Source organism: Anomaloglossus baeobatrachus, chromosome 2 (assembly GCF_048569485.1).
Source record: "Anomaloglossus baeobatrachus isolate aAnoBae1 chromosome 2, aAnoBae1.hap1, whole genome shotgun sequence".
NCBI classification, from domain to species: domain Eukaryota; kingdom Metazoa; phylum Chordata; class Amphibia; order Anura; family Aromobatidae; genus Anomaloglossus; species Anomaloglossus baeobatrachus.
This window is the reverse complement of record NC_134354.1, coordinates 552,470,939-552,615,117: the sequence shown is the minus strand read 5'-3', so window position 1 is coordinate 552,615,117 and position 144,179 is coordinate 552,470,939. Positions and strand designations below refer to the sequence as shown.

At 43.4% G+C, this 144,179-nt stretch overlaps 1 protein-coding gene across 1 annotated transcript; it reads right to left on the bottom strand.

Annotated features, from left to right (window-relative positions):
- Positions 1-72,529: 72,529 nt before the first annotated feature.
- On the bottom strand, positions 72,530-122,768 carry EFNB2 (ephrin B2). Its single transcript, XM_075336682.1, has 5 exons — positions 122,209-122,768; positions 98,515-98,795; positions 79,555-79,647; positions 77,347-77,460; positions 72,530-76,153 (listed from the first exon to the last, which is right to left on the bottom strand). The coding sequence occupies exons 1-5, from the start codon at positions 122,328-122,330 to the stop codon at positions 75,771-75,773; spliced, it is 993 nt and encodes a 330-aa protein (XP_075192797.1). The 5' UTR covers positions 122,331-122,768; the 3' UTR covers positions 72,530-75,770.
- Between the last annotated feature and the right edge of the window lie 21,411 nt (positions 122,769-144,179).

Below are 144,179 nucleotides of genomic sequence, written 5' to 3'. Positions count from 1 at the left end.
CAATCATTAGAGCATAAGGGATGGCAAATACATTTTGTTCACATCTGAGTTTCTGCAGGCTGTCCGTATTATTTATAATATCAGCTTGTTTTTTCTGTTTTCTCTTACTGGATACAGCATGAATTTTTCCTTGTTTCTAATTTCCAAATGGTTTTGTTTCAAACAGAAGAAAAATGTAATATATTAGGTCAGCCAAAAAGACAACTGTTATTTTGTTATCTAATGATGAAATCTTTTGATCCACAATCAATCTAATCTTACAGTTATTAATTTGTACTCTCATTCTTTCATGAAAAATATCAATAAGGTCCAATTCAGATGACTGTATTGAAACACAGATCTAAACGGTGCACTTTGCCAACCAAAAAATGGCATTTCCACAGATGTTTTTTTAATGTCAGCATTTAGTAATTATTTTTTTTCATTTTGATCTGTTTTAATATTTTTATATGTGTAAAAGTTATCTAATTCGCCATGAGATAGTACATACTGTGCTTTGTAAACTTGAGCCAACTTGTTGAAAAACAAGCATATGAAGAAAAGCAAATGTACTATGTTAGGGTATGCTCACACAAGCGTATGACTCGGACGAGTGCAATGCGAGAAAATCTTGCATTGCACTCGAACCAATGTTATTCAATGAAGGAGAGCAGATGGTCAGTTTTTTTCTCATCCAGATTCTGGATGAGCGAAAAGTCGCAGCATGCTGCAATTGTCAGCAAAAGACATACATACAAGTCTATGGGTGCGAGTGAAACATCGGACTGCACTCGGATGACATCCAAGTGCAGTGCGATAACCACATCAGCTGACAATGGAGGAGATTAATCCCTCCCTCTCCTCTGCAGCTGTGATCCAATCACAGGATCAGATCGCAGTTGCATGACACTCTGCTCACGCTGGCAGCACAGCGGGAGCCGAGGGTCATTTAGCATATTGCATCCGATGCACTCGCATTAGATGCCATATGATCATGTGAATCCAGCCTTAAAGTGAACCTGTTATGAGGATCTTATACCTCAAAGTAATGGCATGAATGTACAAGGGCTTTCAGGCTGGTTAAATCTATTACCTGATTGTCGAAATCTGTTTTGCAGATTATGAGAAATCCATTGTTGAAATTCTATACAAATGAGCCACAAGCACTTGAAGGCAGAGACAGGCCACTCTTGTTTCAGTGACTTGCCTTGGAAAGTGTGATCCCCCACCAGCACCATTAATGCCTGGGGCGGCATATGTGCAGATCAATGCACTGTGTCTTGCAACGTAATGAGGACATTACTGCATATGCACCACCCCAGGCACTGACGCCGCTGGCAAAAATTTTAGTAGGGAAAACAGGCTACTAAAACAAGAGTGACCTGTCAGTCAGATGTAGAGTAGCGTGGGGCAGTAGTTGTGGGCAAAGGACTGACTCCTGATGCCCCGACACGCTACATGAAATACCTGTTCCTGGTTGGGTTTGTGGACTTTCGATTTGCGAGCTGGGAACCCATGCAAGTCACATACTGTCAGCTGGTCAGGACCGGATGAGAACTCACACTCAGAAGAAGCCCAACAGTCCACTTTAAACCACAACTATTTACTGTACGGTTCACTCTCTGTTACAACGTCCCATTCCAGATAGCGGGCACATATCTTTAAGCACGTTTCAGTTTTGCTCCAATATTATCAGACACAGTTTAACTTTCCTATGGGTTGCTTAAGATCTAACTGGTCCTGTGAATCCCAGTGCAACCTAGTCCAGCGTCACAACTCACTTCGTGATGGTCACCTTACTTTCCTGCAGTCCAACGTCAAGTCTCCTTAGGGGTCCCATATTGACCAGACTAAAACTTTGCAATCCCGGACACTTAGCTGGAAACTACTCAGTTGGTTGAATAAGTTCACACGCTAGTTAAGGTCCACACAATACCTTTATGGTAAGCGGACCTGGCTACCAGAGTCCTGCACCAGAAGAGATCACCCAGTACCTTGACGATTAAGGGGCCTGGCTACTAGGGCTCTGTCCTCCAGCTCTTATCAGCTGAAGTCACTTAGTTGGAAGAACACTCATTAATCTCAATGCTGAGTACACCTGGGTCTCAGTTCACACTTAAGGTTCTGATACCCATGAATAAAATCCTGAGTGAATAATTGCCTCCAATGGTCCCCTAATTAAATTGAGTCCACCTGTATATAAATAAATTTCAGTATAACTACAGCTGTTCTGTGAGGGCTTCAGCGTTTGTTTGAGACTATTAGTATTAAAACAGCTTCATGAAAACCAAGGAACACACCAGATAGGTTAGGGATAAAGTTGTGGAGATGAGAAAACCAGACTTAGATTATAGAAAAGCAGTCCAAACTTTGAAAATCTCACAGACCACTGTTCAGTCTATCATACAAAAATGGAAGGAGTATGGCACAACTGCAAACCTACCAAGGCATCCCTATCAAGAAGTGCACTAATTAGAGAAGCAGTCAAGAGACCTATAGTCTGGAGGAGCTGCAAAGATCCACAACAAAGGTTGGAGAATCTGTCCACAGGACAACTAGTCAACAATCAGGAGTATATTTCACAAATCTGGCCCTAATGGAAAAATAGCAAGAAGACATCCAGTTTTAAGAGCAAGCAATAATAAGCCCAAATTTGCAGTTTGCAAAAAGCTATGTATAGCACCCAGCTAGCATGTTGAAGAAGGTGTTCTGGTCACATAAAAATAAAGCAGAGGTTTTGGGGCTAAATGCAAAATGCTATGTGTGGCAGAAAACTAATTGCACATCACCCTTAAAACACCATCCTCACCGTCAAACATGGTGGTGGTGTTACGGGGCTGCCTGGTATTATAACTAATTATGAGTAACAGGGAGTCAGGGCCCACCGTGCAACTGCTGCTAGTAACAGTAGAAAAGGGTGTCTGTACCACAGAAGTAGTACTTGTTCCTGTTACTTCACAGCAACACTAGGACTAGTACGACACAACCTGTTTAACTCACAGCGAGTACCGTATTAGCATAAACTAATATGTGGTAGCAAATAAATAAGTTAGGGCGACTACCCCATACGAATAGGAAATACCTCTGTTACTTCACAGAAGTAAGCTAGTAAATTAACAAAGCATAAACAATTCTCCTAGGTAAGGAGAGAATGCACAGGTCTCCTGTTAATGGTCACAGGCAAACCTAAGAACTAACCTCTATTATGCTCATAGAGGAAGTGTAATATGACAACTGATAACAGAGAGCAATAGCTTTCTCTGAAATGGCTCAAGTGCAAGTCCCTGTCCAAGCCCCGTGTGCTAATCGCACTAAAAGGAGCCAGGGAACTCTCTATGCTATCCGCAGAGAGTAAACAGGGGCGAAGGGGGAGAGGTTCCTATCTAGCCTGACTCCCCTAAAGCATGGGAAGCGGGTATATTATGCAGACTCGCTTGGAGCGTCACAAGCACATCTAACGACTGAGCACTGAGAGGCAGACTCCAGGGCCCTTTATAAACTTGGCCCCGCCCACAAGATGGAGGATAATTAACAGGAACGACCCTGGGCCAATAGTAACGAGCAACGACAGAAATGACATCACCCTCGGCCAATCATGTAATGCCACGTCACATGTCGAGGACCATGTGATCCCCGCATCATCTGTGACATCACACATGGCCAATCATGTAATGCCACGTCACATGCCGAGGACCATGTGATCCCCACATCATCTGTGACATCACCCACGGCCAATCATGTAATGCCACATCGCAGACATGCTCAGAACAGAGTACACACTTAACCTCAGAAATGACTAAGTCCGTGAGCATGCTCAGTAGCTCAAAATTGGGACTTAGACTCAGGAAGCTAAGAAGTTCTCAAACAACTGGAACGACGCAAACGAGAAGCAGAAGGGGAAGAAGGGGAACGTGGAGCAACAGACCCAGGGGCCGCAACAGGTGGCCACATCTTGCTGTGTGGATACTTTTCTTCAGTAGGAGCATGGAAGCTGGTTAGAGTTGTTGAGAAGATGGATGGAGCTAAATAGTGGGAAATTCTGGAGTAAAACCTTTCAGAGGCTGCAAAAGACTTGAGAATGGGGTGTAGGTTCACCTTCCAGCAGGACAACAACCCTAAGCATACTGCCAGAACTACAATGGATTGGTTTAGATCAAAGCATATTCATTTGTTTGAATAATTTAGTCAAAGTCCAGACCTAAATCCCATTGAGAACCTGTGGCAAGACTTTAAATATGCAGTTGACAGATATTCTCCTTCCAATCTCACTGAGCTAAAGATAATTTGCAAATAAGAATGTCAACAATTTCAGCACCTAGATGTGTAAACCTGGCAGGTACCTTTTGTGTTACCTCCATAACTTCATAGATTGCAAGCTTGTCAGCAAGGCCCCTCTAAATTTTAAAGTGTTGTGGAATATGTTGGCAGTGTACTATAGAAATAAAATGATTATAGAGACATACCCCAAAAGACTTGCTGCAGTAATTGCAGTGAAAGGTGCTCCTACAACGTATTGACTCAGGGGGGATGAATACAAATGCAAGTCACAATTTCCAGATGAATATTGTTAAAATATGTAAAAATATATTTTCCTTTATACTTCACAAATACCTGTTATTTTTTGTTGGTATATAACGTAAAATCCGTGCATTTAAGTTTGTGGGTGTAACGTGAAAAAGTGTAGGCAATTTGGGGGGGGTTGATATTGTGGACAGATTCTCTTTAGGAGTCTGACAGAAATTATTTGTGGACTATTCCAATGGATGCTATCAAGATTGCTGCAATATCTCACTCAGTTATTTATTTATTATTGCTTCTACAGCTAAGCATATCCCAGAGCGCTCTACGTAGGCTGTCAGTATTAACGTCAGTTATGCCCTTGTTTTTATAGAAGGCCAATTAGCATATCAGTATGTACAAAATATAACCTCCCATTGAGTTTCAGTAAGTTTGCCCCAAAAAATTTACAAAATGTTTTTTTGTTTGTTTGTTTTTTAAATGACCTCTATATTTTATGAGCAAAAGTTAGAGTTTATCATATTGTCTTAATATTTAGATCAATATATTATACTTTATAACATAAATTCCATATAAAACGTTTCCTATAATTTTCATGCTTCTAATTAATATTAATCCCTTTGAAAGTAGTAAAGTGATATGGCCAACCTGTATCCCGTTACTCTGCAATGCTCAGCGATTCCAGTGATTCTGAGATTATTTTTTGTGACTTGCTTTTTTTTTTTACAAAAATAAAAGTCTTTATGCCTTTTAACCAAATAGTTATATCACACAAAATTGTTGATAAATAACATTTCCCACATTTTTACTTTACAGTAGGATAATTTTTTAATCATATTTTTTGGTAGGAAGTTAGAAATTAAAAGTTTATCAGCAATTTTTCAACAAAATTTATAAAACCAAGTTTTTTAGGGACCACATTACATTTAAAGGGACCTACTTGACAGAAAATGCCCAGAAGTGACATCAGTTTAAAACCTGCACCCCACAACGTGCTCTAAACCACATTTGAGAAGTTTATTATCCTTTTAAATGCTTCACAGGAACTAAAGCATTGTTGGAGGAAAAAAGGAAAAGCCTAATCTTTCCCATAAAAAAATGTTTTTAGCCTGCATACGGTGATGAGCAAAAGGTTAACAATGTTTTGAACTTTTGACTTTCAGGTTCCATATCTCATTATCCACTATATCTTTAAATGTGAGACTACCTTCATTTTATAGATAGTGGACACCATATTGCATTAGCCGAGCCTCTGAGGTGATAAACAGTGGAAACACCCCACAAGTGAACCCATTTTGGAAACTTCACCCCTAAGGGAATATAGCTAAGGGAGGTGAGTACCTTGAATACACAGTTGCTTCACAGAATTTCATAGCGTTCAGCCGTGAAAATGAAATAATGTGATTTTCCGAACAAAAATGTTGCTTTAGCCCCAAATTTTTCATTTTCACAAGGATAACAGGGGCAAATTGACACCAAAATGTATTGTGCAATTTCTTCTGAGTAGCATGGAGGTACATTATTTGACTTTTCAAGCTCAGATTTGGATGGAATAAACTGCAGATGCTATATTGCAAATGAAGAGCCCCTACAGTACCGAAATAGCAGGAACCCCCACAACTGACACCATTTTGAAAACTAAACCCTTTAAGGAAGTTATCTAATGGTGTGGTGAGCATTTTAAGCCAACAGGTGCTTTACGTAATTTTAAAACATTGGATCATAAAAATGAAAAATTACATTTTTTCCCAAAAAGTATTGCTTGAGCCCCAAATTTTTTATTTTGACAAGGGTAAAAGGAGAAAATGGACCCCACACAATTTGTTGTGTAATTTATTCTGAGTACACCAATGTGGGGAAAACGTCTATATATATACTATTTGACTTTTTGAGCACAGATTTCGATGAAAATAACTGTGAACGCCAAGTACCATTTGATGAGTCCCAAGGTTCCAAAACAGAAGAAACCTCCCACAAATAACTTAATTGTGTAGACTACACCCCTCAAGGAATGTATTTATTGATGTGGTGAGCATTTAAACCCACAATTGTGTGACAAAATTTTAAAAAGCTGGACCATAAAAATGAAACATTACATTTTTCCCCAAAAAGTATTCCTTGAGCCTCAAATTTTTTATTTTGACAAGGGTGAAAGGAAAAAATGGACCATACAATTTGTTGTGCAATTTCTTCACCGATGTGGGGAAAACTTCTGTTTGGGCACACAGGAGGGCTCGGAAAGGGAGGAGTGTGATTTGACTTTTAATGTTTAAATTTGAATGGAGGAGGCTCGATACGCTGTACCTCAGAACCTCATTGACCTGAGGGCTACCCTTCAAGAAGAGAGGTATGACATCCCTATGCAGACAATAACTCCACTTGTGAACAGCATGAGATGTGATTGTCAAGCTGTAATTGATGCTCAAGGCCCCATAACAAGTTATTGAGACTGACATTTTTTTTGAGTGGTATACCCACAACTGTTAGCTTTTGTTTCAATAAATTGTTTGAGATGAGGAAAGCACCATTGCATGCTTCTACTTAAATGCCCTACTTCATGATAAAATATCAATGTAGCATGAACTTTTTAGGTGTTCCATAAATTTCACCCGAAATCCAAAAATCCCTAACTTTTTGTGAGTAGTGTATATGAGCTTGCTATTTGTGGGACAAGGTAATATTGTTATTGATACCATGTTTTTGTATGTGATTATTGATCAACTTTTATTCTGTTTTGTGTCAGTATGACAAAAAAGCTGTATTTTTGGTGTGTATTTTATTTATTTATTTTACTTTGTGCATCAAACATGTTAAATAATATGACAGTTTTATATATTGGTTCATTTCAGAAGTGGCAATACCAAATATATGTACTTTTTATTTTACTTTTAAAGAAAAACAGCATTTTTCCTTGCAAAAAATGTTTCCCTTACAAACTTTATTTCCCTTTTTTACTTCTTTACTTAGACCCAGTATGGGACATTGACGTTCCCAGATCTGATTGCTGATCTAACACTCTACAATGCTTTCACACTGCAGGTTATTAGAGCTGTCAATCAGACACGGCAGTAGGTGTGTCAGGTCCTGTTCAAGGCAGGACCTTACAGGCCACCATACCTGGGTGACTCTGCGGACATATTTTGGCCTGTGATCACCATGAAGACCATTGGCACACAATTGCATTGTGCTGATTGGAACAAGGAGGGAGCTTCCTCCCTTTGGTAAGCAGATTGAAGGCACTATTGAGAGCTGCATAAGAGGGGTTAAACATCCGCAAACTGCGCTAGCACCGATTGTGACTGTTATTATGGGGTATCACTATGATATATAGCTGACACTCGCTGATGACTTCTCTGGCTCTGCTACTGAGCTGGCGTGAACATAACACTGTACCTGTATGGTTTTTGGCAGCCTTTTCAGACTGCATGACTGTTGCGAGTGAAAATTTTCTAAGAAAGCTTATTCATGATAATTTTGCAGTGTTAATGGACCTTGGACTTTAAAGGGAGCATTTTGGCTATCACTATTGTGTCAACAATGAGGCTTCATCTGTTTGGGATGTTATCTTCACATGTATGGTGGTTTGTAGAAACACAGATTCCACTTTCCGTCGTGACGGGTTAAACAACTACTGACCAGCAAAATGTTTGCCAGTATATGGTTTGTTGAATAGCCAACTTACACAGGCCGATCCCACTTCAGATGTGCACTAAAGATCAGTAATAGATCATTCATTGTGCACAACCTGCCATTGTTCTCAGCAGCAAGAGTCCTGTTTACACAGGAAGAGTGTCAATCATTTGTACAACCCAAAAGATCATTTCACCTAACGAACAAGCATTTTACTACTGTGTTTTGACAGGTATTTGGCAACCTTTCCAGACTACATGATTGTAGCAAATGACTGTTCCTAAGAAAGCTTGCAGTGTAAAAGAACCTGGGACTTAGGGTACTGTCACACTTTAGCGACGCTCCAGCGATCCCACCAGTGATCTGACCTGGTCAGGATCGCTGGTGTGTCGCTACATGGTCGCTGGTGAGCTGTCAATCAGACAGATCTCACCAGTGACCAGTGATCAGCCTCCAAACACCAGCGACACGTGGAAGCGATGCTGCGCTTGGTAACTAAGGTAAATATCAGGTAACCAAGCGCTTGGTTACCCGATATTTACCTTGGTTACCAGTACACACCGCTTAGCGCTGGCTCCCTGCACTCCTAGCCAGGGTACAAATCGGGTTAATAAGCAAACCGCTTCACTTATTTACCCGATATGTACTCTGGCTACGTGTGCAGGGAGCAGGGAGCCGGCACTGGCAGCCTGAGAGCCGCGGACTCTAGTAACCAAGGTAAATATCGGGTAACCAAGCAAAGCACTTTGCTTGGTTACCCGATATTTACCTTGGTTACAGCTTACCGCACGCTGTCAGATTCCGGCTCCCTGCTCCCTGCACATTCAGATCGTTGCTCTCTCGCTGTCAAACACAGCGATGTGTGCTTCACAGCGGGAGAGCAACGTCCAAAAAATGAACCAGCACTGTGTGTAATGAGCAGCAATTTCACAGCAGGGGCCAGATCGCTGCTCAGTGTCACACACAGCGATATCGCTAATGAGATCACTGGTGCGTCACAAAAAACGTGACTCAGCAGCAATCTCGCTAGCGATCTCGCTATGTGAGAAGTACCCCTTAAAGAGAGCACTGTGGCTATCACTGTTGTGTCAACAATAGAGTTGAGCACGGTTCGCGGTTCGTGGTTCTCCAGTTCGCGGCTCGAGTGATTTTGGGGGCTGTTCGAACTAGAACTCGAGCTTTTTGCTAAAGCTCGATAGTTCTAGATACGCTCAAGAACGGTTCTAGCAGCAAAAAACCCAGCTAATTCCTAGCTGGCTTTCCGCTGTAATAGTGTAAGTCACTCTATGACTCACACTATTATGACATTTCAGTGTATAGTGTGCGGGAACAGCGCATTTTTTTTTTTTCCTTGTCTTCCTTCCCTAAGCGCGCGCGTGTAGTGGGGAGGGCCAGCATGTCAGCCAATCCCAGACACACACACAGCTAAGTGGACTTTTAGCCAGAGAAGTAACGGCATGTGTGATTGGATGTCCATGTCACATGTCACTGCATTATAAAAACGAGTATCTGCCCGTCCGGACGCCATTATCTCTTCTGCGTCCTTGGTGTCAGACATCACTGGCGCAGCTCCTATCGCCGATACAGCGGTATACGCTCCATACACAGCGCTGGACAGCATAAGGATAGCACTTTCTATCAGTCCTTTCAAAGGCTCATACCGGCAGGGTCAGAGCCATAGGTGACAGGTCCTGAAAACAGAGTTTAACAGCTACACAAGATGACAGCGTCTGTGTAGCTAAGGTCAGGGATTTCGTCGCTGCATTTCCCCATTAGGAGGGATAGAAAGGCAGGCTTCCATTCCTCTACCCAGAGACCCACAACCCTGCAACTGTACCCTCCTGCCCTTTGCACACTCAAACTCATTGTTACTAAGCCATTATACTAGCAAACACTCAGTGAACTTAGTGGCATCCTAAACGTGGCTATTGGACTTCTGTATAGTCCCAGTAGTGCAAAGATTGCAAAGATATTTGCAGCACGTCTGGCTGCATTGCACACTCAAACTCATTGTTACTAAGCCATTATACTAGCAAACACTGAGTGAACCTAGTGGCATCCTAAACGTGGCTATTGGACTTCTGTATAGTCCCACTAGTGCAAAGATATTTGCAGCACGTCTGCCTGCATTGCACACTCAAACTCATTATAACTAAGCCATTATACTAGCAAACGCTCAGTGAACTTAGTGGCATCCTAAACGTGGCTATTGGACTTCTGTATAGTCCCACTAGTGCAAAGATATTTGCAGCACGTCTGCCTGCATTGCACACTCAAACTCATTGTTACTAAGCCATTATACTAGCAAACACTGAGTGAACTTAGTGGCATCCTAAACGTGGCTATTGGACTTCTGTATAGTCCCACTAGTGCAAAGATATTTGCAGCACGTCTGCCTGCATTGCACACTCCAACTCATTGTAGCTAAGCCATTATACTAGCAAACACTGAGTGAACCTAGTGGCATCCTAAACGTGGCTATTGGACTTCTGTATAGTCCCACTAGTGCAAAGACATTTGCAGCACCTCTGCCTGCATTGCACACTCCAACTCATTGTAGCTAAGCCATTATACTAGCAAACACTGAGTGAACCTAGTGGCATCCTAAACGTGGCTATTGGACTTCTGTATAGTCCCACTAGTGCAAAGATATTTGCAGCACGTCTGCCTGCATTGCACACTCAAACTCATTGTTACTAAGCCATTATACTAGCAAACACTGAGTGAACTTAGTGGCATCCTAAACGTGGCTATTGGACTTCTGTATAGTCCCACTAGTGCAAAGATATTTGCAGCACGTCTGCCTGCATTGCACACTCCAACTCATTGTAGCTAAGCCATTATACTAGCAAACACTGAGTGAACCTAGTGGCGTCCTAAACGTGGCTATTGGACTTCTGTATAGTCCCAGTAGTGCACAGATATTTGCAGCACGTCTGCCTGCATTGCACACTCAAACTCATTGTAGCTAAGCCATTATACTAGCAAACACTGAGTGAACTTAGTAGCATCCTAAATGTGGCTATTGGACTTCTGGATAGTCCCAGTAGTGCAAAAATATTTGCAGCACGTCTGGCTGCATTGCACACTCCAACTCATTATAACTAAGCCATTATACTAGCAAACACTCAGTGAACTTAGTGGCATCCTAAACGTGGCTATTGGACTTCTGTATAGTCCCAGTAGTGCAAAAATATTTGCAGCACGTCTGGCTGCATTGCACACTCAAACTCATTATAACTAAGCCATTATACTAGCAAACATTAAGTGAACTTAGTGGCATCCTAAACGTGGCTGTTGGACTTCTGTATAGTCCCACTAGTGCAAAGATATTTGCAGCACGTCTGCCTGCATTGCACACTCAAACTCATTGTTACTAAGCCATTATACTAGCAAACACTGAGTGAACTTAGTGGCATCCTAAACGTGGCAATTGGACTTCTGTATAGTGCCACTAGTGCAAAGATATTTGCAGCACGTCTGCCTGCATTGCACACTCAAACTCATTGTTACTAAGCCATTATACTAGCAAACACTGAGTGAACCTAGTGGCATCCTAAACGTGGCTATTGGACTTCTGTATAGTCCCACTAGTGCAAAGATATTTGCAGCACGTCTGCCTGCATTGCACACTCAAACTCATTGTAGCTAAGCCATTATACTAGCAAACACTGAGTGAACTTAGTAGCATCCTAAATGTGGCTATTGGACTTCTGTATAGTCCCAGTAGTGCACAGATATTTTCAGCACCTCTGCCTGCATTGCACACTCCAACTCATTATAACTAAGCCATTATACTAGCAAACACTCAGGGAACTTAGTGGCATCCTAAACGTGGCTAATGGACTTCTGTATAGTCCCACTAGTGCAAAGATATTTGCAGCACGTCTGCCTGCATTGCACACTCAAACTCACTGTAGCTAAGCCATTATACTAGCAAACACTGAGTGAACCTAGTGGCATCCTAAACGTGGCTATTGGACTTCTGTATAGCCCCACTAGTGCAAAGATATTTGCAGCACGTCTGCCTGCATTGCACACTCAAACTCATTGTTACTAAGCCATTATACTAGCAAACACTGAGTGAACTTAGTGGCATCCTAAACGTGGCTATTGGACTTCTGTATAATCCCACTAGTGCAAAGATATTTGCAGCACGTCTGCCTGCATTGCACACTCCAACTCATTGTAGCTAAGCCATTATACTAGCAAACACTGAGTGAACCTAGTGGCATCCTAAACGTGGCTATTGGACTTCTGTATAGTCCCACTAGTGCAAAGATATTTGCAGCACGTCTGCCTGCATTGCACACTCAAACTCATTGTAGCTAAGCCATTATACTAGCAAACACTGAGTGAACCTAGTGGCATCCTAAACGTGGCTATTGGACTTCTGTATAGTCCCACTAGTGCAAAGATATTTGCAGCACGTCTGCCTGCATTGCACACTCAACTCATTGTTACTAAGCCATTATACTAGCAAACACTGAGTGAACCTAGTGGCGTCCTAAACGTGGCTATTGGACTTCTGTATAGTCCCAGTAGTGCACAGATATTTGCAGCACGTCTGCCTGCATTGCACACTCAAACTCATTATAACTAAGCCATTATACTAGCAAACACTCAGTGAACTTAGTGGCATCCTAAACGTGGCTATTGGACTTCTGTATAGTCCCACTAGTGCAAAGATATTTGCAGCAAGTCTGCCTGCATTGCACACTCAAACTCATTGTAGCTAAGCCATTATACTAGCAAACACTGAGTGAACTTAGTAGCATCCTAAATGTGGCTATTGGACTTCTGTATAGTCCCAGTAGTGCACAGATATTTGCAGCACCTCTGCCTGCATTGCACACTCCAACTCATTATAACTAAGCCATTATACTAGCAAACACTCAGGGAACTTAGTGGCATCCTAAACGTGGCTATTGGACTTCTGTATAGACCACTAGTGCAAAGATATTTTCAGCACGTCTGCCTGCATTGCACACTACAACTCATTGTTACTAAGCCATTATACTAGCAAACACTGAGTGAACTTAGTGGCATCCTAAACGTGGCTATTGGACTTGTGTATAGTCCCACTAGTGCAAAGATATTTGCAGCACGTCTGCCTGCATTGCACACTCCAACTCATTGTAGCTAAGCCATTATACTAGCAAACACTGAGTGAACCTAGTGGCATCCTAAACGTGGCTATTGGACTTCTGTATAGTCCCACTAGTGCAAAGATATTTGCAGCACGTCTGCCTGCATTGCACACTCAAACTCATTGTTACTAAGCCATTATACTAGCAAACACTGAGTGAACCTAGTGGCATCCTAAACGTGGCTATTGGACTTCTGTATAGTCCCAGTAGTGCACAGATATTTGCAGCACCTCTGCCTGCATTGCACACTCCAACTCATTGTAGCTAAGCCATTATACTAGCAAACACTGAGTGAACTTAGTAGCATCCTAAATGTGGCTATTGGACTTCTGTATAGTCCCAGTAGTGCAAGAATATTTGCAGCACGTCTGGCTGCATTGCACACTCAAACTCATTATAACTAAGCCATTATACTAGCAAACACTCAGTGAACTTAGTGGCATCCTAAACGTGGCTATTGGACTTCTGTATAGTCCCAGTAGTGCAAAAATATTTGCAGCACGTCTGGCTGCATTGCACACTCAAACTCATTATAACTAAGCCATTATACTAGCAAACATTAAGTGAACTTAGTGGCATCCTAAACGTGGCAATTGGACTTCTGTATAGTCCCACTAGTGCAAAGATATTTGCAGCACGTCTGCCTGCATTGCACACTCAAACTCATTGTAGCTAAGCCATTATACTAGCAAACACTGAGTGAACTTAGTGGCATCCTAAACGTGGCTATTGGACTTCTGTATAGTCCCAGTAGTGCACAGATATTTTCAGCACCTCTGCCTGCATTGCACACTCCAACTCATTATAACTAAGCCATTATACTAGCAAACACTCAGGGAACTTAGTGGCATCCTAAACGTGGCTAATGGACTTCTGTATAGTCCCACTAGTGCAAAGATATTTGCAGCACGTCTGCCTGCATTGCACACTCAAACTCACTGTAGCTAAGCCATTATACCAGCAAACACTGAGTGAACCTAGTGGCATCCTAAACGTGGCTATTGGACCTCTGTATAGCCCCACTAGTGCAAAGATATTTGCAGCACGTCTGCCTGCATTGCACACTCAAACTCATTATTTTTAAGCCATTATACTAGCAAACACTGAGTGAACTTAGTGGCATCCTAAACGTGGCTATTGGACTTCTGTATAGTCCCACTAGTGCAAAGATATTTGCAGCACGTCTGCCTGCATTGCACACTCCAACTCATTGTAGCTAAGCCATTATACTAGCAAACACTGAGTGAACCTAGTGGCATCCTAAACGTGGCTATTGGACTTCTGTATAGTCCCACTAGTGCAAAGATATTTGCAGCACGTCTGCCTGCATTGCACACTCAAACTCATTGTAGCTAAGCCATTATACTAGCAAACACTGAGTGAACCTAGTGGCATCCTAAACGTGGCTATTGGACTTCTGTATAGTCCCACTAGTGCAAAGATATTTGCAGCACGTCTGCCTGCATTGCACACTCAACTCATTGTTACTAAGCCATTATACTAGCAAACACTGAGTGAACCTAGTGGCGTCCTAAACATGGCTATTGGACTTCTGTATAGTCCCAGTAGTGCACAGATATTTGCAGCACGTCTGCCTGCATTGCACACTCAAACTCATTATAACTAAGCCATTATACTAGCAAACACTGAGTGAACCTAGTGGCATCCTAAACGTGGCTATTGGACTTCTGTATAGTCCCACTAGTGCAAAGATATTTGCAGCACGTCTGCCTGCATTGCACACTCAAACTCACTGTAGCTAAGCCATTATACTAGCAAACACTGAGTGAACCTAGTGGCATCCTAAACGTGGCTATTGGACTTCTGTATAGCCCCACTAGTGCAAAGATATTTGCAGCACGTCTGCCTGCATTGCACACTCAAACTCATTGTTACTAAGCCATTATACTAGCAAACACTGAGTGAACCTAGTGGCATCCTAAACGTGGCTATTGGACTTCTGTATAGTCCCACTAGTGCAAAGATATTTGCAGCACGTCTGCCTGCATTGCACACTCAACTCATTGTTACTAAGCCATTATACTAGCAAACACTGAGTGAACCTAGTGGCGTCCTAAACGTGGCTATTGGACTTCTGTATAGTCCCAGTAGTGCACAGATATTTGCAGCACGTCTGCCTGCATTGCACACTCAAACTCATTATAACTAAGCCATTATACTAGCAAACACTCAGTGAACTTAGTGGCATCCTAAACGTGGCTATTGGACTTCTGTATAGTCCCACTAGTGCAAAGATATTTGCAGCACGTCTGCCTGCATTGCACACTCAAACTCATTGTAGCTAAGCCATTATACTATCAAACACTGAGTGAACCTAGTGGCATCCTAAACGTGGCTATTGGACTTCTGTATAGTCCCACTAGTGCAAAGATATTTGCAGCACGTCTGCCTGCATTGCACACTCAACTCATTGTTACTAAGCCATTATACTAGCAAACACTGAGTTAACCTAGTGGCGTCCTAAACGTGGCTGTTGGACTTCTGTATAGTCCCAGTAGTGCACAGATATTTGCAGCACGTCTGCCTGCATTGCACACTCAAACTCATTATAACTAAGCCATTATACTAGCAAACACTGAGTGAACCTAGTGGCATCCTAAACGTGGCTATTGGACTTCTGTATAGTCCCACTAGTGCAAAGATATTTGCAGCACCTCTGCCTGCATTGCACACTCAAACTACTCATTGTAGCTAAGCCATTATACTAGCAAACACTGAGTGAACTTAGTAGCATCCTAAATGTGGCTATTGGACTTCTGTATAGTCCCAGTAGTGTAAGAATATTTGCAGCACGTCTGGCTGCATTGCACACTCAAACTCATTATAACTAAGCCATTATACTAGCAAACATTAAGTGAACTTAGTGGCATCCTAAACGTGGCAATTGGACTTCTGTATAGTCCCACTAGTACAAAGATATTTGCAGCACGTCTGCCTGCATTGCACACTCAAACTCATTGTAGCTAAGCCATTATACTAGCAAACACTGAGTGAACTTAGTGGCATCCTAAACGTGGCTATTGGACTTCTGTATAGTCCCAGTAGTGCACAGATATTTTCAGCACCTCTGCCTGCATTTCACACTCCAACTCATTATAACTAAGCCATTATACTAGCAAACACTCAGGGAACTTAGTGGCATCCTAAACGTGGCTAATGGACTTCTGTATAGTCCCACTAGTGCAAAGATATTTGCAGCACGTCTGTCTGCATTGCACACTCAAACTCACTGTAGCTAAGCCATTATACTAGCAAACACTGAGTGAACCTAGTGGCATCCTAAACGTGGCTATTGGACTTCTGTATAGCCCCACTAGTGCAAAGATATTTGCAGCACGTCTGCCTGCATTGCACACTCAAACTCATTGTTACTAAGCCATTATACTAGCAAACACTGAGTGAACTTAGTGGCATCCTAAACGTGGCTATTGGACTTCTGTATAGTCCCACTAGTGCAAAGATATTTGCAGCACGTCTGCCTGCATTGCACACTCCAACTCATTGTAACTAAGCCATTATACTAGCAAACACTGAGTGAACCTAGTGGCATCCTAAACGTGGCTATTGGACTTCTGTATAGTCCCACTAGTGCAAAGATATTTGCAGCACGTCTGCCTGCATTGCACACTCAAACTCATTGTAGCTAAGCCATTATACTAGCAAACACTGAGTGAACCTAGTGGCATCCTAAACGTGGCTATTGGACTTCTGTATAGTCCCACTAGTGCAAAGATATTTGCAGCACGTCTGCCTGCTTTGCACACTCAACTCATTGTTACTAAGCCATTATACTAGCAAACACTGAGTGAACCTAGTGGTGTCCTAAACGTGGCTATTGGACTTCTGTATAGTCCCAGTAGTGCACAGATATTTGCAGCACGTCTGCCTGCATTGCACACTCAAACTCATTATAACTAAGCCATTATACTAGCAAACACTAAGTGAACTTAGTGGCATCCTAAACGTGGCTGTTGGACTTCTGTATAGTCCCACTAGTGCAAAGATATTTGCAGCACGTCTGCCTGCATTGCACACTCAAACTCACTGTAGCTAAGCCATTATACTAGCAAACACTGAGTGAACCTAGTGGCATCCTAAACGTGGCTATTGGACTTCTGTATAGCCCCACTAGTGCAAAGATATTTGCAGCACGTCTGCCTGCATTGCACACTCAAACTCATTGTTACTAAGCCATTATACTAGCAAACACTGAGTGAACTTAGTGGCATCCTAAACGTGGCTATTGGACTTCTGTATAGTCCCACTAGTGCAAAGATATTTGCAGCACGTCTGCCTGCATTGCACACTCCAACTCATTGTAGCTAAGCCATTATACTAGCAAACACTGAGTGAACCTAGTGGCATCCTAAACGTGGCTATTGGACTTCTGTATAGTCCCACTAGTGCAAAGATATTTGCAGCACGTCTGCCTGCATTGCACACTCAAACTCATTGTAGCTAAGCCATTATACTAGCAAACACTGAGTGAACCTAGTGGCATCCTAAACGTGGCTATTGGACTTCTGTATAGTCCCACTAGTGCAAAGATATTTGCAGCACGTCTGCCTGCATTGCACACTCAACTCATTGTTACTAAGCCATTATACTAGCAAACACTGAGTGAACCTAGTGGCGTCCTAAACGTGGCTATTGGACTTCTGTATAGTCCCAGTAGTGCACAGATATTTACAGCACGTCTGCCTGCATTGCACACTCAAACTCATTGTAGCTAAGCCATTATACTAGCAAACACTGAGTGAACTTAGTAGCATCCTAAATGTGGCTATTGGACTTCTGTATAGTCCCAGTAGTGCACAGATATTTGCAGCACCTCTGCCTGCATTGCACACTCCAACTCATTATAACTAAGCCATTATACTAGCAAACACTCAGGGAACTTAGTGGCATCCTAAACGTGGCTAATGGACTTCTGTATAGTCCCACTAGTGCAAAGATATTTGCAGCACGTCTGCCTGCATTGCACACTCCAACTCATTGTAGCTAAGCCATTATACTAGCAAACACTGAGTGAACCTAGTGGCATCCTAAACGTGGCTATTGGACTTCTGTATAGTCCCACTAGTGCAAAGATATTTGCAGCACGTCTGCCTGCATTGCACACTCAAACTCATTGTAGCTAAGCCATTATACTAGCAAACACTGAGTGAACCTAGTGGCATCCTAAACGTGGCTATTGGACTTCTGTATAGTCCCACTAGTGCAAAGATATTTGCAGCACGTCTGCCTGCATTGCACACTCCAACTCATTGTAGCTAAGCCATTATACTAGCAAACACTGAGTGAACCTAGTGGCATCCTAAACGTGGCTATTGGACTTCTGTATAGTCCCACTAGTGCAAAGATATTTGCAGCACGTCTGCCTGCATTGCACACTCAAACTCATTGTAGCTAAGCCATTATACTAGCAAACACTGAGTGAACCTAGTGGCATCCTAAACGTGGCTATTGGACTTCTGTATAGTCCCACTAGTGCAAAGATATTTGCAGCACGTCTGCCTGCATTGCACACTCAACTCATTGTTACTAAGCCATTATACTAGCAAACACTGAGTGAACCTAGTGGCGTCCTAAACGTGGCTATTGGACTTCTGTATAGTCCCAGTAGTGCACAGATATTTACAGCACGTCTGCCTGCATTGCACACTCAAACTCATTGTAGCTAAGCCATTATACTAGCAAACACTGAGTGAACTTAGTGGCATCCTAAACGTGGCTATTGGACTTCTGTATAGTCCCAGTAGTGCACAGATATTTTCAGCACCTCTGCCTGCATTGCACACTCCAACTCATTATAACTAAGCCATTATACTAGCAAACACTCAGGGAACTTAGTGGCATCCTAAACGTGGCTAATGGACTTCTGTATAGTCCCACTAGTGCACAGATATTTGCAGCACGTCTGCCTGCATTGCACACTCAAACTCACTGTAGCTAAGCCATTATACTAGCAAACACTGAGTGAACCTAGTGGCATCCTAAACGTGGCTATTGGACTTCTGTATAGCCCCACTAGTGCAAAGATATTTGCAGCACGTCTGCCTGCATTGCACACTCAAACTCATTGTTACTAAGGCATTATACTAGCAAACACTGAGTGAACTTAGTGGCATCCTAAACGTGGCTATTGGACTTCTGTATAGTCCCACTAGTGCAAAGATATTTGCAGCACGTCTGCCTGCATTGCACACTCCAACTCATTGTAGCTAAGCCATTATACTAGCAAACACTGAGTGAACCTAGTGGCATCCTAAACGTGGCTATTGGACTTCTGTATAGTCCCACTAGTGCAAAGATATTTGCAGCACGTCTGCCTGCATTGCACACTCAAACTCATTGTAGCTAAGCCATTATACTAGCAAACACTGAGTGAACCTAGTGGCATCCTAAACGTGGCTATTAGACTTCTGTATAGTCCCACTAGTGCAAAGATATTTGCAGCACGTCTGCCTGCATTGCACACTCAACTCATTGTTACTAAGCCATTATACTAGCAAACACTGAGTGAACCTAGTGGCGTCCTAAACGTGGCTATTGGACTTCTGTATAGTCCCAGTAGTGCACAGATATTTGCAGCACGTCTGCCTGCATTGCACACTCAAACTCATTATAACTAAGCCATTATACTAGCAAACACTAAGTGAACTTAGTGGCATCCTAAACGTGGCTGTTGGACTTCTGTATAGTCCCACTAGTGCAAAGATATTTGCAGCACGTCTGCCTGCATTGCACACTCAAACTCACTGTAGCTAAGCCATTATACTAGCAAACACTGAGTGAACCTAGTGGCATCCTAAACGTGGCTATTGGACTTCTGTATAGCCCCACTAGTGCAAAGATATTTGCAGCACGTCTGCCTGCATTGCACACTCAAACTCATTGTTACTAAGCCATTATACTAGCAAACACTGAGTGAACTTAGTGGCATCCTAAACGTGGCTATTGGACTTCTGTATAGTCCCACTAGTGCAAAGATATTTGCAGCACGTCTGCCTGCATTGCACACTCCAACTCATTGTAGCTAAGCCATTATACTAGCAAACACTGAGTGAACCTAGTGGCATCCTAAACGTGGCTATTGGACTTCTGTATAGTCCCACTAGTGCAAAGATATTTGCAGCACGTCTGCCTGCATTGCACACTCAAACTCATTGTAGCTAAGCCATTATACTAGCAAACACTGAGTGAACTTAGTGGCATCCTAAATGTGGCTATTGGACTTCTGTATAGTCCCAGTAGTGCAAAGATATTTGCAGCACCTCTGCCTGCATTGCACACTCAAACTCATTGTTACTAAGCCATTATACTAGCAAAAACTGCTGCAACTTAGTGGCATACAAGAAGTGGCTGTTGTACTCCATTTGTGCCCCACAGGTGCCAAGCTATTTACAGCACCTCTGCATGACACCCTCCTGCTCTGTTTTTAATAAGCTATAATGATAGCAAAAAATACTGCCATTTAGTGGCATCATAGAACTGCCTGTTGGACTTCCATCAGTGTCCCACTGGTGCAAATCTATTTGCAGCACCTCTGCATGACACCCTCATGCACATTTTGCTACGCTAATTTTATAGCAAACTCAGGGAATTCATTGCTGCATTTGATAATTCGGAGGGATAGAAAGTGATGCTTCCTTTAGCTTTTCTTTCTGTTCATAGACAGCATCTCCAAGTCCACACCCGAAGAGCAATTTCTCCTCCACGTGTAAGTGTGGAGAGGCAGCTAGTGCGCATGCATGTGCCGATTTACCCCAGCTGCAGCCTAACTACAGTGTTTCGCCTAGTGAGTATGCTCAGCCTGACTGTGCCATTCCTGAGGCTAAGTCTTCATTTCGGGATACATCGCATGCTCCCACACTTAGTGCGAAAAGCCTCTTTGCACAGGTACTTGCATTCCGTGTCGGGTCTAAGTCCTGTTTTGTGCCTAGACACCATGCTAAAGCTGATAGTCTTTTTTCAGAGACTGTATTTCATGCTACTGAGCATGCTCAGGCACTTACTGCATCAGAGACTAGGTCCGGTAATGAACTCTTTGGCCCTGCCCCTGATGTGGGGGGCCCATATAGACCACAGGGCATCAGGTGTCCTGACGATGTGGCTAGGCCACTCCCAAATGGCTTGCAGAGGCCCGCCCCTATGACTTGTCACCTCATTATTGATGGTCAGACGATAACTGGTGAGGTGTTTGTGTCGTGGCAGCCATGAGGTCATTATTGAAGTTTTGGTTCCAAATAGGACGCTAGTTATGCCACTCATGACGTGTCACTCTGCTTTTGTCTCCAGGAGGTGCATTGTGGTCCACCCTGGTTTGGGGCGGACCAAGGTTATAAAACAGGCTGGAGCCAACAAGGAGGTGTGCAGTCTTCTATTATGCTCCGAAAGAGCACACCTCCATGTGTTGAACCCATTGCGGCTTTAGGCCAGAGGTAGGCAGGGATAGGGCGTCGATGCAGGCCGCCACCACAGTTGGTAACGCAGAACGGTTAAGACCAGCTCCTGTCCTACAAGTCCTGCTTGTGCAGCCCAGTGGCATTAACAGGCCTGCTGCTGCTGATGCGCCTGCTGTCCACAGGTGTGGCCCCAATGCACACGGTCAGCGTACTCAATGGCCCCTGTGATGTTAACATGGAGTTCCTGGGCTGGATGGGCGTGTGGACCCTGTGACGCTAACAGGGCTCCCACTCTCAAGATCCGAGTGGCGTCTAACTCGGTTCAGGCAACTATTAGTTTCATAGCCACACAGCTCTGTATCCTCCACCTAACCTTCCAGTTGCCAACCTCTCCTTTTCCATCTGGGAGCACGGTGGACATTGACTGCTGATGGGGATATATACCTTTCTCTTTCTTTTATTATTAGTTTTCGTTATATAGCGGTAACATAGTATATACCACCTTATCCAAATCTGCCAGTCCCACCGTAACAGATGGTGTTTCTTCATCAAATGTTACTTTTGCTTAACCAACAAACCCACAGACAAAAACTTTTTTCCCCTTTCCAACACACCTGTTCCCCTTTCCACCAGCATCTGTCCTTTTTCAACTCATTTGGTATATGACCAAAAGTGCAACTCTGCAGGGACACCGTACTCAATGCCGTCTCAGCACAGCAGCCAGCCCTCGGTCCCTCAGATGTGGACAAGTAAAAGCCCATTTCCTCCTATCCATGACAAAGCGTTGAGATTCACTCTGTACAGCACTGGTGTTTACTGGAAAAGCAGATCTAAGAATCCGTACCACCTTCTGCAGATACTCCTGTATACGTGCGTCCCTTTCTATGGCAGGAATTATTTAGCCAAATTTGGTCTTGTACCAGGGATCTAACAGTGTGGCAACCCAGTAGTTAGCATTACTTCGAATTCGTACAATCCGAGGGTCATGTTGTAGGTAGTGCAGCAAGAAGGCGCTCATGTGTCTTGTGCATCCAGGAGGACCAAGTCCTTGGTTTGTTGGTGGCAGAGAGGTGAGAATCGTGCCTCCTTCCTCTGCCCTCTTCCCCCAACCTCGCACAACCGAAATGTGAGCAAGCTCTCACTCATCTGCTGAGTCTTCCATGCCCATTGCAAGTTCGTCCTCCATTTCTTCATGGGCTCCTGCACCTTCCTCAACAATTTTTGCTGATACTATGCGCCCTTGTTAATCCCTATCCCCCACCATGACTGCCGCCTAGGTACCGCTCAACGTATGGACCTTGTACATCTTATTATCCCTTCTGCATATGACTCCTCCTGTACTTCCTCCCCTTCCTCTTGGACCAACACCTGACTCCGAATATTACTTACAGTGTGCTCCATCTTGTAGATGACCAGAATTGTCACGCTGAGAATGGCATCGCTAGTGCTAAACATCTTCGTCGACATTTGTAAACTGTGTAGAAGGGTGCATAGGTCCTTGATCTGACACCACTCCAGCAGCGTGATCTGCACCACCTTTGGATCAAGTTAGCCCAGGGTATACATCATACCGTATTTCAGCAGGTTCAGATTCCAATTCCTGCGTGTCGGAATATCGCATTTCCGGCGTTTAACCGCAAGACCCTAAGACTTCAGGAGCGATGAAAGTTGTTGAGCTGCTGGGTGCGAAGGATGAAAGTGAGCACATAGCAGCGTGCCCGCTGCACAAGGCCATGTAGGCCGGGATGGTATTTTAAAAATTGCTGGAGAATCAGATTCAACACGTGAGCCATACAAGGCCCGTGTGTCACATTGCCCTGACGAAGGGCCGCAGAAAGGTTTGCATCATTGCCGCACACGGCTGTTAAGTCACCAACGTAGTCCACTCAATCAATTTGTACTCCGGTCGCCAGGTGACAACGTGTTCCTTTCGTGCATAGTGCTGATGATGGGAAAGGAGTCGATGCCTGCGGCGCAGGTGGACGCAGGTTATGGTCACCCACTGGGTTGCATTACCTTGACAGATACAGAACCACAGGCTGAATGTAGGTGGTGGGTATCTCACAGATGAAGTACCATCATTCAGCTACAACCAATGGGAAGACATCACACCCTTTTTTAGGCCCCTCCTGTCTGCAGACCACTGCCAGACAAAGCTATGAACCTCTTGTTACTGTTACCCCCAGTTCAGTTTTATGAGTTTGTGTGCTTGTTACCTGACTACTTTTCCTGCTTGCTGTTTATGTACCTCGTTGGCCGAACCGCATTTCACCTCTGCTTGTTTTCTGATTAAGTCCTGGCCATCCCATTCTGTTCCTCTTCCTCAATTAATGTTTTTGACCCTGCATGACTACTATTCTCTGGAACTGCAGCCTTCCACAGGTATTGATCAACTTGGGCCCTGTGTAATTCCAAATCACTGTATAGGGGTTAAAGGGTTTCAGGGTTCTGGGTGTCCAGCTTGGTGAGTGGCTTGCCTCTAGCCTATCCTTTACAGCCCATCTGAGTGTGTCGATCCAGGCAGGCGTTACACCGTGCCCTCTGCAGAAGGCCATGTAGGCCGGGATAGTGTTTTAAAAATTGCTGGACAACCAGGTTCAACACGTGAGCCATACAAGGCACGTGTGCCACATTGCCCTGAAGAAGGGTCGCAGACTGGTTTGCATCATTGTCGCACCCGACCTTCCCTGGCTGCTGGTTGAGTGGAGACAACCATTGATGAAACTCGGTCTCACTCTCCAGAGCTAACCGTCCACAATTCCTCAGCGGTGTCTCACATTTCCCCTACATTTCAAAGTAAACATTTGACCGCCTGATGGCCTTGAGCTCTGCTGCCAGCATAGTAAGGAGGTGTGTGGGATTCCTTGGGCGCAGTTACAACGCGGGTGGCCTGACCACACAGGGTTTGGGCCGAGGTGGAGGACCCACACGAGGTTGAGGAGGCAGAAGCAGTGGAGGAACTTGTACATACAGATGAAGGATTGACACACAAGTCGTATGGACGGCAAAACTTGTACAGCAAACCGTTCTCCATCTCTCACCATAGTTACCCAGTGCCCAGTCAGCAACATGTAACTCTCCTGTCCATGCTTACTGGTTCAAGTATCTGTGGTGAAATGCACCCTGTCACACACAGAGTTTCTCAAGGAATCGGTGAGGTTGTTTGCGACCTGCTGTGGTAGCGCGGGCACGCCTTTCTTGGAGAAGGAGTGACAACTGGCCATCGGCTCTTGGGGCACTGCAATGGGCATAAGGTCTCGAAAATCCTCGATCTCAAAAGGGTGTAAAGGCAGCCTTTCTGTTGCCAACAAGTTGCAGATGATGAAACTCAACCTCTTAGGCATGTCATGCCCTTCGAAAATCATGTAAAACACAGCGAGGGAATTCCAAACACAGTCTCCCTCGTTGCCACTAATTGGGCCACACACACCCCACTTGACTGGCATCAGTTGACCCCCCTTTTGAAAAAGAAAAAGATGCTTTGCATGAAGCACTCTCAAAAATACGCGTGCCTTTCCCGTCCCCTGGATGACCCAGGGGAAGAAAAGTCCTCTGACACCATGACTTGTTCATCTTGGTTCTTTTTTCAAAAGCGAGGGGACTCCAACCACAGTCTCCCTCGTTTCCACTAATTGGGCCACACACACCCCACTTGACTGGCATCACTTGATCCCCCTTTTTAAAATGAAAAAGATGCTTTGCATGAAGCACTCTCAAAAATACACGTGCCTTTCACGTCCCCTGGATGACCCAGGGGAAGAAAAGTCCTCTGAGAGCCATGACTTGTTCATCTTGGTTCTTTTAGAAACACAGCGAGGGGACTCCAACCACAGTCTCCCTCGTTGCCACTAATTGGGCCACACACACCCCACTTAACTGGCATCAGTTGACCCCCCCTTTTGAAAAAGAAAAAGATGCTTTCCATGAAGCACTCTCAAAAATACGCGTGCCTTTCCCGTCCCCTGGATGACCCAGGGGAAGAAAAGTCCTCTGAGAGCCATGACTTGTTCATCTTGGTTCTTTTTTCAAAAGCGAGGGGACTCCAACCACAGTCTCCCTCGTTTCCACTAATTGGGCCACACACACCCCACTTGACTGGCATCACTTGATCCCCCTTTTCAAAATGAAAAAGATGCTTTGCATGAAGCACTCTCAAAAATACGCGTGCCTTTCACGTCCCCTGGATGACCCAGGGGAAGAAAAGTCCTCTGAGAGCCATGACTTGTTCATCTTGGTTCTTTTAGAAACACAGCGAGGGGACTCCAACCACAGTCTCCCTCGTTGCCACTAATTGGGCCACACACACCCCACTTGACTGGAAGCAGTTGACCCCCCTTTTGAAAAAGAAAAAGATGCTTTGCATGAAGCACTCTCAAAAATACGCGTGCCTTTCCCGTCCCCTGGATGACCCAGGGGAAGAAAAGTCCTCTGAGAGCCATGACTTGTTCATCTTGGTTCTTTTTTCAAAAGCGAGGGGACTCCAACCACAGTCTCCCTCGTTTCCACTAATTGGGCCACACACACCCCACTTGACTGGCATCACTTGATCCCCCTTTTCAAAATGAAAAAGATGCTTTGCATGAAGCACTCTCAAAAATACGCGTGCCTTTCACGTCCCCTGGATGACCCAGGGGAAGAAAAGTCCTCTGAGAGCCATGACTTGTTCATCTTGGTTCTTTTTTCAAAAGCGAGGGGACTCCAACCACAGTCTCCCTCGTTTCCACTAATTGGGCCACACACACCCCACTTGACTGGAAGCAGTTGACCCCCCTTTTGAAAAAGAAAAAGATGCTTTGCATGAAGCACTCTCAAAAATACGCGTGCCTTTCCCGTCCCCTGGCTGACCCAGGGGAAGAAAAGTCCTCTGAGAGCCATGACTTGTTCATCTTGGTTCTTTTAGAAACACAGCGAGGGGACTCCAACCACAGTCTCCCTCTTTGCCACTAATTGGGCCACACACACCCCACTTGACTGGCATCAGTTGACCCCCCTTTTGAAAAAGAAAAAGATGCTTTGCATGAAGCACTCTCAAAAATACGCGTGCCTTTCCCGTCCCCTGGCTGACCCAGGGGAAGAAAAGTCCTCTGAGAGCCATGACTTGTTCATCTTGGTTCTTTTAGAAACACAGCGAGGGGACTCCAACCACAGTCTCCCTCGTTGCCACTAATTGGGCCACACACACCCCACTTGACTGGCATCACTTGACCCCCCTTTTGAAAAAGAAAAAGATGCTTTGCATGAAGCACTCTCAAAAATACGCGTGCCTTTCGCCTCCCCTGGCTGACCCAGGGGAAGAAAAGTCCTCTGAGAGCCATGTCCACATTGTCAGTGGACAGACACGTGTGCTTATCTGCCAGCAGACCCCCAGCAGCACTGAAGACAGGTTCCGAGAGAACGCTGGCTGCAGGACACGACAAGATCCCCAAGGCGTACGTGGCGAGCTCAGGCAATTTATCCAGATTGGAAGCCTAAAATGAGCAGGGCTCAAGTTGCACAGTAATGGCATCGATGTTTCCTTGCATATACTCATATATCTGTGTCTCCTCCTCTTTTTCCTTGTCCAGCTGTTTTGTTTTCGCATGAGTATATGTCCTTGTCACTTTCCCATGTGTTTGTGTTGTGTTGTGAGTTGTTTATCACCTTTTGGACACCTTTGAGGGTGTTTTCTAGGTGTTTTTATGTGTTTGTGATTGCCTGCCATTGTTTCCTATGCAGTTCGAGTTCGGTTCGTCGAACGTTCGACGAACCGAACGGGACCTCCGTTCGGCGAACCGACCTTGAGCCCAACCGCGACCGGTTCGCTCATCTCTAGTCAACAATGAGGCTTCCACTGTTTGGGAGGATATGGGGATAAGCAGATAGAGTTATTGAAACAATCTGGTGCTGGTTTTTCAAATATTCTTGAATGTTGCAGAGTATTTGCATGTACACTTGTCATACATTTTATTGGGATTTCAGGCTGTCTACACAGACAGTTGATTGACTGCAGAAATGGAACAGTACACTCACACGCAGCAAATTCCAGATACATACCTACTTATTTCTTTCTATGAACCCTAGCAGAACTTCCAATGTGTTTTGTCTGCTCATGTTTAGGTGGGTCTCATAGAGAATGCCTGAAGGCACACAACAGTGAGAAAATTTCTCCTGAAATGAAGCCAAGCCTATCCTTGATCCCATACTGTTGAGTAAAGCCGTCATTGCCACAGTGCTGCTAATCAGTTCAATCAGCTGCTTACCTCACAGTAGAGGTCCTTTACAAGGGTAGATTTTCTGATGAGGAAAGTGCAGATCAATGATACAATAATCAGGGCTCATGTAGCTTTACTTACATGGCACAACCATCAGAACTGTGTGAGACAGAACACTTTGTGCAATCGTTCATTTGCACACCGTTTACATTATAGTGAGCACCACATCTCAATTTAAATGTTGCAATGTGCTGCAGACAATTATTGTTTGAATAAGTTATGCAAAAAAGCATAGATCTTTGATCAGCGTTAGCAGCATAGCTCATCAAATTCTATGAGAGCACAAAATTTTGCCTATCCCCCTCTATCAAGTGATGCAATGCAAGCACTATTTCTTCTTCGAGCAACTCTGCACCAGCCCGGAGGCCAGCAACCTAAATGAGTAAACAAGCCAGTGGCTGACAGCTCCTATAGAGAGCAAAGCAGGTGAGAACAGATTGTGTTTAGTTGCTGCACTTTGTAAGGCTATGTGCGCACAGTGCGTTTTTCGCGGCATTTTTGCACGTTTTTCGGGCGCGTTTTTGGCCTCAAAACTGCATGACTTTGCTTCCCCAGCAAAGTCTATGAGTTTTCATTTTTGCTGTCCGCACACAACTTTTTTTTTAAGCTGTGTTTTTGAGCTTGAAAAAAAAAATGGACATGTCAATTCTTTCCTGCGTTTTTCTGCGTTTTCCCCCCATGCAATGCATTGGAAAAACGCCGTAAAACGTAGAGATCAAAAACGCACCAAATCGCGGTAAAAACGCATGCGTTTTTTGACGCGTTTTTTTCGACGCAGGTGCGTTTTTATCGGCCAAAAACGCACAAAAACGCAGCGTCAAAAAAACGCAGCGTGCGCACATAGCCTAAAGGCACAAACCATTATGATACAGGCTGAATAGGTCAGTATGGAACACATCACACAAGTGCTGCACTCTGCTGTCCCACAACTCTGCCTCTTCTCTCCACTGAAATATTGTGAAAGGAAAAATAAAATCTTGCTGGGAGAGCTCTCACAAATTAAAAAAAGTGTTTACTGTAAAAGAAAATAAAACACTAACATTATATTTTTTATCTAGGTTCTTTGGGTGTCTCATGTGGACTTTAATCTTGAGCTCCTTCCACATATTTTCAATTGGGTTAAGGTCAGGAGACTGACTAGGCCACTGCAACACCTTGATTTTTTCCCTCTTGAACCAGGCCTTGGTTTTCTTGGCTGTGTGCTTTGGGTCGTTGTCTTGTTGGAAGATGAAATGACGACCCATCTTAAGATCCTTGATGGAGAGCGGAGGTTCTTGGCCACAATCTCCAGGTAGGCCGTGCTATCCATCTTCCCATGGATGCGGACCAGATGGCCAGGCCCCTTGGCTGAGAAACAGCCCCACAGCATGATGCTGCCACCACCATGCTTGACTGTAGGGATGGTATTCTTGGGGTCGTATGCAGTGCCATACAGTCTCCAAACGTCACGTGTGTGGTTGGCACCAAAGATCTCGATCTTGGTCTCATCAGACCAGAGAAAACCAGTCTGTCTCAGAGTCCTCCAAGTGATCATGAGCAAACTGTAGACGAGCCTTGACATGACGCTTTGAAAGTAAAGGTACCTTACGGGCTCGTCTGGAACGGAGACCATTGCGGTGGAGTACGTTACTTATGGTATTGACTGAAACCAATGTCCCCACTGCCATGAGATCTTCCCGGAGCTCCTTCCTTGTTGTCCTTGGGTTAGCCTTGACTCTTCGGACAAGCCTGGCCTCAGCAAGGGTGGAAACTTTCAAAGGCTGTCCAAGCCGTGGAAGACTAACAGTAGTTCCATAAGCCTTCCACTTCCAGATGATGCTCCCAACAGTGGAGACAGGTAGGCCCAACTCCTTGGAAAGGGTTTTGTACCCCTTGCCAGCCTTGTGACCCTCCATGATCTTGTCTCTGATGGCCTTGGAATGCTCCTTTGTCTTTCCCATGTTGACCAAGTATGAGTGCTGTTCACAAGTTTGGGGAGGGTCTTAATTAGTCAGAAAAGGCTGGAAAAAGAGATAATTAATCCAAACATGTGAAGCTCATTGTTCTTTGTGCCTGAAATACTTCTTAATACTTTAGGGGAACCAAACAGAATTCTTGTGGTTTGAGGGGTTGAATAATAAATGACCCTCTGAATAAACTTTTCACAATTTAAAAAAAAAATAAAAAAAGAAATAACATTCTTTTTTGCTGCAGTGCATTTCACTCTTCCAGGCTGATCTACAGTCCAAATGTCACAATCCCGAGTTAATTCCGAATGTGTAAAGCTGCTAAATCTGCAGGGGGTTGAATACTACTTGTAGGCACTGTATATATATACAGTTAGGTCCAGAAATATTTGGACAGTGACACAATTTTCGCGAGTTGGGCTCTGCATGCCACCACATTGGATTTGAAATGAAATCTCTACAACAGAATTCAAGTGCAGATTGTAACGTTTAATTTGAAGGTTTGAACAAAAATATCTGATAGAAATTGTAGGAATTGTACACATTTCTTTACAAACACTCCACATTTTAGGAGGTCAAAAGTAATTGGACAAATAAACCAAACCCAAACAAAATATTTTTATTTTCAATATTTTGTTGCGAATCCCTTGGAGGCAATCACTGCCTTAAGTCTGGAACCCATGGACATCACCAAACGCTGGGTTTCCTCCTTCTTAATGCTTTGCCAGGCCTTTACAGCCGCAGCCTTCAGGTCTTGCTTGTTTGTGGGTCTTTCCGTCTTAAGTCTGGATTTGAGCAAGTGAAATGCATGCTCAATTGAGTTAAGATCTGGTGATTGACTTGGCCATTGCAGAAGGTTCCACTTTTTTGCACTCATGAACTCCTGGGTAGCTTTGGCTGTATGCTTGGGGTCATTGTCCATCTGTACTATGAAGCGCCGTCCAATCAACTTTGCGGCATTTGGCTGAATCTTGGCTGAAAGTATATCCCAGTACACTTCAGAATTCATCCGGCTACTCTTGTCTGCTGTTATGTCATCAATAAACACAAGTGACCCAGTGCCATTGAAACCCATGCATGCCCATGCCATCACGTTGCCTCCACCATGTTTTACAGAGGATGTGGTGTGCCTTGGATCATGTGCCGTTCCCTTTCTTCTCCAAACTTTTTTCTTCCCATCATTCTGGTACAGGTTGATCTTTGTCTCATCTGTCCATAGAATACTTTTCCAGAACTGAGCTGGCTTCTTGAGGTGTTTTTCAGCAAATTTAACTCTGGCCTGTCAATTTTTGGAATTGAGGAATGGTTTGCATCTAGATGTGAACCCTTTGTATTTACTTTCATGGAGTCTTCTCTTTACTGTTGACTTAGAGACAGATACAACTACTTCACTGAGAGTGTTCTGGACTTCAGTTGATGTTGTGAACGGGTTCTTCTTCACCAAAGAAAGTATACGGCGATCAACCACCACTGTTGTCATCCGTGGACGCCCAGGCCTTTTTGAGTTCCCAAGCTCACCAGTCAATTCCTTTTTTCTCAGAATGTACCCGACTGTTGATTTTGCTACTCCAAGCATGTCTGCTATCTCTCTAATGGATTTTTTTCTTTTTTTTCAGCCTCAGGATGTTCTGCTTCACCTCAATTGAGAGTTCCTTAGACCGCATGTTGTCTGGTCATAGCAACAGCTTCCAAATGCAAAACCACACACCTGTAATCAACCCCAGACCTTTTAACTATTTCATTGATTACAGGTTAACGAGGGAGACGCCTTCAGAGTTAATTGCAGCCCTTAGAGTCCCTTGTCCAATTACTTTTGGTCCCTTTAAAAAGAGGAGGCTATGCATTACAGAGCTATGATTCCTAAACCCTTTCTCCGATTTGGATGTGAAAACTCTCATATTGCAGCTGGGAGTGTGCACTTTCAGCCCATATTATATATATAATTGTATTTCTGAACATGTTTTTGTAAACAGCTAAAATAACAAAACTTGTGTCACTGTCCAAATATTTCTGGACCTAACTGTATATAGATATATATATATATATATATGTGTGTGTATCTTCATACACATTGCCCCTCTGTATACTATCTCTCCCCCCACACACGCACACATTGCCCCTCTGTATAATGTCCTCCTGGTATATATGTCCTTCTCCTGGTGTATATGTCACCTTCCTGTTAGGTATGTCCCCATCCTGGTCTATTGTTCCCTTCCTAGCAGATATGTTCTCCTCCTGGTATATATGTCTCCATTCTGGGACCCTCCGAGTAAAAATGTCCCCATCCTGAGTTATTTCTCCCTATCCTGGTATATATATACTATCCTGGGCTCCTCTTGGTATGTATATCTCCCTCCTGGGCACATTCTGGTATATATATTCCCATTGTGGTTTATGTTTCCTTCCTGGTATATATGTCCTCCTTCTTGTATATATGTCCCCTTCCAGGGCCCCTCCTGGTGTATATATATTACCCTCCTGGCACATTCTGGTATAATGTCCCTATCCTGGCTTTGTCCCCTTCCTGGTATATATGTCCTCCTTCTTTTAAATATATCCCCTTCTAGGGCCCCTCCTTGTGTATATATATATATATATATATATATCTATATATATATATATATATAGATATATATATATATATATATATATATATATCCCCTCTCATGGGCCCATTCCGGTATAATGTCCCCATCCTGATTTTTGTCCCCTTCATGGTATATATGTCCTTCTTCTCGTATATGTCCCCTTCCTAGGCCTTTCCTCGTTTATTTGTCTGCAGCAAAAAAAAAAATTTACCCACCCTTCCCAGCTCCCACGTCATGCAGCATGCTCTCTGAGCCGCGATCCATTTCAGGATGTGCACCCTCCGACGCATGTCCGGCTGAAGCAAGGCAGGGGCTAAAGTCAGAAGGCCCTTCCACCACCCCAGGTGACCTTCAGCTCATGGATTGCCTACCACTTCTTGCAAGATGCTGCATTCTCGCCACCTCTGTGTTGCCTGCAGCAATGTGATAAGGTTGCATCACGCTGCTGCACGATGCTCTTTTTTCACTCACCTTGCTTCTGGATACGTGGCTAATTTGCATGCGATGCCCTAGAAGGGCTTTGCATGCAAATTAGCTGTGTGTAATGGCTGTGGCTGAAGTGACACAATAATAAATAATAAAGCTAAGTAATTACCCCAGGCCCAGCTGGGCTCCCCTCTTCACCGGGCCTCATACACCAGTCATGGTTTTAATACTCTGACGGTGGCCCTGCCGATGGATATCTCTGGTCTTGACCCAGTGCCTTTTCTGTTCGTGTGAATGCCCTGCTTCATGTGGATGATGTATCCTACGTTATACACACAGTCCTCCATCATGCTCCTACGCATGCTTGCTTCTCTCTGTAAAGTATTGTGGTGTGTATACACCGCCATTCTTTGGCCTTTCCCCATACATGCATACTACAGCACTTTGCTCTGCTCTCAGCAGGACAAAGGGAAGTGCACCTGTGCATGAGTGACATTGAGGCCACTGTGTGGATTTAGTAGGACATGTCATCCACACGAAGCAGGGAAGGAGGGAGGTAATTGTAAGAGTAGATCGTAAGACAATAGACACCCATCGGACCAGACAACCCTGTAGGTGTAAGTATAATACAACCTATTTTTTTGTGACGTGCAGAGTGGATTGGGTATATATACTGCCAGGGGCAGACACTGACAGCTTGGGGCCCCTGTGCAAGAAATTCTGGCTGGGCCCCACTCCTTTTATGGTGACAAAGCTACAAATAGTATAGTATTTCGTCAGCCACCAATTCTGCAAATTCTCCCACTTAAAAAGATGACAGAGGCCTGTAATTGACATCATAGGTAGACCACAACTATGAGAGACAAAATGAGAAAACACGCAAGAAAACCTAACTCTTCCTCACTTAGCCCCCAGCACACAGCCCCCCCCCCGCATGCAGCCCCCCACCAACTAACATCACCCCCTCCTTCCCCAAGTAACATCCCCCCCTTTTCTTCATAGCCTGCCAGTATGCACCCCACACAAACAATATCATCCCTTTCCCTGTCCAGACCCACGTATGTTAAATCACCCCTTTATCTGTACAATGCCCCAATATGCAGCACCATCCCTGTACAATGCCCCAATATGCAGCACCTTCCCTATAAAAAGCCTCACGATGCAGCAGCTTCCCTGTAAAATGCTTTAATATGCAGCACCTTCCCTGTACAATGCCCCAATATGCAGCATCATCCCTGTTCAATGCCCCAATATGCAGCACCTTCCCTGTATAATTCCCCAAAAATGCAGCACCTTCCTTGTACAATTCCCCAATATGCAGCATCATCCCTGTACAATTCCCCAATATGCAGCATCAACCCCGTACAATGTCCCAATATGCAGCACCAACCCCGTACAATGCCCCAATATGCAGCACGATCCCTGTACAATGCCCCAATATGCATCATCATCATCCCCATATAATGCCCCAATATGCAGCACCAACCCTGTATAATGCAGCAATATGCAGCACCAACCCCGTACAATGCCCCAATATGCAGCACCAACCCCCTACAATGCCCCAATATGCAGCATCAACCCCCACAATACACCAATATGCAGCATCATCCCCATACAGTGCCCCAATATGCAGCACCAATGTGGGAACATCCAGTTATCCAGTGCCAACAAAAAAGCAAACACCTCACATTACTCACCGTCAGCCCCTCGCTCCTTGGTGCAGCCCATTAGTCCTCTATGTGACCTCTTCACTGTCACCATCATCTCCAGCAGCTACAGCACAACAGTGAGCTCTGGGATGATGGGATCCGCTTCGCACTGCAGGAGAACGCTCTACCCTTTCTGATGACATCATCACCTCACAGGAGCACCTACATTTTAGCCTTAGACACAGAATTGATTCCTGCGGCTCCGCTGCCTACAGTGTGCAGCAGGATGGCTCCCGGCCTGGTGCACTGCTTATGATAGATAAGGGTAATCTGGCTATGGGGCCTCCAGAGCCTTGGGCTCTGAACAACTGGCCAGATTGCCCTCATTACTAATCGCCCTGCATTGGCCCCTCTTCACCTCTGGGCCCCTGTGCCACTGCACTGGCGGTATGTCTGCCAGTGTATACTGCATTCTACAATGTTGTAACAGAATGCTTAGTGGTGGTGACCGTACTCTGTAAGGAGTAAAGCTTCTGACAGGTTCCCTTTAAGTTAGGCCATTTGTTTAGGGGTGTTATCAAGGTAACATGCTCTTAATATTTGCATCACAAGTTCGATGTTGTGACTCTGCTTGGAGACAGTAAATCTACTTCTAAAGTCTTGCTCCACATTAGGGGAAAAAAATATTTCCTGACTTCACATATAGAAATTAGACTAGTTCCATGGACCAATGTCCAATCACAGAATCCAGTGCACGTAACCAGTACTATTATAAATTTCAAGAAAGGCATTCAGGCATCACTTAAATTTTAGTAATGAATCATCCATTACAGCATCATGTGGTAGAGAGTGCCACAGTCTAAATGCTCTTACAGTAAAGAACCTGTGTCTGTGATTATGATTAAATCTTTTTCTCTCTAGACATAGAGTATGCCCCCTTGTTCCCATTGCAGGCATTTGTGTAAAAAGATCATTAGAAAGGTTTTTGTACTGTCCACTTATATATACTGTATATATGTACATTGTAATAAGATCACCTCTAAGCCTTCGTTTTTCAAAACTGAATACCCTAAAGTTTACTAACCTATATTGGTATTGCATTCCACCCATTCCCTTAATAGCCTTGGTTACTCTTCTCTGCACCTGCTCTAGTTCATCTATGTCCTTAAAAAAACAAAATTGTACACAGTATTTTAAGTGTGGTCGCACTAGTGACCAATATAGGGGTAAAACTCTGCACTTCTCCTGAGCATCTATGCCTCTTTTAATTCATCCTATTATTTTATCAGCCTCGGCAGCAGCTGCCTGACACTGGTCAGTAAAGTTGAGTTTGCTGTCCATCCATACAACCAAGTCTTTTTCAGCGACAGTTTTACCCAGTGTTTTACAATTAAGTACATAGTTTTAAATTTTATTTCCTCTGCCTAAATGCATGCCTTTACATTTATCCCCATTAACCTTCAATTGCCATTTCTCAGCCCAAGCCACGAACCTACATAAGTTGTAAAGGACTTCAACCTACTCAGATCAACCACCACTTAAGATGCAACAACGAGACCAGAAGCCATAGGGGAATAACTATGGGCAAATCAACAATGAAGTCTATGGACAAGGTCTTCAAATCGAGGAATATTTCACGAGTGACAAAGACATGGCTCGTACATAGTCTGGTCTTTTCTAACATAAGGATGCAAAACCTGTACAATAAAGGAACAAGTCAAAAGAAGAATGAACACCTTCAAAATGTGGTGTTGGAGAAGGATGTTATCCATACCTTGGATGGCAAGAAGAACAAACAAATCAATTTTGGAACAAATCAAGCCAGGCATGTCACTTTGTCTACTACTTTGAACACATCATACGAAGAGAGCAAGTACTGAAGAAGGACATTATAGTTGGAAGAATAGAAGGAACAAGGCAAAGAGGAAGACCAGCAACCCGATGGCTACATAATATCAGAAAAACGACAGAGAAGACCTTGGTGGACCTATCTAGGCTTGCACAAGATTGATCTTCCTAAAGAGTGTTCATCCATCAAGTCTCCATAACTCGACATCGAGTTGAAGGCTATTATCCTATATTAATTGAAAAGCAAAGCTTATTATGCTTTCATATATTGTAAAAAAAAGTCATACTAATGTCTAGCAGCCTTGCTTATGCTAAAATGAAACTGATTTGTCACATACCAGCTTCACGCCAGCCTATGGATACATTCCCAATGCATATTCAAAAAGTGTTGAATGAAGTGTGAATAGAGGCTAGGTTTAATGTATAGATAAAATATGTCTATCTTATTGTACCTAGTCATTTATTAACATCTCGAGTTATTAAAGTACATGCTAATACTAGTCTAAAATTATTTCTGCATTCTTGGGCTTGGCATATATGCAGTATAACAAGGTTTGTCATGTATGCATAGCAATCTACAGTTCACATTTTAAAATATTAAAACCTCATTTGTTTGCTGATTTGGCAAATATAAAATACATGCTTGAGTAATTCCCTCCAGAAAAGTGCAGCGTATGAGAAAGTTTGAGTAAGAAGTAGGAGGAGGCTGTGCTCAGAGATGGCAAAATGTGTGGAAAAGAGTGAAAATAACATGTTTGTAATATACTCAGAGCTGTTCTCAGGATATTCCTAATTGTGGGCAGATGGGTTTCATATTGACAAGGGATGTCTCTACAAAGACCTCTTCATTCGGCTTAAAAAGAGTATTTAGTTGAAAAGAAACAACTCAGAGCAAATTATATTTCAGGGCAATTCCCACTAAGTATTGAAATAAAAATAACAACGACCAGATGGTAATTTTCTGAGTATATTGTTAGCTGAACATTTATGTAATAATTCTGCAAATAAAAATCCCTCTGAAGCTTACTCAAGCATAATGGTGTTTGGGATGAGTGCCGCCTGTCTGATATATAAAACTTAATCAAGAACCTTATATGATCTGATAGCACAATGTCTTGTATGTTAGTGAATTAATTTTATTTCTGAGATGCTCCTAAAAAGCCTAAAATGAAAATCTTGTTTTCACTAATACAATAATTACAATCAATTAAGGGAAAACTGTATCAACAATTGCCTAGTGTATATGCATAAGCAGATCAGTGATAAATAATCTGCCAATACTAGAGAGATTCGACAACAGTCTAATGCAGGGGTGGGCAATTAATTTTCCCATGGGGCCGCATGAGAAATTGGGATTGGTTTAGAGGGCCGGACTAATATAATTAACTCAGTTCTACCCAATATACTACATCACTACACCCCCTCCATATACTACACCTGTAATAAACTACACCACTACACCCCTATATACTATACCTGTATTATACTACACCCCCCATATACCTGTAATATACTACACCCCCATATACATTTGTATTATACTACACCACTATATAATACACCTCCGATATACTACATCATTACACCCCTATATACTACACCTGTAATATACTACATCACTACACCCCATATACTACACCTGTAATATACTACAACTCCATATAGCACACCTGTAATATACTACAACTCCATATAGTACACCTGTAATATACTACATCACTACACCCCTATATACACCTGTAATATACTACATCACTACACCCCTATATACACCTGTAATATACTACATCACTACACCCCTATATACACCTGTAATATACTACATCACTACACCCCTATATACACCTGTAATATACTACATCACTACACCCCTATATACACCTGTAATATACTACATCACTACACCCCTATATACACCTGTAATATACTACACCTCCATATAGCACACCTGTAATATACACCTCCATATAGCACACCTGTAATATACTACATCACTACACCCCATATACTACACCACTATATACACCTCCATATAGCACACCTGTAATATACTACACCTCCATATAGCACACCTGTAATATACTACATCACTACACCCCATATACTACACCACTATATACACCTCCATATAGCACACCTGTAATATACTACACCTCCATATAGCACACCTGTAATATACTACATCACTACACCCCTATATACACCTGTAATATACTACATCACTACACCCCTATATACACCTGTAATATACTACATCACTACACCCCATATACACCTGTAATATACTACATCACTACACCCCTATATACACCTGTAATATACTACATCACTACACCCCTATATACACCTGTAATATACTACATCACTACACCCCTATATACACCTGTAATATACTACATCACTACACCCCATATACTACACCTCCATATAGCACACCTGTAATATACTACACCTCCATATAGCACACCTGTAATATACACCTCCATATAGCACACCTGCAATATACTACACCTCCATATAGCACACCTGTAATATACACCTCCATATAGCACACCTGTAATATACTACATCACTACACCCCATATACTACACCACTATATACACCTCCATATAGCACACCTGTAATATACACCTCCATATAGCACACCTGTAATATACTACACCTCCATATAGCACACCTGTAATATACTACACCTCCATATAGCACACCTGTAATATACACCTCCATATAGCACACCTGTAATATACTATACCTCCATAGAGCACACCTGTAATATACACCTCCATATAGCACACCTGTAATATACTACATCACTACACCCCATATACTACACCACTATATACACCTCCATATAGCACACCTGTAATATACTATACCTCCATAGAGCACACCTGTAATATACACCTCCATATAGCACACCTGTAATATACTACATCACTACACCCCATATACTACACCACTATATACACCTCCATATAGCACACCTGTAATATACTACACCCCCATATGTCACACACCCTGCTTCCCATACAGCCTGCACACCCATATCACACACACTACACCCCCATATGTCACACACCCTGCCCACATATCTCACCCTGCCTGTACACCAACTTACCCCTCTCAAACACTCTGCACCCCTTCACATCCTTCTGTCAGTCTGCAGCCCTCATATGCACTCACCCTGCAGCCCCCCTCCCCCTCATGTCCCCTCTTTTCTCATTACCAGTCATCATGTGTCCACATCTCCTTCAGGATTCAGTATCTTGCTTTCTGCCCGGCATCCTGTGTCTCCTCCCACACAGTCACATGGGCGTGACATCATCGCAGGTCCTACAGTGCAGGATGAATTATTCTGTCTGCTGTGCTGCTTCTTCTCCTGCACTGACTGTGCGGACCTGCACAGGATCTCTCCTTGCTCGGCACGCTGCAGCCCGGCTCCACTGCACCGGCTGAAGACGGGCGGGCCGGTCACAGAGAGCAGGCGGGCCGGATGTGGCCCGCGGGCCGCCCCTTGCCCAGGTCTGGTCTAATGTGTATGGGGCCCTTATTGCTTGATTCTTTCAGCTGACAGTTTAATATGTATGGGGTTAAGTCTCCCGATTTTCTCCCAACAGACAATGTTGAGGAAGAGAAGGATCCAGGCTGTTGGATTTCAAACAGCTGATCCACATGACTTTGAGAAGTAAAAGCCGCTGCCAGAGGAGTCTGGCGATTGTTCACTAATAGAGAAAATAAGAGTGCTCAGCTAAGGTCACTATGATAATGGGAAAAAGGAGAAATAACTGTAGGGCGAAAGATCATTCAGACAACAGCTGTCTAATGTGTATGGGGCCCTTATTGCCCGATTCTTTACTTCTGGTGACGAGTCATCATCAAAGATTTGAGAGAGCAACATACTCTCTTCATTCAGAGTCCATGCATGATCAGCTAATCTAAGTATACTTGCATATGGGGATATGAAAGAGTTATCTAAAGAACCCCAGACTAAAGGCCCCTTTACACACTGAGACTTTCAGCGATCCCACCAGCGATACCAACCTGGCCGGGATCGCTAAAAAGTCTCTGGTGAGTCTCTGGTGAGCTGTCAAACAGGCAAACCTGGCCAACGACGCAACAGCGATCCGGACCTGCAGAACAACCTAGCTAGTCATTGGGGACGTTGTAAAGCAGCTTTTTGAAAGGGAAGTCGCTAACAAAGTCGCTGTAAAGTCCCCTTTACACACTGAAACTTTCTAGCGATCATGCTGCACAGCGGGAAACAAAGGACCAAAGAATGGTCCTGAACGATTTGTAGCGATCAGCAACTTCACAGCAGGGGCCAGGTCGCTGATGTGTTTCACACACTGCAATGTTGCTGGGGAGGTCGCTATTACGTCACAAAACCGGTGGCGTTACAGCAATGTCGTTTGCGATGTTGCAGTGTGTAAAGCCACCTATAGTCATCAAAACCAGCTGATATCAGCAAGATCAGCTAACAGTTTAATATTTATGGGGGAAAGTTTCCTGATTTTCTCCCAACAGACAATGTTGGGGAAGAGAAGGATCCAGGCTGTTGGATTTACAACAGCTGATCCTTTTGCCTTTCAGAAGAAAAAGCAGCTCCCAGAGGAGTTTGCAATTAAACACTAATAGAGAGAACAAGAGTCAAAGCAAAATCGAGGGGTCCAGCACCAAAGACAAGTTGTTCACTATGCTCAATATCCCACCAATCACTGGATTTGATAGTGGTGCTCAACTCTCGACAGCAATCTTCAGACATAAACGATAGGAATAAAGTAAAGTGGCACTCACCATATGTACTATAAAATCCTATATTTCTTCGAGATTCAGAATAAGCAGGTCAGGATCTGTTGAAAGGCAGACATACGCTCAAAACAACCGCCATCATCCTAACGTTCCCTGCACCCCCTCCCAGCTTATTCCGAACGTGGAAGAAATGAAGGATTTCATGCTACATATGGTCAATGCCACTCTGCTTTATTCCTATCGTTTATGTTTAGAGAAAATAGGAGTGCTCAACTAAGGTTACTATAAATATGTGAGACAAGAGCAATAACTGTATGGCGAAGGATCATTCAGACCACAGCAGTCTATTGTGTATGAAGACCTTATAACAGACCAAGGTGAAGTCTCCATCTTATGTTTATGTCATAGATACAAAAGATATGAAGTGTAAATAGATGTTTGAAAAGGGATCCAGCAGCCGCTATAAAATAAGTTAAAATATCACATTTATTGAAAAAAATTTAAAACAAGGGATTATTAAAAAATGATAATGTATGAAAAAATAGAGATCCCGGATCTACGCATTTGGGGCAAACGTTCTTAGTTCTGCTGTCAGGACAAACCACTTTTGCTCGAAATGTGTAGACCCTATTTTTTTTTTTGTGGCTGCTGGATCCTCTTCCAAACATCTATTCATGCTTCATATCACCCAGAAACTGGACTAAATTCTCCGTGCACTGCATCCATTACTGAATACCTCCTATACCGGTGAGCTGATGCTTGTGCTTTTCACTTATACAAAAGATATACTTTGAAACTTCAAAAGGTAAATGACAATATGTATTTATAAGGACAGAATTTTATATTCTGCAGCAGAAATACATTTGATGTATACTTTCCAAGACAAATGGCTTATTAAAGCAATATAACATCCTGCTCTGTCAAAATAACTTCTAATTAAACTCGCCATTGTTATTTCTTATTGAAAGTGTAGAGCTTCTGGAGAAGGTCAGTAAAGCAATCTCTCTCATGGCTTCTATTTATAGACAGTTGAATATGAAAAATGAACGAAGGTGTGCTGGTTATTGTCCATAATTTAGTATACGATAGATGAACAGCATTATAAAGTTAGCAATAAAGTTACTGAAATAAAACACCCACGTGCATTTTAGAGCAAAGGGCAAAATACTGAAATTAGCTGTGAATTTGGAATCTAGAATCTGTTGTTGAACTCTGACCTCCAAATAAATAGGTAACTCTCATTTCTATAACTACAGCTCAGACACCAGTGCGGGGAACGGAACGCATTATACTGTTTGTCAGCTTAGACACTTGTGATTTGTCACAGATATTCAGCAGAGAGGTTTGAATGTTGCATCAGATTTTCATTGTTGGTCTGAGATCATAAGAACAATTTAACCCCTTCAGCCCCCGGGCACTTTCCATTTTTGCGTTTTTGTTTTTTGCTCCCCTTATTCCGAGAGGCGTAACTTTTTTATTTTTCCATCAATCTTGCCATATGAGGGCTTGTTTTTTGCGGGACGAGTTTTACTTTTAAATGAAACCATAAGTTTTACCATATAGTGTACTGGAAAACGGCAAAAAAATTCCAAGTGCAGAAAAATTGCAAAAAGAGTGTGATCGTACAATAGTTTTTGGGATATTTTATTCACTGTGTTCACTATATGGTAAACTGAGATATCTATGTGATGCCTCAGGTCAGTGCGAGTTTGTAGACACTAAACATGTATAGGTTTACTTGTATCTAAGGGGTTAAAAAAATTCACAAGCTTGTCCAAAAAACATGGCGCACGTTTTCTGCCATTTTCCAAAACCCGTAGCGTTCTCATTTTTCAGGATCTGAGGCTCAGTGATGGCTTATTTTTTGCGTCTCGACCTGACGTTTTTAACGGTACCATTTTTGCGCAGATGCTACGTTTTGATCGCCTGTTATTGCATTTTGTGCAAAATTTGCGGCGACCAAAAAACGTAATTTTGGCGTTTGGAATTTTTTTGACGCTACGCCGTTTACTGATCAGATTCATTGATTTTATATTTTGATATATCGGGCATTTCTGAACGTGGCGATACCAAATATGTGTGTATTTTGAATTTTTTTAACCCTTTAATTTTCAATGGGGTGAAAGGGGGGTGATTTGAACTTTTAGGTTTTTTTATTTTTTTTAACTTTTTAAAACTTTTTTTTTACTTTTTTTTTTTATTTTATTAGTCCCCCTAGGGGGCTATAGCGATCAACGATTGCTACAGAGCTGAGAACTGCAGATTTGCTGCTTTACTTTCAATGCCGGCTGTATTCCGACATTGAGAGGAAGTGAGTCATATTAGATACAGGCGTCATCACATGACCCTGTGCTACCATGGCAACCACCGAAAGTCACGTGATCATGTCACGTGACTTCCGGTGGGGGCAGGGTAAGTGACTGTCATGGCGGCGCCCATATACATATCGATGCCAGATTTTGGCAGCGAAATGTAAGGGGTTAATGGCCGCAGGTGGAAGCGATTCCACCCGAAGCTAGCAGGCACACATGTCAGCTGTTGATAACAGCTGATATGTGCGCGAATCGCGGCCGCCTTCCGGCGGCAGGGGGCGGGGCTTACCGTCACACGATCCATGACGTACCCAGTACGTCATGGGTCGTTAAGGGGTTAAAGAAACAGTCATTTGTATCAGCGATCACAGGTATGATGACTGTAAGGCCAAAGCCACACGGCATGAAAATCGGACCGAGTGGAATGCGATAAAACATCGCATTCCATTCGGACCAGTATTAACCTATGTCCCAGCACCCATGAACGATTATTTTCTCGACCCCAATCGGACCTAGAAAACAATCGCAGCATGCTGCGACTGTAATGTGAGACTCTTTCACTCGCAACTATTCAAGTCTATGAGGTGAGAGAAAGATCGCACTGCACTTGCAGTGCACTGCTGTACCGCGAGTGCAGTGCGAGATTGGCAATAGCCGGCTACGGAGGAGAGAGGGAGATAAATCCCTCCCTCCCCTCCTCAGCGCTGGCCCGCCCCTCCTCAGTGCCGGCCCATCCCCCGCAGCTGAGGTCCGATCGCATGAACGGACCTCAGTCGCAGGGACACTCGCATGACACTCGGCTCCTGCTGTGCTACCAGCGTGAGCCGAGTGTCATGCGAGGATCGCACTAGTGCTCGTGTGGCCCTGGCCTAAGCACTCTAATAAGCGATTAAAGAGGCATGAAGAGTCATTCTAAATACATCAGCTGGTTACCTACTTAACCCTTTTGTGCCAGAACCTGATTTTGCCTTCCTGCCTGGGACAATATTTTCAATTTTGACCAGTGTCACTTGTGACAAATCCAAGTGATTTTGAGAAAGATTTTTCATGACACATTAAACTTTATGTTAGTGGTAAATTATGGTAGATATTGTTTATTTATGAAAAAAATTACAATTTGCCAAAAAATTTAAAAATATCACAATTTTTTAACTTTGAATTTTTATAACCTTAACCCCTCCATGATCTAGGACGTAACGGTACATCCTGAATCATGAAGGGGTAATCACCACCGGCTGCTACGGTGAGCCAGCAGCGATCCCCGCACATGTCTGCTGATTTGAACAGCAGACATGTGTGTCTCACGGGCGCGGGTAGATCGGCGTTCCCCTTGTGCCTGTTAACCCCTTAGATCGTGCTGTCAAAATGTGACAGTGTGATTTAAATGGCCACCATTGGAGGCTCCGTGATGCGATCACAGGAAGCCAATGGTTGCCATGGTAGAGATGGGTCATGTGACGACTCCTGTCCTATCATGACGGCAGAGCGGCGGCTGAAACAAGAATGCTGTATTTCTGCTGATCAGAGCTGTGCTGCTCTGATCAACAGAAATAAATGAGCGATCAGACTTCTGATCATTATAGTCCCCTAAGGGGACCAGTAATAAAAAAAAGTAAAAAAAAGTTTTTAGAAATAAAAAAACTTAAAAGTTCAAATCACCCCTATTTGCTCCATTGAAAATTAAAGGAATAAAAAAATAACAAATATACATATATTTGGTATCGCCGAATTCAGATATGCCCAATCTATTAAAATATAAAATCAATTAATCTGATCAGTAAATGGCGTAGCGGAAAAAAAAAAATCCAAACGCCAAAATTAGGTTTTTTGGTTGTTGCAAAATACAATAACAAGCGATCAAAATGTAGCATCTGCACAAAAATGGTACCATTAAAAACATCAGCTCGAGATGCAAAAATAAGCCATCACTGAGTCCCATCTCCTGAAAAATGAGAACGCTACAGGTCGTGAACAATGGCACAAAAAGTGCGCAACTGTTTTTGACAAACGTCTGCATTTTTTTAACCCCTTAGATAAAAGTAAACCTATACAAGTTTAGTATCTACGAACTCGTACCAATCTGAGGCATCACAGCGACACATCAGTTTTACCATATAGTGAACATGGTGAATAAAATACCCTCAAAATTATCGTGCAATTGCACTTTTTTGCCATTTGTCACTTAGAATTTTTTTTGCTGTTTTTCAGTACACTATGAAGTAAAAACTCATGGATTCATTTAAATGAACAACTCATCCCGCAAAAAAAACCCTCATATGTCAAGTTTGACGGAAAAATAACAAGGTTATGGCTCTCGGAAGAAGGAGAGCAAAAAGCGAAAAATGGAAAATTGCCCGAGGGTGAAGGGGTTAAACCAGATAGTTAACTATATCGCACATAACCATTAATAAATAACATTTGTCACATTACTTTACATCAGCACCATTTTGAAACTTTTTTTATGAGGTTAAAAGGGTTAAAAGCTTATCAGCAATTTCTCATTTTTCCAATAAAATCTACAAAACCAATTTTTCAAGGAACCATATCACATTTGAAGTGACAGAAAATACTCTAAAGTGACACTATTTTAAAAATGACACCCCTCAAAGTGCTCAAAACCACATTCAAGAAGTATATTAATTATTTAGGTGCTTCATGGCAATTAAAGCCATGTGGAAGAAATTAAAATATTACTTTTACCATTAAAGATTTTGCTTTATCTCCAGATTTTTTTTCTCAAGGGTAACAGGAGAAAATGGACCATACAATTTGTTGTGCAATTTACTCTCAAATCACCGATACAAAATATCTGGTGGAAAACTACTTAGGGTGCACATCAGGGCTTGGAAGGGAAATAGCGCCATTTGACTTTTGGAGTGCATAATTGGCTGCAATAGATAGCGGATGCCATGTTGCATTTGCAGAACCCCTAATATGCCTAAACAGTGGAAATTAAAAAGACATTTTTGACACAAAAATATTGGTTTAGCCTCAAATTTTAAATTTTTATAAGGGTAAAGGAGAAAATAGATAGTACAATTTGTTGTTCAATTTATCCTGAGTACACCGATACCCCATATGAGGTGGAAAACTACTGTTTGAGCCCACAGCAGGGCTCGTAAGGAAAGGACCAGCACTTGACGTTTGAGTGCAAAATTGGCAGGAATAGCTAGTGGATGCCATGCCTTATTTGCAGAGCAGCTGATGTGCCTTAGCAGTGTGAATCCCCCACAAGTGACCCCCATTTTGCAAACTACACTCCTCAAGGAATTTATCTAGGTGTGTAGTGACTAATTTGAACCCACAGGTGCTTCACAGAATTTTATAATGTTGAACTGTGAAAATGAAAAAATGAATTCTCACAAAAATGTAGCTTTAGCCCCAAATCTTTTCTTTTTACATAGGTAACTGAAGAAAATGGACCACAGAATTTGCAATTTTTCCTGAGTATAATAATGCCCCAAAGTACTGTTTGTGCACAGGGTAGGGCTCGGAAAGGAAGGAGAGCTCACTGTCTGGGTGTTAAACTTGACACTGATCTCTCCTTCATCTCCTATCTACAATCTCTTGCCCGCTCTTGTCGCCTGCACCTCAAGAACATCTCTAGAATCCGCCCCTTTCTCAACATGGAAACTACAAAAACCCTCACCATGGCACTGTTCCACTTACGCCTTGGCTACTGTAACTCTATTAATTGGTCTCCCCTTAACTGGACTCTCTCCTTTACAGTCCATCCTTAATTCAGCAGCCATGGTCACCGTTACTCGGATGCTTCCACTCTATGACAGTCATTGCACTGGCTGCCCATATATTACAGGATCCAATTCAAATTGCTTTTTCTCACCCACAAAGCTCTCCACAATGCTGCACGCCCCTACATCTCCAACATTATCTCAGTCTATCACCCTAGACATTCTCTAAGCTCTGCAAACGGCATTTGACTAAGGGGTGCTTCACACACAGCGATATCGCTGCTGAGATCGCTGCTGAGTCACGGTTTTTGTGACGATCAAGTGACCTCATTAGCGATCTCGCTGTGTGTGACACTGAGCAGCGATCTGGCCCCTGCTATGAGATCGCTGCTCATTATACACAGCCCTGGTTCGTTTTTTTTATTGTTGCTCTCCCGCTGTGACGCACAGATTGCTGTGTGTGACAGCGAGAGAGCGACGAAATGATGCGAGCAGACAGCAGGAGCCGGCATCTGGCAGCTGCGGTAAGCTGTAACCAGGGTAAACATCGGGTAACCAAGGTGGTTACCCGATATTTACCTTCGTTACCAGCCTCCGCCGCTCTCACGCTGCCAGTGCCGGCTCCCTGCTCTCTGCACATGTAGCTACAGTACACATCGGGTTAATTAACCCGATGTGTACTGTAGCTAGGAGTGCAGGGAGCCAGCACTAAGCAGTGTGCGCTGCTCTCTGCACATGTAGCTGCAGTACACATCGGGTAATTAACCCGATGTGTACTGTAGCTAGGAGAGCAGGGAGCCAGCTCTAAGGAGTGTGCGCGGCTCCCTGCTCTCTGCACATGTAGCGACGTTATGATCGCTGCTGCGTCGCTGTGTTTGACAGCTAAGCAGCGATCATAACAGCGACATACAAGGTCGCTGTTGCGTCACAGAAAATGGTGACGTAACAGCGACGTCGTTGTCGCTGTCGCTATGTGTGAACCCAGCCTAAGATCCACACTAATCCAAATCTCCCACTCCTGGATCAGACTTCTCCCGAGCTGCATCAATCCTCTGGAATGCTCTACCCCAAGAAGCTAGGATGAATCACAACTTACTCAGCTTTAGATGTTCCCTAAAAATGCATCTTTTTAGGGTGGCCTATCACACTCCTTAGCCAAATTAAATTCACATAGTCCCGCCACAACTTTTCAGAACATAATTCCACATCAAACTCCACCGCACTCAAAAGCATCTTAAAGTTTTGGCTGACTGGTTCAGGCAGCCTTTATCTACCCCCCATTTCTTTGAGATCGCTGGATTGTCATAGTAAATAAGCACTGGTATCTTGTCCCACCTACCTCATTGTAGATTGTAAGCTGTCACAAGCAGGGTTGTCTTTTTTTTTCTCTAATTATTGTATTTTTTATAACTGTTATTTGTTTGTATATGAACCTCCTGAATTGTAAAGCACTGCGGAATATGTTGTCGCTATAGAAATAAAGATTTTTTATTATTAATATTATTATTATTATTGTAATGCAGCTATTTTGACAATGTGCTCCCAGACAGTTTATATTGTTTATATCTAGTCAATATTGATATATCTGAATATATCTTGACATTTTTGTTCAGGAAAAAATGTGGATTGTTGTTCATGGAAAAAAAAATTAGACATCCCCTGAAATTAAGCACTAACCCATCTTCCTGTGCAACAAATAAAAAAAAACCCATCTTATTTTCAGAGAATCAGTGTACCTGTGATATCCCCACTGATTGGCTGTGCTAGACCATATGATGTGAGACGGCCGTGCCATTAGCCCGCTCTCTGAGTCTTCATCAGTGTATAAAATAGAGCCGGACATTATTTTTTGGTTGATCATTGTGAATCAAATAGTAGTCATCAAAATCACAAGGATTTGCACATTTTAGGAAATTCAACTCAAAGTCCATCCTGTGCAGATCGATTGGCTCATCTTTACTTAAAACAACAAATTGTTTCCTCCAATTTATTTTTCATAGCTCACAGTTAGCATTATTTTTGCTCAAGAAGGTCTCTGAATAATAAAAGTACTCACTGCCATCAGTTTGTAAAGGGCAATATCAAGGCTGTATATGTGTGTAAATGGTTCCTTAATTCATAAGGTTCAGAAATGTCAGTGCTCAGGTCATCTTCGCCATCTTCACTTAACCTCAATTCCTCAATGTCCAAACTCGGGAATCAATTACGCTACTCACTAGAAGCTAAAAACAGTAAGAGAAAATAGAGAAGACAGTGGCTGACTAATAAGACTGGGCTTAACTATTACAAATGCCATTTTTGTTCGTACAATTGTTGATTGTTTACAAAAAGAGTTTTTTTTATTGGATGCAAGTGATTTCTTATGAGTGAGAACATTGCCAACCTAATGCAACTTTGGAATGTGACAAATTAATTAAAATTATAACAGCAATTAATGTCAATTGAAAATGGTCTTTACAGGTGACTTTCTCTCGGGGAGTGTTGCTAGATGGCATTCAGACTGCACACCCTTAATTAAAGTTGACTGTAAACAGGTGGTAATCATCAGCCAAAAGGTCTGACAATTGCAAATAGCCCTCATCTCATTAACATGCACATTTAGTCTGGCCAAGAGTGCATGTTAATTCCTGAAAAGGTGGAAAGAGTGAGTGGCTATCTGACACATCTGGCACCACTTATCTGGTTGGACATCAGGAATCCACTGTGAAAATCCTACCTTATTGATTTATGCTTAAGGATGTCTATCAGTAGCTAACTATATTACTACAGTTTTCTGAAAAAAATACTTATGCACGATAACATGTCAAGACATATAAAATGTGCAAAAACAGCTTCTCTGGGTAAAGAGTCCTTACAATTAAAGGGCAAATACAGATGCCCTTCTTTGACACCTACAGCAAGCACTCAAAGATCGCATGAGTAGTGATGAGCGAAACCGTCGCTATTCAAGTTTGCCGAACTAGCAAAGACCAAATCGGGTTCGGCAGCCAAGCTTGACCCCGGACAATGAACCCCATACGAGTCAATGGGGAGCTGAAGTTCTGGGCTCTAGAATAGTTGTAGTAAGGGCTAGGGGTCTGCAGAAGGAATCTAAATTGTGTTAAGAGCAGGAAAATTGCCCAGCAAACAAATGTGGACAGTGAAATGACTTCTATCACCAATTATGTAGGAAACTTCAGAGATATTCACATAGCAAGGCATGCTGTGCACACTCTGGTTTTGGTTGATTGGGCTAATAGATTATTTCGCATGTGCTGTTTTTGACCGCTACGCAAAGCTGCATGATGCAACGCAGTATAAGGTTTCAGACATATTCACACAACAAAGCACGCAGGAAAACACAGTTTTTTTTATAGATTAAGCTAATAGATTACACCGCCTCTATGCTGCTGTTTTGGCGCACTACACAAAGCTGTGTAATGCAGCACTGTATTTGATTTAGAATTGAATGCACCTATCACTGTCCCTCACTCCTGCAGTGTCCTATCCCTACAATGTATTTGGTTTTTCCCCCCTAACTGCACCTATCACTGTCCCTCACTCCAACAACGTACTCTCCCTCTTCTAGTCAACATAAAATATTGGCACAGCCCATGATCCGGCCTTTATACAGGCCGAGTCACAGTGTCCACCGGCCAATTACAGCCATGCCATTAGTTAGTATGGCTGCATTGACTCTGGAAGTGTCCACAGCCTAAAAGCTTGCTGATTGACTACTCTGCAACCTTTCAACAAGCTTTGTCAGACCCAAACAGGAACCAGACGTATAGCAAAAATTCTGTGTTTGGGGTTCGATACCAGATACAAGTTTCCGGTATGGACCCCAAACTTTACAGTTTGGGTTCGCTCATCCCTACTCATATGCAGTAAATGTCATCTTTCCTTGATTTTTTATTAAAAAGCATGACTAAACCTAACCATTGGACAGAGCCATAGAATGAAATTAAGACCTGCATGGCAGTGATACAGAAAGGTGGTGATACGCACATCGGTGGTTACAGTGGAAGACAAAGTTTATGGTGGGGGGCTCTGATTGGTGCCTGCAAATGCAGCTCATTTTCTTGGAGTGATTGCTTACCTAGCGCTCTTATGCAGAGTGCAGCATGCAAGGTGAGTTTGTCAGTAACGTTTGTGCTCTGCATGGGCAATAAATTAAATGACAAAGGTCTCTATAATAAAGTAAACTTTGTCATCTAGATTACTGCATATGCACAGTGCATCAGCCTATGACAAACTCATCTCAACTTGTGTGTTTTGCATACACAGGGACCCGGGCTGACAGAAGATAAGAAGCTAATGAATATATTTATTTATCTTACTCACTTATATTGTGCCATTAAATTCACAGCACTATACAGAAGTCATCACTGTTCTTATTGGGGATCACATTCTAAATTCCCTATTACTATGTCTTTGGAGTGTGGGAGGAAACCCAAGCAAACACAGGGAGAACATACAAACTCCTTTCAGATGTTGTCCTTGGTGGGATCTGAACCCAGGACCCCAGTGCTAACTACTGAGCCACCATGCTGTCCTGCCCATGAATGGAAACAGTTGTTAGGTTGACCTAACATTATCTGGCGCCCGAAAAGCAGGGACCCGTGTTTGTAATCCCAGGACGCAGTGGATTGTCTTGCCAAGCCGAGGAGGAGGTGACCAGACGTGGGGACCAGAAACACCTGGCCAGGTAAGAGTTGAACCTTATTCTTCTCTTTATGCTCCCCACATCTGATCTCCCCTCTCCTCAACGCGCAAAATGGTACACTGTGAGTAGATACTGGGTTATTGGCGGGTTTCTACTGAACTCTGAGAGAGCCTTGCCAGCTGATGTTTTCTGTGCCTTGTTTGGTTGTTTGCTTGTTTGTTTCTCTGTGTTTCTCTGCCTCTCCATGTGTCTCGGGTCTGCTCTCCTGTGCTTTGCTTCTGTGCTGTTGTCTTTGCTGGTTGTCATAGATCTCATACATCAGTAAGTGTTGAAAGGAAATAGTGTACCTGCTCTGTCCAATGGATGTGATATTCACTGCCCTAGTGTTAGTGGGAATAGCCCTGTTTGCCATTGCCATCGGATATAGAGTGTACCTTTGGTACAAGAAGGGTAACCCAGCGCCATTCAACATTCTCAGCCCCCTCTGAAGTTAGGACACCACCTTTCAGTAGGAATACAAAAGGAGTTAGTCTCTGAGTATCTCCAGGAAAGGTGGTTCTAGACCTCACCTTAGGTAGGAATACAAAAGGAGTTAGTCTCTGAGTATCTCCAGGATAGGTAGGTTTAGTCCAAAGGACGTTCAAGGGTCTAAAAGCTGAAGAAGATAGAAGAAGAAGAATGGGGCAAGGAATATCAAAAGACAGAAGAGCTGGATGCACCCTGCAACATCTCATTACGTGTTATTATGGCAAAAGAACAGCCAGTCAGTCCAAGGAAGTTTTTAAGACATTTGGATTGAAGGGGAAGGATCAATTGGACCCCAACAAATGGGACACAATAAGATCTACTAGAGCAGGAGTAATAGCAGATAAATCATGGACTAAACTAGTCAGAATTCTTTCTGACATGGCAAAAACAGCCCACGATCAAGGTTGGATATACCATGAAGAATCAGACACATGGGAAGAAGCTGGGAAGAAGGCTAATAAGGATCAACAGCAGCTTCCTCCGTACCTGTCAGCTACTCCTGGAACAGCTCCAAAAATAACAGGATCCCCGGGATGGACCTGCACAAACTGTGGCCAACAAAATCCGGACTGGAGTGAAACATGCCTAGCCTGTGGAGCCCCACAGCACAAGCTACAAGCCACAGCACCAGTGCCTCTTTATCCCGTAGTGGAAAGAAGAGTCCTGATAAGACCACCTGTTAATCCACAAAACCCAGATGCTCCCAGAGATGCAGTTCCTCGTACGTATGATGACTACGTACCCTGGACTCCAGCCGAGCAGATGGCTTTCCTGCAAAATGCTCCAGACCCGACTAGAAACCCAGTCAGTTTTTCACGTTACCTGAACCAAATACAGGTCTCCTACAGAAGCACTTGGTTGGACATGGAAAGTTTGTGTAGAATTAAAATGTCTCCCGAACTGTATGCCAAACTCACTGCCCACCTGACAGGACATGTTCCGGACGATACCCATAATGTGGAATCGGGCCAAGACTTCATGATAAGACTCAATCTCTTCTGCGCCCAGGAGCACAGAACTAAGGGCACAATGGGACCAGTGCATCAAGGTCCTGTGGAGAATGTCAGCTCATTTTACTACAGATTGATGCAGTCATTCGCAGATGAAGGGCTGGACTTACAAGCGGGTGCAATACGTCGCCTGATGGTAAGATCCTTCATGGATGGAATACATGCACCTCTGGCAGAAAGATTGAAAGCGTGCTGCCCAGAATGGAGACACATGGAAGACATAGATCTTCTAGTCAACAAAGCAAGTGGCTTAGAAACCGACGCAAAGGATAAAAGGAGCAACAAGAAAGTTGTCATAGCAGCAGTGGACGGTCAGCCAGAAGGTACAAGAAGGAAGGCACCGACCTGCTACTATTGTGGGAGTCAGAGGACATGTGATCAGAGACTGTAGAAAGAAGAAGAGGGACACTCAAAACCAACCCGAGAGTCAGGAGGAGAAGACTGCCTGACTTGCGGCAGCACGGGATAGGGATGCCAGAGGTCCATTTATACGCGTCCCCCTTCACATTGGCAACAAGGAAATAAGAGCTTTGGTGGACTCAGGAGCCTCACGCTCCTGAACCCCAGGAACCTAGTGCCTGAAGGATCCATCTCATCTGAAGCTACTGTAGTATCCGGATTTGATGGACAAGCCCAGATAATCCCAATAACACATCCACTGAAGGTGAAACTGGGACCACACATGTTCGTGTCTAAATTCTTAGTGTCCCCCCTGGGTGGAGATGCCCTAGTGGGAGAAGATCTACTATCAAGACTACAAGCTCAGATTGTCTACAATGAAGATGGATCTGCTATCCTGCAAATTCCAGAAGATATCCCAGAAGAAGTCCTGTGCACCCTCCAGATGATAGAAGATCAACCAGAATCTGAAGTTACACATGAAGTAAACACGGACCCAATACTTCTACAAGTTCCTGCAAAACTCTGGTCCACATCAAAAACTGACCTCGGCACACTACCAGTGCCCACAGTAAAAGTTTCAGTCAAGCCTGGAATTACGCCACCGCAGCTGAGACAATCCCCCCTCCCGCTACCTCTCGCAGTACATCTACCAGTACGTGGATGATTTACTACTGTGCTGCCCTAGTGAAGAGGAATGTAAAACTGCTTCAATAAGCCTTCTTACCTTTCTGGCAGAAGTAGGATGCAAAGCAAGCAGAGATAAATGCAGACGGTGGATTCCCAATGTGTCACTACTCATGCAACCGCTGTATGATTGCACAAAGAATGTTCCTTTCTCCCTTACAGAAGAAGCTCGACAAAACTTTCAAAAGCTCAAGGAACTAGTGATTGATGCACCTGCTCTGGCACTACCAAACTATGATCTCACCTTTAATCTGTTTGTAGCAGAGCTTCAAGGATTTGCCGTAGGAGAACTCACCCAGAAGACGGACAAACATCACATAATCGGGTACTACTCCTCTCAACTTGACAACATCACAAAAGCAGCACCAACCTGTGTCCGTGCTGTTACAGCAGTTTCAAACATACTGCAGAAAGCATCTGAAATCTCACTCGATTTCCCGACTACCATCCTTACCAGCCATTACATCTATGCTGTTCTCAATCAAGTGCAGTTGAAACACCTCTCCATGGCAAGACAAGTCAGACTCCAGTGCACGCTGTTGCTACCCCCAAACATCTCATTTGCTCGAGTTACAAGTCTAAACCTTGCTGATCTGCTGATCTTTACAAGTTTAGGAGGGGGGACAGAAGAGAGGACAGAAGAGAGTGACAAACATACCAGTGCACCATTTGATCATGATTGTCAGGAACTCATTGAACATGAGGCAAAGCCCCTGCACAATATACAGGCAACACCGCTTACAAATCCAGACTTTGAACTTTTTGTGGATGGTAGCAGATACACTGATGAAGCAGGCAAGTTCCACACCGGATTTGCAGTAGTGACTCTATATGCAGTCCTAGCCAAACAACCGCTACCTCCACGCATATCTGCTCAAGAAGCAGAACTTCTTGCTCTCATCTGGGCAATTGAGTTTCTGGAAGAACAAACAGCGAACATCTACACGGACTCAGCCTATGCACACGGCATTGTGCACGATTTTGGCACTGTCTGGCAGACTAGAGGATTCCTTACAGCAACAGGAAATCCCATCAGGCATGGAGCCTCAGTGAAGATACTAATGGAAGTAGCCTTGATACCAAAACAGCTAGCAATCATAAAGGTTGCTGCCCACACCAAGGCTCAAACACCCGAGGCAAGGGGAAATCGCTTGGCCGATCAAACAGCAAAACAAGCCGCCTTACTCCCTTTGAAGGAGACGGAAACAGTGTCAACGACGGAGGAAGAAATGCAGAACCTCTTTGAGACACAAGAAAACGCCTCTGAGGAAGAAAAGGCCGGATGGCGGGCCAAGGGGGCAGAAAAGGTGGAGGGGATTTGGCGTCTAAACGGACTTCCCGTCCTGCCACGCAGTTGGTTCCCTGCCATTTTCCAAGTACTCCACTATCCCACACACGGTAGCACAAACTCAATCATGAACCAGATGCAACCATATTGGGTAGCCCCCGGCTTCAGACAATACGCCTCCCAGAGAATAAAAGCTTGTCACATCTGTCAACAACATAATCCAGGCCAGCTAACTAAAACCCCGCAAAGACACATGCCAAAGACGTTTGCCCCATTTCAAAGAGTACAAATATACGAGTTTGTACTTGTCTGTGTAGACCTCTTCTCAGGATGGCCAGAGGCCTATCCTGTAAGCTCAGCCACGGCCCGAATTACAGCAAAAAAAAAAAAAATTGGCCTGTGAGCTGGTGCCTCGGTTTGGACTCCCTGAAGTCATAGAGTCAGACCGAGGTACTCATTTCACGGGACAAGTTTTCCAGAACACCTGTGCCCTGTTAGGCATTCAGTCAGCCTTACACACGTCTTACCACCCACAGTCATCAGGGAAAGTGGAAAGGTTAAATGGAACTCTAAAGCTCAAACTAGCCAAGGCAGTGGAGGAGACTGGTAGACCATGGTCAGAATGTCTCCCCATAGCTCTTTACTCTATAAGGACTACCCCGCAGGGAAAGCACAGGCTCTCACCCTTTGAAATACTCTTTGGTAGTGCACCCAGATTAGGATGCTACTTTCCGCAGGAGTTACACCTGCAATGTGATAGCCTAACGTCTTATGTTGTTTCCCTGCAGAAGAGACTAACTGAAACCCACCAAAGGGTCTACTCTTCTCTACCTGATCCTGATGCCATTCCAGGAACCCACTCTCTAAAGCCTGGTGACCGGGTCTACCTAAAGAAGCACGTGAGAAAGACCCTTGAGCCACGATTCGAAGGGCCTTTGACTGTCCAGCTGACGACTCCAACCTCCGTCAAACTTGAGGGGAGATCGACATGGGTCCATGCCAGCCACTGCAAGAAGGCCTAATACTGCTGATAAGTATTTCTATGTGTACTCCCTTTTTGGGGCCTTCTACACCACGGCAGAATTCATTTGAGACCCATCATGAAGTGTTAGCTGAAAAACTTGAGATCACAGACTGCTGGATATGTACACACGCACCTGTAACAGCCTCTTCCATGGCATACTTAGCCATACCAGTCCCAATAAACAAAGTGTTTCAATGGGGAGGCTGTTACAACAGATTATCAGTGTTCCAAGTGTTACTCTGTTTACTAGTTGCTTATGTAGTGTTCAAGTTGCTAATGGCTTTGTTTTCCCGCTGCTTGAAACAATGTAGATACAATGATTATTCAGCATCTGTATGAAATCACTAATATGTCTTTTTTCTCTTCTCTACTCTTTCCTCTAGAAATCACCTTGGCGTATCATGATGAGACTCCTATCGAGAGGCATGCAGGCAGTCCTGGGTGACGGATGTGAGACGACACTCCCTGAGCAAACCCGCGGCTCAGAAAGTATCTGGAGGCTAGCCTGCTCTCTCTATAGTCCACAGCTTCTCGATGGCCCCCTGTCCATCAATCACGCAAATAGGGGGGATTGTGAGGAAAGAGTTAACCTTTTTCACTGACTTATAAAATAATAGAAATTCTTTCTCCCTCGCAAGACCAAACCAGACTTATTTGCGTAATAAACTGTGAGACCAACCTCAAGGACGCAGAATGTTTTGACTTAGAGACGACTGAAAAACATCTTGTTATGGGAGTATAAGTCATTATATTAATTTCTCTTGCTGGGAATATGCAATCCACGCCTTAATGAATGTAGATTAATGAATATGTATGTTGCATAGTTACGCCCTAATCAACTTTGTATAACTTTGTAATGTAAACAATACCAATACACTTTCTATTCGGAGCCGCACATCTCCAGTCTTATGTGTATAACGGCGTCCGCTTGTTTTCATTGAGACGGAGTAGCAGAGGGGGGGTCACCGGTACCCTCTCTGCATTCGGACATCACTGGCAACAGCTGTGACTGTTAGGTCAACCTAACACAGTTTGAATATTGTGAATTCTTTCTAAAGGCCCAGTCACACACAAGGACTTACCAGTGATCCCAACAACGATAATACCTGATAAGGATCGCTGGTAAGTCGCTGGGAGGTCGCTGGTGAGATGTCACATAGTCAGACCTTACCAACGACGCAGTAACGATCAGCGACCTGTATAACGATCTCGGCGGGCGTTGGGACCGTGTTAGGAGGTCGTTGGTAGGTGTCAAACACAGCGATGTCTCCTGCCCAGCAGGACATCGCCTTTTAAGAAAATGGTCCGGATCATTCGGCAATGACTAGCGATCTCACAGCAGGGGCCTGATCGCTGGTAGGTGTCACACATAACGAGATCCCTGGCAAGATCGTTACTGCGTCACAGAAACTGTGACTCAGCAACGATCTCGTTAGCGATCTCGTTGTGTGTGACGGGGCCTTAACCCTATTAGAGTTAGGCTGACAGTTAAGTCAAGGGTTAGTAAAAGGATTAAAGATAGGGTGCTAAAATTAAAGATAGGACAAGTGCAATAAAAATGGTACAAAAAGCTAAAAAATAACTTATTTTTTAAATTTTATATTTGATTTTAGGAAGAGAAATAAAAAAACTAGAAGGTCTGAGTGCAAACTATGACTACATCAGTATTTTCCAAAAGTTACGATACATGTGCAATACAAGATTGGTGAATGGGAATTCTAATGGTTCACAAGTTAGGGGTCACTAAATAATGTCATGGCTGAAATTGTTGTCAACCTTGAAATTGTTCCAGAAAATGAAGCATTTCTCCTAGAAAATTATTGCAATTACACGTGTTTTGTTGTACATGTGTTTATTTCCTTTGTGTGTATTGGAACAACACAAAAAACAAACTGAGAAAAAAAGGCAAAATGGATATAATATCAAACAAATCTCCACAAATGGGCTGGACAAATTGTTGCGAACTTTCCAAAATTGTGGGTAAATAACTTTTTTCAAGCTTGTGATGCTCATTCAAACTCACCTGTGGCAAGTAACATGTGTGAGCAATATGAAAATCAAACATGAAACCAGATAAAATGAGAGGGGTTGGCTCAATCTTTGCATCGTGTATCGGTGTGTGAAACACTAAGAATGGAGAACAAAAAGAGAACAGAACTGTCTGAGGACTTGAGAACCAAAATTGCTGAAATGTATCAACAATCTCAAGGTTACACGTCCATCTCCAGAGATTTTGATGTTCCTTTGTCCACGGTTCGCAACATAATGAAGAAGTTTACAACCCATGGCCCTGTAGCTAATCTGCCTGTACGTGAACGGCAGAGAAAAATTGCTAAAAGGTTGTAATACAGGATAGACTGGTAGATAAATAGCCCCAATCAAGTACCAAAGAAATTTAAGCTGCCCTGCAGGCTCAGAGTGCATCAGTGTCAGTGTGAACTATCTGCCGACATTTTAATGAAATTAAATGCTATGGCAGGAGACCCAGGAGGACCCCACTGCTGACACAGAGGCATAAAAAAGCTAGAATTCAGTTTGTCAAAATGTACATCAGTAAACCAAAATCCTTCTGGGAAGAAGAACAAATCAAATATGATAAAGAATCAAAGATTTTTTGGGATTGTTTTGCTGCCTCTGACACTGGGTGCCTTGACAGTGTACAAGGCATCATGAAATCTGAAGATTACCAAATGACTTGGGTCGCAATGTAGTGTGCAGTGTCAGAAAGCTGGGTTTGCGTCCTAGGTCAAGGGTCTTCCAGCAGGAAAAGAGCCCAAATATACTTCAAGAATAACACATAAATGGATGGGAAAAAACTGTTGTTGAGTTCTGAAGTGGCCAGTAATGAGTACGGAACTAAATCCTCTTGAACTCCTGTGGAGAGATCATAAAATTGCTGTGGGAGCAACCTTCAAATATGAGAGACTGGAGCAGCAAAATAAGAGTGGCCCAAAATTCCAGTGGAGAGGTGGAAGAAACTTGTTAATGGTTATAGGAATCGATTGATTACTGTTATTTATTCCAAAGGGAGTGTAACAAAATATTAAGTTGAGGGTGCCAACCTTTTTGTCCTGCCAATTTTGGGAGTTTTGTGTGAAATTATGTCCAATTTGCCTTTTTTTTCCTCAGTTTTTTTGTGTTGTTCCAAAACAAATAAAGGAAATAAATTTGTGTTTGTGCCACTGGATATGCTTTTGTTTTTATGTTGTTTTTTTTCGATTGGCACCTGTTCACATTTGTGGAAGCTGCTGGTCAGTTTTCTGATATGGTTGTAATGCATTTGATCTGACCTAGCATTCTACCCCATAGTCAGGGTGTGTCCACCATCTTATTTAGCCAGGGACCTATCTGCCCAGACACGCAGATTTTTAATCATACATAGAGGCATTTACAGTTAGGTACCCAATATAATGAGATTACCTTGCTGTTGCTTATCGGGCTCACATGGATTGGCCAATATATAAGCTAAAAACCTGTTTTTGTCAATATTTCCAAAGCAGTAATGCAATGCCTATGTCTTTTTACTCATTTTTCACATTAACTATGTCTTTTTCTCCATTCTCTAATATTCTTATAGCAATAATGCAATACCAATGTATCCATATATTATTGAGTGCCACGGCATATGCATCTATAGACAAGTGTATAACAAAACTTGTATAGTTGCAATAATTTTCTGGGACAAATGCTTCATTTTCTGGAACAATTTCAAGGCCAATACTTTGACATGACTGTATTTTCCTTGTCCCAGGCACTGAAAACCAACACTATGCAACTGCTTTATGGACAAACATGAAACTAACATATGCATTGTGCTGTATGTAGGGTGAAAAAGTAAACGGCAGAAAAGTTAGGAGCTTTCATTTTGTAAAATTACATTAATTTTTTAACTTTGTAATTTGCTTTGAGCACTTGTCATTTTAGCAAATTTTATTTGGGGGGGGGGAATATTTTTCCTTAATACTGTTATAATCCAACCACATCACAGGTGTGGCATACCAAGATGCTAATTAGATAGCATGATTATTGCACAGGTGTGCCTTAGGCTGGCCACAATAAAAGGCCACTCTAAAATGTGCAGTTTTATTATGCAGTACAATGCACTTTCCCATGATGCTACACAAAGAAGCAGTGTGTTTCAGATGTACATTAAATTACTACAGGTGTGTCTCTAATTAACTCAGATGTTGACAATAAACCTATCAGAAGCTTCCAAAGATATGACATCATCATATGGGCTTTCCCATATTGTTTAAAGGCATAGTACTCTTAAGCCTGCTTTACATGTTACGATTCTGCATACGATATCGTATGCGATCGTAACCGCCCCCATCGTATGTGCGGCACGTTCACTTTTGTTGAATGTGCCGCACAAACGATTAACCCCCGTCACACGTATTTACCCGTCCATACGACCTTGATGTGGGCAGCGAACGTCCACTTCCTGGAGTGGGAGGGACGTTTGGCGTCACATCGACGTCACGCGGCAGCCGGCCAATAGAAGAGGAGGGGCGGAAATGAGCGGGACGTAAACATCCCGCCCACCTCCTTCCTTCCGCATTGTTGGCCAGGAGCCGCAGGACACAGGTAAGATCTGTTCATCGTTCCCGGGGTGTCACACACTGCGATGTGTGCTACCCTGGATACGATGAACAACCTGACGTTCAATTCATGAGGAATAATCGACGTGCGTGCGATGAACGTTTTACCGTTCATTCGCAAACGCACGTACCTGTTACACACTACAATGTACCTTACGGTGCCGGATGTGCGTCACTTACGACGTGACCCCGCCGACACATCGTAAGATATATTGTAGTGTGTAAAGCGGGCTTTAGTGTATGTAAACTCTTGACTTTGCAGAAAGTAATACAAATGCCTTAAAACATTCACTCTCTCAATATTCAGGCATTTGGCAAATATAAATAATTTTGGTTCCTAATTGACCTAAAATGATAAAGGTTTATTCAGATTTCATGTCAGATTGTGAGAAAAACATGCAGATGTGTCCTTTTAGATAGTGTATGTAAACTTCTAGTTTACACTGTATGTACTTTTCCTGTTTACTCACTTACTGTAAGGTAATTTTGTTTCTGATTTTGTTTGTCTTACTTTTTTTTATATTGTTTGATAAAATTAATGTTGTAGTTCAAAACTAAAACTCGTCCCACAGACAAAACAAGCCCGCATACGGCTATGTCAACTGAAAAATTAAAAAAGATATGGTAACAACAAAAATTGCCTGGGAGTGAAGGGGTTAATAAATGGCCTTGTACTCTCAATAGATGTAATGTGTTTATGATAGCGGACTTGGATTGTGGCTGGCGATATGGACTGGTGGGAATAATAAAAGCGCAGTGGAATATGCTAGCATTAGAAAAAACAGGTACAAAGACAACAAATGCAGTGCAAATCTGTATGTCTTTGTATGTTCTGTCCATTCACAAAGCCGGATGTAAAACCCATGAATCCTGTGTCCGCCTCCCTGGGTAATGTACATGTCACAATGATCAAACACAATAAGTAGACGCCAGCGGTATCACTGACTGACGGTCACCGGGTGGGGGGCTCGCTCTCATGTGTCTGACATACTGAGCAGCTCCAGGAGCGATGAGCAGCACATTGATATTTCTTTCTTTTATGATTGCATTTATCAGCTCTTACAGATGACTCTCCATTCATAACCGCGGCAGTAAATTCACATTTTGTCCTTGTTAGATAATTAATTGTGTCATGTCAACAGCCATGATAAACATGTTCCCACCTATCCTGCCTTTCCATAAGACAGACTATAGCGATGAGAAATTGCCTCCTTTCAAGTCTTCTGTCTCTACGTCTTTGCCACCTAACGCCACATTTGACCCCTTTGACATATTAGGGTTTCCAATATATTTCACAATTACGTCTTCAGACCCCTGCAGACACGTATCGAGTGAGAAAAGGTTCCTAAAGTGGCTATCAAGTAGAGTCTCGCCTTCCGACACTGCTCTGCATATTATTTGCTGTGGTTGCTTGGCTGCAATGTCAACAAGGAACATTTGACAAGCTTCGAGCTCCCAAAGTCAAGTTCTCAATAAAACTGTGTTTTTCCTTCTATACATCTATGTTTTGGGGGCATTATCTTGTCAATCACTTTTCCCTGAAAGACAAGGCATTTTATGAATTGCAAATGGAAAACCGTGTAAGCCGGTGATTTGCATTTGTTAGAATAGAAAAGTATCAGCTGCTCTGAAATCAATTCCTGAATTATTTGGGATACAGTAATATGGACGCTATATAAAGTCGTACACACTAACATATTATAGATATGCCGGATCTTTTTTTCTATGTGACTTCACGGTCAGCAGTTAGAGACATTTGGAGTGACAGGTAAAATGATGCCCTTCACAAAAGATGATAGGAGAGCGGGTTAAAAATAGCACTTATGCACTTAAGTAGTGCAATTTTTTCTTTATATTTCTGACTCCACAGTAGCATGGCAGGACTGACACAGGAGATCAACTTTATATGCAGACCTGCTTCAGACACCAGCCATCTTTTTGCTTGTTAGGAGTTAAGGCCCCGTTACACGCAGCGACGTATCTAACGATATATCGCCGGGGTCACGGATTCCATGACGCACATCCGGCATCCTTAGCAATGTCGTTGCGTGTGACACCAACGAGCGGCCGTTAACGATGGAAAATACTCACCATATCGTCCATTGTTGACACGTCGTTCATGTTCAAAAAATCTTGATTGCTGAGGACACAGGTTGTTCATCGTTCCCGAGGCAGCACACATTGCTATGTGTGACACCTTGGGAACGACGAACTACAGCTTACCTGCGGCCGCCGGCAATGAGGAAGGAAGAAGGTGGGCGGGATGTTACGGCCGCTCATCTCCACCCCTCTGCTTCTATTGGGCGGCCGCTTAGTGACGCCGCTGTGACGCCGCACGAACCGCCCCCTTAGAAAGGAGGCGGTTCGCCGGACACAGCGACGTCGCTAGGCAGGTAAGTATGTGTGACGGCTACTAACGATATTGTGCGCCACGGGCAGCGATTTGCCCGTGACGCACAAACGACGGGGGCGGGTGCTTTCGCTAGTGATATTGCTGCGTGTAAAGACCCCTTTAAAGTCTGTCTCTTAAGGCACCACTCTAGCATTTTTTCTCAGCACTGGAGTGTTGCTTTAAATTGAATCCCCCTGCCCCATATCATATAATCACCTTTGGCGGCTTCATCTTTTACTGTTGCTGCACAGGTCCCATAGCGCCATCTTGTGACCGCAACTTTTGACTAGCTGGAAGTCAGACGTTACATCACAAGGTCTCAGTGCAACTCTATGAGAGTCAGAGTGAGGCTAGAACAAGGCTCTCATAGACTTGTATTGAATTATGACCTCCAGCGTGCTCCATAAAACACTGGAGCTCCCAACAGGTCACAAATCGCCAGAGACTGAAGGGAATGGCGGTGATAGAGGATGAAGCTGCTGAGGGTGAGGGTGAGGGTGAGGGGAGTATAATACAGAGGGCAGGGGACTTACATTTAAAGCACCATTAAAGTGGTGTAATAAAAAAAAACAAAACACTGGAGTGGTGCTTTACACTCTGCATTTAGTCATGTTTTCCGATGCACCTGAGCTCACCTTGTGGTACACTTGAATGCGTGTCCTGTTAATGTGTCACATATTGCAACAGTTTTATGCAGTTACACATGGTTGTTATATTACACTTTCCACATTCTTCTTTGATTCAGTTGCCTTCTATTCTTAATGTAGTCACAGATGGAGAGGGTCTAGATGTAGATAAGATGTTTCTTAGGCTGCGTGCCCACAAACAGGGTTCACAGCGTTTTGGATGCAGCGTGTTTTCGTTGCTTCCAAAATGTTGCGTTGTACAGTACAAGCACAGTGAATATGATTTCTAGAAATCTGCATACTGTGCTTGTTTTCCATCAGGGAAAACTGACCTGCGGTGTCGCTTCCCAAGCAGCAGCATGTCAATTCTTTGCTGTGCAGACACGAGTGTTCTCCGCAGAGAAAACACAGCTAGTGACTGCAACTGCCCAAGCCCGGATCATTGGTATAAGCAGCTGGGCCCTCGTGGAGGAGACTCGTGGCCCCACAGGTCAGGACTCGCCACATTCAGGACGCAGCGGATCCTGATCTTGTGCACATACCCTTAATGTGATGGCTTCAGTTTAGCAGTGAGAAACTTGATGACAGGTTCCCATTACTCTACTTTGTGACCATTGGGCAAAAGATGAGCAGAGCTGTCAAAATTAGAATTTTACTGAAAAGATGCCAGATAAACATTTTTCAGCTTTACTTGCAACTCATGATATATATCAAGTAGGAGGGCATTGAGTCAATATAGCGATTAAAATCCTAATTTTATTACAAAACTTTAGTTAAAATATTTTTACAAGTGCTTTTTTTTTTTTTTTTTTACAAATAAATCAAGTGACCCAAAAATCCTGTTACACACGCTGTTGGTATTGAGGGATAACTGTCCATAGCAGGCAATTCTTAGAGGGATATCTAAATGACATCTGATAATGCAGCTCACGTTATGCTGACTAGGTAGTGCAGATAGAGAAGGTAACAGTTAAATACTCTTTATGTGGATGTATAAAGTATATATAGCTCTCATAGCACTCTCTCCTGCATTGGATTATAATCCAACTCACGGTTAGAAGCATTATATCCCATAGATTGTAAATATCAGTTATATGTTATGGAGATGTCAGCATGATGTCCACAGCCAGGTCAGGGATAAATCCCCAAAAGTTTTCATTTTACTCAGTCGCTGTGGCCATTAGAGGTCAGTACATGTATTTATATATTAAGTGTCAGGTATTTAACACTAGAAGTCCCAGAAATTTCGAGCTCCCCCCTGAAGTCCCGAAAGAGGGTCAAATGACATACAATAAACTGAATAGAACTAACTAGAAACTAAATGGCTAAACTCAATGGAAAACAACAACCTCCTGTGGTGCGACAGCAATGGTTACAGAACAAAAGACGGTGATTATAGGATGTTAGCTAAAATCCTTCAGGTCATTCAACCAGTCTCTGGGTTCCAAAGGTAGAAATGTTAAATGACCCCTCTCTGGGACTTCTAGTGTTAACTGATCTTGGTGCAGCAGCACATGGCTGGAATGAACAGTCGGCTCCTCCCATAACCCAGAGATAGCCTCCTGCATCATTACACTAATGGAGCGGCCAGTGCCTGGCCGCCCAGTGACATGCATAGTCGCGAGTAGGCGAGGGGTTTTGTGGAGTGACATGCGCAGTGTATGAATGTAAGTACGCATTCGCCAATGCGTTCCACTCACCCCGCCGCTCAGCCACAGTTCCCATTGACAGGAAATGGAAAGCTTGGTGTGGAGCGGAAGAGAAGAAGGAGCATCTGGTTATGTGCATACATATCCCTCAACATGTCACCTCCCGTGCCTCATCAGAAGCAGATATCCCGATTCCGTATGAGAGGCTCTGGGATCATGGGATTATAGCACTTGTGGCGGCAGAGATCAGAAAATGCAATGAGGACTGGACAAGTGACACTGAGGATCGGTGGGGCAGGGAAGGTGAGAGGTAAGGTGCATATTAATATTTTTGTAAAATTTTAGTAGAATGTAATTCCACTCAAAAACACTGAACAAAAATATAAACGCAACACTTCTGGTTTTTGCTCCTATTTTTATGAGTTGAGATCTAAGACTTTCTATACACAAAAGTCCTTTTACTCTCCAATATTGTTTACAAATTTGTGTTTGTGAGCGTTTTATATTTGCGGAAACAATCCATCTAACTCACAGGTGCAGCATATCAAGATGCAGATTAGATAGCATGATTATTGCACAGGTGTGCCTTAGGCTGGGCAAAATTAAAGGACACTTTAAACTGTGCAGTGTATATTCATTTTTACAATAGGCAAATGTATTACACAAAAAGTGCACTAAATGTGGAATTGACAACTAAATGTAAGTGTACACTGTATAGACACTGATTTTTGCTTACACTTCTTGGGAGTGATAGTATGTTTTACAGCTGGGAGTGAGGTTTCATTTGCCATAACAGATGCCTATCGTAGATGGGTTTTTCTAAGGCCATGTGCCCATGTGCGGATATATCCGCAGGACATTCTGCAGGAGCTCCCAGAAATCCGCAGCACAACTTTGTCTGAGTTGTGCTGCGTTTTTGGTACAGAGGTCCTGCGGATATGCTGCGGGCATTCTACATTGAGGATACAGTACCATGGCTTGGGCACTGCATCCTCAATGCAGAACAAGTGCTGCAGTGATCGGGAGTTCATACTTACCTGTATCGCACAGCAACTTGGTTTCCAGCCACCTCCTGGAGAAGATGGCGGGGCCCGGATGAGCTCTGGCTGTCATATGACTAGAGCTAGGGCGGTCACATTACTGCAGCTTGTGCAGGCCCCGCCCATCTCTTGCAGCCCGCTCCTGGCACTGTCCTGCTCTTTTACACTGAAGGAAGAGTCTCTGGTGTGTTCAATCAAGGCAGGTAAGTATTGAGATCTGTGCGGAACAATCAGCAGGAATAATTGACATGCAGTTACGTGCGGCTGCGGGAAATCCGCATTTTCAGCAGCCACACATACCGCAGCATTGATACAGCACTACCCAAATCCCATAGGATAACATGGGGAGCGTCTGTACTTGCGTAAACCTTCGGATGTTTCTGGAAAATCCCGAAAATTCGCAGGTTTTCCACGGCAAAATCCGCAGGTATTTTTTCCCGTGGGCACATGGCCTAAATGTCTATATCTCTAAAACTTTACAACTGTGGAATATTTGTGTGAATATAGCATGTCTATAGAAAGCAGATTAATATCAGATAATCAGTTAGTGAAATTAATTGATTTTCTGGGAAACTGGAGTGGCCAGTGGGTTTTCTTGGCTTAATAACTGGATAAACTTAAGCTTGCTCCAATGCATGTGTACTGAATTATGACCTCCATAAAACACTGGTTGTCGTATTAAATGGTCTAAAGGGGGCTTTACACGCAACGATATTGCTAACGATATGTTGTCAGGGTCATGGCATTCGTGACGCACATCCGGCGTCGTTAGCGACGTCGTTGCGTGTGACACCTATGAGCGAGTGTTAACAATCAAAAATAATCACGTAACCGTTGATCTTTGACATGTTCATTTTCAAAAAATCGTTGCTGGTTCTGGAAGCAGGTTGTAAGTCGTTCCTGAGGCAGCACACATCGCTACGTGTGACACCCCGGAAACGAAGAAACGAAGAAACAACAACGTACCTGCGTCCTCCGGCAATGAGGCGGGCCTGTTGTAAATGCGGCTGGTATCCGCCACTCCACTTCTATTAGCGGGGCACACGAACCTCCCCCTTATAAAAAAAAAAAAAAATTGTTCACCGCCCACAGCAACGTCGCTAGGAAGGTAAGTATGTGTTACGCGTCCTAGCGATATTGTGCGCCACGGGCAGCGATTTGCCTGTGACGCACAAAAGATGGGGGCAGGTGCTTTCACGAGCAACATCGCTAGCGATGCCGCTGCATGTAAGGCGCCCTTTATAAAAGGAAAACTTTAAAATATCCATCAGATTTCACTTTTTTGCCCAGGTGCCAACATTCAAGTAGCAATGTTGGAACAGTTCTGAATTTTCCAATGTATTCATTTTAATTTAAAAAAATATAGCATAAAATAAGTATGTTATGCAGAGTCAGTTTTTTTTTACATTAAGCATTTTACAATCCTGTGTAGCTGAAAGACAACTACCATGTTTTTTCTAAAATAAGACAGGGTCTTATATTTTTTTTTGCCTTGAAAGATGGCCTAGGGCTTATTTTCAGGAGGCCTTTTTTTCCCCCATGAACAGCAATCCACATTTATTCTTGACCCCTAAAAAAAGCAACATTTATTCAAATATAATAATATCGCATTCTGGATCAGCATAACTCTCCAGACCCTGTGTCATGTGTATAATGTGTGTGTGTGAGAATATCCATCCATCTATATGCACATGCAGACACACCAGCCTGTTTCCTCTTCACCTTTAGACCATTGGGTACAGTCACATGATGTGATGTCAAAGGTCCTTAAACAGTGTTATCAGGATATAAACGCTGGGGGCCCTGTGCAATTGCCCAGTTTGCTATCCCTTCCCCCTAATGCCAGTCCTGCATACTAGTCTGTCTTGTTCAGTTCTTTTAGATTCCTGCAATTAAGAGACCTTTGGTCACATGACTGTAAAGTCAAACAATCTTAACCTTGGAATACAAACGCTAGGGTCCTTGAGACTAGGAGACCCAGAGAAATTGCGTCGATTGACTACCCCTAATGCAGGCCCCGATTGTATCTAGGACTTATTTTTGGAGTAGGGCTTACATTTCAGTCATACTCCAAAACCCTATAAAATCATGCTCGGACTTATTTTTGGAGTTAGTCTCATTTTCAGGGAAACATGGTAGTTGCAAAAGGAGACTCCCTCAAATTGTAATCTAAACCTAACCCTCAGCTGCCAAGTCTATTTAAGATTCAGTAGAAATAAATGCTCTGGTTCTTAACAAAATTTTTACTACACTGTGTGTAGAATTTAGGCATGAGTATTTTCATCACATAATTTTTTATACATGTTGTCCTATTCCAAGCTGTACAAGCTTGAGAAACAACTACCAATTAAGTAAATCAGGGGATGTGCATCTCTGTAATGAGGAGGGGTGTGGTGTAATGACATCAACACCCTATATAAGGTGTGCTTAATTAGGCAACTTTCTTTCCTTTGTCAAAATGGGTCAGAAGAGAGATTTCACTGGCTCTGAAAAGTCCAAAATTGGGAATGTCTTGTAGAGGGATGCAGCAGTCTTGAAATTGTCAAACTTTTGAAGCATGATCACCAAACAATCAAGCGTTTCATGGCAAATAGCCAACAGGGTCGCAAGAAGCGTGTTTGGCAAAAAAGGCGCAAAATAACTGCCCATGAATTGAGGAAAATCAAACGTGAAGCTGTCAAGATGCCATTTGCCACCAGTTTGGCCATATTTTAGAGCTGCAACGTTACTGGAGTATCAAAAAGTACAAGGTGTGCCATACTCAGGGACATGGCCAAGATAAGGAAAGCTGAAAAATGACCACCTTTGAACAAGAAACATAAGATAAAAAGTCAAGACCGGGCCAAGAAAGACTGATTTTTCAAAGTTTTTATAGACTGATGAAATGAGTGGGACTCTTGATGGGCCAGATGGATGGGCCAGAGGCTGGATCAGTAAAGGGCAGAGAACTCCACTCAGACGCCAGGAAGATGGAGGTAGGGTACTGGTATGGGCTGGTATCAAAGATGAACTTGTGGGACCTTTTCGGGTTGAGGATGGAGTGAGGCTCAACTCCCAGACCTACTGCCAATTTCTGGAAGACAACTTCAAGCAGTGGTACAGGAAGAAGATGGTATTGTTCAAGAAAAACATGATTTTCATGCAGGACAATGCTCCATCACGTGCATCCAACTACTCCACAGCGTGGCTGGCCAGTAAAGGTCTAAAAGATGAAAAAAATAAATGACATGGCCCCCATGTTCACCTGATCTGAACCCCATAGAGAACCTGTGGTCCCTCATAAAATGTAAGAGCTACAGGGAGGAAAAACAGTACACCTCTCGGAACAGTGTCTGGGAGGCTGTGGTGGCTGCTGCAAAAATGTTGATCGTAAACAGATCAAGCAACTGACAGAACCTATGGATGGTAGGCTGTTGAGTGTCATCATAAAGAAAGGTGGCTATATTGGTGACTAATTTTTTAGGGTTTTGTTTTTGCATGTCAAATGTTTATTTCTAAATTTTGTGCAGTTATATTGGTTTACCTGGTGAAAATAAGCAAGTGAAATGGGAATATTTTTGGTTTTTATTAAATTGCCTAATAATTCTGCACAGTAATAGTTACCTGCACAAACAGATATCCTCCTAAGATAGCCAAATCTAAACAAAAACAAACACTCCAACTTCCAATAATATTAAGCTTTAATATTTGAGTCTTTTGGAATGATTGAGAACATAGTTGATCAAAAATAAAAAAAATTCTCTAAAATACAACTTGCCTAATAATTCTGCACACAGTGTAGACCAGGGGTCTCAAACACGTGGCCCGCGGGCCGCATGCGGCCCCTCAGGGTAGTTCGTGAGGCCCCCAGGCCCGTGCCCCTGTTCACTATCGCGGCAGGTGCAGGGGCCGCAGCCACTGTCTGCACTGTATGTCAGATGAATGTGTTGCAGGCGCTCCGCTCTCGCGCCGGCAATACAATCATCACATAAATCACTGACAGTGACACTCACCTGCCGTGATAGTGACCGGGGGCACGGGCCTGGGGGCCGCACGAAGCAGAGATGAGGCAGCGGAGGGAGCGCGGGACAGGTGAGAAGAATGGTGTGGGTGTGTGTGTGTGTGTGTGTGTGTTGGACGTTAACCCCTTAGTGACCTATGACATACTGGGTACGTTATGGCTCCCTGGTACTTAAGGACCCATGACGTACCCAGTACGTCATGGCGAAATCGCAGCCCCGGTGGCTGCAATCGCTGCAAATACCTTAGATTCGGGGAGTAGAAGACCTCAGGAGGGGTGGTGTCTCCTCCCCGGACCTACGGAGGCTGTGATTGGCTGACGAACACCGCTCAGCCAATCACAGCCACTAATGTTTCAGCCATTGAAAATCGCTGAAACATTGAAATCCAGCCAAGATCAGTGCAGCTGTAGCCCTGATCATTGGCTGGAGCTGGGTGACCTGTGTTTCACCCGCCCCCAGCTCTGATTGGAGAGACCGGCCTTGTGACCGATCTCTCCAATCACTGGATCTGGGGCCGCAGACCACTCCCCTCAGCTTCACTCCAGCGTCTGTGGAAGGTGAGGGGAGCTGCTGACCCATTACTACAGGATGGGGACAAAGTGCGCACATTACTATGGGATGGGGATAAGGCTGGAGACATTACTATAGGATTGGGACATTACAAGGATGGGCACATTACTATTGGATGGGGACATTATTACTATAGGATGAGGACATTACTATAGGATGGGGACAAGGTGGGCACAGTACTATAGGATGGGGACATTACTACAGGATGGGGACAAGGTGGGCACATTACTGTAGAATAGGGACATTACTACAAGGGGACAAGGATGGGAAACATTACTATAGAATAGGGATAATGCTGGGGACATTACTATATGGTGGGGACAAGGTTGGCACATTACTAAAGGATGGGCACATTACTATAGAATGGGGACAATACTACAGGATGGGGACAATACTACAAGGGGACAAGGATGGGGAACATTACTATAACATGGGGACAAGGATGAACACATTACTACAAAATGGGGACAAGGATGAGCATGTCACAACAATATGGGGAACATTACTAAAAGATGGTCAAAATTTCTATATAGTGCCAATTGTAAGACTATTAGTTACAAGAAAGGGATAAAATGTAAAAAAAAAAGTTTATATTTAAACAAAGAATGTGCACGTTTGCTTTAATGAACAAGTGAAAATGTTCAAAATCAGTGATCCCAAGGTGTGTAAAACAAAAAAATATATATATTATATATGGTAGCAATAAAAATGTCACTTTGTCCTGCAAAGAATGCGGCCCCCCAAATTATTTTTTTTCCTCTGTGCGGCCCATACACCCAGCCGAGTTTGAGACCCCTAGTGTAGACTATCAGTATGAAGGATTTTCTGTCTTTAAGAAACAGTTTTAGCGATCCTGTATTGAGTGTTCAGCCACATAAAATCTTAGAAAGAAAAAAAACACAAATCACAATAATGTCCATAGGAAAAAATATTTTTATTTTTTAAGAACAAATTCAGTTTGAAACAGACGTGGAATGTGAAATTTTAGTTTTGTTGTCTGATAGGGAAAGGGCTGAAGGGCTAAATACAATGTGAAACTAAAGCAAAAGTTGTAAACCTAGAGAAGGCTATCTCGTTTCTTAAAAAAAGGAAACAAATATTTATAAACTCAGGCATAATACTGTGTTACTTACAAAATTGGACAAAAATTATTTTAAATAAATATTCATGGTACACAATTACGGCACATATATGCAGCAATTTGGCAACCTTTTTTTTACCTTTTCTTCCTCATTACAGTGCAAAGGGAAATGACACTGCCTTTAAACAAGCGGTAGCTAAATACATAGCAAAAATTCAATTTTATACAAAACATTTTGCTTAGACTTTGTAAAAAAAAATCCAACATTGCTCTATGTACACAATCTAGTTAAGAAAATCCATTTTCTGTCTTTTTTTTCCATGTGTAATTTTCTATATTAATATTTAAAAAGGTGAATAAGGCTACGGACACACCCCAGATACAGTTCTCCACATATTTACAGCATCTTCACTTTGACATAATGGTGCAAATTCCTAAGTCGGGTGACTAAGGATCATATGATCTCACAAGCAAGGCATTTACAGAAACAAAAATAAAAATAAAAAAATAAGAATTCCAAACCTGAATCGACTTCTAAACTAAAAGGGAACAGATTGAAGATTGTCATTCGGCGTCAGACACAAAACAGACAAGTAAAAGTAAAATGGTTTGACACTATTTGCAGGTTTTGTTGCATTTGTGATTTAGATTTTCACAGCTTGGATTAAAAAGAAGGACATGGTCAATTAGTTAAAAAAAATAGTGTCCTTTTATAGCACATAGGATGACTAAAAAAAAACAAAAAACAAAAAAACAAAAACCGGCGGCATCACAGAAAGAAAAATTCCCGACAACTGAAACAAACAAAAAACGGCATCACAGAAAGAATAATTCCCGACAACTTAGTGAACAATTCTGTGCATCACACTCAATTGCTAGAAACTAAGATTTGTGGCGTACGCTAACAATGACTTGCCACCTTGCATTTGTTAAAATGACCACACGACTATTCCTTTGTGCCAACGTAATTTTCAGGTTCGAGAATAAAAAAAAAAAAGAAAAAAGAAAAGAAAAAAAGGATCAATCAATCCTTTGACAGTTCTCCGTTGCAGGTGCTCCTTAGAGACTCGAGAACCTTAAAACGTTGTTACTAATTTTTTTTTTCTTTCCAATTCAGAGAGCAAAGTGTTACCATAGAAACAGGACTGTGTTGATGATATCTGTTTTGCATAGCACATAAATGTAGGAGAAAGAACGAGGAAAAAAGAAGAAGAAAAAAAACGCAGAAAGAAGATGGTGACGGGAGGGAAAAGGTAGAAGAAAGGGAAAACTAGGTATTGCGCTCTGTAACCTGCTGTAGTCTAGTAACGTTGCATTAAGGCAAAAAGGAAATTCTAATGTGGAGAATGGCTGACAAAACATCTTCTCATCTTTGTTCCACGTATGATGCAGTAACACCGATTTCCTGCTTTTTTGGGCTTGAACTTCCTAGTCTGCTCTTGTGTGAGACGCCTTGAGAGGGCTTTGTTATTTTCCTCTTTTTCTCACTATTGTTATTTTTGGACTACACTTGTTTTCTTCCCGTCCCAGAAGCGGCGTCCTACTCTAAGACTATTTAACTTCTGCAAACTGGATTTCACATCTTCTGGCGGGGCAAACTGTGCAATATTTCATTATATATTAGTAAAATCTTATTATTTTTTTTACTATATATCCCCTGTGTGCTATACACCTATTAAATAAGTCTTTTTTTTTATTCTTTCCTGTTCTCCATACTAATAATTTATTTTATACCTAAGAACTGTAAAATGTTTGCCATATGTGCTTTTCTTAGACGTAGAGCACCAGCGAAATGCCATGTCAGCTAAGATTCCTATGCTGCACTCCTCCGAGAAAATATGATGACAAAGCAAAAAAAAGTGTCCGATCATTCATTCTGTGCCGGGTAACGTGGCTTTCTCAAAAATATACCAATGAGAGAAAAATATGTGGACGTGTGGAATATTTGCTCTGCTATGACCTCACGGGTCAGATTTGGCTTTCGGCTATTGAAAGCTTTTCCTAGCTGAGGAATAATATGGTCGGTATAGCACCTGAGTCTGCTTATAAGTTCAGTCATCACAGACTAGGAGTTTCATATAACATCCTCTTATTGCCTATATCTCCAACAGTCTAGCCTCGTAACCACCTACTATTGGCCTTCTCTACCTGCTTTTGCGTTCATCTAGATATCCTCATAGCGAGGGTATTCTGCAATTCGGCATACCGCCACTATGCGGACACTAATCCTTACTCCACTGCAATTCATCTGCCTCCTTAAAAACTAAGATATCAAAGTGCTTTGCTGCCTAAATAGGTTTCCGTTCCACGCCTTATTTCAGAGGCAGCAGCAGTTTATCCTATGGACTCCTGGACTTGCTGACAGTGACTTCGTTTGCTGGAAGGCTCTGTATTAGCGAATACAATATCCATAATATATTACCCATTTGAGTGATACTGCGGTAGAAATGAATGGAGCACGAGTCTACAAAGGTTAATGTTCCATTAGTGATATAGGAGGTGGAGTGAAGGAAGTTTTATGTTAAGGATAGAGTCATCCTAGACAAAGAATATGAAACAGTGATGGACTAAAAAGCAGAAAATGCGTTTGTGTGTTTTCTCGCAAGTCTTACGCACGCGTTGTGGACAAATCCAGTATGCATTGAGAAAGCAAGTCGATGTGAAATCTGAAGATTGCATTTAAAAAGATAAATATTCTAAAGCATCCTTAAAATGCCGAAAAGTAAAAACGTCTGTGATTCTGTCTATGTTAACCTGGTTTTGTATGCGCTTGGATGCCTGGTGCTCATGGCTTAAAAGAAGGGTGAACATGACCAGGGTATAGCTTTCAGAATGGGTATTTTGTCATAGTCTTCCAGCTCGTAGTAAGCACTTTTCACAGGAACCATCAGATCCTATAAGCTGTGCAGCTCAAAGAGGCATTCTCTGAAGAAAGGTTTTCACTTGTGCCTGGTCCCCAATGCAAGTCCATTTTTATGCATAAGGAATCACCAAAAAACCCCATCAGGAAGCAATGGACCTTGCTTGTCCTTAATATTGTCATAAGATACCACCACTATCCTCAGACCTTGTAGTAAATATTTGCTGGACTCTGTGGTGGCATTTCTTGCACAATGTAAACAGGATGTCCATAATCTCCGCTGACCTTTTCATAATGGGGGCAGAAAACACTGTCTGCAGTCCTCAGAGGGATGATAATGTCACTTGGCTCTGAACCATTGTTATTGCCACTGCGCTTAGGTGTGGCTAATGTACTAAGGGACAAAGTTGTTGTATGTTGAGGCGAATGCTTTCTGTGTCGTCTTCTGTATTTCAACAAAAGAACCACTAAAGTGATTATGATGACGATGAAGATGATGCACCCTGAAGCAATCCCTGCAAATAAGGCCACCTCGGATCCTATGATACTCGTATGTCCAGAGTTTTTGCCGTCTGTGCTAGAACCTAGAGAGAAGAAGGCCAAACGTTAGGATCATAGAATAAATGAGCTCCCGTTATTTATGGCTGGGATGATCATAATGAATTCTCTACAGAACTTCTACAATGAACTGTCTCTTGAACAAACAAATTCCCTTATAGGTAGCGAAATGCAAACAGCGACAGCAAGTGATCGATATTAAACAAGACTTTGTGTCTCAATCTTACTTCTATGCTGACGTTCAACCACATTGTTTCTTTTATGGACATCCATCAGTCGAGACAGCCAGACTATGCCGAGCGTCTCTTGTAGCAATTGCTGGATGTCCTGTTACTATATTACACTATAGAAGTCCCCGAGGACTTGCCTTAATAGTAGGAAACATTATCTTGTATTTCGCTGCCTGGGGGAACTACAGGCCAAGTTCCCGTATCCTGATGAAAGTTCCAGCCTTCACTCTAGACAACATCTCGCTGGAGAAGAAACCATCTACCCTCATGAAAACCAAAGTTAATTTGTGCAACACCGTAGAAATATTAATGATTAAGCTTATGTAATACACAATTAACTAAACAAATGACTGCACATCTGGCAGGCAATAAAAAGTGTCACATTGAACGGTCTGATTCTGTGCTCTCAGCACATTAGGAATTAATTAGAATAATAAGTACATAGACCATAATGAGCACAATGGGGGATATAATGGATGTGCACATTGTGCGCCACTCCGCCCACTTCTCACATCAGTGGGTCATGCCACACCATACGCTAAAATTATTAGTCACAACACTTCTATACATATGGCACCACTGAAGCCATCCTGTAGTACTAGGGCATATTGCATGGTAAATAAGATGTAGCTGTAAAATCCCATTATCATTAAATAGCAACTGGGACATATTGGAAAGACCAAGATATAGTAAATGTTCCCATGTATTAAGATGGACTACTTTCTAGATCTGCTTTATCTCTAAATATAGAAATAGAGGTATTCTGGGAGAGTGATATCCCGGTCTGTACTGTCGATGTTAAAAGCTCCCAATCTCAAAAGTGATTTCTTGCTGGGATAATAGTATATAACAGTAAAATACAGACGAGTGGAACAATAAAAAAAATTCTCTGTATTCTGACAGACATGCAAAAGAATGACAATAGAAAGCTAAGCAGAGACACGGGGATACAGTAGAAGAACATTACTAAAGGCAGCACCGATACTTACTTGCAGGGCTGTTGACAAACGGACTAGTGGTTGAACTTTTCCCATTTGAGCCCCCCTGTTCATCTGGACGTTTAGATGGACTTGAATTCGGATTTGAGCCTGGAGAGTCAGGATCTAAAAAAGAGATGACAAGGTATAATTTTATTAAAGTGGAAACAAAAAAATAGAAGGGAAAGAACTAAGCAAGAACACAAAGGAACAAGAGCAAACATTTCCCTTTAAGAAATCATGCAATGCAAGTTATTTTAGACGCGGAGATTGTAAGGCCATCTGCAGAAACTATAGGGATTCTCACAGTTGGCAAGCAAAGCTCGGCAAATGACATTTCAATTTAACAGAGTGAGTTGATTGACTACTAAACCAAGGTCTAATTAGAAATATTATTCATTCTTGACACTTAATCGGTAATCTATATGTGAAGGCACAAATAGGCCTATATAGATTATGTGATAAATAATAAAGCTGCTGAAACAATATTTACTGGAAGCAAAGGGCAAATAAGCAGTATTAATATTCATCTCTGTAGGTGCACGCCTAAGGAGCTGATCAAGTATTACGTCTAAATCTACAGATTGGAGGAGTGGTCATGGCACTCTAAAGCGGGCTTTACACGCTACGAGATTGCTACAGCGATCTCGTTGGGGTCACTGATTTTGTGACGCACATCCGGCCTCTGTAGCGATCTCGTTGTGTGTGACTCCTAGGAGCGATTTTGGATCGTTGCAAAAACGTCCAAAATCGCTCCTCGTTGACATGGGGGGTCCTCTCCCAATTATCGCTGCTATCGCTTGGGCGAAGTTGATCCTCGTCCCTGCAGCAGCACACATCGCTACGTGTGACGCCGCAGGAATGAGGAACCTCTCCTTACCTGCCACACGCCAGCAATAAGGAAGGAAGAAGGTGGGCGGGATGTTACGTCCTGCTCATCTCCGCCCCTCCGCTTTGATTGGGCAGCCGCTTAGTGATGTCGTGACGCCGAGCGAACCGCACCCTTAGTAAGGAGGCGGTTCGCCGGTCACAGCGACGTCGCCGAGCAGGTAAGTACGTGTGACGCTGCCGTAGCGATAATGTTCGCTACGGCAGCAATCTTCACATATCGGCATAACGATAGGGGCGGGTGCCATCACGCTCGCCATCGCTAGCATCGGCTAGTGATCTTGTAGCGTGTAAAGCCACCCTAAGTAACAGTTACATGTAGGAGGAAATCCATTATCAGCTGTATACTTTTTTCTAAAAATCAATTTTTATGTATAGGGGTTTTTTTGGAAATTATAATTTGTAGGTCTATAGCCAACTGTCTAAAGATGCCCATATGCACAAGACACCTCTCTCTCCGAACTGTCCCATACACAAACACTGGGCCTGGCAGACTATGCAATGTAAAGAAAGCTGCTGCCATATACCTCTGATGGCAGCTTTTTGCCCCTGAGGGGAAGAAAAAAAAAAAAAAAAAGAGAATTTGACATTTCAATTTAAACTGCTTGATCCTTCTCTCCCCAGAATCATCTGAGGTAGATTCAAGAGGCTGGCTGGCCTGTCATGCAATATCCAGCAGGTTTCTCCAACTTTAATGTGTATGGGACCCTGAAAGTTAGTATTCAACATTTATGTAGGATTTCCTTGGTATGCAGGTTTGTAAACAAAATAGCCTACTTAAGAGAGTCTACCTCTTTCACACATTTGTGTATTTAACGCACGTGTATGACAGTCTGTGGGGCAGGTCTGTGTATTTGTCAGTGTATGTTCTCCGTGTGCCATCCGGATTGAACACTGACAGCATGAACTGTCTCCGGCGCTGCTGTTACTTCCGGGTTCATGGTCATTGCAGTGAATATTCATGAGCATAATGAGCAGAACCAGAAGAAACAGCAGCGCCGGAGACATGAAAGTATAAAATTCTTCTTTTTTTTCATTTTAAAGGGACAGGTGTTTTCTCCGGTGTCACACGGATCACATAAGTGACACCCGTGGTGCCATCAGAAAGCGGACATGTCGCCGGGGAGCACACGGACACATGGTTCGTGTCAATACACAGACGTGTGCGCAAGGCCTTTGATTTTAATGGGTCTACGTGTGTCCGTACCAGAGCCACGGATGTGTGAAAGAGGCCTTAGAGACCAGTTCCCTAGTCAAAATCTCAAAATAGGATGAGAAAACAAAACTAAAAATTAGAAATCCTAAAGAACGTGTGATAGGGAAGTTACTCACCTTGCCCAACTTTCATAAGGATCTTCATGGCTTTAGTTACACATACACCTCCTTGCTGGTTATCCACACCCTCTAAAGAGCCATTCGATGTAGCTGCAGAGAAATAAGTAATAAAATGGTTAAAACAAACTATTGTGTACATTGCACAGATGTATGGTCTGTTTGTCGTCTACAGTCCACTTCTAACTAATGACCATTTGAGCCCAGAGTCACAAACCACTGTAAATTCTAATCTGGGGCTTTGAAGGCTTCCACCTGGAATTGCTGATTTAAAGTGTTTTCCCACATTTGTGCCATTTATTATATTGTGTAAATAAGATCAGGAAATTGCATGGATGGTGTAATGTATCAGTTAATTGTTGCCATTAAGAATAGTTAGCTGGCTCCTGTCACACCAATCACAGAACATTTCATCATATCATCTTGTTTTCAAAACATATAGGATATAGGATTTTGATTACCACCACCGGCCAGGTTTATGGCTACAAGGGCCTATGTTGTACATCAAAAAGGCTTCTGGCAAACTGAAAGAAAAAAATGTGGTCATCCCCCCGGAAGTTAAAGCTGGCCACAGGCGTGCTTGTTATTTGCTATTGGCCATCGGCTCAGGATATTTTTCTTCAATATGTAGAAGATAAACTTGTTTATCTGAATAACTGGACAGGCTAAAATCAACTGCAATATTAGGACAACCATTTAAATACCATACAACTTCTTGTAAAATAAAAATACCCTATACTCACTCCTAGAGATGAGCAGATTCAAACTTTAAAGTTCTTGTGTTGGGTACCAAACACAGACCCCCCCCTCCCAAAAAAAATAAATCAGTGTTCGAGCTCTGAGATCGGGTGCTTTACGCATGTAAACTTGAGCGAGAATAGCTGTGCTCGGATAAACTCTGTGCTCTGCCCAGTGCAAGCCGCTTGCAGACTTTGAACAGCACACACTGGGGGGTAACAGCGTGATCAGATGTAGTATGTGCAAAAGAAAAATGAGAAACAAAAAACCTCCCTCCCAGAAACGTTCTGTTAATGGCTGGCTGTATGTGGGCAGAGAACTGAACTGCCAATCAGTGACTTCCAATGAGGTTCAGGTCAAGTCCAGAAACAGAACTGAACTTTACCTAAAGTTGGGCTGAACCTGAACATCAACGGGCCGCTCTTCTCTATTCACTTTCCATACCAGCGCCGTGTCTCCCATGGCTCGTGTGACATTGGCTGAAGGGCTTACAATGCATAACAATCAGCTTTTGCCATTGAGTTAATATGTTCTCACTTCCTTAGGAGGAACCTTGGACGTCTAGATGTTGCAGCCCATTAATGGCTGCCAATTTACTATAAGGTTCACGAGGCACAATATTGTAACGAGAGCCTTGGGAGACCTAATGGCAATATCCTGGGATGGGAGGCGAATACAGTATTTAAGAAGTGGTTAAAGTAGTAGACAACCCCTTTATTTAAACACTCCCTGCTTCCGCAAAATCTAGCCACACATGAGTCCCACAAGACCAAACGATCATCTAATGTTATGGGGTGTCCCTCTAAGACAGGAGAGGGTAAATCCCACTATAATTTACTATATCTAGCCTTACACACCCTCGTCATCATTTCCAGCCTATATCTGATAGTGACATGCCCGGTTTGTGAATAGAGCTGTAATTTGTATTTTCCATACACAATACATTGGCTGTAGGAAGCCGCTTACTCCACATCCACTAATTGTCCAGAGTCCCCATTGTACGAGTGCAGCATGCTTGTACCACCCTCCATCCATTGTGCACATGATGCGACCCCTCACAATACCTATCTATATGTGTACTTGGTCATGCACATACAATAAAGGCTACATTGGCTTTGCTTTCTTTCATTAACACAACGTCATTCTAATGCACTCTGGCAAAGTCTCCCTCGAAAACCGTCTCAAACTTATTCTTATTCCAAGCCCTTCTTTAAAGGGAAAAAAAAAAGCGATAGTAATCTAATCTATGAGTACATCTGACAGCGTGACACTAGAACACAAGGCTCACAAAATAATGGAGACATAGGTTTTTTTTTTAGCGGAAACAAAAATCAATAGCAAGCAGCAGCCCTAGACATAAATCAAATGTGTCTTTGATAAAAGTGTTTTTTTTGCAACCTATTTGCTGATGTACTGGCAAGCGAGATAGAGGAGAAATAGGTGCGGAGAAAGTAAAAGCCGAGGCTGGAGCATTTTTTTTTTTTAATTGTAACGAAAGCTGCAGGGTGCCTTGTCCTTTGTCAGCCACAAAATGTATTTACTATTGAAAGGAGTCTTGCATCTTGTGTAAAGCTGTCAATCACGGATTATATTGGAAGACTGACTGTGCGCGGCACAGGAGGAGTTAATACAACCCAACATTTTGTAACAGAATGGAACACACCTATAGCATGGTTGATTCTAGAAGCGTCAGGATCTAATTCCAGCTAGCAGCCTCATGTAATAGGATGCCAACATAAATCTGACTCAAGGAAGCATTTCTCTATTTGAAAAGGCTTCGGCTTCAGGATTCTAAGACATAGCGGCCACTAAGCCGTTTCGTCATATTAGTGCATGTTACTTTCCTATTACTACTATTATTCCATTTTTAATGCCGCGTTTCACGAGGGCCTTTGTGTCGAGTAATTTTGCATGTCACAGTCTCTTTTTTGTAATAGCTCTTGGAGGTTCCGAAAATAGCTCTGGGCACTGCAAAGCTCATCTTCAAAACCAAGCGTTATCTGGTCGCATAGCAAAAAGGCCAAAGCCACATTACACCCTTAATTAAAACTGACTACTTGTAACAACCTCTGTAGGGAAATTCAGAACACCAGCAATTTGGATGAATTCCTTTGCTTCCTATTCAAGGCACAATAAAGGCTTTTTATTAAGCAAACACATGAAATGACTGGAAGGCCTTTCTGATATTGAAGGGGTATTCTCTGTGGCCATTTTGTATTCTAAGCAGATGACAATGACATTTAAAGCAAACCCTTTAAATCCAATAGTCAAATCACCATAGAAACCACCAAAGAAAGCAGCTATCAGGCGACCATATTTACATTTCAGACATTATAATGTTACTAAAAAGGTATCAAGAGTCACGCCGGGACATTCCAACAGGATCAGCTTTGCCTGTGGCGCGGTGAAAACATTGCATTTTATTTTACTTTTATTCAGTAAAAATGTTACTTTGCTTCCTAAATCATTCTGAAGAGGGAATACAGGTCCATGTCCCTAAGGGCTAAATTACCTTCTATTTCAGATTCACTTTTAAAGTGTTTGTTCCCTTTTATAGGTTTTAATAATAATCACATTAGGTATTTTGTACTATCCTGGATTATATATACTCCTATTGTAGCTCACAGCAGGACTCAGATCTATTGGTGGTTATGAAAAACGGTCTACAAATTTCTTGACATACACCCATAAGCACTAGGACAGATGAGGAGGCATTCCCATCTCACTAGAGTATAATTGGTGGAGAGCCAACCATTGGGATCACAGCAGATATCAACAGGATATGCCCTCACTTCATGATTGGGGGAGATCCCACCACTAGGATCCTGAGGATCTTGCCAGGATATTCCCTCACTTCATGATTGATGGAGATCCAACCACTAGAATCCAGCAGATCTCTCCAGGATATGCCCTCGCTTCATAATTAGTGGCGATGCCATCATTGGGATCTCAGTGGATTTTGCAAGAGGTGAACTCACTTCATGACTAGTGGAGATCAAACCACTGGCATTTCAGTGGATCTAGAGAATGGTGCTGCAAGACCACTACAGATCCTTCAATCCCAGTATCAGTGGAGATCCCAGAAGTTGAACCAGCACCAGTCAAAGTAACAGCATATCGTAGCGATTGGATACTTTTAACTATATCACTTTATGACAGTATTAAGGCATGTTCCCACGATCAGTTTTAGCAGTGGTTTCAATGTAGCAGGTTTTCCAAAACACTGCGTTGTACCGCACAAGCACAGTGGAAGAGATTTATAGAAATCCCATGCCCACTGTGCTTCTACACAGCGTAAACTGACTTGTGGGGTGTGAATTTATGCGGAGACGCGAGTGTTCTCAGCGGGAGAAGAGCGAAGATACACTGCACCCAGAATCCATATGATGGGCATGGACTGCTGCGTTGTCCCGAAGAAAACACTAGTGTTTCCGTAAGAGGAATGACACTGTATCTAGAACGCAGTGTCTTTATGATATTGGGAACAAAGCCTTAAAGGCTAGAACAATAAGGTCACAACCAAGTAGATGAGATTCAGCTGCTAACCTACCTCCTAGAGTCAGGTTTGTGGATTTTGAGAATAAATATTTTGCTTGAATGTTCAGAAACAGTTTTATATATGATCTTATATTTTATATTTATAGAATTCTACACTTTAAACGTTTGAGAAATGCTACAATACGTCAGAAAGCTCATTTAAAGCTAAAATTAATTAGTCATTTGTGTTAATGCAGCAATCTGCGCTAAGGCACATCAGACTGAAATGGATCCCGAGAATCCCTATATTAATTCTTCAATGACGGATATATCGCAGTGCACTTTCAATAGCTTTTACCTCAGTCAAAGAAAAAGAAAAAAGCTCTAATAACTCACATTAGGAAGAGATTTGCCCAATTTGTGCTATGGTTTTAGTGGATTGGGTTTTTGTCTCCGTAATAAAATCACAACATTAATTTCCTGCCATTTAAAAGGGAATTAATATTGCCAACTCAATGTTTTTACAAATGCAATAGCCAAAAAACTTAAAGTGCAGAGGCAAAAGGGAATGTGCAATTTCTAGTGCCCGAGGCTGAAAGCTGTTCCTACTTTAAGAGCATTTGCTCCAATTATTTTATCATTTGCTCTTGGCTTTTGTTGTCCTAGGAACAAAGTGCTACTGAATTTTTAATTTATAATGCATGGTGTGACTGTTAACATGAGAAATGTTAGATCTCCTTCTTAATAAAGGTAATGATGCCTAATGTGCTCATTAGATTTCTTTTAAAGGGCCATATGATGGCATGAATATGGAATAGATGCGTGATATGGCTTTTCCCAGTTGAGAACTTTTGCCTGTATAGTTTAGTCTCACTTTCTGGATTTGAATGTTCTATAGGACGTTACTAATAATTAGGTTAACGTGCTTGAGAAGGATGTTGACCTTACTGGCAACTGCTCAGTGTGCTCAGCCAGTCACAGACTGATTACCAGTACTACAACAGGTGTGGCTCTTGCAAACATATGGCCCAGCTTGCCTACTTGTCAAACATACCCCCTGCTGACAACACGAAGGCGAGTTACAGTTTGCTACACATTTGGTCCTTCAACTTTGATGCCAATACTTTGTCTCAAGCATGAGAGCAAGAAGCAGATCAAACAGCAAGAATAAGACACTGGTCATATGTTGGGACAAGTCTTGGGTAAATGAGGCTGTATGTGCCTTGGACAGATGTGTTGAAATTTACCTGTACATTAGTAGAAATTTTAACTGTGTGAACTGTTAAGCTGAGAGATCCCATGCACCGATAGCAGACCTCTGTATTTCCTCAGATTGGCTTCCACTAGGCCCCCCCCCAAAAAAAAAAAAACGGTATCAAGAAATTCAAGGCAGCACAATACTTCAGCTCATGGAAAATCTTAGCTTAAAAGGGCTTTAACTGGTCGAAACATTGCCACATGTTGTTATTGCTATAAGTTTTTTTTAAAGGACGGAACAAACGTTTTTCCATACAAGTGAAATATTCTTGGAAAGCCTTGGATTTCTTGACAGTCAATATGTTAAAAATTAATTACATTTTCTTGGAAACCATGTCTACAACGTCACAAGAAAATGTGACACCAAAGTGGAATAATGTGCCAAGCAGCTACTCAAACGTTATTCAACCAATAGACCTCGATTTCAACTGTCTTGACATTGAGAAAAACATTCAGTATCGGCTTGCCCATACTGGAGGTTGAGAGGAGCTGGCAGCGGACTAAAGACTATTGGACCAATAGACAGAGCAGAGTCCACAGCTCTAAGGGTAGCAAACTTTTCCCAACATGGAGTGCTGGTTGTCAATTATATATTTTCTTGCTCGTCAGTTTAGGCTGCACAATAAAATGTTAATGGATCTGGAGGGGCTCAGCCTCAGGACAATACCACCACCAATGCACAGTTAGCATTGGGGGGGGTGGGTAGAGGGGAGTGTTCTCCAGGGGTTGGGCATCTTGGGATACTTAGGACACCAGTGAGGGATTGGGGGTTGTTGCTGGCGCTATGTTGTGGTGTGGTGTCCATCGTCTGGAGGAGCATAGGCTGTGACTGACCTGCCCCAGGGCCATGGGGTACCCGGTTCCGGGCGTTGATTGACGGGAATATGTCACGGGGCTTGTGCTCAGTCCATGGCCCTGGTGGTCGTTGAAAGTCAGTAAATAAAAATAAGTGTCTTGTGATGCCACCTACGGTTCCGGTATGGTTACTGGGCTGCGGGTCAGACCTCCGTGGTGATTGTTGGGCAACCAGTTGATTACACTCCCTGTAGGTGAAGTGGGATCCCCGGGGCAGTTTGTCTTCTCATAAAAATGTCCGTTTACCTCACAGCCTTTTCAACTGTCTATTTGGTGCAGCAGTCCATGGCTCCAGAGACAAGAGAAATAAAGTACGTCACACCAATCCATTAACTCTGACCTTGTTTTACTTGCGGGTATAGCCCAGGGTATAGTCTGATATAACAATTCTAGGTGATCTGGAAGCAGTTCAGGATCTCCACACTTGGCGAGTTATGAAGCCTCCCTGTTGTGCTGTGTCTCCCTTTTGGTCCTAGGCTGCCTGGAGCTACATCCTGACCCCCTCTTACTGTCTTCACCTGTATGGCAGGCGGCGGAAGCTCCTCTGAGGGGCACCGCTGTTTTCACAGCGGTCCCTAAGCTCTGGGAAGTGGCTTTGCCTTCAGGGGCCTCCCTGGCCTCCGTTCTTTACTGCTGAGCAATTGGATCCCTCACAGTTTTGGACGCCGATGTCGGTAGTCAGCGCTGTTCCTCTAGGATGAACCGATCTGGCTCCACTTCCCCGGTAACTCCTCTTTTGCCTCTCACTCCTGATCCCTCAGTCTGTCTCACAGCTTACTCGTACGGGCTTAGCACTGCTCCAGATGTTCTCCCAGTCCTCCCAGACTCAACTGCCAAACTCCGCCTTCAGACCTGGATTTAAAGGGGACCTCACCTGAGATCTGTTTGCAGAGCTCCCCCTCCAGGCCTGGAGTGGAAGGTGTTATTTGCGGGATTACCTAATGTGGAGATCCTTCCCTGCCTCAGATACAAGTATATCTGTGGCAACCGAACCCTGGGGTGCCACAAGACTGCAGACCATACTGGCGGGAGATACAAAAGTTGTGGGCCAACTAAAAGTTAAGAGACAGTGGGTATTCCCTGGTACAGGGGAAGAAAAACTACTGGTCCTTTCTTGGGATCTTGTGGACTGGGGCATCTTGTTTTGGTCATCTTACCAGAGTTGTTGTAAGACTGTAGATGGAAGAATAAAGAACTGAATCGTTAACCTGCCTAGGTGATTAATACAGTCCACAACTTAAGATCTTCAGAAGTCCACACATTACTATGTGATCCAAAAACAAAGCATTGGTTCTGTTGATGAATGTTTTCTGTATGATAACAGGGGCATCCTCCATGCCATTAGCCTTGTAATTGCGGTCTAGGTGGAGAATGGCATTGAAAGCACTTGATACCAATCTGCTACTTCCTAGCTCTTTAGATGAATTCTGTTTGGAGCACATGGCTCATGTCGGCTTGACTATTTACTGTATCTGTCTATATATCTGTTCCATTTAGTGTTAGGAATGCTAACGCCAATTGAAAAGCTATTGAATCAGCAGCTAAAACAGAAGCAGCAGGCACAATCTGTTTCTGGCTATGATTTTTATACAGTCCCCATAGAAGGGAAGTAATATTACATTTTAATATGTCTTCATTTGATCGTTATTACCCTGCCTCCCAGGAGACTAAGCTGCTGCATAGATCTTGGCTGATTTTGGCCTATCAAGACAGTAACACTGCACTAATCACACAGAGCAGTGAGCTGGCTGGCGTTCTACTTCCACATAGATTTTCACTGATGTGGGCTGAAGAAAATGCAGCAATAACAGCCAAACCCCATCCTCGGCAATAGACTTGTATCATAGGAAGTACAGAGTATCTGTTTTCTAATTACGTCTATAATGTCATTTTTCCTTCATTCTGCGCGCGCTATGTGGTAATTTAATCATAGTATGAGATGAATTACCTGAGAGTTTTTAAAGCCTAGTTAAACGAATATTCATTTCTCTAGTCGTATCCATTTGGGCTTTGCAAAAGAAGGAAGTGTAATAAACATCCCTCGTCTCGGTAAGGGGAAAAAAAAAAAAATACAGAAGAGAAAGCCTTTAGAATCGCACATTATTAAGAAGCAATCCTTATTGCGAGCTGTACTTGATCTAATGTCCGCTTCACAGGATTATCAAGCTCATAGCTCTTTTATCAGAGAAAATCCTCTGGCGGCAGGGCCATGCTAGCACGCTCCGGCTCCTCAATTGTCTGCTTGCCTTACAGTGCATTCTGCTGGACTGTCTGCAGAGCGGCCATTACACCATACTGTATGTGACCAGCCGACATCATGACTTAATGCAGTGTCACTGTCATCAATCTGATAATCCACAAGTAATCCCTACCCTTATATTTAGATCTTTATGTATACAGCAGCAGCAAGAAGCCTTCGTTCCCCGGGAGTCAGACTTTACACAGGGTCTATATGTGGGAAGATTCTAAAATATTAAAAAGAAGGAGAGCAGGATTCCTTGCTAGGAAGGAATTATTTTAAGGAGCCTTAGCCAAAGCTGACAAACGAGTCATAGCGGTTAAAGTAAAAATGTGAACGCACACAAGGCTCCGAACTTCATGCCAGGGTATGTCATGATATAGCGTGAACCAAACAGACACAAAGGGGATAAAGGGCATTCAATGGAGTTCACATAACAGAAAATAAAATTAGTCCACAATATAGTTCACTACAAGGTTCCATATTTAGGCCAAAAACAAAAATTTAATTAAATGTAGAAATTAGCAAAATGATTTGCTCCAACTGTGGTTTGGCATCCTAGTCCTAACCACTAGGTCCCATGAGTGTCATGGAATGACAGGAGCTAGAAATTAGTGGTGAGCGAGCACTACCATGCTCGGTACTCATAAAGAGCAATTTTACGCTCGGATGAGTGCAACAGGAGTGCCAGTGTTTAAGTGAAGTCAATGGGGGAGTTGATCTTTTTTTTTCTGGAAGATTTCCGCACTGACTTCCATTATACATGGGTGTTCGAGTCGTGCCCATCCGAGCATCCAACTGCTCATTAGGAGTACCGAGCACACAAGCATGGTAGGGCTCGATCATCACTACTAGTAATCACAAGGGGTGCCCAGGATGCTGGCATAGGAAGTGCATACTGCCCTGGTCTGCCTGCCACAGAGTTCCCTAGTGGATGTCAGACCAGCTTAAAGGGAATCTGTCACCAGGTTTTAGCTACTTCATCTGAAAGCAGCATAATGTAGGCAAAGAGATTCTGAAAGTACCCAGGTTTATTTTAGATCACTGTGTGCAGCTGTTCTGACTTTATCTCAGAATTGAGTGTAGCAGACCTGAGTGAGCTTCCCTGCCCACACCAGGCTCTCAATAGAGATTGACACCCTGACTGTCAATGCACAATCACAGCAGGGGGCGTGGCGGACTGCCCTCACAAGGCATGTAGTCACACCATTATTTATCAGAGCAATAAACCCTTTAATATAGGTAAACAATAGCTCACAGACAAGAGAAACAGATTATTTTTTTTTACTTTAACCATATATACTGGATAACAATGGGCAGCTACTCATTCAGACATCTCTCCCCCACATGTGTACTTCTAGGAGAGGAGGGGAAGAAGCCCACTGCCCAGACGGTGTACCAAGACATGTCACCCTCTCCCTCCCCAGCTGCAGTAGTGATGGTCCCAAACATTACATTAAGAGCTCATACACACGTTGCGTAATTGCATGCATTTACGCTGCGTATTGCACTGCAGCGTAAATGCATGCGTCCTGCGTACCCTGCTCAATCTATGAAGATTGTGCCTGAGACGAGCGCACGTTGCTTTTATGAACGCAGCGATTTCGGTGCTAAAATTTTTACCCAAATCTGTGCGTTCATAAAAGCAGCATGTCAACTATTTGTGCATTCTGGATGCAGCTCCCACTCTGTCTATAGTGGGGGCAGCATCCCAAGCACATGAAATCGGCTTTTTTTTTTTTTTAACAAAAATACTGCATTCATTCTGCAGCGATTTGAAGCGCACATGTGCTGTCAAATCGCTGAAGAATAATCAGCAGTTACGTGTGCATGAGCCCTAATAGAGGATCATTCAATTCATATTGACTAGCTACCAACTGATGTGAAGGACAAAATGAGCAGAAGAAGAGGGAAAAATCTCGGGCTCACATTTTAGGGAAATGGCAAAAGGGAAAATCATTTGTATTATTGTGATTCATTAAAAAGATCTCATAAATAATATATACGTTACACAGAAGGAAGCCGCTGTTCTGTACAGTGATTTAATTGAAATAATGTATGGGTTTTAGGAGCCATGATGAGGGAGGACGACATTTATTTTACATTAGTACCAAAAGCCATCAGTTTGTATCTGTAGGTCATAATCCAACCACCAAGAACACATTATAGTTTGTGAGCTTTTCTGGAGAGAAATTTCCTTTTCAAAGCAAAGTGCACTGAAATCCCATTCAATTAGGCAAATAAATGTAATCGTACAGAATCATGAAAGGAAAGCCTGGGCTGGTAATGATACGGAGGGAACGTATTACTGCACTAATGCAGATAAACATTAGCCCAGCCATAACGCACGACATATAGACTATATACACGGAGAACTAGAAGAAACGATATCATCTGCAGCAGACTAATGAATTTCACAATCTCAGTCTTACTATGGGATAACATTTGTTTTAGAGCGGCTGCCCAGCATTCCTCGCTGCTTCACTGCCTGCAGTTTGCTCGGTGATCTGCACTGTATGCAAAGTTTGCCGGGCTCAGACAGCCATGTTGAAAATTGTGACAGCAAATTATGACCATGACTGGCTGCATGTGCTAATCCACATTATGGGCAGGAGCTGCCTTATATGGCAGGCATGTCTCAGGTCCTGAAAAAAAATCAACCAAAATAGTGCATGCTGCCATTTTTTTTTCTTTCAATGCAGTCAGTCCACATGGAAAAATTGGCCATGTACACCACCAGCAAACTGGGTATAATGGTTCTGTATGCGGTCCATTATAAGATCGTCTGAACAAGCTTTCTATTTTGAAAGATAACTACTCAACCTTTATATCTTGATTAATTTTATATATAAACTACAAAATGGTCTTCAAAAATTGGGCACAGCATTTAAAGGGAATCTGTCACCAGATTTTTGCCACCTAATCTGAGAGCAGCATGATGTAGGGGCAGAGATCCTGATTCCAGCGATGTGTCACTTACTGGGCTGCTTAGTGATAAAATCACTGTTTAAATCAGCAGTAGATCATCATTAGAGGATTACTTGCCATGCTGCCAGGTAGTCCAGCATATTCATGAGCTCTGTATAACCCCACCCACAACACTGATTGGCAGTTTTCTGTGTAATCAGTGTTGTGGGTGGGGCTATAAAGCTCCACATTCAAGTGAGCTCTGTATAACTGCAGCAGAGAAAACATTGATTTTATCAAAATGACAGCAAACAGCTCAATAAGTGACACATCACTGGAATCAGGGTCTGACTCTACATTATGCTGCTCTCAGATGAAGGAGCAAAAACCTGGTGGCAGATTCCCTTTAAGGTAGTGGACCGTAAATATTTATCATCAATCCACAGTATAGGTGATAATTGTATAATCATCTGGGGTCTCATAAGAGGGACCTCAACTGATCACGAGAATTAGTTTACCATGTACCTCGCCTGAATAGAGAGATAGTGAAACATGTGCCCTATTGATTCATTCATTGTCTATAGCAGAGGTTCCCAACTCCAGTCCTCAAGGCACACCAACAGTGCATGTTTTCAGGATTTCTTTAGCATTGCATGGGTGTTGGATTCAGCACCTTTGCAGGTGATTAAATTATCAACTGTGCAATACTAAGGAAATCCTGAAAACATGCACTGTTGGTGTGCCTTGAGGACTGGAGTTGGGAACCTCTGGTCTATAGGACTGATGCAGAGTTCAGCCATCTCTCAGTCCCATAGACAATGAATGGAACACTTCTGCGCATGTGTGACTGTTAACCCATTGTGGAAATAATACCTTTGAGATCTGAGGGGACCTAAGAGTAGACCAACTGCAATAAAATTGACATGCTAGCCCATTGGGGTAGACATTTTTCAGGACTCCCATCAGGCTTAGGCTGCTTTCACACATCTGGTTTTTGCTGTGCGGCACAATCCGGCTCTTAGAAGAAAAAACATAACCGTTTTTTTTTTGCCGCCGGTTGAGTTTTCCGCATAGACTTTCATTAGTGCCAGATTGTGCCGCATGGCCTTGTGTTCGGTCCATTTTTTGCCGGATGCGGCAGATTTAGCCCATGCGGCGGCTGGATGGAACGTTGCCTGGCACTTTTGTCCGGCAAAAAAAACGCATCGCGCCGCCAATGCGGCGCTTTTTCCAATGCATGCCTATGGACGCCGGATGCGGCAAAAACCGCATCCAGCCGCCGCATGCGGCTTTTTGCACTGCGCATGCTCAGTAGCATGCCGCAACCGGCAAAAACCCGGACGGACCGCATGTAAAAACTTATGCAAAGGATGCGTTTTTTTGCCGCATCTGTTGCATAGGTTTTAGAGCCGGATTTAGCCGCACTGCAAAAACCGGATGTGTGAAAGCAGCCTTACCTGTCATTTTTAGATCTACCTTTTTTAATCAATTCAATGGAAACAGACCACAAAGAATATAAAAAATGAGCATCAAAATGATTTAGATTTGATACTGACTTTGTATTAAAGGGAACCTGTCAGCAGAAATTTCCCCTAAAACCTAACAGATTCCCCCTCTGCAGCTCCTGGGCTGCATTCTAGAAAGGTCCCTGTTATTATTGTGCCCCCTTTCTGACCAAAAAAAAAAAAAGAGTTTATAAAGAGGTACCTTTTTGGCTTCGGATTCTATAAATCTGACACGGGGCGGGCAGCCTGATGGCCGTTATTCTTCCCCCTGGTCCTGTATGCCGCCCCCATCGCTGATTTCCATACTTTTGGACGCCGCCCACTGCTCCAGCCATCTCCCGTGAGACGACTCAGTCCAGTCGTCTCACGGGACTGAGCACTGACTGCTGGTGACGTGTGCGCAGGCAAGTGATTATGGGCGGGACTGTGACTGTTATCAGCAAGTACCCGCCCATAATCTCGTGAGCGCGCAAACCTCTCCAGCGTCACACTGTGCTCGGTGTAGATGCTAGACTGTATGGGCTGCTTCCAGGGATGACATCCCTTTGTCACGTGATAGTATTTTGAACACGCCCCTATCACGTGACAAAGGGATGTCATCCCTGGAAGCAGCCCATACAGTCTAGCATCTACACCGAGCACAGTGTGACGCTGGAGAGGTTTGCGCGCTCACGAGATTATGGGCGGGTACTTGCTGATAACAGTCACAGTCCCGCCCATAATCACTTGCCTGCGCACACGTCACCAGCAGTCACAGTGCTCAGTCCCGTGAGACTGGCACTGGGCATGCGCGGAGATGGCTGGAGCAGTGGGCGGCGTCTAAAAGTATGGAAATCAGCGATGGGGGCGGCATACAGGACTAGGGGGCAGAATAACGGCCATCAGGTTGCCCGCCCCCGTGTCAGATTTATAGAATCCGAAGCCAAAAAGGTACCTCTTTATAAACTCTTTTTTTTGGTCAGAAAGGGGGCACAATAATAACAGGGACCTTTCTAGAATGCAGCCCAGGAGCTGCAGAGGGGGAATCTGTTAGGTTTTAGGGGAAATTTCTGCTGACAGGTTCCCTTTAACAGGAAAGTACAGTTTCAACAAATTTCACATGGAAAAAGTCCACGTCAAAAAAAAAAAAAAAAAAAAAAAAAAAAAAAAAAAAAGGGTTATCAGCATTAGGCTTTGTTCACACATTTTTGTTTTTCCCTATAGCAAAACCTGATCTCTTGGCAGTAAAAAAGCTACATGTTTTGGTCTGTCATTCATCTACAGTACGAATTTAAATAAAGTTATTCATTCACAACAGCAGCAAAAATGAAAAAAAAAAACAAGAAAAAAAAATACACAATTGTGTTTTTCACTTATTGCTTTCAATGATGACAAAAGGTTGCAAAAAACGCATAAAGGATTGACATGGTGCTTCCTTCAACCATTTCAGTCAGAAAAAAAAAAAAAAAAGCGACTGTGCGTCTGTGCCTCAGATTTGTGGAATCTCATAGGTTTTGCTTGTACTCTGAAAAGCGGCTAATTATATAAAGCCAATGAAAAAACCCATGCAAAAAACGCAAGGTGTGAACACAGCCTTGTCCGTCACGGATGTGTGTGGACAGTAAAATGCATAGCCTGAGTTTCTGAAGAAGCCAGGAAATTCTTGCTCCACCTCCGTCCACTATAACGATTTGCGCGAGCACCGTTACCATTCTGTCTCATGTCCTGGCCTTTCAATTGCTACTAGAAACACTTTAAAACCTGAGTGGCTTGAATTAATGAGCACAGATTTCACAGGCCACAGCTGTCTTTGTGAAGCACAGTTCATTGCCATCCTTGCCGATAGCAAAGAAAAAGAAAGAGTGACAAGGACACAAGTACCTTCTCAGGCCAGAGCCCAGTACGCCGGCATTTTCTCAAGAAGATCAAATAGTTCCGGCAGCAATAAATTGCCTCTCCTTTTGTGCGCTCCTGGCAGACGAGGGGGGCGGTTTCTTTATGTATACAGGCATGAGATTGGAGCCTTGGAGAGGAGGGTCTTCCTGCCGCAGTAATGTCCTCATACCCATCATATGGATCGTTTTATGACGGATTTGTGCAGTATAAATCAGCAATGCAATGACACGAGAACAAACATTGGAAATTCGGCCTTAGATTGCAGCTAAATTAGAGCGAAAATGTTTTTATTTCCCAACTACGAGCTCATTTCCAAACTGATGGACTCCGAAGGGCATTTTCAGCAATATAGGCTGAACTGCATTAGAATTTATATTTACTTTATGTGCTTGGCCTTTCTAATGTAAGACTGGAGGGCTGGCATTATGATGATGGGATGAACGATAAAAAGGAGCAATTAACAGTCATTTGCAAAAGTAGGAACATCCAGGGGGGGCAGTGAACAACCAGTGCAAGGCCCAATAGGTGTGAAGAGTGACGGACAATATGGTGACAATGCATGGAGGTTTAACCCATCTCATGCCTCACTTAACACTCCCATTACTGTAATTACGCCACTTAGATATTGTGCGGTAAAATAAAAACACACTAATAGAAGTCAGCTGAATTCCCTGGCCAACAAAGGGTCATGGTACTGGGAAGACACACACGCTTGCTCTACTGGCACTAATTGCATGCAATGATATTAATGACCCAGTAATTGCGTTACAAGTGGCACTGAAGTGGAAAACATCATTTTCAGGCAGAGTTCATCTCTTGGTGGGGAGATTTTACCAGTGACTGAGTTAATGCCGGCTGACAGTTTGGAATATAACACTCCAGATTAGAAAGCACTGTGGAATAGCTCAGATGGATGTGCGTGACGCCACTTCCAGCCTAGTGGTAACCCAATAAATGGCGTGGTTAGGCTTTGCCCTCTCCGTGAACCTTATTCCTTGGTGGAGATCTACTCTGTACAATAGACATTCTAGGGCAATTTTCTACATGCGTGGGCTAATAAATAAATGTCCCTCATGCTTTTTACATCAAAGAACTTGAAAATGTGGATTACAGGGGGGGGAAAAAAAAAAAAAAAAAAAAAAAAAAGAAGGTTCCATCTCTAGGAAGGCATTTCAAAAAAAATGTGGACCCTACTGAAAGCAGATAAGAAACAAAATGGCTGCCCATTTGCTGTAAAGTGACATGCTGTAAAACTAAGCCTGGTATAAAGCGTCTTATTGTTCAATGTTCATGCTTCCATTTCACATCTTGATTACCAACATTACAAATGTTCACAGTGAATTTCATCTTGAGCTATCAATGGCTGCAAATTATATGTCATTTTTCTAAGGGACTCTAAAAAGAATGGGTACAATTGTGTGCAGCATAAGAGCTGCTTTCTCGCTCAGGAGCGATCATTTTCACTCGGGAGCAGCAGCGGCAGCTTCCATTCTGTGTCTGCACTTAAGACATTGTTTTGGAGATCTGTAGCTGCAAATGGAAACTATGAGAACTGGCCAGCAAACTACAATGCAGTCTAGGGGAGATTACGAGACACTCACAATGCTCATAATGGCATCGCAGGAAAACCTTCCTTGCCTTAGATCATCTGGGTTAAGTGTGTTCATAATTCTCAGGTATATTTCATTCTCTCACAACACCTTTAAGGAGCGACGTTGAACTCGGCAGGTTGGGAGACCATAACTAGGTTTAGAAACCACAATATGAAAGGGGGCCGATACCAGATAATGGGGATGTCCACTGCCCATCATAACATAAAAACATTGGATATTTACCCACCGGGCTGATTACTTTCCCCCAATTGCAGGTCTTTGTTCCCTGGTGGTCATGTGATAATTTGGTGATCATTGTGATGTCAAGGTTGAACTAGATGGACCTAGGTCTTTTTTCAAGCTATGTAACTAGGTAACATGATCGCCTGGGGAAACAGTGCTCAAACTGGAGGACCAGTGCCGCTCCAGGAGGCAATGTTTTTATTTTATGAGAGAGCCAATAAGGGGATGTCCATAAGTGGAAGAAGCCTTTAAAGTAAACCTGTAAGGTGCAATATACACCCAGAACCACGAGCAGTTCTGGGTGCATATTGCTAATCACTGCCTAACTGTCCCTGTATACACTTGCATAGGTAACGAGATCTTTAGAAAAAGTATTTCTAAAGCTCTTTTATCATATGCAAATGAGGCAAGGGACTAGTTTCAAGGGCGTTCGTTCCTTTGGCTAGTCAGCCCTCTTAGTATGCTTGCATGCCCCTGTGAGTGTGCTAACATGCTAATGAATGCACATCAGGCATGGTCGCTCTCACCTCAGCTGCCACTGCTGGTTTTCAGTGAGCAAGATCAGAACGTCCCTGGACTTCAGGACCTGCACACTGCATCAGTTTGAAACCGGGACACGTACACCCGGCTTCAAGTCCGGGACTTCTGATCATGCACACTGAGCCGAAATCCAGCATCAGGAACGGTGGCAGCAGAGGTGAGAGCGACCATGCCTCTGACGCTGCGCATTCATTAGCATGTTAGCAAGCCAACAAGTGCATGCTACCATGCTAAGGGGGCTGACTAGCCAAGGGAACTAACGCCCTTGTGACTAGTCCCTGGCCTCATTAGCATATGATAAACATTCTTTAGAAACACTTTTTCTAAAGATGTTTATCTATGCTACTAGATACACGGACAGTTAGGCAGGGATTAGCAATATGCACCCAGAACTCCTTGTGGTTCTGTGTGCATACTGCACCTGATTAGGTTCCCTTTAAGGGTGCCATATACTGGTCATCCTTCTAGAGTAGATGGGGAGTCTTGACTTTTCCATTACTACAGATATAAGGGGGGGGAGAATGATTGGGCAGGTTAAAATCCAACATGCCCAATCACTCCAGCAGAGGGTTCTGCCTTATTCCCCCTCTTCCACTTGATCTGATGTGTAATGGGAGGTCAGAATAACTGCTGGCCAAATGAGCTCTCAGCCGACAAGGGGGAATTTAGTGGATGAGGGTATATGGTAATTACTAGATTAAGTAATTTGTATAGGTGGGATGTAAGGACCCTTGTGAACCTTCCCATCTGCCAGATCCAATGGCATTGTCGGATTTGTCATTCTGCAGCTCCTTTTTAATAGTATAAAGCTAGAAAAAGCCTTACCATTGTAAGCTACAATCAGACAAGCCTGCCACACAAACTGGGACTATTTTTAATAGCGTTAAACATCGGCTTTTACAAAACTAATCTGGAAACCTTACAAGAGAAAAAAAAAATAAAAGGATTCACGCCGACTGCATTCTACTTCATCATCTCATGGAACTGGTTAAAGAATGAGATAGCTCGCAATGAAGCAAGAGGCCAATTAATTAATGTTAGTTGGGATTTGAAGGGAAAAAAAAAAAAAAAGAAAAAGCGAATGAGAGGACAAAACATTTAGGGAACCCTACATATTTGAGTTTGTGCATGTCAGAATAAATGATCGTCTGACTGTAAGCTGAACTAATGAGGTCCGCATGCAAGCTGGAGGTTTTCAGGCGAATGTTTCCCGAGGCACTTCTTTACCCACTTCACAGGTCATAAAAGATGTTAGGAAGCCGAAAAATGATTATATTTCATGATAGTCTGGGCAGTACTTTCTAAAAGGTTAGTAACTGGGCTTTGAGGGCTGAGGTAATGAAAGTGTGTTTCTTGCTTTGCCGGCTTTGATCAGCTCTCGGCCTCCAAACCCATTTAATGCAGCTAAAAAGCAGCAGACATAATGTATATTTCATAGCATTAGATGCTATTCATTTCTGCGCTACTTCAAGCTCCTGGAGGAAATTCTGATACCCTGCTCTTATAGAACAGATCCAGTAGCTTTTATTCCCGATGCTTGCCGTGGGACCTAAACGATAATCTATTTTCAATATGAAACCACTCTTGATTTCTAGAAAGGGGATTATGCTGATATATTCTTAGCCCGTCTCTGATCAAGTTACCGGCAGACAGTAAAAGATTTTACATTCTGCACATAGAAAGTTAAAAACTCGGCACGACAAACAAATAAACTGCGGCGGAGCATACGTACAGATGATGTAGTAGTCCCTGTTCCTCTGGAATTCCAATCCCCATAGATTTGGGCTGAACTCCTGAAATTTGATGGTAAATTTCACATCCTGGTCTGGCTTAGCACAGTTCAGCAAAGGCGTTCTGTCTTTTATAATGCAGCTTTCCGCTTGCTCCTTATCCACCAGGTAGACTTTGTAATACTCGTATTGGGCAGCAGATTTAGAGTCCACTTTGGGGCAAATAATGTCCAGTTTATCTCCTATTTGCGGATATAATACCAGCCCTTGGCCAGGAAGGAATCTATTAGGAAAAAAGTAAGAAAGAATTAGTATAAACTAGATAAAAACAGATCAATAACAAGTGAATTAACAACATGTAAAAGCCTCCCATGAAAGATGCTTCTTCACTTCCTCAGACTCCTGAAAATCAGATCAATGTAGTGCCATAGTGATACACAATGTCTTAGCTTTGCTACAAAATAAGGACATCTTTCCATGCAAAGGTCAGCGAAATCTCGGTATTGGTGCAATATCGGTTATTACACAGATTTCTTAAAGGTACTATTAAAATTCACTGTTTTTAAGATCAGTAGGGTTTTAGATGTAATTATCCCCTTCTCGTTGCCTAGATTAGCGGCCACCTCTGCAGCATCGGAGTGCACAGTTCATGCCGCCAGTTGGAATGCTCAACCAAGAGCGCACATCCCTCAGAAAAGCAAGAAGCGGAGAGGATGCAGAGCATTGCGCTCCTAATAAAAATGAGACAATTAAGCCATGTGCGCACGGTGCAGACGTTTTCTGCACCATCTGGAAGAAAAAAAACGCACCAAAAATGCATGCGTTTTTGCGCCATGCGTTTTTCTTAATGAAGTCAATGAAAAAAAAAAAGCAGGAGAAAAAAAAAACAAAAAAAAAAAACAATAACTCACCAGCAATTGACATGCTGCAGAAGATTTTCTGCATCAAATCTACAAGGAAAAAATAAGCAACATGCACACAGCACTTCAGAATTCCTATTGATTTTGTTGGCATATAGAAATGCAGATTTTGTGCAAACTCTACATCAAAAACGCACTGTGCGCACACAGCCTTAGAGTAAGGCAGAGACGAGGCTATTCATTTATAGTAGTAATCAGGACTATCTAATTCTGGTGCAGAGCGAAACCTCTAAGGGCCTAGGTGCTCCTAGTAGTTATGCCCCTTTTCGATGAATTTAGTGGGAAATTACCTCCTTAAAAGGCATTAAAAAAAAGGTTGTTTTCTTAAATACCGTCCTATTATGCATGAAAGGAAAAGCATCCAATATACAATTATATTTGTGTATCCTGTCATGCTTTAAGCATTTCTCACCTTCACAGGCCTATTTTTACTCTGGCTGAGAATGATTCTCAGTATTCATGTGTCCATTTCAAAGCTATAGAATCATGTCCTTAACGCATGGACTGCCATTATCAGCAGAACTTCACATGACGGCGGTCTAAGAAAATCCTGACACTTTATATATCTCCTCAACCACCAAGGAATGCCTTTCTGTCTAGGCAATGTGACCTGATCAGTCTCGAGTCGTCCTATGTCATAAGTGTAATGCAACTAATAGAGCAGGAGCAACAAATCAGAAAATAATCGCAATAGATTGGAATGTTGATTTTTGCACAATAGTGTGGATGCATGGTATGTAGGCCGAAGCCATCCAAGTGAAGGGGGGAGCCAATGCTCGGACACAGTGCCGCATCCACGCTTGGAGCTTAGCCTCATGTAGCGCTTGCGGCACAAAGCCTGTGGGAAATTGAAACAAGAGCTTTCTAATCAACATCCTTTGCGGAGCAGAAACATTAAACACCACACTTAGAACTCCCTACTCATTTGTAAGCAGCTAAGCCCGCAGGCTCATTAAAATACAAAACCGAGAACAAAGATTTTCGCCAGGATTCCCTCCATAGCAAAGGCCACCAGGTAAGTTGTATTAATTGCTAAATCAATTCTTATGTCAGCTGACAGACACCATGTTTGGCCTAGCAACTAAATGTCAGGCTCCGGCGTATTTGATCTTCTAACTTTCTAGCAACGGCTTTTGTTGGTTAACATTATGGGTAATCAAAGCCGAGGAAGAGCATTGCTTATTTCCCTGCAGCTATTATGTGCAATCACACAGCAACTAGCACAACGCTTATTTTAGTGTTCGGAGTAATGTGAAGCTGCAGTCCCGTCACTCAGGAGGATACGGAATATTATTACGCCATGTTTTCATACTATAGAATCCTTAAGGGCCTCTAAACCTAATGTACAACCATTATGCAATATTCTCATACATGTATGTATCTTAGAAATATTTACACAGAAGGAATCATGAGGACAGACATTTTAGTGATTACTTTACCAAAAGAAGTAGTTAGTCAAAATGGCTGAAAAGTCAACACTATCACTGAATCATGGGGACAAAAGATTTGGACTACCCTGGTCTGGTGTCCAAAGAGGTCCATTGTGGCAGTCGGCAATGCTCTGCCCAGCATCCAAGGAGCATCGGCTGATTACTAGGCCCCGACAACATCATGACGTCACATGAGGCCTACTCACAAAGGTCTCACACAACATAATGACGGGCGTGGTGCTGAAATAGAAGTAAACACCGCCGTGGTCCAAATGCCATAGTGGGCTAAACTGGAAGCCGGGCCAGGGTAGCTTTTTGCCCATGTTTAGTCTAAAGATATGGTATAAACATTTTAGATTTTCTATCCCCTTCAGTATGGATTGTAATAAACATCTGCACTAAACTCTACAGTCTGAAGGACTTCCTTATAAGAAAAAAGGTTTATACAAATGTATTATACGTACGAAAATGAGAACACAAAAAATGCAACGCACAGAATGGAAAGCAAACAAGTGCTGTACAAGCATTCGCCAATAATGTAATAGAAAGGCAAAGGTGAAATTGGTGTTTGTGCTAGAAAACCAGTTATTAAAAGAGAAGAAAGAAAGAAAACATAATTGTAAACTCTACCCGACTAATGCGCTATCTGGGACTGCACAAAACAATCACCATGTGCTGCAATTAATTGCTTTTGCTTGTTACTCTTGATAAATTATGCTTTCTGCTCTGGATAAGCGCCAGCTCTTGACCCATGACATAGCTCCACACTTCAGTACTTCAGATGGGCATCCCTCTCTCTGAAAAGGCTGGCAATCATGTTCCCACCAAGGGCTTTCCACACTACAGGCAGACTTAGTTCTATTCAGCACTCAATGCACGAGGATAATATTTTACTTGAACAGTAAAGAAATCGACTCTTAGGAAGTGCTCATTCATAAAGATGGAGCAAACATGATGACTTAGGTTACATGAGAGCACTTTTTGTGGCCTATACAGCATTATGCTGAGAGTATAGGTTCAAAGCTACAAGGGTCATGTAACAATCATTCTCGTTACCATTAAGCTGGCCATACACAGATGGCTGTCTGCACGATGAACTGAGCCATCTTAGCTGACTCTCAGAGAACACAGGAATTCTCCTGAGTATGGGAAAGCTACCGGCTGATAAGTCAGGCAGCAGCTTATCAAAAGAGAAGAGCAAAATTAGACCTGCACAATCGTCATCTCTCCCGAACATCAGTTGAGCGGTGCCACCATACACATTATACAGTTGGCCAAACACCTAGACACCGGCTGGTTTGCCCAACAATAGCCTAATATGTAAGGGGGCATGATTTCCATCTAGATATATATAATTATACTCTTGAGCAGCTACCAATAATAGAAGTGGGTATGCTACAAATAACGTAATCTTTGCATCTGCTGCTGTACTATGGACTGCACAGGCATAAACTAAGTGACATTACTAACTCATACCTGCACAGTTATGTTGAGAATAAAAGTTTCCATGTATATTAGAGACAAAGTTACTATCTTACTCGTATATGGGCCTACCAAGTCTCCACTAACTATACATATCTGGAGTAAAAAAAAAAAAAACAATCGGGCAAGTTACATTTCAGAGAATCCTTTTCTCAGAAGAGAAGTAAGATTTATCTCCTTAATGAAAACAGATACGCACTATGCCAAACCATACAAGTGCTGGTATTGGGGCAACATGGGAAGAGATCCTGCAGAGGTCATAGACTTCACCAGACCAAGGTCATAAATGTTAAGCTCCTTCATTCACAGTACATAGTTGACGAGTCAGTGCCCTCCTGTTTTCTCTACGAGAGAGCCGCTGCCAGAGATCTCCTGGAGAACAAGAGGATCGGCTGTTGAGATCTGTATCGGCAGAGAATCAAGAGGCCCCCATCTAAGATAGACTTTCGTCCGCGCTCCCTGATATCGGAGGGTTCAGCTAAGCCTCATCTAATGTGTATGGGGGCTTTTATTATTTAAACATGATACATATAATAGGCAGACCTAAATATTACATCTGCTGTGCCTATTAATAAACCAAGCTAGTAATTAAATGCTTTTATCTGTCCTTTTACCAGACATTTTCAGCCCAGCTATAAATAGAGTTCTTTACAGTTTCTAACCACAAGGACTATACAATGTTATTTTATATCTAGACTTTTATGAAGGACTCCGAATGTAAATTCTATGGATAGAAGTGATGATAAAAACATTATATGATTTAAGATGAAAGCTGTAGACACTTGTAAGAATCTTTTACTGTGGAGCTAAAAGTGTTAGAAATGTAACCAGTTGAGCGAGTATTTGCTAGGCGTGTTCCAGCATATTTCTGGACGGCAGCACAATCGAACGCTTTCTTATTTAGTAAATAGTAATTTATACTGACATAGCTAGAGGGGGCAGTTCTTACCCTCCGTGACCTCATGTTCTACTTAACAAAGAACCTGTGTGGCTGGGTATAGTTTTACTCAATTCTTAATCAATTTCCCACCTCTGTCTCACAATTGCTATTGATGTAACAATAATATTATATTTCACAGTCCACATCTGCACAATTTACTCCTAGCATTGGATTCCTTTTTGTAGCTTATTCAGTTCATCAGTTTGTGTAACATATCCGCTTGTGTTTACATTAATAGTATTACACTGGATTGTTAGTATAACACATGACGTTGTTTTCAGTGCTCCAACAAGGCTAGGCCAAGACCTTTGTTCAGATGTAAAATATCACCACTATGGTCCAAGCCACTAGGAAGTATTCGCACCTACAGAATGCAAACATTTTCTATTCAATCAGGCTGTTGAAAACTATAGAGGCATTACTTAGTTACTTCTGTTCGGAGGGAAGACAACATTATAGCTTATATAGGGAATGTTATCAAACGTTTCCTTATAAGGCCATCCATATATACCATATACATATTGGCTGAACCTGTCCCTTTCAAAAAGACTGGATCATCATCTACTGTGTATGGGACTCTACCAACCCTACCGTGTTGAGAGATGTGTCAAGGGAGAGGAAGACATGAACGAACCAACTGCCAGTCATTTTGCTTTGTAGGAGAAAAGCTGCTGACATCAGTTACCTTATACAACTAAAAATGTGTGCACAATCAGCCTAGCACAGGGTATATGTGCATTAAAATGATTTCTGAAGACCAAGGCCCCATTCATCAAGAGCGGCTTTGTAGTCGCCAGTCTTCGTGAGCTCCCAATTCATTAAGATGCCACTTAGAGTCAGGCGTATCTTAACAGTGGCATGCAACACTGCCTCTCGCCACAATATTTTACTCCAGGAGAAAGATTTTTTGGCATAAGGTATGTCATAGCCCATCATCCATTTGAGAAACTGTGGTATCACATCTCCATTTAAACCTAGATCCGTCCATTTTGGCATGGAAATGGCAAAGTTGAATATTTGGGCAACATCAAGGTGGTACAATAAGTTTGTGACATGTTAAAGTGTTTTACCCCAGATTTCTATTAAGAGTTTTGATGAATCGGGGACCAAGTATTCAGCAGACAGCTAGCTACTACAGTATGTATGGCCAGCCCTGGACAGTAAGACTTCCTTGATGAACACATTAATTGTAATGGAATCTGAGGGCCAATCACTTAGAAACCTGAACTGGTAATTGCATTGTTTAACATATTTTAAGAGGTTTCAGCTGGAAAGCAAAACTTGATATTTGTATATGGTTTTCAAGCTTTTTGTGGAATGAACCAATAATCATGGTCAAGGAATGGTAGAGTGATAGTTGGTCTCCATATAGTGGCCAGGTTGCACCTAGAGCCTTAGCATAAAGCGCCTACGTGAAGATAACACAGGATGTCTAAACTAGCACACAGGTCTTTTATCAAGTGGTGAAGAAAAGGACTTCACCGACCACTGCTACCACTTAGAGAACATACTGGAAGACTTCCTGAAGTCCTACTGGCACCTGTTAAACAACTGGCTCTACATATGAGCCATAAATAACAGATAAGACTGGGCAGAACGTTTGGCTGCAGCAAGCTGCATAATCACATCTCCCCATCCTAAGAAAGTTTATAGCCTATCATTTTAACGTGCAGGTAATTCACACCTGTACAGTCAGATTCCCAGAAGCAAGTCTCCAAACCACAGACTGCAATGGAGGGTGGGGTCTGTCTTGCTATGTGCAGGCGAGGCGTTAGATAAATAATGACAGAAGCTTGGAAAATAATTCATGCCAAATGCAAATTCTGAGTGATGTCATTTATTTTTCAAAACCGGTTTTAAAAAATGCAAATAACAGATCTGGATTATGCCAGTAAATAGAGGAATATTTATCTACCATTTTCTGCGGGTGACAGATTATATGGCAGTCAATCACAAGTGCCTACGAGATTTTCAATTAGCGAGTTGAATGGCAATGAGTACACTTATTAATTCGAGATCTTTTAACCCCTTGCTAGCTAAAATTCACCTTTTTTCCTTGGACTTTTATCAACATATCTTTTTTTCTCAGATACATTTTCTACTAATTTTAATGGCTATAAAAGCAACGCTGTTAGTTTCCATAAAGTGTGACCAGACCCAGGAGAGCTGGAAGCATTACTTGCCCCCAGATGCATTGGATGTAATCAGCACTGTCCCTGCAGCTCAGAAACAGAATATTTAGAACACACAGTACTCGCTTTACTTATAAATGTCTTCGTTAGGTATTCTAGATTTCTAATTCAGCCATGTTATATTTATGTGCCATGTTCTAATGTCTTATGCTGCCCCTTACTGCCTTGTACTCACTGGCATTAGGCCTAAAAATAGTAATGGAAGCGTTAAAAAAAAATAAATAAATAAATTCATTTTTCCAGTTGTGCCTTTCTTTACTTTTTCCACATAAAACCACACTGACTGCAAGCTGGTGTATGATAAAATGTCAAAATATGCCTGGTCCAGTTTTGTCTTTCCATTGCGATTGTTGGTTGTGCTTCAGACTTTTCTAATCATCTTCAGGTCTGAAAGCGTTAATATTAGGTTTCAGTAAGGGAGTCTAGTACTTAAAATTGGACTATAATCATCAGTTATGAATTAATATCCAAAATCTAGTTACTAAATCTTTTTAGGGCTAGCTTACATCCCCATATTATTGGTCCGAGCGGGATCCGACAAAATATTGGTTTGCACTCGAACCAATGTTAGTCTATGGGGCCACGCATATGTCCAATTATTTTCCTCAAAGCAGGTTGTTCGGAGAAAAAAAAACAAAAAAACAACATGTCCACGTTTGGTCTAAGATTTGGATTGCGATTGAACATGCAGGTCAATGAGTGTGCGAATATTCAGACAGCACTCCGTTATCATTCTGACACAAATGGAGAAGATGGAGGCATCATGTTCTCCATCTGCTCCTCAGTGCTATGACTCTCATCTGAGGGAATCAGATCCCACTACGCCAACTCTCAGATCAAACACTGATCAGAGTGTCATTAGCATAACTGACCCGATTCTCTCGCATGAGTGATCTATGGTTGTGTGACCCAATCTTACTAGAACAACTTTTACTACAAAATACCGGTTAGCTTACTAAATGAGGCTTCACAAAAAGGGCTCCACATTTTAAAAAATAAACTAGGCAAAAGCAATTAAAATAAGATAATTGTATTTTTCATAAACTTAACACAATCTAAGGATTCTAGAAAGTAGAGGAAGACTACTTCTAAAATTTGCAACTTTCCTATCCTTGCAAAATTTCCCTTTCCTAAAATGAAATGTCATTTTCTTGTGAGGCAACACACTGCGTATGTGCACACCTTATGTAGTTGGGCATTTATTGCGCTTCCTGCATGCAGATTTGTTACAAAACCTGAATGATTTCCTATTCCCAGCAAAGTGAATGAGATTCCTCAAGTCTCATGTACACTTTGCTTATTTTTTCCTTGCAGATTTGAAGCTCTTTCAATTCTTTCAGCATCTTTCACCTATTCCAATGAAAGGGGGGGGGGGGGGGTAAAAAAAAATGCATAAAAAAGCAAAATTGCATATTTTATGCTGCACTATCCCCCCAACACTTCAGTATTTACAGCAGATAAGGTGCACATACCCTTATAAACCCTTCCATCTTCTCTTCTTGACTTCCTAGATTGGCTGCTGACATCACTGCCCGGCTATCTTTCGTGAGACCTCTCACTGAGACATCATCATGATTTCTACCGCTATTACATATTCAATCTCCAGATCTGTAAGCCTCTACGTTGGCTGCGGTGCCGTGTGCCAAGAATGGGCTCTTTTTTCCATTCTTACTTAGTGTCACTTCCAATAAAATGTATTCCCGCAATATGAACGTGCACAGTACTCCTCTATTCCCTTGAATTTTCCAATTCTGCTCTGCTGCGAGATTTGTTTGACTACCCGTCTCCTCCATAATATCCCCTCCAGACTGTGATGTGAGTTGTCTGGCCTAGTAATCTGCGCCCGACATCATTTAGGACAAAATATATGTAGTTTGCTGATATTTCTGAAAATTAAAAGGCTGGGGTCTCTTTTCTTCACCAAAAAGAACACATTCCTGCCACAGACTGCAGAATATATGACTCCGTAGCCTGGGAAGGAAAGCTTGGGTAGAAAGAACTTTTAATATTTATACCGTGCTTTAAAGCATCTGCTTTGTAATTAGCAGCCATATTCCGCAATGAAATACTGGGTGTTGGCCGGTCGCAGCTGCCAAGATGGGGGGAATGTCTTGCCCTTTGAAACCGTATTTGTTTGGAAAGGAAAGCTGATGACTCGCATATATAATAATGCTAATATTATCTAAAGATTACTCTGCTTTCAGTTTACACTGTATTTTCCGAATCAATGATAAGGAACTAAAAGAATGTGGTTGGGATGGCAATTAGGTGAGTCAGGCGTGAGTCATGCCACCCGATCGGGTAGCGCAGGGCACTGTATAGCAGATGTCGCCACACTGTTCACAAAAAGGAGGATTCACAATGGCCGGTTGCCCTGCAGTTTGTTATCCCCTCATTAGGCGTGCACCCATGAAAATGCCTGATTTGTACCAGTCTCATTATGCTTATCAATCCCTAATTTACCGCACAGGCTGATTGCCATTAGACATTGTTGGATTTTATTTAATGCTTAGACTTGAGCTACACAAGCTGCCAAACCTTGTGGATTGTCAGGATGTAGAAATGAATGCAGACAAGTGAATAACATTGGAAGTGCCTGCTTCCTCTGCATGGAAGACATTAATAGGAATACCAGGTACCCAACGGCTGAAATACAATGCACCCCGCTTGGCCAGCGTCACATCAGACATTTATGGGTGGCACGTAACATTTATGATATGGCACATGCCAGATGTGAAAAGCATACTGTTCAGTAGGTGAAGGAAATGAGACACAGGCAGGCCCTGCTTTACATCAGCACTATAGCCTTTCCTTCATACAATCAGCAGTAGGCCAGAGCCATACACTTTACCTCTTGTCATCTGAACGCCATAAATATGCACCGGTTTCCAGCTGAAAAGCTGCTGGACACAGGCAAAAGGTTATAGGCCCACACCATAAATACTTGGTGGTCAATGAGAGACTATTGAGTCCATCAGGCAGCAAACAAGGTTTTTTCTTTACATGAACCCCTTAACTGCTGGATGTGTATCCTGGGGAATGTTATTACAGGAAATCCATGATTCTTGTGATCGACATTAGTCAATTCACTACAGGGGTTCAGTCTTGATGAGTAGACACCCTTATCTTAGGTTCACGCAACAGTATTAAAATAAAGAAATAAAATGATCTAATTGTCATCCAGAAAAGTAGGACAAGTCTCACTTTTCATCTGTATGCAGTTTGTTTTTTACAGTAGCAACTATTAATCATTTACAGTGTTCTATATTACAGAAGTGTAATGGAGCTATACAAATTGGACACTATACTGTGGCATCCCATACTTTCTCGCACCCATAGACTTGAATGAGTGAGTTTTCTTTGTTTTCAGAGTCAAATAGCAGCATGCAGTGATTTTATTCAGATTGTCAGTGTAGGGGAATAAAAAAAAAAAAAAAAAAAAAAAAAAAAAAAGACGATCTACAATGCCCCATTGAACAACATGGATCAGCGTGCTATCTACTAACAAAAAAAAACAAAACAAAAATTATGGGATAGCATGTGTTCAATTTCTACAGTCCTCTGAACAAGCCCTTAGGGTGACTCTCCCAGGGGAGATGACAGACACTGAGGCACTTTGCAAGATCAGCGTGTAAAGGCCGCTTCACACGCTACGATTTATCTGACGATATTTCGTCGGGGGTCACAGTTTTCGTGACGCACTTCCGTCATAGTTAACGACGTCGTTACGTGTGACACCTACGTGCGACTCTGAACAATCGCAAATAGGGTGAAAATCGTTGATCGCTGACGTCGTTCGGTTTCAAAATATTGTTCATCGTTTGGAATGCAGCAGACATATTGCTACATTTGACATCCTGCCAACGACGAACAACATCCACACGACAGCCTTGGGCAAACAATATATCGCTAAACGATGTAGCGTAGTTTGTGAGATGTGTACGTGTGACCGCTACAAAACGACCTATGAGCGATCTCGGCGTCTCACATCACTAGCGATATCGCTGTGTGTAAAGCAGCCTTAAGGGTCACATCCACTAAAGAACATTTTAAGCTACATTCCCATGAGCTTTTAATGTTGCAGAATTCCTGCCCCTATTTAAATTAGGTCACTTGCATTGTTCACTATGTTTGTGTGTCTTTATCACATTTTTGATGCCGTGATTTTGTCTTTTTGGGATGTTATGCTTTAAATAAGGCGACTTTGTTTGATACTTCCTGGTGTTTGTCTTTAACAAAACTTTATTGACATACATATACTTACCGTATTTTTCGGACCATAAGACGCACTTTTTTCCCCCCAAATGTTGGGAGAAAGTGGGGGGTGCGTCTTATGGTCTGACTATAGGGCTGCAGCCGGGAATGTGGGTGCTGCGGTGGAGCGGGTCATCGGGGGCACGAGCAGGCTGCAGCAGCGCCTGCCGTGACCACGTGGGCCCGCTCATTACATATGCACGCCCATCCTCCCGCCCATCATCTCTCAGCGAACACGGCGCTGACAGGTGGGCGGGGTGATGGGCGGGGGGGGGGTGCGCGCATAATTAACAGCCTGCCATGATCACCCATGGCAACTACAGCCTGGAGTGATCATGTGCGGCTGTATTCACTGCCCCCCGTGCATCATTATCAGCGCGGGGAGCAGTGAATCAGTACACTCACCCGTCACCGCGTGTGGAGCCGCCCCCCTGCAGCATCGCGCGATGTCTTCCTGTCTGTGCCGGTCAGCTGATCTGGTCACTAGCGGCGCGCACAGCGATGATGTCATCGCTGTGCGCGCCGCTAGTGTCCACCAGCTCAGCTGACCGGCACAGACAGGAAGACATCGCGCGATGCTGCAGACGGTGACGGCTCCACACGCGGTGACGGCTCCACACAGCGGCGCTGCAGCTGAGACAGATCGGTGCTTCAGGGAGTGAGGAAAGGTGAGTATAAACGTTTATTTTTTTTTTTTCTGTGCCACAGGCCATATACCAGGATGGGGGAATAACATGAGCAGGATGGATGGGGGCATTTCATGAGCAGGATGGATGGGGGCATTTCATGAGCAGGATGGATGGGGGCATTTCATGAGCAGGATGGATGGGGGCATTTCATGAGCAGGATGGATGGGGGCATAACATGAGCAGGATGGATGGGGGCATATCATGAGCAGGATGGATGGGGGCATATCATGAGCAGGATGGATGGGGGCATATCATGAGCAGGATGGATGGGGGCATATCATGAGCAGGATGGATGGGGGCATATCATGAGCAGGATGGATGGGGGCATATCATGAGCAGGATGGATGGGGGCATATCATGAGCAGGATGGATGGGGCATATCATGAGCAGGATGGATGGGGGCATATCATGAGCAGGATGGATGGGGGCATATCATGAGCAGGATGGATGGGGGCATATCTTGAGCAGGATGGATGGGGGCATTTCATGAGCAGGATGGATGGGGGCATTTCATGAGCAGGATGGATGGGGGCATTTCATGAGCAGGATGGATGGGGGCATTTCATGAGCAGGATGGATGGGGGCATTTCATGAGCAGGATGGATGGGGGCATTTCATGAGCAGGATGGATGGGGGCATTTCATGAGCAGGATGGATGGGGGCATATCATGAGCAGGATGGATGGGGGCATATCATGAGCAGGATGGATGGGGGCATATCATGAGCAGGATGGATGGGGGCATATCATGAGCAGGATGGATGGGGGCATATCATGAGCAGGATGGATGGGGGCATATCATGAGCAGGATGGATGGGGGCATATCATGAGCAGGATGGATGGGGGCATATCATGAGCAGGATGGATGGGGGCATATCATGAGCAGGATGGATGGGGGCATATCATGAGCAGGATGGATGGGGGCATATCATGAGCAGGATGGATGGGGGCATATCATGAGCAGGATGGATGGGGGCATATCATGAGCAGGATGGATGGGGGCATATCATGAGCAGGATGGATGGGGGCATATCATGAGCAGGATGGATGGGGGAATAACATGAGCAGGATGGATGGGGGAATAACATGAGCAGGATGGATGGGGGAATAACATGAGCAGGATGGATGGGGGAATAACATGAGCAGGATGGATGGGGGCATATCATGAGCAGGATGGATGGGGGGTATATTATGAGCAGGATGGGGGTATATGAGCAGGATCATATACAAGGCAGGAGGATCCTTACCAGAATGGGGTACCTTAGTAGAGAATTTGGGGACATTACCCCATAACAGTGTCAGCAGCAGATCCTCGCCCCATAACAGTGTGTCATGACCATATTTTTTGGTTAAAATTTTATTTTCCTATTTTCCTCCTCTAAAACCAGGGTGCGTCTTATGGTCAGGTGCATCTTATAGTCCGAAAAATACGGTAGGTGCGGATTACACAATTTTTTTATGTGTTTTTGCAGCAGAAATGCACTAAAAATGCACATGTGATTTTTTTTACCTGGGGAGTTTTTGCATCTAATGCAAGTCTAACATCTGCACAGAAAACGTAGCAAGAGAAATTGCCATGTTGCAGATTTAAAACACGCACCGCAGGTCAGTTTAAGCAGAGTAATAAAGAAACTCAGCCCATCCACTTTGCTGGACCTGTAAAAGAGGCTACAATTTTGACTCAGTGTAGAGATCATTGTGGTGATGTAGCCTAATTTTTAAATGTGATTAGATTTGAGAGCAAGTCATAAGAGGTAGCGACCCTTTATTCCAGATGGCACATGATATTTTATAAAGAAATCCCCACTGCACAGACCATAAAAAAATGCCCCTTGTTTTGAAAAACTGGTATGCTGCATAGATGAGCTGAGCTTATAAAGGCCGCACAAGATGAGCTGAGCTTATAAAGGCCGCACAAGATGAGCTGAGCTTATAAAGGCCGCACAAGATGAGCTGAGCTTATAAAGGCCGCACAAGATGAGCTGAGCTTATAAAGGCCGCACAAGATGAGCTGAGCTTATAAAGGCCGCATAGATGAGCTGAGCTTATAAAGGCCGCATAGATGAGCTGAGCTTATAAAGGCCGCATAGATGAGCTGAGCTTATAAAGGCCGCATAGATGAGCTGAGCTTATAAAGGCCGCATAGATGAGCTGAGCTTATAAAGGCCGCATAGATGAGCTGAGCTTATAAAGGCCGCACAAGATGAGCTGAGCTTATAAAGGCCGCACAAGATGAGCTGAGCTTATAAAGGCCGCACAAGATGAGCTGAGCTTATAAAGGCCGCACAAGATGAGCTGAGCTTATAAAGGCCGCATAAGATGAGCTGAGCTTATAAAGGCCGCATAAGATGAGCTGAGCTTATAAAGGCCGCATAGATGAGCTGAGCTTATAAAGGCCGCATAGATGAGCTGAGCTTATAAAGGCCGCATAGATGAGCTGAGCTTATAAAGGCCGCATAGATGAGCTGAGCTTATAAAGGCCGCATAGATGAGCTGAGCTTATAAAGGCCGCATAGATGAGCTGAGCTTATCAAGGCCGCATAGATGAGCTGAGCTTATAAAGGCCGCATAGTAAAATTTGTCACCGTTCTCCAAATAGTTTTAGCAAAGTTTAGAGACTTCCACAACTCTGACTTAACGTAACGCACATTAAAAAGTGCATGAATGATCCTTCATAGATGGATCTGTGCTCGGGCATGATGTTTTCTATTACCGTTTTACCTCACAGCTATTTTTTTTACCCTTATCTGTCACACAGCTGACACCATGTAAACTTAAGGTATATGCTCTTGAATTTCCTGCAACAAAGAAAGATGTAAAATCCTGGAAACTTCTCCAAACCGCTCTGCCAAGAAACATGAATTAATGAAATCATCTGAGACGCACTTAATCAAAAAAGTGTGTTTAGGATTATTTGTGCAGACAGAACAGTTACTGTTAGCTTCTGTGTTTTCTCCCAGCCCTGACTATTCTTCCATCATAAAGAACAGCCATTCGGGCTATAAAACAAATATTCCCCCCCCTCTCTCGCACCTGTACTACCACATCTCAGCATGGAGTTTAGTGTCACTCCTCAGTGGATCTTGTGTCTGCAGTGACAAAGTGCAGGGGAAAACAAAAGCGAAACAGTCTTTTCTTTTCTGCTTTTAAAGGGCTGTTTTCAGCTGGAGAGCAGAAGTCAGGAAATCATCTTTCCTTTTACTGCTTTACTGCATAACAAAGAGCAAAGGCTTAAACAAAGACGAGCCTGATGCATTTAATGTGACATTCTGCACTGCTCTTAAAACATCCAGGTCCCCCCCCCACCGCCACCACCACCTTCTTATTTCAGCAGCCAAAAAAACAAGAACAGGAGCTGATGTGTTCCAGAAATAGGAACACTGTACAATAAATATGTATCGCAAATGTAACATGACGTGTATATTAATATGTTACATAAGGCTATTACTTTATGAATCCATAAAGTGCAGCTAGAAGATCACTAGAAAATAGGCTGATCATTTCATGTAAAATCCGCTTAGCTGACCTTTTCTTTTTCTTAGTTTATTGTTGTTAGTTTCCTTTTTTGGTATTATATAACATATTTAGCCACTTCTAAGGATAATATATGCATTAATCCCTTTAATGTGAATTGTTACACCTTCCAAAAAAAATTACCAATTTAACAGAAAATAGGCTGATCTTGATGGGCCCCAAGCCAATTTTACTAACTGTGTAACAATACTCTGGGGAAATTGTAAAAGCTACAAAGTCCGTAGTAATAAAAAATATATATATATACACATATACATACAATAATTTTATTCATTTATATAGCGCTATTAATTCCACAGCGCTTTACATACATTGGCAACACGGTCCCCATTGGGGCTCACAATCTAGAGTCCCTATCTATATGTCTGTGGAGTGTGGGAGGAAAACGGAGTAACCAGAGGAAACCCACGTAAACATGGGGAGAACATACAAACTCCTTGCAGATGTTGTCCTTGGTGGGATTTGAACCCAGGACTCCAGTGCTGCAAGACTACAGTGCTGCCCACTGAGTGAACACACACACGCACGCACACGCACACGCACACGCACACGCACACGCACACACGCTTTGTCATCTAACCAGACATAGTAGGACCCATCTTGGCCGATGTTTAATTCATGCTTCCAAGTTTTGTGTACTTTATGGCTCCATGGAAGGCGTCAGGCCTAACAAACCTTTCAGATACATGTCAGCCCTTAATCTATGGGTTGCCATGGTTGCACCCTTTATTTGCCTTTATGTTTTGTAATAATATGTGAAACATAAAAATGGTGGTTCTCTTGCCACACAGATTACTGCTGTTCACTCCACCATGCCTTTCTTCCACACTTCAATCAAAAGGGATCAGTTTCTTTAAAGGTTGTTCTGGATTCAGCTCACTTCTGTATAGATCCAGCCCGAGTCCTTGTAATCCCCTTATTAACTATGACCATGGCTTGATTTGCTTAAAAATAAAAGCAAATTGTTTCAGCTTTGTTTATAAATTGAAGTTACAAAATGGATTAGGAGGAGAGAAAAAAAATCTGCAGATTTCACACAGCCAGGATGGTACTGAATCTCCAATGAGAATTAAACAAGTTAAACAGGAAAGCTGTGTGAATGGTTTACATGTTTCTTTATGAGACGGGACCTGCAATGCTCACGTCTTTTGTCTTCTCGGCCTCTGAGGAAACAATGAATCCGCAGGAGCTCTTCCAAGCTAGTCTAATACTGACCATTTGCTTTCCTATACCATATGGATAAAAATAATTTCAGAGGAGAAATCTGGACAGAAGCTTTAGCTCTCGATCTCAGAATCCAGGTATTTTGAACACTTGAACACGCCCATTTTAACCACCTGAATGTGACACATACAGTCTATGAAAATGTCTGATCGGTGACCTGAAAAACAAGTTCTATTTATGTCATCCTGTACAGAAGCAAAAGCCCAAGCTCATACCTACACTCCAATAACTGGCTTGTCTGCCACGTCTAGAGACATCTGCAGGTTACTCAAAGTCTAGCTGGCCAGGGAGGGTGAGATTTCTTGCTAATGAAGTCTGTAGTGAAACCATTTTGGAGCTTGCAACATAATTGGTATGACCCAGAAACGAAGGGATTGACCACAAACTAGAGGCATTATTAAAAATATATGAGCTAGAACCTGGCCTAGAAGTGTCTACAAGTAACTTTGGGTTAACATAAGCTAAATATAAACTGGGAACTAGTGATATCACTGATATATGAAGCACTTTGGGGTAAAACGCTTATAGGATATTTGCAAAGCAAATAAAACAATCATAATATTTATTATCATCTTTAACTAATAAACTGAAATAGAAGGCAGGTAGGGTTGGTGCGCCTCGGGGCTCACCAACGTCCAGTGGCGCGCCCTCGGGGCTCACCGACGTCCAGTGGCGCGCCCTCGGGGCTCACCGACGTCCAGTGGTGCGCCTCATCGAGACATTTTATGTTCTGCCACGAGTGCCATCAGTTTTCATGGATAGTGCTTGTACCTACAATACCCTATAGGGCCATTCACATGTACATGATTTTTCAAGGACAGAGGAGACATTGCATTGATGTAAGCATTGGATCAAAATCGCCAATGCAAGTCAAAGGGACACTGAAAAAAATAAAGTAATAATAATAATAATAATAATAATAATAATAATAATAATAATAATAATAATAATAATAATAATATTATAATCCAGTAATCGGCACGCTGGGTGCTGTGCCTAAAGACTTTGGCCAGACCTTGAAAACAATTCAAGATGACAAAATTCACAGTCAACTCCAAAAGGCCACCTTACTGGACTCTGCTTGTATCATTCGCCGATAAATCATGCAGTCCTAGACGTTTGGGAAGTGTCCGACTAGTGATTTAATACGAAATCCAGCATAGTGATCTTATTTTCTGTGTGTTCAGAATAATAATAATAATAAACAACAACAATAATAATTAATAACTAGGATAGCATCCATTTTTTTTATGAACTAAGGTGAAAAAAACTCTACGTAGGGGGAAAAAATGACCTAAATGAATAAAATTAAAAAATGTTGGTCCATTATTCACACACACACACACACACACACACACACACTAGCCCTCAGTCCAGTGCACCACTGCGCAACCAGCTCTGTCCTTACCTATTGTACCCTCACCCATTCCCTGTAGACCTCGCGGGCAGGGTCCTCTCTCCTCCTATACCAGTCTGTTTTGTATTGTTAATGATTGTTGTACGTATACACTCTTTCACTTGTAAAGCACCATGGAATAAATTGAGCTAATAATAATAAATAAAAAATAATACGTTAAAAATACTGAAGTCTGAGTAAGCCCTAACACTAAATATGTACCACTTTATAATATATATATATATATATATATTATATATATATATATATATATATATATATATATTGACCTATATGTTGAAAGGCTCCTAACATGCCTATACCATCATGCTAGAGTGGTATTATTCCACGGCCTACATTTTACAGTGTAACATGAATAAGCAGGAACACATTGCCAGCCATTTCACAAACACATGCTTTGCCCTAATGCTTCATGTCTTGTGTATTCACGCCACCAGCCACCCAACAATACAGCTCTTTGATTATTTGCAGGGTGATCATGACGTCATTTGTAGCCAAACAGAAAGTAAAGGCATTTTATAGGCCTGCAATCAAAGCTTGCCATAAAATGCAAAATCATCTTAACACGTTCCCCAAGACCAACTACAGCTGAGCCGTGTCTGCCCTTTGAGCCTTCTAGAAAAGTGCGTCTTGTAATAACCACCACAAGTCAATGAATTCTATCCCGATATGATAACGCGGTGACTTGGCCCCGCTGATATATGTGCTATTTACAAACACGCATTATGAGCAATCATTTTATTTTACAACCTGCTTTCAGGCCTCATTTTCTAAAGTGCTTTTCACGCTGTAAAGATTGGAGGTGGAGGGGGTGTAGTGAAACTTTGCTCTTCTATGTTTTTCAAAGTTTCTCAAGTTCCAAAAATATGGTTTGTGGGAATTATAGCAATATTTATGACTTTACAAGGGGAAAAAATGCAAAACATCAGTGATAAAAAATTGTTTAAAAGAACTGAAGTCCTCAGTGGTTGATACCTTTTAATGGCTGAATGAAAAGATGGTAATAATTGCAAGCTTTCCAGACTACTCAGGTCTCTTCATCAGGCATGGTATAACACAAAATCTGAAGAGTCACATATTTATACACAACAGGACACAGAATGGGATACAGTGAATAATTCTGACGTGTCCGGCTGGATATATCTAGTAGTTTTGACATTTAAAGTCTTTAGGGAAGACTGATTAGCTGACGGTAATACCTTCAATAAAATGCTTCAACAAACAGATTAGCAAGAGAAATACAAAAAAAAATATGCCCGCGTTATTTGGTTTTCTAGTTCCACGTACATTACAGTAGTCAATTAGGAAAGTATGTGGTGCAAGCGTCTTTCTGTGGCTCTCAGGCATCCGACATTCTGCACATGCCTCAAGGTAAACCCCAATGTGAGCGCTGACGGGAGATGCTAGATTATAGGTTGTCAGGTATTTCATTAGTCTCCCAGGTAATTGATATTTCCCTTTTCTTTATGTATCCAGGAATACGTGAGCGTGTCCTCCTTGATTAATAGTCATCCTGCCGCATATCGAAACGAAACATACTGTTCTGCTTGTTATTAACAAAAAAGGGCCCTGGAAAATGCACCTGAAAATAAATACATCTCATTGTTCCCGACTTCCCAGTGACAATCTAAAGACAATTATCGAGGCAAACAAAGTGCATTACCTGAGCGAGCTTTCTAGATAAGAGTCTTGGAGATAATTACAGGAGATAATGTAACAATTAAACCCCAGCTGAACCATAGAAGATAGATAAAAGGGAATCGCTCTATCGAAATCTCAGCCTCTTCGGGGTCTAGTGGATGGCAGTAATTTACCTGAGCCAATATGGTGTGCAGGTGTCAAAGCAAAGGGAAAGGATAATGAAATAAAGATGTTTGCATTAGTCCTCCAAGTGTCTTCAGCAAAACTTTGGGTGATGGAGATTTAGAGGTAAGTGCTACACTAACCATTTTATCCGGAGCTTTTGTTTCTTCAGCTTGAAACCGTAATTGGGAGGGTTAAAAGGGCCATCCCGGGGGAAAGGATTCCTAAATAAATTCTTGTCTACAGCAGTTTAGCAGAGACTGAGATATGGTTTCAGCGGGCACTTTGTTCAAGGGCTGGCTCAGTCGTCCCCAAGAACAAGGACCATTGCCTCCAGTTTATCAAGCTGACAAAATGTGAGGAATGTGCATGTAAAAAGCAGCAACCATTCCTCCCCGGTGCGCTCTCCTTTCTTTCCATTCTATATTAAAACCGACATGATTAACCTAAATGTAAAGCAAGGGCCGGAGTTCAAGGGGGTATTCACATCGCTCTGAATGTGCACTTGTGTCCCCATAGACCTCTGCGTTCAAAGACTAGGTGCACTCAACTGGGTAATATACCTTCATATTGGCAAATAGGTAGCCAGCAATGCGACGGATACAAAATACATGATTTTTCTCCCAGTTTTAGTTGAAAACTGAAAAGAACTAGAGGCAATCTAGTACTGTTCTCTTCCATAATCTCAGAAAATTCATCCAAGCGTAAACCTAAAGGCAGCAGCCTGACATATGCAGAATTATGGCCTTGGCTAGGATTTCTCCGGCATACAAGTATAAAGGAGATGCTTTCCCTAACAGTATCAGTTGTGACAGCCGACAAACTGAAAATATATTTATATCGTGTGCGCTTAATCAAGCGCGGCCCTGTTTAGCCATAAGAATAATACAGATCTAGAATATTGGCTGAGGAGGCCCTGTCAGAGGAATAGCTGAGAAGACATCTTTTTCAAACTAGTAATGAAAGTTTTCTTCCTTTCATATCCCCCACAGTCATATTTAGATATTTAATGTGCTGCAAGAAATCACTGGACCAAACTAACATCTCATCTGGAAACAGCGACATTCATATTTAATAGCTGATCCCTAAAGAGCAAAATGACATGCATTATTTAATGATAACGTCCGCCTGATGCAAATATGTGACTGGGACATTAGCAGCAGACCGCTGTGTGCAGAAGGATACTATTCTGCATGATGGAGACAAACAGGTACTGGAAACTGGAGCGGAGCTGTGCCCCAAGAGGAATGGATGACGTCCTCAGTGTTCAGTATCACCAATTGATAGGTAATGCTATGTCAGACACATAGGATAGAGGATAAGAGCACAATGGGGTCAGAGGAAAACCTACAGTGTAGCAGACACTGGACTGGCAATATTCAGATTCATGGTAGAATCATACTGGAATCTAAGATGTGCAGGAATCCAACAATATCAAAAAAAAAAAATGGAAGGAGGAGATGAAATGTTCTAGGAGTCTGCGGCGAGAGCCGCACTGAGCACTGAAGAGTGACCTCTGTAGGACGGACGCAATCACTGGCTTTCTAATGTCTCTTTAACATAACAAGTGAACCTTTTGGAAAGTAATATATTGGGAGGGATGGGATAAGTTCAGCTTTGCCAGCTCACTAATATACTGATTTATCCAATGACATGATGCACCCAACTGGCCTAGTGGAAAATGTGCCTTATAAGCTCCATACAGTGCGATGGTTATGGCAGCTACAACACTGGCTAAGATCGAAAGAGCAGACGTTGCGCTTGCTTTTAACCCTATCAGTACTGTACATTGTAGGTAGTATATTATTCCCACTAGGATACCTGAAATAAATCTGCGTAACTGATCACTTCTGTCTATGAGCAGGAAAAGCTGTAGCCAGGACTCAAGCCATGCACTAAAGGGCTAGGAAGACTAGGAATGTGGAGAATGTTAGAATTTTATCCATTAACACAAAGGAGAAGGAGCATTACACCTATATCTATAGACTAAGCCATTCAGGACAAGTGTACGAGCCCCTGCTATAAGTGCTGGCCCTAGAGCCCCAGCCTGGAAGATATGGAACCAGTCATCAGATTCACCCCCTTCCATGGTTCCAAGGGTCCAGTCTACATCAGTGTGAAGGCAATAATATAACTGGACAGGACAAGCTTCCCGATTCAAGCAACATAAGTAGGAGTGAAGCATATCATCCAATATATACAGGTCATCATTATAGGTGGGGAGAGAGCAGGGGTGCCCAGAGGGAGCAAGGGTGCACACAAAATAGAGTAGGGGAGCAGAGAGAGCAGGGGTGGGCACAAAACAGTAAGGGAGCAGAGAAAGCAGGGGTGCACCAAAAATGCAGGGGTGCGCACAAAACAGTAGGGGAGCAGAGAGACCAGGGGTGGGCACAAAAAACAGTAAGGGAGCAGAGAAATCAGGGGTGCGCACAAAACAGTAGGAGAGCATAGAGAGCAGGGGTGCACCAAAAATGCAGGGGTGCGCACAAAACAGAGTAGGGGAGCAGAGATGCACAGAAAACAGAGAACAAGGGTGCACCGAGAGCGCAGGGGTTGGCAGAAAACAGTAGTGGAGCAGAGAGAAGGGGTGTGCAGAGAGCGCAGGGGTGCGCAGAGAGAACAGAGTTGGGGGGGGTAGAGATGCAGAGAGCAGATCACAGGGGCGCACACACACAGCCGGGGCGCACACACACAGCCGGGGCGCACACACACAGCCGGGGCGCACACACACAGCCGGGGCGCACACACACAGCCGGGGCGCACACACACAGCCGGGGCGCAGACTCCGGCATCACTGCTCCAGGAGCCGCTGATGACTGGCCCCACAGCCTGCCCTGACCGCATCACCCAGCCGGGGTACATGCCATGCATTGGGCACTGTAGTGTGCAGGCTCCAGCCGGGGTACATGCCATGCATTGGGCACCGTAGTGTGCAGGCTCCAGCCGGGGTACATGCCATGCATTGGGCACCGTAGTGTGCAGGCTCCTGGCAGAAGGTCACGTTAATATTAGGGCCCTTTGAGGCACGTAGCCCTCCTTTTGGGCTGCTCCATGTCAGGCTGTGGATACAGTGCCCTTACCCCCGGATCACACATTACCGGCGCCGACAGTTCTACAGCGGCAAAAAGTCACAAACTCCACAGCGCAAGATGCGTCGGGGGACCTCCGACCTCCAGCACACCGTATACTGACTACACTGGGGTGGCCCAGAAGCCCTATAGCACTAGCCCACCACTGTACCCAAAGGAGACTAGCTGTAGAGTAGCCCATCACTATAGCCACAGGATCGCCATACAGTAGTCCAGCACTAGGATCCAGTAGCCCATCACTATAGCTAAAGGGACACTAGTTGTACAGGTAGTCCTGGACTGGCCTCCAGTAGCCCATCACTATTCACCAAGGGAGAAAGGTATACAGCAGTCCAGGACTTGCCTAAAGACGCCCATCACTATTCACCTATACACAACAGCGCGACCTCCAGAAGCTAAAAACCACCTCTTCACTACAGAAGCATTACATTCAGCATCACCGCAATCTACCAAATATAGTCAAATATACCACTTTAGTAGCCCAGAACAATCCTACCACCATTTCAGTAAGCCAATAGTCCAATAAGGTCGCCCTGTAGAAAGCATTTGTCATACACTACCTAGTCCACCAAGCCCACTGTACCCCATCACAGCCCACAGTAGCCCACCACAACCCTACAGTAGCCCACTGTACCTCATCACAACCCTACAGTAGCCCATCAAAACCCTACAGCACAGCCCACAGTAGCCCATCATAGCCCACAGTAGCCCATCACACACTTACTTGGGGTTGGAGGAATTCCAGTAAATTGGATCTAACACTAGTGATCTGGAGATCGCCGTCCGGAGCAGCAGGATCCACACTCCGAGGCTGTACTTCCACACGGAGTCCCTGCCGGCTGCCATAGCACTGTCCCCCGAGCAGGAACCTGCTGCCTCCGCTCCAGGAGCTCCAGCAGATGCAGCGAGTCCACAGACAAATCAGCGTCGTATCCAACCAGATCGCCCGACAAGGTCAGTCCTCACCCCTAATATTAGTGGTAAAAGAATCAACTCCACACAGAGAACTCCAGCAGCTGCGATACACGGAATCCTAAGGCATCACATACGGGCACATGAAATACACGGGAGCCCAGCATCCGCGCTCTGTGCCCGCCTGGCACCAGTGATCCTGGGGAACCAGCCCACAGTGATGGGAACGATTATCCAGCAATGTGCGGGGAGTCCATATACTCCAATCCCCGGGAGAATGCTGCTGGTAGATCCGGCGGCCGGTCCTGTGCCAGTGGCTGGAGGTGGCTGTGTGTGCCAGGCACTCCACTCTTCTGTCTGCTCCTCCAGCCACACTCATCCAAAGTAACCGCGGCCAGCAGCGAGCAGTGCGACTATAAACCGCGCCCGCCCTCTCCGTCCCGCCCCGCTCATTGGCTGAGGGGCACAGTGTCCTCCGCTATTGGCCGCGCTTCACGTCAATCTCAGCAGAGACTGTGTATTCCAGAGCGGAGTATTGTATGTGACAGGTACAGACCTCCCATACAATGTGCGGCTGAGCTCGTCTGCATCCCGAGCCGCTCATTAATATTCATGACGTGCCCCTCACCGAGCCCACCGGCTCCATTCACTGACTCCGCCCACTGCTCCAGAACATCGGGGCTCATCACCTGCCTCTGTACACAGTGTATGGGGTCTGCACATCAGTGTCTCCATAGGGGATGGCGTGTAGTGTGTGCTGTATAGTGCAAAGTATGGTGTATAGCATGATGAATAGTGTATGGTGCATAGTATATGGTGAATAGTGAGTGGTGTATAGTGACTAGTCCATGGAGTATAGTGTGTGGTGTATAGTATGCTGTTATGATGTATAGTGTATGGTGTATAGTGTGTGGTGTATGGTGAATAGTGTGTGGTGTATAGTGAATAGTGTGTGGTATATAATGCATGGTGTATAGTGTTTAATGTGTAGTATGGTGAATCGTGTGTGGTGTACAGGATGGGGTAGAGTCTATGATGTTTAGTGCATGGTGTATAGTCTGTGGTATGGGGTTTAGTGCATGGAGTATAGTGTGTGGTGTATAGTATGCTGTTATGATGTATAGTGTATGGTGTATAGTGTGTGGAGCATAGTATTATGTATGGTGAATAGTACAAAGGGTATGGTGTATAGTGTGTAGTGTAGTGTATAGTGTATTTATGTAAACTGATCTACTCATCAGCCAAAGCTATCACTGGCAGAATGCAATCTAGTAATTGAGTGCATTGTGTCTATGTATCAATCTGCATGCATAACTAGAACTATATCATAAAGCTATCTGTATATATATATATATATATATACATATAGACCTACATATGAAAAAATATGCGTATGTGTGTATACAGGTATAAAGAATAAGTATAAATATTGAGGTATTTGTGTGTATATGTGTGTGTGTGTGTGTGTGTGTGTAAATATACATATATACTGTACATATAGTATATGAGTATATATATATATATATATATATATATATATGTCTAAAGTATGTGTATAAATATTAACCTAGGTATGTGTGTGTGTGTGTGTGTATATATGTGCTTGTAAATATACAGTATAAGTATGTGCGCGTGTGTGTGTATAACTATACATATACGATATATATAGTATATGGAAGTATACATATATATATATATATATATATATATATACATATATATATATATATATATACACTGCTCGAAAAAATAAAGGGAACACTTACACAAAGATTTTGTACTTTAGTGATCCCTTTATTTTTTTGAGTAATATATATAAAATATGTGTATAAATATTAAGATAGATATATGTGTGTGTGTATATATATATATATATATATATATATATATATATATATATATATATGTGTGTGTGTGTGTGTATGAATAAATATACATATATACGTTATATATAGTATATGGGGGTATATATGAGTAAACATAAATAAATATATATGTATAAAGCATGTGTATAAATATACATATATACGATATATACATGAATATTTATACACATACTTTATACATATATATTTATTTATATGTTTATTTATATATAGACCCATATACTATATATACCGTATATAGATTTAAATATACATATATATGACATATACATAGTATATGGGTGTATAAATAAATACATATATATGTATAAAGTATGTGTATAAATATTGAGCTAGGAATATGTGTGTAAATATACATATAGAACTATAACAAAAAAAAACAAGAAAGCCAGCTCAACTCAAAATGGCATGTATTTGAAATATAAAATATTTTAGAGTAGGACGGCCCCAAAGAGATGTGCCGTGACGTGGCGGGGTAGCTCAAGAAATTGCAATTATTTGCCAAAAATCTCAAATTTTAAAATAGTACAGTTTGGAATTTTAGTGCAGTGCTTCTCTTATAATACATGCCGTTTTTGAGTTGAGCTGGCTTTTTTGTTTTTTCTTCATATAGAAATATAGTATATAGGTGTATAGATATGTATAACTTATGTGTATAGAGCTAAGTATATGTCTATATAGTGTGTGTATATATATATATATATATATATATATATATATATATATATATATATATATATATATATATATATAGAACACCGTTGGAAAAAGGTCAGCCTTTGACCGAAACATCCTGTGATATGGGCCATTAAAGGACATTTTATTTGAAAGAGAAGTGGAGTGCTGCCTTCTGATTTTTTGGAAATATTGAAGGGACGGTAGGATGCTGTTGTGACGGATTTTGCACCCAAGTTATTTTTAAGTGCTGCTCTGAAAATTGTTTGATATATATATATATATATATATCTTGTATATGGGTATATAGTTGTATTATGTATAAAGTATGTTTATATATATATGGTATATATATATATATATATATATATATATATTGATATTAATATATAGCGAAAATGTCTATACATGCCCTTGTAGGCTGTGAGCGCTCGCGGACAGGGACCTCTATCCTCCTGTACCAGTCCGAGCCTTGTATTGTTTATGATTATTGCACTTGTCCCTATTATGTATACCCCTTTCACATGTAAAGCGCCATGGAATTGATGGCGCTATAATAATAAATTATATATATATACATATATATATATATATATATATATATATATATATATACATTTATGTACACAGCATGTATATAAATGTATATAGAGATGAGTACATAGCTATAGATATGTATACTGTACGTGTATAGATGTTTCTGTGTGTATATATATGTGTATGTCTATAGGTGTGACTATCTGTATTACAGTCATGCACACAGTAGCTGAGGTCAGTAAATGAGGTACAATGAAAATACGTGGGAAATTGGCAATTTTGTGGGGGTGACAGAGAATTCCTCGGAGTAGCAGCGCTGTGTACAGATAGTGTTATCATTATTACTGGAGTCTTCTACATCTGAGGCCCAGATCCTGCATGTTTAACCTCCTCCGGGGGTTACAGCAGCAGATATTACCTGGAATGGAGGGATGATTGAGGAGAGTCATATCTGACCTGTCCTGTAAATAGCTGGGAGAATGTCCCCGAGGGGGGAGACCTAATTGCAGCAGTGATATCTGAGGAGAGGGGCCGTACTAATAATAATACTGTGCATGTAGAGGTGGCCATGGATGTGTCCACACCGTGTCCGGAGCACGGTGTGCTGTGTCAGAGCTTCCTCTGGACCCTTCTGTAACAGCTGATGGTTTTCTTCTAGGATAATGGAGATTTCTTAGTGTGCTGTATGTGAAATGAAAAGTGTTGGGAAAAATGGGAGAAATGAGTTGACGCCTAAGTCCGGCGTTTGGGCTTCATGAGCTCGGTGTTCGGCCATCATGTAGATTTCATATTTGCGTACAGGATCACTGGGGTAAATGCAGAGGACTCTGCCCACTCATTATTATTTTGTCTAGTTTGGTACTTAATACTAGAAAAATATTAGAATGAAAGACAACGGGAAAATCAAGAAAAGGTTTTGAGAAAAAAATAAAAAAAAAAAGAAGTAAAAGCAGTGTTTAATGTGGTGTGAACAAGACCATAAAAAATCACACACAAAACCGATCAATAACACCACAGCAACCCGGGGGAAAAAACAGTATTTTTAACTTAGTAGTGATCATTTTATTTTTAGCACTGGTTCGGTACCGCAGGGTGTGATGCACAGCCATCACCACAGTGAAAACCACCTTGAAAAACTGCAGTGTGTGTCCGTGGCCTGTGTGTGACGGCAACCTGTGACAACGTGGCCTGTGTGTGACTGCGACCTGTGACAACGTGGCCTGTGTGTGACCGTGGCCTGTGTGTGACAGCAACCTGTGACAACGTGGCCTGTGTGTGACAGCAACCTGTGACAACGTGGCCTGTGTGTGACTGCGACCTGTGACAACGTGGCCTGTGTGACCGCGACCTGTGACGTGGCCTGTGTGTGACCGCGACCTGTGACAACGTGGCCTGTTTGTGACTGCGACCTGTGACAACATGGCCTGTGTGTGACCGCGACCTGTGACGTGGCCTGTGTGTGACCGCGACCTGTGTCGTGGCCTGTGTGACCGCGACCTGTGACGTGGCCTGTGTGTGACCGCGACCTGTGACGTGGCCTGTGTGTGACCGCGACCTGTGACGTGGCCTGTGTGTGACCGCGACCTGTGACAACATGGCCTGTGTGTGACTGCAACCTGTGACAACGTGGCCTGTGTGTGACTGCGACCTGTGACAACGTGGCCTGTGTGTGACTGCAACCTGTGACGTGGCCTGTGTGTGACTGCAACCTGTGACGTGGCCTGTGTGTGACCGCGACCTGTGACAACATGGCCTGTGTGTGACTGCGACCTGTGACAACGTGGCCTGTGTGTGACTGCAACCTGTGACGTGGCCTGTGTGTGACTGCAACCTGTGACGTGGCCTGTGTGTGACCGCGACCTGTGACGTGGCCTGTGTGTGACCGCGACCTGTGACAACATGGCCTGTGTGTGACTGCGACCTGTGACAACGTGGCCGGTGATAACAATAATTCACGGTGAGGCTCATCGCTTGCGCCACTCATGAGTTTTAGTATTTCTTAGGCTTCATGGTCACAATTAATCATTTATGTGTCAGAGGCTCATCTAAAGCCGTAGCATGATAACTTTGTCTATAGGGTGTGCTCAGCGTATCTGGCACAAGGGTTATTTTTCGAATGGCATGGAGTCAGCTGTCCCCCTCAGACCCTCCCATGGGGTGCGTAGTTGGCCGCCTCCCTCAGGCCCTCCCATGGGGTGTAGAGTCAGCTGTCCCCCTCAGGCCCTCCCTCAGACCCTCCCATGGGGTGCGGAGTCGGCCGCCTCCCTCACATCCTCCCATGGGGTGCGGAGTCAGCTGTCCCCCTCAGGCCCTCCCTCAGACCCTCCCATGGGGTGTGGAGTCGGCTACCTCCCTCACATCCTCCCATGGGGTGCGGAGTCGGCCGCCTCCCTCACATCCTCCCATGGGGTGCGGAGTTGGCTGCCTCCCTCACATCCTCCCATGGGGTGCGGAGTCGGCCGCCTCCCTCACATCCTCCCATGGGGTGCGGAGTTGGCTGCCTCCCTCACATCCTCCCATGGGGTGCGGAGTTGGCTGCCTCCCTCACATCCTCCCATGGGGTGCGGAGTTGGCTGCCTCCCTCACATCCTCCCGTGGGGTGCGGAGTCGGCCGCCTCCCTCACATCCTCCCATGGGGTGCGGAGTCGGCCGCCTCCCTCACATCCTCCCATGGGGTGCGGAGTCGGCCACCTCCCTCACATCCTCCCATGGGGTGCGGAGTCGGCCGCCTCCCTCACATCCTCCCATGGGGTGCGGAGTCGGCCACCTCCCTCACATCCTCCCATGGGGTGCGGAGTTGGCCACCTCCCTCACATCCTCCTGTGGGGTGCGGAGTTGGCCGCCTCCCTTACATCCTCCCATGGGGTGCGGAGTCGGCCGCCTCCCTCACATCCTCCCATGGGGTGCGGAGTTGGCCACCTCCCTCACATCCTCCTGTGGGGTGCGGAGTCGGCCGCTTCCTTACATCCTCCCATGGGGTGCGGAGTCGGCCGCCTCCCTCACATCCTCCCATGGGGTGCGGAGTCGGCCGCCTCCCTCACATCCTCCCATGGGGTGCGGAGTCGGCCACCTCCCTCACATCCTCCCATGGGGTGCGGAGTCGGCCACCTCCCTCACATCCTCCCATGGGGTGCGGAGTCGGCCACCTCCCTCACATCCTCCCATGGGGTGCGGAGTCGGCCGCCTCCCTCACATCCTCCCATGGGGTGCGGAGTCGGCCACCTCCCTCACATCCTCCCATGGGGTGCGGAGTCGGCCGCCTCCCTCACATCCTCCCATGGGGTGCGGAGTCGGCCGCCTCCCTCACATCCTCCCATGGGGTGCGGAGTCGGCCGCCTCCCTCACATCCTCCCATGGGGTGCGGAGTCGGCCACCTCCCTCACATCCTCCCATGGGGTGCGGAGTCGGCCACCTCCCTCACATCCTCCCATGGGGTGCGGAGTCGGCCACCTCCCTCACATCCTCCCATGGGGTGCGGAGTCGGCCGCCTCCCTCACATCCTCCCATGGGGTGCGGAGTCGGCCACCTCCCTCACATCCTCCCATGGGGTGCGGAGTCGGCCGCCTCCCTCACATCCTCCCATGGGGTGCGGAGTCGGCCGCCTCCCTCACATCCTCCCATGGGGTGCGGAGTCGGCCGCCTCCCTCACATCCTCCCATGGGGTGCGGAGTCGGCCACCTCCCTCACATCCTCCCATGGGGTGCGGAGTCGGCCACCTCCCTCACATCCTCCCATGGGGTGCGGAGTCGGCCGCCTCCCTCACATCCTCCCATGGGGTGCGGAGTCGGCCACCTCCCTCACATCCTCCCATGGGGTGCGGAGTCGGCTGTCTTCCCCCAGACCCTCCCATGAGGCGCAGAGTCAGCCGCCTTCCTCAGACCCCACCATGAGGTGCAGTCAGTAGTCTCCCTCAGACCCCCCATGGGGTGCACTGCCACACACTGCAGTGGGACTTTTTGAGTCAAAAAGAAGGAAAAATCCCTGATTGTGTCTGGTGCCTGCAGAGCCCAGTGCTGGGAAGTGTCTGACTGAAGAGCAGCGCGATAATAGCGTCCACGGGAGGCAGACACTGCACGTATAGAGCAGATATTCATGGTGACCGGACAGCACAGAGCGGACACAATCACAGATACACCTGCGGAGGGCTAGTATATACTGTGCCATGGCGGAGCTCCACGCCGTGCGGGGCTGTGTGTAATGGCGGAGCTCCACGCCGTGCGGGGCTGTGTAATGGCCGAGCTCCACGCCGTGCGGGGCTGTGTGTAATGGCCGAGCTCCACGCCGTGCGGGGCTGTGTGTAATGGCCGAGCTCCACGCCGTGCGGGGCTGTGTGTAATGGCCGAGCTCCACGCTGTGCGGGGCTGTGTGTAATGGCCGAGCTCCACGCCGTGCGGGGCTGTGTGTAATGGCCGAGCTCCACGCTGTGCGGGGCTGTGTGTAATGGCCGAGCTCCACGCCGTGCGGGGCTGTGTGTAATGGCCGAGCTCCACGCCGTGCGGGGCTGTGTGTAATGGCCGAGCTCCACACCGTGCGGGGCTGTGTAATGCCCGAGCTCCACGCCGTGCGGGGCTGTGTAATGGCCGAGCTCCACACCGTGCGGGGCTGTGTGTAATGGCCGAGCTCCACGCTGTGCGGGGCTGTGTGTAATGGCCGAGCTCCACGCCGTGCGGGGCTGTGTAATGCCCGAGCTCCACGCTGTGCGGGGCTGTGTGTAATGGCCGAGCTCCACGCCGTGCGGGGCTGTGTGTAATGGCCGAGCTCCACGCTGTGCGGGGCTGTGTGTAATGGCCGAGCTCCACGCCGTGCGGGGCTGTGTAATGGCCGAGCTCCACGCCGTGCGGGGCTGTCATGGCCGTGTAAGGAATGCTCCGCTCCAGCATTGCACAAGCTGCTCTTTGCACGGAGTCACAGCGCCCACTAGCGGCTGCCCGCTTTATACGATCAGACTTCAAGAAAACGCCGCTGGGTCCTAGAATCCACTGGTTTAACCATTTCAATGCCTTGTAGTGACTATGAGAGGAGACGCATACCAGAGGGAAATCCACTGTATCTGAAGTGTAGTGTGTCTATGCACTGCAGCTCCTGCCCTAACCTGACATGCCACTCTCCGGTGTTAGGGCACGATCAGCGGCTGCGGTCACGTCCTGTAACCATAAGATCGGATCCTGCAGAGATCCATTGGATAAATGTTCTGCAAACACAACTTTTTTGTCCTTTGTTTTCTTTAACATTGCAGTCTAGGGAGAAAGCATCCATTAACAAATTGCTATTTATCTTCCATTTTTCTTGCATTTGTAACAAATCCATTTGTGTTAGGCTAGTTTCACACTTGCGTTGTTTTCCTTCAGTTGCAATCTGCCGTTTTGGATTGCAACATAGACTTGTATGGACAACGGATTGCGAGTGATGGACCTGCATTGCTTCCGCTGGACGACGCTGCGTTGCTTCCGCCGGGCGGAAGGAACGCAGCATGTAACTTTTTTTGAGCAGCGCAATCCGTAGGATTTCGCTGCCCATGCTCTCTCTGGCTCCCTGCACACGTAACCAGGATAGACATCAGGTTACTAAGCAATGCACTTTGCCTAGTTACCCGATATTTACCCTGGCTACGTGTGCAAGGAGCCAGCGCTAAGCGGTGTACGCTGGTAACCAAGGTAAATATCGGGTAACCAAGCAAAGTGCTTTGCTTAGTTACCCGATATTTACTCTGGCTACATGTGCAGGGAGCCCGACACTTCCCCACTCGGCTCCGCCCCCTCCCGCAGTCTGCATTTACACACATGCACACATGCGCACACCCACACACACACTCACCTGTCCTCAGCCATGCATCCCCACGGCACTGACGTCCTCAGTGCCATGGCCCCGCCCGACTCCACCCACCCCGTACTCCGTCCCCCTCACACATTCTTAGCGGCCAAATCATCAGCTGATCATCCGGCGACCGGCTGCTGTGAGCGATCAGCTGATCACCCAGCGACCGGCTGCTGTGAGCGATCAGCTGATCACCCGGCGACCGGCTGCTGTGAGCGATCAGCTGATCACCCGGCGACCGGCTGCTGTGAGCGATCAGCTGATCACCCGGCGGCCAGCTGCTGTGAGCGATCAGCTGATCACCCGGCGGCCGGCTGCTGTGAGCGATCAGCTGATCACCCGGCGGCCGGCTGCTGTGAGCGATCAGCTGATCCCCCAGCGGCCAGCTGCTGTGAGCGATCTGCTGATCACCCGGCGACCGGCTGCTGTGAGCGATCAGCTGATCACCCGGCGGCCGGCTGCTGTGAGCAATCAGCTGATCACCCAGCGATCGGCTTCTGTGAGCGATCAGCTGATCACCCGGCGACCGGCTGCTGTGAGCGATCAGCTGATCACCCGGCGACTGGCTACTGTGAACGATCAGCTGATCACCCGGCGACCGGCTGCTGTGAGCGATCAGCTGATCACCCGGCGGTCGGCTGCTGTGAGCGATCAGCTGATCACCCGGCGACCGGCTGCTGGGAGCGATCAGCTGATCACCCGGCGACCGGCTGCTGTGAGCGATCAGCTGATCACCCGGCGACCGGCTGCTGTGAGCGATCAGCTGATCACCCGGCGACCGGCTGCTGTGAGCGATCAGCTGATCACCCGGCGACCGGCTGCTGTGAGCGATCAGCTGATCACCCGGCGACCGGCTGCTGTGAGCGATCAGCTGATCATTCACAATAGTCTGCCGCCGGTAAAACTGTAAAGAAGAAAAAAAAAAAAGATTCCGTTGTTTTGTACGATCTGTTGCATCCATCACACAACGCAATGCAACGGATGCCGTTCAACGCAAGTGTGAAACTAGCCTTACAGGATCCATTTATAATGGAAGATAAATAGCAATCTGTTAACAGATTCATTCTCCATACACTCCAATGTTACAAAAACGGATCCGGCAGACATCATGTTGTCCATGGATCTCTGCTGGATCCTTTCTAACAGATGATTACAGGACATGTGTACTCCCATTCTGGACTCGCTGCAGCCAAAACTCAGCGTTTTACAGTACAAGCACAGCGGAGAGCATTAACACAAACGTCCTGTCCACTGTGCTGCTTTCTTCAGCTGCGTACACTGACCTGCGGTGCGATCTCCGAGCCGAAGAATGTTTATTTTGCAGGAAAGCTGAGTTTACATCAGATGCAGAAGACACACATGCACTTTGGACGCCTTTATGCATGTAATCTGCACCTAATGATGACAATGCCAAGTTTCAAAAACAAAAAATAGCTTTATTTAAAGGATGACACACCAAACAGAGACAAAAAACGTAGCGTTAGAAACAAGCTAAAAATGGAGCATTAAAACGCACACTCAAAAAAACAAAACAAGTAAACTATGGCTCAGAAATTCAGCAGCGTCAATAACTGAAGGGGTCCTGATGGTGGTTCACATCTATGAGCGTGGGCCGTCTATGGGGGCTGTTGCAGACTGCTGGACGCCTCTAGCTCTCTGATGTTATATGGACCCACAGTTGCCAACTTGACTTTTTATTTTTTCAGAATGGCTGATGAAAAAAAACACAGACAGACAATATTTTTTACGGACACATTAAAAACCGTAATAAATCACTATGATGAATAGTGATCGACGTCTATATCCCATAATTCTGATATAAAGGCATCAGCTATATTCACGGTAAACTGTACAATGATGATAATTACAGTCAAAATAATCTGTATAAGTTTCTTCAGCTTCAAAATGATCACAGACGCCCTCATTTTTTTCACTTTTTCCGGCCTAGCCTGGAATGTCTGCCACCCCAGGTCTGTGTGACCCCAGGCTGCGAGTGTGCGTATATCGCCCGGTATTGGGATGGGAGTAAAATAAATCACTATATGTGTGAGATTTGTGCCAAAATCAAAGCTTTAAAACAACACAAAGTTTCAGATGTGGCAACCTGAACACAAGGCTCGCAGGACACAGCGCCACTGATCGGTGCGGTCGGACTCCAATTTCTGATGGAGAGGAACCTAGAGAGTGGCTCAGTGTGCCGGCAGACTTATCAGAATGGGATTTCTATTAGTGCCTTTATCTGGTATGTAGCGTCCATGTCTGGATTCTAACCCCGCGAGTGTGTACATTTCAGGAGGCACAACAATCACCAGGTATCTCAGCTTCCCAGTCCACCATATATACTCTACAGAGGAGAACTGAGATACACACGTTTTCAACAAGGTTATTTAGAGTGACCAAAAGAGGTAAGGAAACATGGATTTCGCAGCAATCATCTCTAGGGATGGTGGACCTTGCATGTGTGACCCTTTACACATTGGGGCCGATTCACTGGTGTAATGCACAATCGATGGGAATATATCCAAACCAGTAACAATACTAAATATTCCACCCATGGGTGTAAGAAGCACATTTCACCATATCATCCCCATGAATACAACAGATCGGCCCTATTGTCAGCTTTACCAGTTTTCAGATACAACAAATTCATGATATCCGGATTCTCGTAAATCAGCCTTCTTCATGTAGAATTCCATCCACAGAGCAACAGTCATTTTTATCCATGACTTGGCAAAAAAATGAACATATCTCTGTGATTTTTGGTACACGTGAAAAGCCCCATAGATTATAATGGGTATATGTGTACGTGAAAAATATATGTCTGAATGAGCCCTTAGGATCAACTGACACATGGCACTTTTGCTGCATTTATAGGAAGTTGATATTGTAGTACACTGACGTGTTGCACCAGATGTTGTCAGACGTACAGAAGTGTATCTCAGCTGCACTAGTGTATCACCTACACTAGTGTATCTCAGCTGCATTGGTGTATCACCTACACTAGTGTATCTCAGCTGTGCTTGTGTATCACCTACACTAGTGTATCTTAGTCGCAGTGGTGTATCACCTACACAAGTGTATCTCAGCTGCAGTGGTGTATCATCTACACTAGTGTATCTCAGTCGTGGTGGTGTATGAGCTGCGATGGTGTATCACCTACACTAGTGTATCTCAGCTGTGCTTGTGTATCACCTATACTACTGTATCTTAGTCGCAGTGGTGTATCACCTACACTAGTGTATCTCAGCTGCAGTGGTGTATCATCTACACTAGTGTATCTCAGTCATGGTGGTGTATCACCTACACTAGTGTATGAGCTGCGATGGTGTATCACCTACACTAGTGTATCTCAGTCACGGTGGTGTATCACATACACAAGTGTATCTCAGCTGCAGTGCTGCATCACCTACACTAGTGTATCTCAGCCACGATGGTTTATCACCTACACTAGTGTATCTCAGCTGCAGTGGTGTATCACCTACACTAGTGTATCTAAGCTGCAGTGGTGTATCATCTACAGTAGTGTATCTCAGCTGTGGTGGTGTATCACCTACACTAGTGTATCTCAGTCACGGTGGTGTATCACCTACACTAGTGTCTCTGAGTTGTAGTGGTGTATCACCTACACTAGTGTATCTCAGTCGCGGTGGTGTATCACATACACTAGTGTATCTCAGTAGCGGTGGTGTATCACCCACACTAGTGTATCTCAGTTGCGGTGGTGTATCACCCACACTAGTGTATCTCAGCCGCGGTGGTGTATCACCCACACTAGTGTATCTCAGTCGTGGTGGTGTATCACCTACACTAGTGTATCTCAGCCGCGGTGGTGTATCACCCACACTAGTGTATCTCAGTCGTGGTGGTGTTTCACCTACACTAGTGTATCTCAGCCGCGGTGGTGTATCACCCACACTAGTGTATCTCAGTCGCGGTGGTGTATCACCTACACCAGTGTATCTCAGCCGCGGTGGTGTATCACCCACACCAGTGTATCTCAGCCACGGTGGTGTATCACCCACACTAGTGTATCTCAGTCACGATGGTGTATCACCCACACTAGTGTATCTCAGTCGCGGTGGTGTATCACCCACACTAGTGTATCTCAGCCACGGTGGTGTATCACCCACACTAGTGTATCTCAGCCACGGTGGTGTATCACCCACACTAGTGTATCTCAGCCACGGTGGTGTATCACCCACACTAGTGTATCTCAGTCGCGGTGGTGTATCACCCACACTAGTGTATCTCAGCCACGGTGGTGTATCACCCACACTAGTGTATCTCAGTCGCGGTGGTGTATCACCCACACCAGTGTATCTCAGCCACGGTGGTGTATCACCCACACTAGTGTATCTCAGAAGTCCAGCATGTATGTGTCACTTAGCAGGAAATTTACCAACCTCTCCCTCCTGATTTGTATAATAAATATTGAGTGTTCGTTGTGTAACACGGCATTACCGGATCCCAGCTTTATAAATACTGCACCCCTGTGTGAGTGTACACCGTATACTGTCAGTGAAAGTGGGGCTGGGCGCTGAGATAATGGGTGGGCAGAGGGTCATTATACCACAATGCTCCATCCGTCATCACAGGGCTCCGGTGACAATGGCAGAGCTGTGGCCAGGATACTCTCATACTGAACACTTGGGTTCACTGCTCCCTGCTCCTCTAAACCCCTATTGTCACAGCTTTGATTGACAGCTGCTGAGGACAAAAGTGTTTGGTAAATTTGCAAGACTCTGGAGACAAAACAGAAGTGAAAGGCGACATTAGATAAAACAAATACTTCACAGGGGATTAGAAGGCTTTTTTCCTTTACTATGCTGGAGATGGATGCAAAAGCCATTCTTAAAGGATTTGTAAATTTCCCCCAGAAAAGCGATTCCGCTCAGTCCCCTGCCATCCATCCCTACCTGCTCGCTCAGATTTCCTGCCTGCACAGTGAATGTGGATTCTTATCTGAGAAATGTGTTTTGCACCATCAAAGACAGGGAGCAGTTTGTCTCTGACACTCACTTTTCAAAAGGGCCCTTTTGTAGCAAACTATTAATTTAATTTGCAGTTTCACAAAGGTCGTGGATCCGGTTTTCATCAGGATAAAGGGTCTGGCTCTCAGATCACATTTAGTAGGAGACAGGGCCTCTACTGGACAGATATCCATCAACTATTGTACACAAAACAAGCCATACCCAAACACAGGGCCCAGGATCACAGAGTAATTACATGCTCTAACATAAGCAACTCATGTGTCCAGTCCAGTGGATACTCTCCCGACAGGACACTGCAAGGCCCATCTGGACACCGCCGAGCAAAAATAGCTATTTCTCCTTCCCTTCCTGTCTTTTTTCTTGTTTGTTTTGTCTTAAATAGCACACGGTGTGATAGATGTGTAAGGGGTGTGAGTAAATTGTGACCTCTGTGTGCTGCATCCTCCTTACAAGTAAACCAAAGGAAGTGGAGGTCTTCCACTAGCTCCAGATATAACTCTATTGCTAAAAATATAACTGTAAAACAATTGTCTGATAAGAATACGCTGGGTGATATCTCCCTTATTCTTATTAATGTGTATACATGTGCATGGTGCGAATATGTATGTGTGTAACGTAAATGTAGAGTACATCCCACACGAGCAATTCATCGTCATCAATTTCATATACAAAGAACGTCCTTTCAAGTCTTCAGATTTATTTTACTACTTTTAGTTATCCTTTATCACAAATGTTTAATACACAGATAGATAACTGATAGATAGATAGCTAAAAATCTTCGATTCCATCATTGCCCCAATCCTCCTGTACGGCAGCGAAGTCTGGGGCCCTCACACTTACCCAGATTGGTCAAGGTGGGATTCCAGCCCAACAGAAATATTCCACCTGGAATTCTGTAAGCACCTTCTCCAGGTCCATCGAAGCACCTCCAACAGTGCCTGTCGAGCTGAGCTGGGCAGATTCCCTCTACACCTAGCAGCTCTGAAGAGGTCACTATCATTTCAGGCTCACCTACAGAGTAGCAATCCAAACTCCCATCACCACAAAGCTCTGATATATATACGTGGGCCAGATGAACCAGGACCCCGGGCACAGCCCTCCCAAACCCAACTGGACAAAATAACCAATCACAGCAGCCTGACAAGAACCAGAATCAGGAAGATGGTAGACGAGGGCCAGGAGAGGTATGTCAGTGACTGGAGGACCGACATCAACACCTCACAGAAACTGACCACGTACCAGAGACTACAGAGAGACTACAGACTGGCCCCGTATCTGGAGAAAATCCCGGACCCCAGAGACCGCAGGACCCTGAGCCGATATAGACTCAGTGCCCACAGTCTAGCCATCGAATCCGGACGTCACAAGCAGAGCTACAAGCCCAGGGAGGACAGACTGTGCCAACACTGTGACCTGGAGGCCGTGGAGGATGAAACCCACTTCCTGCTACACTGCACCAAGTACTCAGCAGTGAGGGACACTCACTTCAGGAGACTCTCCCATCTCTTCCCGGATTTCAGCTCCATGAAGGAGGAAGAGAAAATATATATCCTGCTGGGGGAAGAAGAGAGCGCAGTGGAGATAGCAGCGCAGTATGTGAGCGAATGCCATAGACTTCGAGAAAGAGAACTATGATAAGTCATGGACTTCCATAGCCCCCCATCCCAGATGTGGCCCCCCCAATCCCCACCCTGGATATGTCCCATCCACCGTTACCACAGTCCCACCGTGGATATGCCCCATCATAAGCCATGGACTTCCATAGCCCCCATCCTAGAAGTGCCCCCACAGTCCCCACCCTGGATGAGCCCCATCCATCCTTCCTACAGTCCCCACCCACCATCCCCACAGCCCCAGCCCCTAATGTACACTTGCTTTGGCAAAACTAATTTGTATTTGGTCCTGCCAATAAAGCTTATTTGATTTGATTTGATTTGATTTGATTTGATAGATAGATAGATAGATATATGGATAGATGAGAGATACTACAGACAGATAGCTAGATACGGATATAGATAGATAGATAAATATAGATTGATATAGATTGATAGAGGGATAGATGGATATATAGAAAGATACATAAATATAGATAATAGATAGGTACAGATATATATATATATATATATATATATATATATATATAGATAGACACAGTTAGATATAGCTAGAGAGTAGATAGATAGATAGATAATAGATAGATGATAGATAGATAAATAGATAGATAGATGATAGATAGATGATAGATAGACAGACAGACAGATAGATAGATAGATGGATAGATAGATAGATAACTGATAGATAGATAGATAGATAGATATATGGATAGATGAGAGATACTACAGACAGATAGCTAGATACGGATATAGATAGATAGATAAATATAGATCGATAGATGGATATATAGAAAGATACATAAATATAGATAATAGATAGGTACAGATATATATATATGTATATATATATAGATAGATAGATAGATAGACACAGTTAGATATAGATAGAGAGTAGATAGATAGATAATAGATAGATGATAGATAGATAAATAGATAGATAGATGATAGATAGATGATAGATAGACAGACAGACAGATAGATAGATGGATAGATAGATAGATAGATAGATAGATAGAGTGATAGATAGAGGGATAGATAGAGGGATAGATGGATATATAGAAAGATACATAAATATAGATAATAGATAGGTACAGATGTATATATATATATATATAGATAGACACAGTTAGATATAGATAGAGAGTAGATAGATAGATAGATAATAGATAGATGATAGATGATAGATAGATAGATAAATAGATAGATAGATGATAGATAGATGATAGATAGACAGACAGACAGATAGATAGATAGATAGATAGATAGATAGATGGATAGATAGATAGATGATAGATAGAGGGATAGATAGAGGGATAGATAGAGGGATAGATAGAGGGATAGATAGATAGATGATAGATAGAGATAGATAGATAATAGATAGATGATAGATAGATAGATAGAATCATAGATAGATAATGGATAGATAGATAGATAGATAGATAGATAGAATCATAGATAGATAGATAGAGGGATAGATAGATAGATAATAGATAATAGATAGATGATAGATAGATAGATAGATAGATAGATAGATAGATAGATAGATAGAGGGATAGATACATAGATAGCAAATCTCTAGGAATACACTTTAGACACTTGATTGTGTCAAAATATATTTGATCTAAATCAAATGTGACCCTTTTTACATTTATTATCAATAACAGACGGAAGAGAATAAGTTGAAAAATAATAAAGACAAAAATAATGCTTCCTCATTATAATTGCTCCTCATCGGCAGCTTCCATGATCTTCCACGTAGGACTTCGGTTCTTCCAGCGCTGATGTCCACGTGAGGACCCTAGCATCAATTCCGTGCGCCCCTCATCCCCCCACATGATTGTATGGGCCACGATGCCAGAAGAAACAAAGAGCCGCACTAAACACCAGAGTGATGTGTGGACTCAGGTAAGGGCCTAGGGCAAGTGAGTATAATGGTTTTTTTTTTGCTTTTGTTTGTTTTTTTAACTCTTTCCTGGTAGTAAAAAGAACCTAGCAAAATTCCAGCAAACTGGCTCCTTTCTGCTGAATTCATACAAAGTGGATTCTGTAAATTTCCAATTTGTCCAGAATCTGAACATTTTGAGGAAATTCATAGCAAATTCTCACACAGAGTTGCCAACCAGATTTTTTACTTTTTCCCAACCACTTATAAAAAATCAGGGACAGACAATGTTTTTTACTGACACATTTTAAAACCACAATAAATCATTATGTTTATAAGGGATATCTGTCTACAGCCCATGAGTCTGATATGGAGACAGGAGCTGCTGTCACTGTAAACTGTAAAATGATGATAGTTAGGCCTAAGCCACACGGCGAGAAAATCGGTGCGAGTGGAGTACAATAAAACATCGCATTCCCCTCGGACCAATATTAGTCTGTGTGTCAGCGCACATGAGCGATTATTTTCTCAGCCCTAATCGGACCGAGAAAACAATTGCAGCATGCTGCGACTGTAATGCGAGACTCTTTTCTCTCGCACCCATTCAAGTGAATGGGGCGAGAGAAAAATCTCACTGCACTCGTGGTACACCGCTGTACCATGCGTGCAGAGCGAGAATCGCAATAGTCGGCTACGGAGGAGAGAGGGAGAAAATTTCCTCCCTCCCCTCCTCCGTGCTGGCCCTCCCCTCCTCAGCACCTGCCCACCCCTCCGTATCACCGGCCCGCCTCCCGCAGCTACTGTCCGCTCGTAGGGTCAGACCTCAGACACAGGCACACTCGCATGACACTTGGCCCCTGCTGTGCTGCCATCGTGAGCTGAGTCTCATGCGAGCATCTCAGTAGTGCCCCGTGTGGCCCCGGCCTTACAGTCAGAATAATCTGCATAAGTTTCTTCAGCTTCAAAATTATCACAGATGCCCTCATTAAGAAAAGGCTTAAGAAAAAAATCACAGTCACCTTAAATGTTTACAGACAGAACAAAAAAGTGCCTTATTTTTACTGATTATCCTGGAATTTCTGGCAACGCAGTTCACTCCTCTTTACAATCTAGATATCGTATATGTATGCAGTATAAAGAATGATGGCGCTATTAGATCATTATGATATAAATAGATAAATAGATTGAAAACAAACAATACCAAGATGAATAACCTACGTGTAGAGATTGCAGAGTCTGATACATAGGGAGACACTAAGCAGAGGCTCTATCTACATATGAATGTGTGATGATTTAGGATGTATATGGTAGGACACGCCGGGGGTGTTGAGCTGTCACTTTCTCCCCCATTAGTTCCATTAATTCCTGGTTAGAAGGTAAACGTTCTGCCTCCTGATCTTGCAGTCCCTTCTCTAAACATACTTATTACCTTACTCCTGCCTGGTCTCAAGTCATGACACACACCATCTAAAAACATTTAGTCTCCGCTTATTATTTCAACTAAGATCTGTCTGCCACCTAATGACTTTTGCGTCTGAACGGATGACGCTTTTAGGGCACTTAAAACACGTTCTGATTAGTAATTCTGTATAAATTGCTGCCCACAGCTTTTATTTTATGAAATGTATGTTGATAATTGAGATTGTTAATGAATAAGTAATCTATGAAATAAATATATAGCGCAATTCTTGTAGCAGCAGTAACTTCTGTCACACCGAGAATCTGCAGCCAGACAGTACAGGAAATATTTCCAGGGACACTTGTCAGACCACTAATAACCAAAATAAAAACTAAGACCAACTTTCAAGAACATGCCGCCCCCATCAGCAGAACACTATGCACAGATCTTACAAGAGCTGGGATTTCACATCAAAGGCTTCTGAATCACTGATAAGATCCTAAACAAAGCAAAGGAATAATACAAAAAGAAAACTCCAAAGTCAGCGACATCCGCTAGATCAGGGTGAAACTTTACACTGGTGTCTTTTAGATAAGACTAGATATACAATACTATGTCTAGTTTTCAAGGATTTTAATGTCCCAAGTGGATTTTAAGCTTCATCCATGCAGTGCTGTAGCGTGGTGGGCTATACCGGCATTTGCCACTGTTGCCAAAGTCTATGGCACTGCCCCCACAAACCACTGTCACAGTCAAATAACTAGTGAGTGTCAACCTACTGCTGCTTAGAAAGAACCCAGAAACACCATGTCTGCAAATTGAGGTTCTGATCTGGCATAAATCCTGGTTCGTTAACTCTAGAACTCATACCTCGGGCCTCGCAGGCCTGCTAAGTTACTTGTTTTCTATGGTTGATGTCTATGGTTGCGCGTTCTAGGGTTAAAGAGCCACATTTGACTTCTAGGATTGCTACTTCCAATAGGTGGCACTAGAGTTCGTCTCCTTCCTCCCTGAAGAGACAATCAGAAAGAACATAGCAGACAGGTTGAGTTTGTTGTCGGCTGCTGCGCTTTGCATAGGCAGCGACCAAAATCTCAAAGCTCAGTTTAATGAACTGATGTTCACCATCTCGGTTGCTGCTTAAACAGAGCTCAGCTGCATATACCAAACTCATTTTGACTGATGCACTCAGCATAAGCAGAGTCCGAGATGACATAAGATGAACAGCTAATTAGTCATGACAGTATTGAATCATGTGCACTTTACTCATGAGTAAGAGATACTTCTCGGTTTATACTTTTTATAACCCTTACTTAGGGTTTAGGGCTAAGGTTTAGGGTTAGGTTATGTTTAGAAAAAGCACAGAAGACATGTTCACTCCGTGCTGCTGCTTGAGACATTGCAAGGGAATATCCAGGACACACCAGTGGAGATACAGTAAGTGGGTTTTAGTCAATGCATTTCAAAGCCTTTACAAGCTTCTTCTTCAGGAATACAACCACATTGAATAAAAAACACTTCTCTCCACTGGTGTGCTCTTAGGCTGAGAACACACTTTGCATTTTTACCTGCGTTTCTGCAGCGTTGTGAGCTGCAGCGTTTTCAAAAGGCATGCGTTTTGGTTTTCCATGATAGTCAATGGAAAATGATGATTTCTTGACCGCACTTTGCGTTTTGAAACGCTGCGTTTAATTTGCATATTTTGTGGCAAAAACCATGCGTTCAAAGAAGCAGCATGTCAATTGTTTTTGCCATTTCTGCAGCGTTTTGCTAACATTGAAGTCAATGAGAAATGGCAAAAACCAAGATTCCTTCAAATTCCTGCGTTTTGCCTGCTTTTTCAGTGCAGAAAACATGCGTTTTGGACTACTAAAACGCATGCTTTTTGGACATCAAAATAATTATTTGATATGTGCCTTTACACAGAAACACAAACTCCAACAATTAACTTTTTGAAAAATATGCATTTATTGCTGTATTTCCGATAAAATGTATATTACCGCTATAATTTTAAGAATTATATCTATTTTCATTATTTTTCCAAATGAATATAGTTTTGGGTTTTTTTCTCTTTTTTCATTCTTTTTAACTGTTTAAACTTTATTAGGCAGTGTCTTGATGTTCAAAACGCATCTGTCAAAACGCAGGTGAAAACGTATGTAAAAAGCGCTGAAAGCGCATAAAAAACGCGGTAAATACGCATGCGTTTTCAGCGCTTAAGTTCAGAAAAAGGCAACTTTGGTCAAATCAATTAAGCCCAAAAGGTGCGTTTTGAACTGCAAGTAGGAGAACGCAAAGTGCGTTCCTAGTCTAAATCTTCCTTTGGAAAATCTTCAGCAGCAGCGCGGATAGAGCACATCTTCTGTCCTTTTTCTGCATTGTCTCCTCTGTCTTGTGCACTTGTGTACCTGCAGCAGCTGCTCCCTTATTAAGTGCATGTTGAGTGTACCTTAAAGTTGAGCATACCTTTCTCTTTTATTCCATTTATATCAGATAAGATCCTTTTTTACGCCTTTGCTCCTTAGTGTTCTAGGCCTAACTTTAGGCTTATGGATAGGATTCGGTATAACATTATGGTCAGCATTATGGATAGGGGTCGGGTATTCCAATTGTTACAGGAAAAAATGATAAAAAATAAAGAGCAGAAAAATAAAGAGCAAAAAAATATAACCCATTCATTTTTATTTTTAAAATTTTATGTCTAATTTGAGAAAAAAGCAGAAAAAAATCTAGGTCAGCACAAAGTATAATTACATATCTTATGGAATAAGGCGTTCAATACTCGAAAGATTGAAGGGACTCACGGGGTTAGAGGGCACAGGTTGCATGTGTGCCTTTTGTAAATATTAGGTAGCATTCATTTCTTTTTGGGAAGTGTTGAAATGTGATACAAGTTTCTATACATTATTGCAGTACAAGTTATGAGATTTAATCAGAATCAGCAGTGACTGTGAATGAAATGATCAAAATAGAAGACAAAAAAGAT

Bases quoted from the DNA above. Each gene is read 5' to 3' on its own strand.
- EFNB2 (XM_075336682.1), bottom strand. From the start codon at position 122,330: ATGGCAGCCGGCAGGGACTCCGTGTGGAAGTACAGCCTCGGAGTGTGG. The intron at 79,648-98,514 runs GTACGTATGCTC...ATTTCTCTGCAG, and splicing joins CAGGGACTACTACATCATCT to CTACATCGAATGGCTCTTTA. The intron at 77,461-79,554 runs GTGAGTAACTTC...TCTCTTTTTTAG, and splicing joins CCTTATGAAAGTTGGGCAAG to ATCCTGACTCTCCAGGCTCA.